We start from the raw sequence: 144,179 nt of genomic DNA, 5'->3' as shown, positions 1-144,179 counted from the left end.
ATAAATATAATTAAATAATTTTATAAAATATTTTATATTATTAATATATTAAAATTAATTTTTATAAAATATTGACTAATTTTAGCTCATAGAAAAGTCATAATAAACAAAACAGGACAGTCAACAAAAAAAAGAGAGAGGACGTGTTCGACTAGAAGACTATCAAGAGGTTTGATTATATTATTGAATATTCACTACTACATACTAATAGATAGTCACGTGTAGAAAAGCAATCATGGAGAAAGAGAGTGCAAGTTTGAAGTTTTAGGTCATAAAAGAGAAGTAACAAAAAGAGAATTTTGATTCTATTATTAACTTGTAGGGCGTTAAAATAGGCTAAATCTATCGGGTTAGTCTATTTATTCGTTTAAATAGGCGAGTTTTGTCTTTAAAATTAAGTCTGTTTAAATTTCGGGTTAAACGGACTGAACCTGATTAACCCGAAAAAATGACGGGTTAAACGGGTTAATCTGCGGGCTAAACGGGTGGTCTGTTTAATTTTTTTTTATATTTTTTTTAAAAAAGGTAGCACTTTTAGTTAATATTTTTTTCGATCTGACTCGAAAATCCGACCTATCAACTAAAAAAATATTATTTTTAATGGTTTTTGACTTAAAAATGATATTTTTTGTCAAAATATTTTTCAAAAAATAAAATAAAATGATAAACGGACTGGCCCGTTTAACCCATCGGGCTGACCATAAACGGTCCGGACTAGAAAATTCTAGCCCGCGAATAAAGCAGACTTAAATGGGCCAGCATATTTAACCTGCAAACTTAACGAGTCGGACCTAAATGGGCCGAATTAGTCCGTTTGACAGCCCTATTAACTTGTACAACTATTATTAATAAGTACTATAACTTTTTCAATATCCACATTTATTAATGTGTCTATTGATTGGCTCTATTTTTTTCTTTTTAAATATTTATATAATTTATTAAATTAAAAAAAATTAAAATTGCTATAAATTAAATAACATAATTGTAATGTTTGTTTAGTAGTAGCATGATATATATGACATAATAAATAAACACTCCTGCTACATATACAAATTTTTTAATAAATAATTTAAATAAATTAATTTTACTCCTCCAATGTTTGTATTTTGTATTTTTTTTCTCTTATTTTTCTTCTTTCTTCTTCTTTTCTTTTTTTGTTGTATTTTTCCTTTTTTTTTTTTTGCGTTACCTCTTCTCCGTATATTTTATTTTCTTCGTCGTTTTTTTATTTTTGTTGTTATTGCTATTTTTTTTCTTCCTCCTCCTTCTATTAATTTTGTAATATTATTTTTTTTGTTTAATTTTTTCTTCCAAAAAAATTATAAAAAAATAAAATAAAAAAATAAAGAAGAAGAAGCAGCAAAAGATGAGAAAGAAGAAGAGGAAGAATTTTGAATTATGTAAAATTTATCAATATAAATACACCGAAAATTCTTAACAATACACATAAATATCTTAGTTTTACACTAAAATTTATTACAAATACACAAAAATATTTTCTTTAATACAAAATTTTTTTCTCCTTCTTTTTTCCTTATTTATTTATTTCTTTTAGTTGAATGAATGCAGGTTCATCCTCTTCTAAGTAATTTTGCGGCATTATGTATTTTTTCTTCTTCCTTGTTTGATTTTTTTGGTTTTTATTCTTGTTAAGAGAATAAATAAGAAGAACTTTGAGAAGGTAAAACAAGAAGAAAAAGATGAATAAGGAAAAAAAAGAAGATGACGAAGATAATAATGAAAAAGAAGAAAAAGAGGAAGCAGTAAAAGATGAGGAGGAGGAAGAGAAAGAGTTTTGAATTTACAAAACTTATCAATACAATTAGGGGTGGCAAACGGGTCTAAATCCTCCGAGTCAACCCGCGTAACCCGCCAAAAAGGCGGGGCATGCAGGATGGAAAATTGAGACTGTCACACTTCGAAAGCCTTCCTAACCCGTACTGCTTAAACCGTGGGTTTTGGCGGGGCAGGACAGGCCTTCCCGCGCGGGCCCAACACTTTTTTTTGTCATTGTTGGTTTTATTATTTTGTTTCAAAAAACTTGGTTTATGATTATGTTTATTACATATTTATAATTATAAAAGACTTCAATGTTTATAAATTTAGAAATTATACTTTTTTTTATGTCTTTAGAAATTATAAATTTATTAAAATGGTTGTAAAATTATATATATTATTTAATATTTAATATTTAATAGTAAAAAAAAGGAGATTTGGCGGGCTTTGCCAGCTAGTCTACCGTTAGGCGAAGCGGGGTGAGGTTTCAGGACCGTCTCATTAGGTGGGACGGGGCGGGCCAACCCACCAGATGATGGCTTTTGGCGGGACGGGGCGGGCTTTTCCGTTTGTCACCCCTAAGTACAATACATAGAAAGTTCTTAACAATACACAAAAATATCTTAGTTTTACACCGAAATTTGCTACAAATACATAGAAATATTTTTTTTAATGCTGTATTTTTTTCTTCTTTTTTCCTTATTTCTTTCTTTCTTTTAGTTGAATAAATGTAGGTTCATCATCTTTCAAAAAATTTTGTAGCATTATGTGTTTTTTTTGTTTGATTTTTTATATTTTTATTCTTGTTAAGAGAATAAAACAAGTAGGGGTATCCGCGGATCGGATCGGATCAGATATAGCCGAAAATTTGATCCGATCCGCACAATTTCCATCGGATTGGATCGGATATGATATCCGCAATTTTTAGTGCCGGATCGAATATAGGATATATCCGCATAATTAAACATTCTCTTTTTAATCATATTTCTATGTAAAAAAAATTCGATAAAAATATTTCTTTCATACTTTTAAACTTATTTATTTCTAAAATATTTTTAATCAAATAAGTAAATATAATACCAAACATATATATTTATTTATTTTTTAATTATTATAGTGCGGATCTGCGGATCGGATCGTATCCGCAATTTTCGGATCGGATGCGGATATTTACCGCGGATCTGCAGATATGATCCGATCCATGGACACCCCTAAAAACAAGAAGAAACTTGAAAAAAATTCTATGATAATGATAACAATAACAATAGCGATGATAACGATAATGATAACAACGATACATATAAGAAGAAGACGACGATGACTATAACGATGATGATCATAATGATGAAGATGATGGAGGAGAAGGAGGAAAAGGAAGGAGAAGAAGAAAGTCCAATAAAAAAAGGAGGAAGAGGAGGAGGAGATAGTACAACAATAACAAAAGAAAAAAATCAACGAAAAAAATAAAAAGAAAAAGACGAAAAAATGACGAAGAAGAAGAAGGAGGAGAAGAAGAAGAACATGTAAGGACGCGTGAGTGTAAATGACTTGTATGTAGAGATTAATTGATAAATAAATATGAAAATAATTACAATTTAATAGTAAAAGTTTGTGTAATTAAAATTTATAACTTAATAGCCAATGAATTATAGCTCAAATGGCATAGTCTCCCATACTCATTTAAGAGGTTGCGGGTTCGAGTCTCCTATCTTTGGTAAAAAAAAAAAATTTATAACTTAATAATAACAAATTTGATGTCCGCTTCACACCAAAATTATTTAGAGACACTGAAATAGATATTGGCACCAAATAAAATAACATGGAAACGAAACATACGGATCTAAGTATGCATGTTTGCATTATTTTTTTTTTGAAATTAGTATATAAATTAATTAAGTCTCCCCTTATATATATATACAAAGAAGAAAGAATATCATTCCACACGAATTAGATCTAAGAGCCTCACATATATAAATTGCATCAAATATTCAAATGTATGTAGGGATTCTCTATCTCTTTTTATTTCCCTTAAATTTCTCCACCGCATAAAGGGAGGTACCAGTACCCAATTATAAAATCTATGGATAAGATTAGAATAATACAAAATCAAAGTCATGGCTATTATGAATAACAAAAATATTACGTATAAATGTATAAAAAATTAACTATTAAATTAAAATATAAATATATACAAATTATTATATTTATCATATAAAAATATATTTTTCGAAATTTCATTTACTGCATTGGTTAATTAGTTCAGGAGACTAGTCTATATAGTATAACCTTAAATACACCAAATATTAATTAAACTCATAAAAAAAGAAAAAGAAGAAACAGTTGAGCAATGCAAACTCATCAATGGCTAAACATAGGTACGTAGCTGAAAAAGGCACATTAAATATATGTAGGAAGTGGAAGTTGTTATAATTCAATAAATCATCCCTCAAAACCTTTGTTCCTCCATTCTCACTGCTGCATAAGAACCACAAAACCAATCAAATAAAGCTCCATATACAACAAAAATGGCTTACTATGGGAACACGATAGGTATAATTCACTAACTTTGAATATTGTTATTGTTTTTTATTTTTAGTATGTGTATGTTAGTTGCGTCAGTTTTGTGATTTTTTATTATTAATCATCATCATGCAATCTGTTTCTTCTATGATTTTTGTTTAACTAGTTCATGTTTTTCTGCACCATTGAATTTCATAAAGTTTTTTTTTTTTTTTTATTACAAACATTTTTTTCCAACTTTTCAAAGCTAATGTTACATATAATTTGATTCTTTTTGTCTATAACTTATGCAGGTGATGATTTCACATCATGGAGTAGTTGTCTAAAGAACTTTGATTTCACTTCATTATGTACTCAAAGAAGCATAGTGGGGATCACAAATCTACTTTTTGTGTTTATGTTCTACACCGTTTTGCTTATTAGTTTCATCAAAAGAAGTTCTTCAAGAAATGGCAATACTAGCGACAGAAGAAAGAACAAGTTTTTCATATTTGTATCAGTTTGTTGTGCTCTTATCAGCATTGGTTTTGTCACAATTGGTCTATGGAATCACATGAGCTTGTTATCTTACATTGTAAGAGGGATTGTTTGGATCTCTTTATCATTTTCCTTGATTCTTCAGAGACAAAAATGGGTGAAGACTCTCAGCACTTTCTGGTGGATATGTTCTTCTATTTTGGTGTCAATTTTGGATATTGAAATTCTTTTCAAGGATCATGCAATTGAGGTTCTTGATGTGGTGCTTTGGCTTGTGAATTTGTTACTTCTATTATGTGCTTTTCAAAATCTTGGTTTCTTTGTCACACAAAGTGATGATAACCAAGGTGATGCAGATTTATCTGAGCCTCTTTTGGATCGAAAAGACGGCGAAAATGCACGAACAGGACTATGCAATGCTTCCATTTTGAGTAAATTGATCTTCTCTTGGATTAACCCTTTGCTCAAATTGGGTTACTCAAAGGCACTATCACTTGAAGACATTCCTTCAGTTGTTCCTGAAGATGAAGCAGATTCTGCACACCAAGTGTTTGTTCTTGCATGGGAGAATCTTTTAAAGGAAAAGAGAAAGAACAATAATAATAGTACCAAGAACTTGGTTCTTTGGTCTCTAGCTAGAGTTTACTTAAAAGAGAATCTTTTGATTGCAGTCTATGCATTGATTAGAACTGTTTGTGTTGTGGTTTCTCCACTTATACTCTATGCTTTTGTGAACTATTCAAATAGAAGTAGCACTGAGAAAAATCTCAAAGATGGTCTTTCTATATTGGGGTGTTTGATTGTCACAAAGGTGTTTGAAACATTGTCTCAAAGACATTGGTTCTTTGATTCAAGGAGATCAGGTATGAAGATGAGGTCTGCTCTGATGGTGGCAGTGTATCAGAAACAGCTAAGGCTTTCTAGCCCTGCTCGAATGAGGCACTCCGCCGGCGAAATTGTTAATTACATTGCGGTGGATGCATACAGAATGGGAGAGTTTCCTTGGTGGCTTCATGTAACATGGGCCTGTGTATTGCAGCTTATTATGTCTCTTATAGTCTTGTTCGGTGTTGTAGGTCTCGGTGCTCTGCCTGGCCTAATCCCTTTCATAATCTGTGGACTACTCAATGTGCCATTTGCAAAGGTGATACAAAAGTCTCAGTCTCAGTTCATGTTAGCACAAGATGAGCGCTTAAGATCAACTTCAGAGATACTTAACAGCATGAAGATCATCAAGTTACAATCATGGGAAGAAAAATTCAAGAGCTTGGTTGAGTCGCTTCGCGCGAAAGAATTCATATGGTTGTCTAAGACACAGATCATGAAGGGTTATGGCTCAATTCTTTATTGGATGGCTCCTACAATTGTTTCTGCTGTTGTCTTCCTCGGATGTGTTCTGTTCCATAGTGCTCCATTGGATGCAGGGACAATTTTCACAGTTCTTGCAACATTGAGGATCATGTCGGAACCAGTTAGGATGATCCCTGAGGCTCTCTCTGTTCTTATCCAAGTTGTGGTATCTTTCGATCGGCTTAATACCTTTTTGCTTGCTGAAGAGTTAGGCAGTAATGAAATTGTAAGGAGTGTTAAGCAAAGTTCAGTTGGTGACAACAATGCTGTAGAAATTGAAGGTGGAAACTTTACTTGGGATCAGGGGTCAGTGTCCCCAACTTTAGCTGATGTGAATTTGGAAGTGAAATGGGGGCATAAAGTAGCAGTTGTTGGGCCAGTTGGAGGTGGAAAATCATCTCTCTTGCATGCAATACTTGGAGAGATTCCAAAGATTTCAGGAAATGTGAGTTATTGAACACCACAAGTTCTTGTTCGTTTATTATCATGCCAAATTCATATTTATAACTTCGAGTAAACCACAAATTTTTGGACTATTTTGATTGTTTACCTTATCATTTTTGTATCTTATACATTTTTTCTTATCCTTAAATGTCATTTCATGATAATGCTAAACAGGTTAATGTATATGGCACCATAGCATATGTTTCTCAAATTTCTTGGATCCAAAGTGGGACAGTTAGAGATAACATACTCTTTGGCAAGCCAATGGACAAGAAAAGATATCAGAATACCATTAAGGCCTGTGCCTTGGATAAGGACATCAATGATTTCAGCCATGGCGATCTGACAGAAATCGGTCAGCGAGGGATCAACATGAGTGGAGGACAAAAGCAAAGGATCCAACTAGCTAGAGCAGTGTACAATGATGCTGACATTTATCTCTTTGATGATCCTTTCAGTGCAGTTGATGCGCACACTGCTGCTCATTTATTCAATGTAATAAATATTTCACTTTGGATTCTCAATCACAACAAAACTATTTATATTTGAAATAAACTAATGTTTTTTTACATTTATGAAATTATAGGAATGTGTCATGACAGCTCTTAGGGAAAAAACAGTCATTCTAGTGACTCATCAAGTGGAGTTTCTCTCAGAAGTTGATAAAATCCTGGTAAAGTATCTCAATTTTGTTGAAATTTCAAGTGTGAGTCATTTAATCTCACATTGGTTAAGTTTGACTTAAGTGAATAATATAAATTTGGAACAAAGCATAGGCTATTCATTTTGATGTTTTGGGTCAAGATGTAGCATTTTTGTTAAACTCTTTAGCTTTCTCTTGACCACTTGACACAATTTTGGTGTTATATTCCATTACATATTAGAGACTAATTCATGTCAAATGTCACAAAACATGTTCCAGGTGATGGAGGGAGGGAGAATTACTCAGTCAGGTAGTTATGATGATATCCTAACAGCCGGGACAGCATTCGAACAACTTGTGACTGCTCACAAAGATGCAATAACAGAGTTTGATCGGAACAACCAAAACCAAGGAGGACCTGAAAATAATAAGGCTATGACTCCTCCAGAAGAGTCTCAAGGTTCTAATATCTCTAAAACTCAAAGTGAGGGTGAGATTTCTTTCAAGGGTCAAACTGGCTCACAACTCACACAAGAGGAAGAGACAGAGATTGGTGATCTTGGGTGGAAGCCATTTTGGGATTACATTTCCTTCTCCAAGGGGCAACTTATGCTGTGTTTGATGATATTAGGACAATTTGCTTTTGTTGCTTTGCAAGCTGCTTCAACCTTTTGGCTTGCACTAGCAATTGAGATGCCAAAAGTGACTAGTGCTGTTTTGATTGGGGTTTATGCATTGGTGTCATTTAGCAGTGCTATTTTTGTGTATCTGAGGTCTTTGGTATCTGCACTTCTTGGATTAAAAGCTTCATCAGCCTTCTTCTCTAGTTTCAATAAGGCTATCTTCAATGCTCCTATGTTGTTCTTTGATTCAACCCCTGTAGGAAGGATTTTAACCCGAGTAAGGCTTTTTTATATTGGAAATAAACTACTCCATCCGTTCAAAAATAACTATTGGATTGGCAAAATTGGTCCATGTAGAAATCAACATATCTGAATAGTTATTATTAGACGGAGGGAGTATATAATATGAATGTTATTCTTTACTCTTTAGGAGTTAATTAATCATTATTCTAACTCATGAAATATAATCTCCTTACTTGCAGGCTTCATCAGATTTGAGTATTCTGGATTTTGACATACCTTATTCCATCACTTTTGTAGCATCTGTAGCTATTGAAATTGTGGTGATCATTGGTATAATGGCTTCAGTCACATGGCAAGTTCTAATAGTTGCAATTCCTGCTACACTAGCATCAAAATATGTTCAGGTTTGTCCACTTTTACTGTGCAACTTGCATTGAACTCCATGTTATTTCATTTTATTATTACTATCTTCAATTAATTTTTTTAATATAAAAGGGATATTATCAAGCCTCTGCAAGAGAAATAATAAGGATCAATGGAACAACCAAAGCACCAGTGATGAATTTTGCAGCTGAGACATCACTTGGAGTGGTTACTGTTAGAGCATTCAACATGGTGGATAGATTTGTCAAGAACTACCTAAAGCTTGTGGACACAGATGCATCACTATTCTTTCATTCTAATGTGACCATGGAATGGTTAATTGTAAGGATTGAAACACTTCAAAACTTGACAGTCTTCACTGCAGCCTTGTTACTTATTCTAGTTCCTATGGATTATGTGTCCCCAGGTAATACTAATATTACATAATAAATAAAACAGTTATCATCATGGTTTACCAATTCGATAGTTTTGGTTGATCAAAGAAAGTAACTAACAAGCTAATACTGGATTGATAATGTTGGATGGTATGTGCAGGGCTTGTGGGACTTTCACTTTCTTATGCATTCACATTGACACAAGCACAAATATTTTGGACAAGATGGTTTTGCAACTTATCAAACTATGTTATCTCTATTGAAAGAATCAAACAATTCATTCACATACCAGCTGAGCCTCCTGCTATTGTGGAGGATAACAGGCCTCCAACTTCATGGCCATGGAAGGGTAGAATTGATCTTCAATCCTTAGAGGTAAAAAAACTAATCCAAAACATATTCATATGTTTATCAAATGTACTTATTCACTAATTCATTTTTACACTGATATCAAAAATTCAATGCTAATAGCTTGTTTTTCGACATTGATTTCAGATTAGATATCGTCCGAATGCACCAATAGTCCTGAAAGGGATCACTTGCACATTCAAAGAAGGGAGTAGAGTGGGAGTTGTAGGAAGAACAGGAAGTGGAAAAACAACACTTATAAGTGCTCTGTTTCGATTGGTTGAGCCTTCAAGAGGTAACATTATTATTGATGGGATTGACATATGCTCATTGGGGTTGAAGGATTTGAGAATGAAGCTTAGTATTATCCCTCAAGAAGCAACTCTTTTCAAGGGTAGCATTAGAACAAACTTGGACCCCTTAGGCCTTTACTCAGATGATGAAATATGGAAGGTGAACAACTAACTCCAAAAGTTCCAAAAATTAGAAAAGCATTTTCTCTCAAATTTCTTTCAGAACTACCCTTCTATTAAGGGCTAATTGTTTTAATAAAACACATGATGCAAAGATAAATTACAATTTGATTGCTTCAAGGAATCAAATTGCAGATTACAAAAGTTTAGGAGATAAATTGCATGCACTTGAGTGAAATTTCAAGAAAGTAAATTGCAATTTACCTCCCAAAATTTTGGATTCTAGGAACATTACTTTTCATTAAGTAAACATTTTCATCAGAAATTTAATATTTATATAGGCTTTAGAGAAGTGTCAACTTAAGGAGACAATCAGCAAGCTACCAAGTCTCTTAGACTCATCAGGTGAGTTATCTTCAGGAACTTTAACTCAACAATTTTACATTGAAGCAACTTTAAGGAAATTCTGTCCTACCATTAGTTTTTTCCTAACGATATTATGATTAAGTGTCGAATAGCTAAGAAGGGTCAATATAATTCTTTGTAGCTAATGCTATATGTTGTTCCTTGTAAAGATCTATTGAAATCTAATTATGAGTAGTTTTGCAGTGAGTGATGAAGGTGGAAATTGGAGCTTGGGACAGCGGCAACTGTTTTGTCTTGGAAGAGTACTTCTTAAGAGGAACAGAATTCTTGTTCTTGATGAAGCAACTGCATCCATTGATTCTGCTACAGATGCCATTCTACAAAGAATTATTAGAGAAGAATTTGCAGAATGCACTGTAATAACTGTGGCTCACAGAGTTCCAACTGTTATAGACAGTGACATGGTCATGGTCCTATCTTATGGTATGTTAACTGTTATAGATTCTTTTCTATTTGTTCTTATTTAATTATATATTGATGAAAAAATGTACTAAAAAGTGACTCCACCAAATATTTTCTTAACAAAATGAATAAGTATTTTAATTTTTTTTAGATAATAAATTTAAATGACTAAAATATCATTTTATTCACTCGTCTAAGGGAAACTATTGGAATATGATGATCCTTCAAAGCTTATGGAGACAAACTCATCATTCTCTAAGCTTGTAGCTGAATATTGGGCAAGTTGCAAGAGGAGTTCTCAAATCTAAGAAGGCAACAACCATGAATAATTCCAAGAGGAGTTTTTGCACTTCTTGTTATTGAGTATTTTTTCACTTTTTGGTCAAGTCCTCTTTTAAAAGAAAAAAGTTAGAGTTGTTATCAAAGAAACTTTATTTAGCAGAAAAAGAGGAATAAAAAAATAATATATAACACACTTGATCAAATATGATTGAATAGTAGACATGAGACACTTGTTAGAAGAATAAATTTATGTATGTTCAAAAGGGAGAGACGAACTAAAATATTATTATGATCGTCTTGAATTTGTTTTTGCAACAATTATATATATATATATATATATATATATATATATATATATATATATATATATATATATATATATATATATATATATATATATCATCTCTATGGATCTAGTTCATTCAAGTTATTCAAAAGTGTTTTTTTTTTTTTAAGGTAAGTTATTCAAAAGTTTATTGTATTTCATATATTCAAAACTCAACAGTCTTATGTTTTAGGTAAAGTTTTCTTTTCTATTTCAAATTTGTAAACATTTTTTTTTGTCTAGCTAGATAAATCCTAAGAGATCAGACATAACGTTTGAAAAGTAAATCTATCTTAAATTTAATCAAGATCAATTTTAATATTTATCCCTCTCATGAAGTGGCTTATAATAATCATGCAAAAAATAAAGAAATAATATGTGATTTAGACAAAGGAAAGTCAAACAAAGATATATGAAATAGTATTGACATAACCAAGTACAATTTATATGATATATAAATTTATTGGGAAATATCTAGACGAGCTAAAAGCTTCATCATCACAATAAGAATAATAAATACCGCATTGCATTAAAATATGTTTTTATTTATTCTTCTGGCTTGCAAACTGGCAAAGTTTAAATTCTAATTTTAAATTGGAACTGCGCAACTTAATTGCATGTGCGTTAATATTCCATGCACGTACTATATATTAATTTTTTAATGAACTTAAAATGTAAAAACCGAGGGTTATTTTAAAATGGATGGTATTTTTTTAATTATATATAAATTTATTTTAAATATTTTTTAGAATAAATTACTATTTTTAATTATAAAAGTGTAAAATATTGACAAATTTAATCATAAATGATCGAAAATTAGTTTTGTACTCATGAAAAATAATTTTATGTAATAAATTAAAAGTATTTAAACATTAATTTTATTTATGTATATTTCAAATTTTCATAAATAGCGAGACGACAATTTTTTTTTTTATTTTAAAGGTTAAATACAAAGTCAGTTTCATTCATTTATTAATAAATTTGTTAATATTCTAAACTTTTTTTTATAAAAATAATATTTTGTTCTTTTTTTTTAAATATTTTTATATCACTTGCTTATTTTTTATTTAATAATTTTTTATTCTTTAAAATTATCAAACCTTCTAATATTTTACAATAAACCAGACTTAGTATTTAAGTATTTTAAATAGTCTACATAACAAGTACAAGCTAAATTTAGACCATTAAATTTTATTACAGATTGGGTAAAGCCTAATCTGATCTAATCTATTTTCATTCCCACACTGAAAAACTTAAAATAAGACATTTGGATTAGTGAGAGGTCAATTATATAATTATAAATATTAAATTAAATAAAATAATTTTAGTTATTGTTTGTATAATATTACCCAAAATTATAATGGTTTATGTGTATCTCCTTTCTGTCAATTTATATGTGTCTTACTTTTAGTACTAATACATTGCAACATGTTGTTGCTTTAAACAACTGCATATAAATTGCACTAGCCCGAAAAAATTTAATATTTTCCATAACAAATAAATCGCATGGAAACAAAAAATTTTAAAAGAAAATACAAGGAAGTGTTTTTATTTTTTGTTTTTATTTTAACGTCTTCTATTTTAAAATTTTGTAACAATAAAAGAGAAAACGGAATTTGAAAATAGAAAATAAAATTTTATCATTTTTTTCACAAAATAAAAAGACAAAAAATATTAAAAATAAAAACAGAATATAAAAAGTAAGGGAGTTACTTAGATAAAGATGTTAAAAATGTCTTTTTTTAAGATGTTTTTTAAAAATTAAAATTTAACACATATAATCAATTAAACTGTGTTATTTTTATTAAAATTAGACCAGACAAATCAACTTAATCAAAAAATTAATAAATTAAATTTTGAATCGGTATAAATTAATATTTTTTTACGAAAAATGACTACAATATCCCTATTATAAAAAATAACTAGAATGTCCCTATTATATATATATATATATATTAATTTTGAAAACTCTAAATCATAACCCTGTGACGACAGAGAAGAAAATTGCTAGAATTTAGAATTCTCAAAATAAACATATATAATAAGAGTATTTTAGTTATTTTCTATAATAAGAATATTATAGTTATTTTTTATAAAAAATAATATTAATTTAGACCGATTCAAAATTTGATTTACTATTTTCGGTTAAATTAATTTGTCTGGCCTAATTTTTACAAAAATAACACGATTTAATCGATTATATATATTAAATTTTAATTATTAAAAAATATTTTAAAAAAAGATGTTTTAAACATCTTTATCGGAATGGCTCTGAACCTGACTCTAAATTCTTGAGATCAGCCATAATTTAAAGATTCTGGCTGATGGTATTGATGTATTTGTACATTGAAAAATTATTGTTTACTTTTTAAGCATCCATGAAAATTATTGTTTATTAAAAAATTATCAAAAAACAAAAATTAAACTTTAATATAATAATTCTATATTTACTAAAATTAAAAATTAAAAATTTCTATTGATAATAATAAAAATTTAACTAATATGTATTCTAAAAACACATAATAAAATTATCAATAATAAAAAATTTTAATTTTTTGATGAATAAATATATTAAAAATTTAAATTTTTTATATTTTTAATAAAAAAGTTTTCAATTTATAATCTCCACGTGTATTTTTAGGACGACACAAGAAAACAAAATCCTAATAATAAAACCAGTGTCACGCTCACGCACACAGTAGACAGTATCATGTTCATAGTCTTCAACAATTAATTCTGAGTTGAAGAGTTGTTGAAGCATTAATTAATGCAATAGTTTATTTGTCTTCATTATGCTACATCTTATTAATAACTTGATGAATTAATTAATGCAGTCATGTGCGGGCTGCTGTGGGGGCTGGTGAGATTGGACGTTAGTCTTCTTTCTTCGGCTTCTTTTACCATGTTTTTCATGGGTTTTTAAAGAGAGAAAATTTTTTTATGTTTGAATATTTACTGTTAATTTTAAAAATATTTATTACAACAAATTTTTATTTTGTATGCTAATAAAGTAATAATTGTTTGTAATTCAAGATTATTATTATTAATAATTTTTTTAGATTGTTATTTTAATAAATATATAACAAATATATTAAAAACTCAATTTTTAAAATAGTTTTGTAAACATTTTGTTTTTTGTCGCTAGCTAGATAAACCCCGAGAGATCAGACAAAACGTTTGAAAAGTAATTCTATCATAAATTTAATCAAGATCAATTTTAATATTTATATCTCTGAAATGACTTAATCATGCAAAAAATAAAGATATATGTGATTTAGACATAGTAGGAAAGTCAGACAAAGATATATGAAATAGTCTTAACCAAGTACAGTTTGTATTGATTTATATGAGATATAAATTTATTGGGAAATATCTACACGAGCTAAAAGCTTCATCACATTACTCTAATCGTATCTTCATGGACAATAGGGCTGTCAAACGGGCTAGCCCAGCCCATTTAGGCCCAGCCCATTAAGTCCATGGGTTAAACGGACTGGCCCGTTTAAGTCCGTTTTATTCGCGGGCCAGAATTTTTTAACCCAGATCGTTTATGGCCAGCCTGATGGGTTAAACGGGCCAGCCTGTTTATCATTTTATTTTATTTTTTGAAAAATATTTTGACAAAAAATACCACTTTTAGATCAAAAACCATTAAAAAATAATATATTTTAGTTGATGGGTCAGGTTTTCGGATCGGATCGGGAGAAATATTAGCTAAAAGTGCTACTTTTTTTAAAAAAAAAGTAAAAAAAAATTAAACGGGCCACCCGTTTAACCCGCGGGCTAGCCCGTTTAACCCGTCATTTTTGTCGGGTTAATCGGGCTCAGCCCGTTTAGCCCGAAATTTAAACAGGCTGAATTTTAGAGGTAAAGCCCGCCCATTTAAACGGGTAAACGGGCTGGCCCGATGGGTTTAGCCCATTTTGACGGCCCTAATGGACAATAATAATAAATACTGCATTGCATTAAAATATATTTTTATTTATTCTTCTGGCGGCAAACGGGCAAAGTCCAAACTCTAATTTTAAATTGGAACTACGTGGCTTGCACGTGCTAACATTCATTGTTAAGATCTTTTTTTTTTTCTTTTATAGAATTCATTGTTAAGATTTTTTTTTTTTAAAATAGAGAGACTCCAACCGCAACTTTTAGATTAGTATAGAAATATTATATCATTTGAAATATAATTCGTTGGCATTTGTTGTTAAGATCTTACTAGAACGATTATAATTTCATGTATATGTAATTTTTTTTCTCTATATATTAATCTTTTAATAAACTTAAAATGTAAAAGCGACTGTTATTTTAAAACAGATCAAATATTTTTTTAAATTATATATAAAAATTTATTTTAAATAATTTTTAAAATAAATTATTTTTTTACTATAAAAATTTAAAATATTGACAAAAATAAAAAATTAGTTTTGTATTCATAAAAAATAATTTTTATATAATAAAAATATTTAAATATTAATTTCATTTATATATAGTTAATATTTTAAATTTTTAAAAAATAAAAAAATGTTAATTTTTGGCTTTTACAAAATAAATATAAAAGTAGTTTTATGAGTTAAATCTTAACATAATTTCTAAACTTGCACTCAAGCTTTAAAATGATCCTTGAAGTTAATAATTATTAAAATTTGTCCCCAAAATTGTTCTTCAGACTTATAGTAATCCCTAAAATAATTTAGGGATATTCTTATCATTGGAGATGACTGAAACGGTGTCGTTTTATATTTATTAAAAAAAAAGAAAAACCTCCCCCTTTTCCAACCCTTTTCCGATTTCCCTTTCCCGTCCACACTTCCTTTCCCCTTCTCCAACCCAACCCCAATTCCCTTTTCCCTTTCCCTTCTCCTTCTCCTTTTTCAATCTAAGGCCCTTCCCCTTCCCCTTTCCTTCTCCTCTCCCTTCTCCAACCTGAGATCCTTTCTCTTCCCCTTTCCCTTCTCTTCCTCCTTTCCTAACTTCTACTGCTCTATTAGTTTTTCGTTATTATTGTTATGGCACTGCACTTGGTGCTTTCTGTTTTTCAACTGCACTGAAAACCATTACTGTCGTCGATCTTAGCTGTCGGAACCGACCGGCGTCTTCTACTCCAATTCACAACTCTCAACTCCAACAAGTCAGCGCGTCGCCGCCGCCACCTCTCTGCTTTTTCTTCTACACCAGCTGTACTGCTATGTCGTCGTTTTGCTGTCAGAGCTATTCTCGAATTCGACCAATGCAGCAATGATAAGAGTAGCAGCGAAATTCGCCATTTCAACCATCTGATGTCAAACCATAGGTCTGATTTCTGTGATCACTTCTTTAGGAGCATAGCAATTTTTCTTTTTTTTTTTTAGCTTTTATTTACTAGAAATTGATGAGTAATAAGAATGTTTAGTTAATTCATCTGTAGAAATTGATGGTTGGTTGTGTATGAAGAAAAATAAAATGAGGTAATGAAGGAATTAATTTTGGGATAAAGGAGGCGGAGAGAGACTGAGAGAAGATAAGAGAAAAGGGAGAGGTAGAAAGAGAGATAGAGAGGAGACAAGAGTGTATGAGACTAGGTTGGGGAAGGGGGAGCGTGCGGCTCAGCACGACACCGTGACGGAGGCTGGCAAGAAATGACAGCAGAGAGAAAGGGGGATGGAATGGTTCAGGTTGGGGAAGGGGAGGCTCGGGTTTTTTTTTTTTTTTTAATAAATACAAAACGATGTCGTTTCAGTCCTTTCCAATGGCAAGAATGGACGGAAATTATTTTAGAGACTACTATGAATCTCAAAAAATAATTTTAGGGACGAATTTGAGTAATTATTACTTTAAGGATCACTTTGAGACTTGAGTACAAATTCAGGGACTATCCTAAAATGTAACTCTGATTTTATTCATTTATTAATAAATTTGTTTGTAGAAATAATGGTTATTCTATTTTTAATTTTTTTTATATCATTTGTTTGTGTTTTATTTAATAATTTTTTATTTTTTAAAATTATCAAACCTTCTAATATTTTACAACAAAAAATAGTCTATAACAAGTACAAGCTAAATTTAGACCAATAAATTTTATTGCAGATTGGGTAGAGCCTAATCTAATCTGATCTATTTTTTCATTCCCACATTAAAAAAATTGAAATAAGACATGGATTAGTTAGAGGTCAATTTCCTCGATGTTGTAAAATGCATGATTGATGCGAATCTTTGATGAGCTTATTCTTCAATCTTCAATACACTGTTAAATGCTAAAAAGTCAATTTGTTTTCTATTCACTTAATCATTTAAGGAGAGAGATGACATGGATCTCTAACAAAATATTTCACAATATTAAAAAGATAATATTTAAAATTATTTTATATAACATAATATTTATAATTTTATATATATAATATTTTTAATTATTATTTGTCAATTTAAAATTATAAAATTATTCTAACGATAGTTAATAAATATAAAATAAATTAATTTTAGATTATTTTAACTGAATCTTTATTATTTTTTAAATATTATTACAAAATAAAAAGATAACAGGGCTATTAATTTTAATTTTGGGCAAGTCTTTTCGATTAACTAGTCTTTAAAGAGATTTTTTGTACTAAATTATTTTTAAAATCTTTGTAAGAATATATTTTTTATATTTAATTATTTTTATCAAACTAATTTTTTGTCATTTATAACTTTTTAGAATTATTTTTATCAACTTTTAAATCTTTAAGATGTATTTTTATTTTGATAATCTAATTACTTAGTCTTTTTAATTTTTATTACCGAAACTAAAAGTATTTCTACCATACAAAAAAATCCATCTTATTCCCCTTCTCATTTCCGTTGCTACCCCTATTTCATACACATAATATAATATAAGGATGTTTATGGGTAGGATGAAATTGAGTTTGATGTAATTCATATTCGATCCAAAATATATGTCGGGTTTATTTGTTAGACCTGAACCTGACCCTAGACACGATAAAACTTACATATTTTCGGGCCACGATTATATCGGATAAAAACGGGGGTGAAAACCGAGCTGTTAACATTACCTTCTTGTAAATTAGCATGTGAAAGTATCCAAATTTCTAAGATTCCAACCATTATTTGACATAGTAAAATTCACTTAGAAAAATATAACAAGAACCAACTATTTCCTAAAATTAAAGCATAACCACAATCAATACTAATATTATCTAATAGCACCAAATATTTAAATCAATACAAATAGCACAATATTATACATTAGTCTAAAGTCTTATGCATTTTAAACATAAAACATTAACTTATAGTTTTATAATGACTAATAACACAAAATATTAAAGTTTATAATACTTAAATTTCACATAAAAATAGCCATCATCCATCACTAATAACACAAAATATTAATTATATATGATGACTGAGCCACCGGGCCGAGTTCGGGTGATCCGAACTATGCCATGAACCCGATCCGAAATAATGACAGAGTTTATTTTTGAGACCTTTGTCCGACTCTAAACCCGGTAAAATCATACCAAATTAGCCCCTAAAAGTTTCGGGACCAGGCCGGTCTTCAGGCCGGACCGGACCATAAACACCCCTAACATAACGTTTGTAATAATTTATTTATGGGTAAAGTATTGTTTGGTGTGAATTTTATTTTAGTACCTAATATTTTAATCGTCTTATTTTTAGTTCAAAACGTTTAAAATAATATCAATATTATCTTACCGTCAAATTTTTTACTAATAATTAATAAAATTATTGTACTATTAATAAAATATTTATTAATATTTTTTTAAACGTTCTAAGATATAAATAGAACAATTAAAACGTTAAATTAAAATAAAATTTATCCCAAAAGTTAGAACCAATGCAATCCTTTATTTATTTATTTTCACTGGGCTACAAAGAATCCCTTTACAAACCGCATGGACCCTACATTCATCTCCATTTTATCCACAACAACCAGAGGTGTCTATGCATATGAACTTTTTTTATTAACCCACACCCACGATTCACGAATGTAAAGAATTTTAACAGCAGACACAAAATATATATCACATAAAAATAAAATAATAATTTAATATAGTAAAAACAAATTTAGTAACATAATAAAGATAAATAAATATCATTATTATATACTTCTCACAAATTTTTTGAATTTTAGTGGAGGCACTTACTCCTTGTACATATATCCATTCCTGTGTACGCGCGATAAGCATGCGTGTGTGTATATATATATATATATATATATATATGAAAGAAAATTTGAAGTCAAACATATATCAAACTTAGAGGTTATTAATTATTAGTGGGGTACAGATATTTTTTCTCGAAAATTTAAGTTCATTTATTGAAGCTGAGGTTGAAGTGTTGCGAAAGTGAGAAGTCAATCATTGAGGCTATACTACACAAAATGGCATGCTTTGGAATCACAAGAGGTACAACTCCTACACAAAACAACTTTCTTTGAAGACATAGAAGAGTTTGAATTCCTAGTAATATGATTCGGACCAAAAGAAAAAAACAAAAAAACAAAAAAAATTATGTTTTGTGCCTCTTAGATGCATTATGATGTTCTTGAAGACAAGACTCATCATTGGAAAATGATTTTATTCTGAGTGGAAATATACAATAGTATTCTTTTATACTGAACATTTATTTTATGTCAAACTTCAATTGCAAAGATAAATGTCATTTCATTCATTGATTTTCTTTATTTTTATTTTTTTCTCAGGAACATGTCTTGGAAATTTCAGTTGGACTTCAATTTCCACTCAAAGGACTATAATAGACACAACCAACCTAATTTTTCTATGTATTTTCTATATATCTTTGTTCATAAATTTGATAATGAGAATCCCTAGTGGTAGCTCCAGAAAGGGGTGGCTTCATTTAGTTACTTCACTCTGTTGTGCTTTTTTGAGCACTACCTGTTTGATTAATTGCTTATGGAGTCTCATAGCCAAATCTAATGGTTCCAATCAGCTGAGTTTGATTTACTTTATAAGATCACTGGTTTGGATTTCCTTAACTGTTTCTTTCCTTGTTCAGAAATCCCAATGGACTAAAATTTTAACCACTATTTGGTGGGTGTGTTCATGTGCATTGGTCTCAGCACTAAACATTGAAATTCTAGTTAGAGAGCAAAAGCTTGAGATTTATGATATGATGATATGGCCAGTACATATTCTGCTTGTGATCTATGATTTCCATAACCATGGCTACTTTGTTCAACAACAAGTCTCAGATTCTAGTTTATCTGATCCTTTACTAGCTCATAAGGTTGAGCATAATCAAGAAACAGAATTAGGCCATGGCAACATTCTCAATAGAATGACATTCTCTTGGATCAATTTGTTACTGAAATTGGGTTACTCAAAGCCACTAACACTTGAAGACATCCCTTCCCTTGCTTCTGAAGATGAAGCTGAGATTGGTTATCAAAAGTTTGCTCATGAATTGGACTCCCTTTTGAGGGAGAGGAGCAAGAATGATTCTACAAACTTGGTTCTTTGGTTGATCGCGCGAGTTTACTTTAAAGAAAACATATTTATAGCCATTTGTGCGGTTCTCAGGACAATTTGTGCTGTAGCTTCTCCCTTACTTGTCTATTCCTTTGTGAAATACTCCAATTCCATTGAGCAAGACTTGAAATGGGGACTAACCATAGTGACATGTCTAGTACTTGCCAAGGTGGTTGAGTCTATGTCTCAGAGGCATTGGTTTTTCAACTCAAGGAGGTCAGGGATGAAAATGAGATCAACTTTAATGGCAGCAGTATATCAGAAGCAGTTAAAGCTTTCTGTTTGGGGTAGGAGAAGGCATTCAACTGGTGAGATAGTGAATTATATTGCGGTTGATGCATATCGAATGGGAGAATTTCCATGGTGGTTTCATATAGCCTGGAGTTCTGCCTTGCAAGTTTTTCTGGCTGTTTGTGTTCTTTTTGGTGTTGTTGGTCTTGGTGCACTTCCTGGTTTAGTCCCTCTTCTCATTTGTGGAATCATCAATGTTCCATTTGCAAAGATCCTACAAAGATGTCGTTCTGAGTTTATGGTTATACAGGATGAGCGTCTGAGATCAACTTCAGAGATTCTAAGTAGCATGAAAATCATAAAGTTACAATCATGGGAGGAAAAGTTCAAGAAACTAGTTGAATCGCTTCGCGCTAGAGAGTTCAAATGCTTGACTAAGGCACAGTTAATGAGAGCTTTTGGGGCATTCATTTATTGGATGTCTCCTACCATAATCTCTTCTGTTATCTTCATGGGGTGTGTTCTTTTCCAAAGTGCACCTTTGAATGCTGAAACCATCTTCACAATTCTTGCAGTATTGAAAAGCATGGGAGAACCTGTTAATCTGATTCCAGAGGCACTATCTGTTCTTATCCAAGTCAAAGTCTCCTTCGATCGCCTCAACGCATTTTTGCTGGATGATGAGATAAAAGTTGATGATGGTAGAAGAAATGCAACACTGAGTTCTTGTAACAGTGTTGAAATTATTGCAGGAAATTTCAGCTGGAATGAGGAATCATTGCATCCAACTCTGAGAGATGTGAAACTAGATATAAAATGGGGTCAGAAAATAGCAGTTTGTGGACCAGTTGGAGCTGGAAAAACAGCTCTCTTATATGCAATTCTTGGAGAAATACCAAAAGTTTCAGGAACAGTAAGTTATATATTGATGATTAAACTTTAGTTTATGAACATATTACTTGAATTTCAACAACATTATAATTTTTTTTTCTTATACTTTGCTTGTGATAATGGAAAAACAGGTTAGTGTGGGTGGAACTTTTGCATATGTTTCCCAAATTCCTTGGATCCAAAGTGGTACCATTCGCGATAATATCCTCTATGGAAAGCCTATGGAGAAAACCAGATATGAATATAGCATTAAGGTATGTGCCTTGGATAAGGATATTGATGGATTCAGCCATGGTGATCTCACAGAAATCGGTCAGCGGGGGATCAACATGAGTGGAGGACAAAAGCAAAGGATTCAACTCGCTCGAGCCGTCTATAGTGATGCAGATATCTATCTCCTTGATGACCCTTTTAGTGCTGTAGATGCTCATACTGCTTCCATTCTGTTCAATGTAACTTACTAACTTCAACCGCTTTTTATATTCCAAGTGGTTTATATTCCAAGACATGTTTCTAATTCTTGTTGTGTAATTTCAGGATTGTGTGAAGACTGCTTTAAGAAGCAAAACTGTTATTCTAGTGACTCATCAAGTTGAATTTCTCTCAGAAGTTGATCAAATTCTGGTATTGTATCCCATTGGCAAATTTGATATCTTGGTTTTCTATCTCATAAATATGAAAATATATTTATATCTAGGTGATGGAGAGAGGAGAAATAACTCAATCAGGAAGTTATAAAGATCTTTTGATTGCTGGAACAGCCTTTGAACAACTATTGAATGCTCACAGAGATGCAATCACAGGGATGAAGAAAAGGAATGAGAAGGAGAGAGTTCTTGAAAATAAAGTTGCAGTTCATCAAGAGGATTCACATGGTTTGAATCTTGCAAACCGTGGAAGTGAAGCTGACATTTCCTCTAAAGTTCAACTTACACAAGAGGAAGAAAAGGAGATTGGTGATATTGGATGGAAGACATTCTGTGATTACATTTTATTCCCTAAGGGATCATGGCTTCTATGCTGTTGCATATTAGAACAATTCTCTTTTGTTGGTCTGCAAGCTGCATCAACTTTTTGGCTTGCACTAGCAATTGAGATACCAAAAGTAACAAGTAGCATATTGATTGGAGTTTATGCTGTGATTTCCTTTTTAAGTGTTGTATTTTCATATCTAAGGTCTCTCTTTGGTGCACGCCTTGGTTTGAAAGCTTCTAAGGCTTTCTTCTCTGCTTTCAATGATGCCATCTTTGGTGCTCCTATGTTGTTCTTTGACTCAACACCTGTAGGGAGGATTCTAACCAGAGTAAGATTCATTATTCTTTTCCAGATTGAAATGATTCCATTATTTATTCCACAAATTAATGCCAATATGTTTATCTTTCATGCAGGCTTCATCAGATTTTAGTATTTTGGATTTCGATATGGCTTTCGCAACCTTCTTTGTAATAGGCGAAATAATTGAACTTTCAACAATGATTGGGATCATGGTTTCAGTCACATGGCAAGTTCTCATTGTTGCCATTCTTGCACTGGCGGCTTCAAAATATCTTCAGGTTTGTCAAGTTTTCTCTTTTCTCATGCTCAAATGGAGGCAATTTCTTAATGTTATATTCTTTCTTTTTTTTTCTGCTTTGGTTATAAGGGTTATTATCAAGTTTCTGCAAGGGAACTTATGAGAATCAATGGAACTACAAAAGCTCCTCTTATGAATTTTACAGCTGAGACATCACTTGGTGTGATTACTATAAGGGCTACCAAGATGATGGACAGATTTTTCAAAAGCTACCTAAAACTTGTTGACACAGATGCCACACTGTTCTTTCATTCTAATGCTGCCACAGAATGGTTAATTTTAAGGATTGAAGCCTTACAGAACTTGACACTCTTCACTGCAGCTTTGTTGCTTATTTTACTTCCAAAGGGATATGTGGCCCCTGGTATTGTTAGATACAAAAAATCAACTTCTCATGTTATTATTGTTAATAAAGCATTATCTTATTATGTCAACATTATGCTTGACTCATTTCAGGTCTTGTCGGAGTTTCGCTATCTTATGCATTTTCATTGACAGCCACCCAAGTTTTTCTGACCAAGTGCTTCTGCAACTTATCAAACTATTTGATCTCTCTTGAAAGAATCAAGCAATTTATTAACATACCATCTGAGCCTAGTGCAATTGTGGAGGACTTGAGGCCACCATCTTCTTGGCCGTCGAGGGGTCGGATTGATCTCCAATCTTTGGAGGTAACAATCTGGCCTATTATATGAATTAAGATTCACAACAAATGAATTCAATAGTGATTATGTCTCCATTAATTTCAGATTAGATATCGTCCAAATGCTCCATTAGTCCTTAAGGGCATATCTTGTACATTTAAAGAAGGGAGTAGAGTGGGAGTGGTAGGAAGAACCGGAAGTGGAAAAACTACACTTATAAGTGCTTTATTCCGCTTAGTTGAGCCTGCAGGAGGTGATATTCTTATAGATGGGATCAACATATGCTCAATAGGGCTGAAAGATTTGAGAATGAAGCTAAGCATCATTCCTCAAGAACCAACACTTTTCAAGGGCAGCATTAGAACAAACTTGGACCCTTTAGGTCTCTACACTGATCATGAAATATGGAAGGTATGTGAAGTGGGTCTGTGATTGCAAAATTAGATGCAATAAAGGTTTTTTTTTCCCTAAGAAAAATTCATGGCAATTTATTTGTACAGGCTCTAGAGAAATGTCAGCTTAAGGAAACAATTAGTTGTCTACCAAATCTCTTGGACTCTTCTGGTGAGTTAAATCTGTGAACTTTTTAGCTGACAATATGAAATGGAGGTAGCAGCCACCAAATATTACATCATCATTCACTAATATTTTTCAAATGAAAATATTTGCAAAATGTTATTGTTGATTTATATCATTCAAGATTTGACAAATATTTGCATTGCATCCATTGATTCATAATTTACCAATTTTAACAGTGAGTGATGAAGGTGAAAACTGGAGTGTAGGGCAGCGCCAACTGTTTTGTCTAGGAAGAGTACTTCTTAAGAGGAACAGAATTCTTGTGCTGGATGAAGCTACTGCCTCCATTGATTCCACCACCGATGCCATTTTACAACGAGTTATCAGAGAAGAATTCTCAGAATGCACAGTTATAACGGTGGCTCACAGAGTTCCAACTGTAATAGATAGTGACATGGTCATGGTCCTGTCTTATGGTAAGTTCTTATAGTTGTTACAATCATTATTTATGGTATGTTACTTTTCACGGTTCTTCTTTATAAAGTTTCCTTAGATATAGTACTTCTTTAGTCATATCCATTTTCTTTTTTGTGTGTTGTTCTTCCTTATGTGTGATCTGGTCATTGTAGGGAAACTGATTGAATATGATGAGCCTTCAAAGCTTATGGAGAGAGATTCTTCATTCTATAAGCTGGTGTCAGAATATTGGTCCAACTGTAATAGGAATATTCTCCAAAAAGACTAGTACTGAAAAGAAACAATATATAACATAAACGCATATAATTAGTTCAATAACATGGAATAGGATCTAATGTGATGCTGTGTTCTGTGTTGTTTGAAGTTTTGGATGGAATGTTTCTTCCTACTGGAATGCCCGTGACTAAAGGTGTCGCGTCACATGAGCTGCCGGCGTCTTCCCAAACAGAGGCCTTAACTTTCAAAAGGTCTTGGTAGAAAAAGTATATGTGTTTTAAGGATTTGTCTATGGTGGAAAAAGTATAAACAGTTTTTGTAAGAACTAAGGAAAATATGCTATTTTTGTGGCTATGATAATTTTTTTTACACTAACTTTTAATATTATATGGATGACTTCTGACTTGGTAAAATTATAATGAATGAATTAGAGGATAATCCAATAATACTCGTAATTTTACTGTATAAATTTAGTGGAAAAAATATGGACTTATTTGTTGATAAACATATATTTAGTAAAATTAATTTATTATATGTATAAGTAAATATCAAATTTAAATAAAAAAGTAATCAGTTTTCTCTATTTTTTATATTGATAAAAAATTGGTATTAATTTTGTTTGTTTTGCTTTATTAGTACCAAAAAAATATATATAATTAATTCAAATATTTCAACAAAATTATTAACAAAAGTAAATACCAAATTTAAAAGTCTTTTTTACAAACTGTGTAATTTGTATATGAAGAATAGTAAAGAGTTGGTAGATTTTTTTATTTTTAGTTAGCAGCTAGCTATTAATATTTAAAATTGTGAACTAAAAGTATGTTGTTAGATTATTAAATTAAAAAAATTAGGTTTATGACTAAAAATATTGGTAAAAAATTATAAATTCTGGTGGTTCTTAAATTTTTTTTCTTTGTATTTATTCAAACTAATTAGTAGATGAATATTAGTAACTACATAGGTTATGAGTAATACAAATATTAAAAATATAGTATTATTATTTAATTGCTCCAGTTATTATTCGTAATATAATGTTATTAGTTAAGTAAATATAGCCAATTCTTTAATTGTTTTTAATATATTTAAAATAAAAAAAATTTAACCTTTCTATGATATAAAATTTATATAGTAATTAAAAATAAAGAGATTGCACATATGTCGATTACGGTCTAATTTTAGTCCTTCTAAAATTAATAAAATAAAAATATATTAGCCAAATTTACACTCTTAATATAAAATTTAAATGTTCACACAAATAAATATATATAAAAAATACATTTACATATACAAGTATATGAGTCATAAATGAATGAAACTTTATTTAAATTAAAACGGGTTAAAAAAACGGTAAGAACGATCACCATAAATATTTTTATAAAATTTAAATTTTTTACTAAACATTTTTTTATAACTATTGTAATTATTATATTTGTATAAAATTTAAAAAATTTAATTACACTTGTTACATTTTATAATGGGTATAAAATAATGATCATAAAAAACTTTTTGAACTTTATAAAAAAAATTAGTTGTAATTATTAATTTAGTTGTACTTGTTATTTTAGTTTTATTGATAATTAAGATTCTAATATGCATTTATAGTTATTGTAATCAATTTTATAAAATTTGAAAGTTTTTATTGTATTAATAATTACATTTAAAATAATGAGTAAATTAATTTTTTATTTAATTATGTGAATATAATGGATTTTTTTAAAACGAGATTAATTGACAAATTGAAAGAAGGTATTTGAAATTTAAATACATGATTAACTATGATGTTTTAATACTATTTATATTTATACTTAGAATTGTGCATATCAATTTAAGTTAAATAGTATTTAATCCTTAGTTATAATTTAGTAAATTTTTTAGAAATGGTAAATAAGTAATAATTAATTAAAATTATTTTTGGTCGAAGGAGTTACTAAATTATTTTAGTCTTATAAAAATAAATATACAAATATTTTTGTAGTACTAAGGTAAAAAAAAGTTTTTATTTTGTACCATAATGAATAAATTTTTAATAAATCATATAGGAATATTTAATTTTTTGATAATAATAATAATAATAATAATAATAATAATAAATAAAAAGAGTACATGTCAAAAAGATAATAATAACAATGAAATGTAATAATAATGAAATGTAATAATAGCACTAGTAGTAATTTTTGAATTTATATTTTAAATATTAAAAGGAGTACATGTCAAAAGCATAAAATCTAGGTCAATGACAAAAATATTCGTATAAAATAAATAACTTACACATATACTTAAGTACGGGACAAGACCAATAATAACCAGTATCATCACAAAAAGAATAAAAAACCTGTCATTAACCCAATTATTCAAGCCGAAGAGTATGGTAGGATACCTTGCCTAGTAGGTGATTCACATAAAACATCACCTATACATGTATGTCAACATTAGCTATATTTTTTGTTCTTATATATGTAAATTATTATATTATATATATATATATCATTAAATAATTTATTTTTATTTAATTTATTTATTTATTCTTAAATTAATTATATTTTATTTAACAATAATTATAAATTTATTTATTTTTTTATAATTATATAATATTTATTAGTATTATTTTTTCAATAAATACTTATAGTATATAATTAATAATAGGTATAAACTAATTAATAAATTATTAAATTTTAAAATAATAATTATTTTAATATAAAAATAAAATAAAAATATTTATGATAGAATAAAAATAATAAAATATTTATTATTTTTTATCCATTTTATTTTAGAATAATTTAATTATTTTTAAAATATTAGTGAATATATATATTTTAAATTTTAATTTTAATTTTTATTATTTTTTATTTTTTATTTATATAGGATTGAATCAATTGATTCAATTAATAATCTGTCAATTAAATTAATGACCTAATAATTTAATAGCTTAACTAATTCAATCATCGATTTAATTTGGACAAGTATACTTAATTACAAGGTGTTTGAGGGGATAATGTTTTGGAATGTTTCCAAAAAACCTCAGCGTTGTCTAGTGAGTTAAATGAATTGAGATTAATTGGATTATTAAAATCATCATCTTCAATTACATTCTTCCCTATCCCTCTTTGGCCCACCTTCCACCATTTCATTTAACCCACCGAATTAAATGACTTGGGATAATTGAATATTTGAAATCATCTTCTTCAGTTAAGTTCTTCTCTGTTCCTCTTTAGTCCACCTCCCACCATTTCGTTTAGCCAGTAGCTCAATCATTATTCATTTCCATCGATTTCATAGAATAATTTCAAATAGAATGATTGGTTCTCATAATAAATACAAGTTAATAAAAATTGACACAAAGATAAAACCTCATTCAAATTTAGGGATAGCAAGAAGCACGGCTAAAATAACAAAAATACTATTTATAAACCAAAATAAATATCCAAGGATTAGCAGCTATGTGATGAGAACTCATCCCATGAAAATCTGCTAAATTCTTTGATTCTATTTATACAAAGGCCTAAAATTAGAATTATAATTATTAATGATTTTGTTAATATGAGATCAAAATAATACTATCATAAAAGTGTGATTGACAATATATAAAAAATCTTCTGTAAAATAGAATTTAATAATGATTTGATTTTTATTTTAGCAGCAAAAAAATTTTAACAAAAATTTTTGAGCAGTACAAAATTAATTATTTGATTTCCGTTAATCCATTCACAATTTCACATTAAAAAATCAGCAAATAGAGCATAAAAAAAGAGAAGAATGGAAGAAGTTCTATTAAATCTCTCCACACGTCAATTGCATTAGGCAAGATTTCATTATCATGTCCATGCACAATTTCAGTATCTTTCTCAGTTTCATTAAATGATTTTGTGTGGTAATTAGCCATAGCAACAAAAATCATATTATACAATATAAGTAAAAATTTAAAACACAGCACTACAAAAAAAAAATTAACACTCAGTTTTAGTGTATGTAACAAGTTTAATCACCCGTGCCATGCACGTGATAAGATTGAAATTATAATTTTAAGTTGTTATGTTAAATTTCATTTTAATTATAATAATTTAATTAATAAAAAAATAACTTGTATGCGTTGTTTTTCTTTTCTTAATATAGTGTTAATTGTATTAACTATAAAATAGTTATTTAATCTACTTTTTTTTCAATAAATCAGGCATATATACTCAATATGACCATAAATAATCTAGTAATACTTAAATCTACCAACAAAGTTTTATATGTTGGTTTACTGTGAAGTAAGAAAATATCAAAATCAACTCAAAATGAAGAACAAATTAATAGAGAATTCTAATACAGAAAGTTTTGTAATAAACAATATATATATATATATATATATATACTAATTACAAACGATATGAATTTTTAATGAAAATACTGGATACTAATAGAAAAAAATTATATAAATAAAAATTATTAATTTCAATTTCAATTTCATATAACAAAACAGTGGTTTTCAAAAATTATGGAATCTTTTTTTGACATATGTATTATGCCATACGTATAAATTATATGGGTTATTATATAAATTCATATATATACATAACAAAACAGTTTAATATTATATATTTTTTACATTAATTATATGCTAATATTTTGAAAAAAGAGATAAAAGAAGAGATATATAAATATATATAATATTATTACTATATATGAAGTAATTTTATATTGCTTTAATTATAGAGACTTACTATAATTATATAAAATTTAATTTGAGGAAATAATTTCTATTGCCATAAATAATATACTAAAACTGTTAATATATTATCTTCTTTATGGTTAATTGAATTTATCAATGATTTTCCCGTGTAAATCGTTATTACCCAATTTTTAATAATGACTTAATATACAAAATTTGAAATTAGAAATTATTATTACTAATTCAATTAACTGGTTAATTCAATAATAATTGTCAAATTATTAAGGTGCAAAATCATTGATTTATTCAATAGATTTTCATATATTATTTATATTTCAAGTAATAATTTGAAATTATATTATTTACCCAGGTAATAATACTATTATTAAAAATTATTTTTTGCATTGATTTTTAAATCAATTATTAAGTAATTATTTTTGTTAAGGTAATTGTTTATAAATTATTTCAAATTATATTTTGTTAATATATAATTATTTAGATTATTATTCATGATATGGGTATAATTTAATTTTATACCAATTAATCAATTATAATTATATGACACGGGTATAATTTTAATTTTATTTACGGATTATTTTCCGTAATAATATACAATATATTATTTATCGTGATAATTTGATTTGATTGATTTCTATTTTATTTATGTACATAAATAATTAAAATATATAACATAAATATCGTAATTATTATAATTCTATGATATAATTATAATGAAAATACTTTTTCAAAATGATATAATCTACTATTATTCATCCACTAATTATTTGGCAATAAACCTTAATATGATTTTTTACATCTCCGCTATAAGAAATAACTATTTAGATATACCAAATAATATGTAACATATTACCACCTATATAAGTTAAGGCACAAAGACAGAATTTAACTAAGATGATTGAAACTTTCACCAAACAGAATATGACCTCAATCGAATAAAAAAAGGTACTCAATTTTGTATTAATTAGCTAGTCGAAGAAATAACATACTCATTCATTATTCATGTTTCATTATATTTTTTAAATAATATATAGAAAACATATATCCTGTGTATAAAAATGTGACTATTAGTAATTTTATTAATAAACCTTTTTTTAAACTATTACTAATTTCAATTTTAATAGAAAATCTGAGGAAATAATTTCGCTTGCCATAAATAATATACTAAAACAGTTAGTATATTATCTTCTATCTGATTAATTGAATTTATCAATGATTTTTCCATGTAAATCGTTATTATCCAGTTTTTAATAATTACTTAATATACAAAATTTGAAATTGGAAATTGTTATTACTAATTCAATTAACTGGTTAATTGAGTAATAATTGTCAAATTATTAAGATACAAAATCATTGATTTACTCAATAGATTTTCATATATTATTTATATATCAAGTAATAAATTGAAATTATATTATTTATCCAATTAATAATACTATTATTAATAATTATTTTTGCATTGATTTTTAAATCAATTATTAAATAATTATTTTTGTTAAGATAATTGTTTATAAATTATTTTAAATTATATTTTGTTAAGATATAATTATTTAGATTATTACTCATGGCACGGATATAATTTCATTTTATATCAATTAAACAATTATAATTATATGACACGGATGTAATTTTAATTTTATCCACCGATTATTGGCAAATAAATTTTATTCCAATTATAAATAAAATCTGTTTTTATTGGTAAATAAATTGTCTTTAGGTCAACGATTTAATATATGTGTAGGTTCATTTTTTTGTCAAATATAATGAAAATACAAATAAAGAAATAAAGGATAAAAATAAACTTAATAATATCTGACACTACTTTATTTTATTAAATTATTTAAAAATAGTACATCTACAAAAAATAATCATAATATATATAAATTGAGGCAATCATTTAAAATTCTATAATTATAATTTAATCAAATACTAATAGTAAAACCAAATTACCTAAGTAATATTGAACCTATTCTAGTCCTTAGTCACGTATAGTATAAAATTATTCTTGTAACGACAACCAACTGAAATAATATCGTAAGTTTCAATATTTAGAATTCGTGCAAAATCAGACCATCCTCTTGTTAGATAAGCTTCATCATCCGCTATCCATACAATGCAGCAATGTATAGAATTGCCACACCGAGAAACCAAACTAACTCTTATTCCCCTCAATGGCATTGCATGCATGCAAAAGAAAGCTGGTAATTTCTGAAAAAAAATCAAAATATGTTAAAAAATTATTCTAATAATGAACGACTTAAACTAAGAAAATTTAAATATATTACCAATCGTTGAAATTGCATATTTGAATTTGTCACGAATTTATCAAAACTGAACTGAAACTGAGGGAATTCAATTTCATTATATGCTCCACTTCGAAGATTTTCGGGCAGACGTAAAAAGCATGGAGGGGATGGAACTTGAACTTGCCCTATAAAGTTCCATGGATGCAATTCCTCAATAAAAAATCGAGCTCCTCCTAAGAAATCTAACTTTAACCACATTCCATTGGGTTGGTCATAATAGGTGAGTAGATCCAATCATCCTTCGGTAAAGTAGAGACTATTGCCTCTTCTTTGAACGCTTACATCCATGTAGTTGAAACCCGAATCAGTGAAGACAACTCGATGAGGTATTTCATGGATGTGATGCATTGTAAATGATTGTGGCAAAAGACAATCGAACTGGAACATTAGACGATAAGAATAACTTAGAGTAACAACAAATAAAAAATTATCAAAAGAATAATATAATAGAATGAGTATATGAAAAATATTATAAAAAATTATAAATTGTACCTTAAAAGGATCAACTTCAATAAAAAAAACGAAGAATATATTCTTATTCTATGAAGTAGTAAAAAAAAACACTAAATATAAAATTATGAATTGACTCTCAAATTTAGATTCATGTACCACAGAAAAACACTATATATAGACTTTAGTAAAACAAAAATAAATATGTAAATTACCTATTATTAAGGTAATTTTTTAATAATGCATTAAATATTGATTTGATACAATTATAATGAATATATGTTCCTAAATTAGTATAATTATATATTAATTTCATCATATCACGGGTAACAAAGATTTTTTATTATTAGTATTACTATTATTGATATTATTATTATCATTAAAATGAATAAACGTATTTTTAATTGATAATTGATAAGTAGTTTAATAATGCATTAAATTTTGATTTGATACAATTATAATGAAGATATGTTTCTAAATTAATATAATTATATATTATTTATAAATATTAAATACAAAATAATTATATTAAAGATATTTTTTATAAAATAATTTAAAAAAATTATTTGATATACGTGAATCGAGTAACAAAGATTTTTTATTATTATTATTACTATTATTGATATTATTATTATCATTAAAATTATTAAAAGTATTTTTAATTGGGGGCCTGCTACACATACAAGTAAAAAGGCCGTACAAGTTTTACAAGTTATCAGCCCAAACTTCATTAACACGCGCATTAACTCATTTTGAATGGAGCGTAACTACACGCGCCCCACTCAAACGGTTTCTCTTCGTCTTCTTCTTCTTCTTCTTCTTCTTCTTCTCTTCTTCTTCTTCGTCTTCTTCTTCTTCCTCTTCCTCTTCCTCTTCCTCTTCCTCTTCCTCTTCTTCTTCTTCTTCGTTTTTTTTCCTATTTTCATGGTTTCTGAAATTCTTCTTATTCTTCTTGCTGCACGTTCTTCTTCCTCTTACTCTTCTTCTTCTCCTTTTCTTTCGTTTCTGCACGTTCTTCTTCCTCGTTTTCCTCTTCTTCTTCTTCATTTACGTCTTTTCTCTCTGTTTTCTCATTTTTTTTTTCGATTTTTCATGGTAAAATCGTTTTTGAAGAAGAAGAAGCAGCATAAGATGAGGAGGAGAAAGAGAAAGAGTTCTGAATTATGCATAAGATGTACTTCAACGAATTTTGGGTGTATTTTCTTAAATTCTTTGGGTGTATTTTCAGTAACCCTTTGGGTGTATTTGAGTGATATCTGACTGATATCTATGGGTGTATCTGACTCATATCTATGGGTGTATCTTACTGATATCTATGGGTGTATTTTTCATTTCAGAAAAAATGGCAAGCATTACAGAAATACACCCAAACGATTACATAAAATACACCCAAGAGATTACAGAAATACACCCAAACGATTACATAAAATACACCCAAGAGATTACAGAAATACACCCAAACGGTTATAGGAATTCACCCAAACGATTATAGAAATACACCCAAAAGATTACAGAAAATACACCCAAAGGATTTAAAGAAATACACCCAAAATCATGCATAATTCAGAACTCTTTCTCTTTCTCATCCTCATCTTCTGCTACTTCTTCTTCTTCAAAAACAATTTCAAAGCTTGATGTCAAAAAATAATAGAAATCGAGAATAACGAAGAAAGAAAACAGAGAGAAAAGCACGTAAATGAAGAAGGAGAAAGAGAAGGCAAGAAACAAAAGAAAAGAAGAAGAAGAAGAGGAAGAGGAAGAAGAACGTGCAGCAAGAAGAAGAAGAAGGTGTAATGAAAACGTGCCGTAACAGTATGTGGAGGAACTAACGTCAACGACGAAGAACAAACCATTGAGAAAGGAGGAGAAAAGAACGATCGAAAAAGAAGGAGAAGAAGAAGGGATGTAGCGCGTCGTACGTGGAGCAGCGCGTAATTTGATTTTATTGTTTAATGAACTTGTAAAGCATACAAGCCCTAATGACTTGTATGCAGAGCTTTTCCCTTTTAATTGATAATTGATAAGTAGTTTAATAGTGCATTAAATATTGATTTGATATAATTATAATGAAGATATGTTGTTAAATTAGTATAATTATATATTATTTATTTAGTATTAATTATAATATAATTACAATAAAATAATTTAGAATAGAAAAAAATTTATTCGTTTTGGAGGGAAAACGGAGGCATGAGAGATCGACACGTTACCTTTAGTAGTTAGGGGAAAACCCAGTTTTAGTATATTAAGTAGACTAGATTTATAATTTTTGTCTATTTAAAAGGAGATTTGTTTAGATCTATAGCCTTTTTTATTGAAATAAACAGATTATTGAGATATACTCATTAAACATTAAAGAGTGAATATATGTCTTAAATCTTAGCCCATAAAATGTGTCACTTTTTGTTTTTTTTTTTTAGTTTTTGTGTTGAAGAGTGAATGTATCCTGAATCTTAATCGTTATTTATTTTAACTATAATCCAATTATAATAAAACTTACGAATTCAAATTAAAGTTTCAATTCATGCTTTAATTATATTATAATCAACATTTCAAATCATATTACAAAATCTTATTATAATTAAACGTATTTAAGTAATAACCAAACTCAAGAATCGTCTAAATCAAAGTTTAAACGCATGTTATAATTAGAGTATAATCAAATACATTCTAAAATTATATTACAAAATCCAGTTATAATCAAACGCAATTAAGATAATAATCAAATTTAACATTCAAACTAAAGTTCAAACTCATGCTATAATTAGAATATAATCAAACACGCTCTAAATCATAATACAAAATCTGGTTATAATCAAACACGCTTATAGTAATAATCAAACTCAATAATCGAAATCAAAATTTAATACTATAATCAGATTATAATCAAGGCTGCTCTAAATTATAGTACAAAATCTTGTTACATTAAAACTATTACTGAAAAAATTAAATATCATATGTTACAAGAGTAGCTAATGATTCAAATGATTGATACATCACAAGAATAGCTACAAGCCTACAAGTGGTGTCCCTGCAGAGTAGGGTTCATTCTCCAGTGAGCATTCTCCCAATTCACCTAAAATTTGGCAAATAAAGTGAATTTAGTAAAATTCTTCTGTTTTTTTGGATAATGCTAGAGAGACAAAAAAAAAACAGCCAAAATTTGTCTTATTTAACATTCATTAATTGTTAAATTATGACTGTTTTTGACTGCATTTCCGGTTTTTAATTATATGGAGATCGATTTCTCTTTTTATTGGGTTTTACATCTTTGTAACAGATATTCAAAGTGTCGAATACGAAAGAGTAGTGCGTAATGCCTGTGAATTGGCGTCCAGTGTCCACCAGCATCTAGCGCCGGCAATTAATACTTACGCTAGACACCGGTTCGCAAGAATTATGGACTGCTCTTTCGTACTAAACACAGAATCATGCAATGTAATAAAATGAAATCGACCACATAATATTAATACTAAACCAACGGCCCGCAGATTTTTATTAAACGTTTAGAGTAGTGTTATATAGAGTAGAATGATTGAATGAACAAATTATTGTAGCAGTAGTACTCCTAAAATAAAAATGTCAAATGCCCCCATTGACATTCAGCTCATCCACCATCTTAAAATGGTCCCACTTCATTCATTTAAAACAACGCCGTTATTAATAATAAATAAATAAATCGGATAGTGCAGTAGTGCTAGGTAATTAAAAATTAGAGGATTTAAATTTATTTTATTTAATTTTTATTTATTTTAATAATAATAAATAAATATTAAATAAAATAAATTTAGATTATTTTTAGTTAATTATTTTTATTATCAAATATTTTTGTAAATAAATAAATAAATAGAGCTGCAAACAAACGAATAGACACTACTAAAAAATAAAAATTGATGTACAATAATTATGAATTTCTCACTTTATCGTTTAAGGCCATTACACTTGTTTAATGATAAATAGTTGGCAAGAAATTAAAGTGAATGATAATAATCAGAAGAAGATTAATTTAGGAAATTAAGTATAGAAAATTAATTTAGTATGTAAGCTTAAGAGTTTATGATTTAGAATATAAAATTTAAGATAAATTATCTAAAAAATTAGCTAATATTTTCTAGTATCACTCACTCTAACAACAACAACAATATTAACAATAATAATAATAATAACAACAATAATAACAATACTAACAATAATAATATATAACAATAATATCTTTTATAATAAAAAAAGTCTAAGAGACCAATTAGAGGTGTAGCCAAAGCTAACTCAATCAATTTCGTTGTATTTTTTTAAAATTTAAAAAATTAGAAAAGTAAAGAATTACCTTTTTTATATATAATAAGCATGATTTTGAACTAGTTGACTCTAAATTACCTCACTTTTAGTTGGTTCCTTAATGAAATCGTTTATAATAATAATAATAAGAATAATAATAATAATAATAATTTTAACAACAACAATAACAATAATAATAATAACAATATTAACAATAATTATAATAATAATCTAAACAACAACAATCATAATAATAATAATACAAGCTTAGTATGTTAATTCAGCCTTGAAAAAAATGGATTTTCCTGTGGACGAACATCTAATTTAATCATTTATATATTGATCAAAAGGAAATTTGTATGATATTTAGGAAAAACTACCAAAAGTACCTATGAAGTTTACAAACGCTAACAAAAGTACTTATAAACTAAGGAAATTAACGCTGTACCCATGAAAGATGGGTTCCATATGACAAAAGTATCCAAATCTTAATTTTTTGTTAATTTTTTAATAAAATTCCTAAACTACCCCACCCTAACCCCATTCTACCGTCACTCCCTCTCTTCTCACTTATCTCTCAAAAACCCTCACAGAGTCACAGAAACTCTCTTCCTACCTTCTCATTGTCGTCCGCCACCCACCTACTCTATTACCGTCAATCTCTTCCCCTCTCACTGCTTCTCCCTCTCACTATTAAGGTGACTACAGCACCTTCATCGCACACCTATGACCCAACCTGAGGAGAATGCTGTCGTGGCGTGCCTGTTGCAGCCAAGGAGAACGTCGTCGTGGCGCGTCTGACCCAGCCGAGGAGAACACCGTCGTCGCACACCTGAGAAGAGAGAGGGGTCGTGGTACTCTTGCATGCAGAAAGCGGGTTCGGTAAAGAGAAATCAGAGAAGAAAGGGAGGCGGCACTGTGGATGGAGGTTCTGCCATTGACGATGTTACAGTCGGCCAGCGAAGAAAAATGTATTTCTTTTTTTTAAAACATTTTTATTTTATTTTTCTTCTTTTCAGAAATTGATTTAGTTACTACTAAAATGATACTGTTCTTTTTTTTTTTTAATCTGCTTCTATTTTTTATGAAGGCTGAGATTGATTTACAAAAGATCCAGTTGATGGCTACTTCTACTTCTGATTTTTGCTGAAATAAATTTCAAATTGGATGAATGGATTTGTTGATTTTTTATGGCTGATGGCTTTTTCTATTTCTAGTTTTGCTAAAGTGAATTGAAATTGGATGAATGGATTTGAAAATTTTTATGTTTTGAGTATTTTTTGGTATTTGATTAATTTGGTTTGGGTATGGATTATAAACTTATGAGTGAATCGGTTGAGGTCCGATCCTCTACCACCACCACCACTACCATTGATTTCGGTCTGATTTGTTGTAGGAGTAGTTTTGGACTCCATGGCAAGAGTTGGTGCAAATTGAGTTATGAAATGTTGAAAAAGTGAGTTGAGGTTGAGTGTAAGGTAGTTTAGGAATTTTATTAAAAAATCAACAAAAAATTAAGATTTGAAAACTTTTGTCATACGGAACCCATCTTTCATGGGTACAGCGTTAATTTTCTTAGTTTATGAATACTTTTGTCAGCGTTCGTAAACTTTATAGGTACTTTTGGTAGTTTTTCCTATTCAATTATAATCATAATGTTGCAAGCGTAAGAAATAGCGTATAAAATTAGTCTCGTATTAAAAAAAAATAAGAAAGAGTGAAAGTTTATAAAAATGAGAGATTCATTAATTTATTACTTTAAGGTTTTGAGTTGGATGTGGTGTCTTCTCATCTTATTCGTAATAATAATAATAATAATAATAATAATAATAATAATAATAATAATAATAATAATAATAATAATAATAATAATAAGGTTAAGAATATTTTCTATTAATCAATGCACTAAATGTCTAGACCAAAAAAATATATTATAATAGTCGATGAAGTCCTCGTCTACATTAACAAAGAAGTTAATGTTAGAGTGCGAGTTTATGTCTAATTTTATCTTATGAATCTCCATTCTTAATATATATTAGTGTATTTTATAAAATATTAATATTTATTTTAGTATAATAATAAATTTATACGAACAATACGATAAAAAAATAAACTAATAAAAATATAATATATGGATTATATTATTCATGTTAATATTTTTTTAAATATATTAAATTATTTTTATTAAAATGTTCTTATAATTAATTAGTAAATAACAAAAATATCTTTTTATTTATTTAAAAAAATAACTTAAACAATTTATTGTTGTCTTTGACAAAATTATCCTTTTAAATTTAACAAACATTAAAATTCAATTAACCTTATTTTTTAATTCTAATTTCAAATAATTTAAGGGAAAAAAATAGAAAAATCAGAAAAAAAAAATTGTTTTCCATCCTGACATCTTCTCTCACTCTCCAATCCGAAAGATACAACCAGAAGGCTATGTATATGTATGTAGTTGGTGAAAATTAAAGAAAATTACAAGAATAAATTACTCAATTATTTATTTCGTTTAATTTGATTTATATAAAATGTGGCAGAGACACTCTATTTATAATTCTTCAAAAAGACTTGGTCAATATTTTATTATTAATTGTAACAAAAACTTGATGATAATATCCGATTTATCCACACTTTTGATATGTTAGTGTATTTTGTAAAAAAATATTATATGTATATTATGAGTTTGTAAGTATTGAACATACTACTCTCTAAGCGGTTAGATTATTAATTTCAGTAAGTTTGTAGTATTTTTCAGTAAAAATATACCTCATGTTATTAAGGAAGAAATTACTATTTTTTTTAGAATCCGTAATATTGGTGCACAATACAAATATTTGGGTCTCTCAACTATTGTTAACAAATTTAAAAGTCAGACATTTGCTTATGTAAAAGATAAGGTGTCGAAGAAGTTACAAGGTTGGAAGCGTCATCTATTGTCAGCAAGAGGAAGAGAAATCTTATATCAAAGATGTGGGTTGTGCTATACCTATCTATACTCTAAGTTGTTTCAAGTTGCGCGAATCTCTATTAGATGATATTCATAAAATGATGATGCAATTCTGGTGGAGTCAAAAATAGAATGAAAAAAAACTCCAGTGGATCAGCTGGGATACAATGAACAGAATTAAAGAGGAAGGCGGTATAGGGTTTAAAGATCTCAAAGCGTTTAATCTGGCGATGTTAGCAAAACAAGGATGGAGACTAATAACTAAACCAAATTCTCTGTTTTATAAAGTCTTCAAAAGCAAATATTTTAGACTTACCTCTTTTTTAGGAGCAAAACCAGGTCTGAGACCATCTTAGGCTTGGCAGAGCTTACTGGAAGGCAGAAAAGTACTAAAACAGGGTACCAAATGAAAAGTCACGACACAGGGTATAGTAAAATTCAAATAAGATCCATGGTTTGGTAACTTATCTCCATTCCGAGTATAGGAAGAAGATTGTAGTGATGGAAATCTGATCTGGCTAAGACAACTGTTCAATGAGATAAGGGGTTAGAATACACAGCTCATTCATAGTATGTTTAGTCCCAACATAGCACAACAAATCTGCCAAATGGACATTGAAGAAGGTGAAGATTCAGTCATTTGAATAAAGCATGATTCAGGTCAGTACAATATTAGAACGGGATATGAAGTAGCTTACAAGTTTTTCCATAAGCCTATTGAAGATCTTCACATTAGATTCCAAAGTAGACAACTATAGAGGAGCATCTGGAAGGTTCGATGTCAACCAAAAATCAAGGCCTTTCTATGGAAATTAGCTCATGAAGGGCTAGCGGTGAAGACGAATCTTTATGAGAGGATACCTCAGATCCCCAATTTGTGCCCGTGATGTTCTTCACTGTCGGAAACATACCTTCATGCTCTGATCTTCTGTCCGGGAGTTGTGCAAGTCTGGAATCAATCACCAGTAACAAGTGTGATTCCTAGATATCCGACTATGGAACCATGGGAGTGGTGGTGTCAAGTGATGAAAGCGGTGAGAAGAAGAGGAGATTCAAAAGAAAAAATCAGTCAAGTGAGTTACCTTCTATGGCAGATCTGGTTATCCAGAAACTCTCTCATTTTTAAAAATTGCAGAGTTGAGGTTGAAAATTCTGTCCCAAGCTCTGACATTCGCGGAAGAATTTGGGTGACTTGGGAGGCATAGCAACCGAAACTGAAGAGGAAAAGAATAGCTTGACCTTTTTGTTCTGAATCCCTAATGCTTTAGCTTGGTATTGTTCTTTCTGGGAGTTTTCCAAATTTTTATTAGAATAAAAGACAAATAGGTCCCTGACCTTTTTAAACGTGGATATTTTCGTCTCTCAAAATTTAAAAATACATTTAAATTCCTCACCTTATAAAATGCGTGACAATTATACCCCTCAGTCGAGTTGGGGTTCAAAACGGCAACGGAACATGCTGACCTGGAAGGGTAGAGTGTCAGGTGTCTGTTTTGGTTGCTGATGTGGATGGAGAACAAATTTTTAATGGACAAATTAGTCCTTGTGGTTCAAAACGTCTTGGAACCGCCGTCAGGTCGTCTTTCATCATCAATACCATTATTGACGGTACTGCCGCCATGTGCGTAACTCAAAACCTCTTTATCGCCTCCATCATCCTCCTCAACCTGAATTTCTCCATTAACACCACCGTTTCCAACAGCACCACCGCCCTCGACGAGAGTGTGAACCCGAACACGTGAAAAAACGACATCGTATAGAGGAACACCGCGGTCTTCTCCCTCTGCGCTCGAACGACGTCGTATACCCCTGCCATTGCAATCAGGTTCCGATGAGTTAGCATTGTAAGACCTCTAACTTTTTAAAAGTTATTAATTAATCATTTACGATGCATTATATTTTTTTAAGACTGTATTTCGGAGATTTTTATATAAAAGTTGAGTAAACTCTTATTTTTGATTTAGAGTTCTTATAATTGAAAAATAGGGAATATTTTATATGCCTTAATTTTAAATATTTATATTTTTAACCTTATTTTATAAATGAAGGAGAATTAATTTATTTGTCTCCAATTTTTATTTAATTAGCATTTAATCGAAACTAATTTATAAATTTGTAATTGAAAGGTATTTTCAAGATGGATATTTTATATTCAATTTAATATAATATCTCTTAATTTTATTAAAATTTAACAAAATCCCAAATTATCCAAAAATCCCTAATTTCACATTTGCCCCAAATTGAACCCTAATCCTAAAATCAAACACACAAAACCCTAATCTTAATTAACACATAATTTTCCCTTTATCCCAACTGAAACCCTAGCTGCCCCTTACCTCCTTCAGCCGCCAATTACTTTCACTCCAATAAACCCACTCATCGAAGAAAGAAAGAAAAGAAAAGGAAAGAAGGAAGGGGGACCGAGGAAGGAGGGAGATGGGGGAGAAGAGGGAGGCGGCGCGGTGGGTGTCACTGCCACCGCCGCCGCCGCTGCTAATCGAGAGAAGGGGAGATCCAAGAAAGAGAGAGAGTGCGTTGGTGGGAGAGGAAGACCGCTGCCACAGTTGCCGCCGTTCGTCCTCCAACTCGTCGCCACCATCGCGGATCGCCAGTGACCTCGCGCCCGTCGCCGACGACCACGAGCCAGAGGAGAAGAAGAACGATACTATTACGCTGTTCCTCGCTGCAGATGAAGTTCGCCGCCGCAGCCGTTACTGTTCGCGCTGTCGTCGTCGCCGAAGGGAGCCATCGTCGCTGTCATCGGAACAGAGGGCGAGAGAGAGACAGAGAGCTCGCGGTGGGGGAAAGGATAGGCGCCGCCGTGCTGAGTGAAGCTCCCGCCGCCGTTCCTGCCGCCGTCCAGCCTCAGTTAGCACCGCCGAAGCTCCTGCCATCACCGTCGTTGAAGAAGCTCACCGGAGCTGCTGGAGGCTACCGCCGCTCTACCTAGTTCTGTTTTGAGTCGCGCAACCGTGTCCGTGGCCGTCGGAGACCGTATCTGAAGCCTCTATCTTCTTGGGTTTTGGTTGTTGCAAGTTACTCGGCTCTACGTTGTTGTCGGAACTAGGCCAGATTTACCGGTAACTGCTTCCTCCTTTCTTGAATCTGTTCTATTTCTATTTTGCTCCGCTATTTTGATTTTATTGATATCCCTGTTGCCTTACCAATTGGAATATGTTACTGCCATCAGGACAGATGCATAGGTCCCTGATTATGTTCTTTGCTGCTCCGTCGTTTTGTTTTCTATAGCTGTAGTAAGTTATTTTAACCTTGATATCCTTACTGCTATTGTTTTCCTATGAATTATTGAGAATTTCGTGATATTGACGTTCTAGGGTCGAGTTTCGGTAATCACATGGTTGGAGTAAAAGTCGTTTTTGTTGTTGTGAAAGTAAACGGAACTGCGGATGCAGCTGCCGCTGAATGCGAGCCGAAAGAAAAAGAGTTTAGTCTCGTAGTTAGATCGCAATCGAGGTAGGGGTTTTTCTTAAATATATTTTACATTACAGGGTTGTTATAAATCGATATTAACGCGTAAAATACATTTTTGTGATTTCGTGAGTCTTATGAATTGAATTGACTTGTTTTGGTTGAATGAGATCATTAATTTGATTTGATATTAAACCCGATTTGATATTGGAATTTGATTTTAAAATAAACTTGGAAAAATACTTGATATTTGAAAATGGGTTATTTATTGAGAATGATTTGCTATTTTTGGAAATGATTCGAAAAGTGTTTGAGGGAATGGTTTGGTTTGAAACTGTTTGAGAAGACCGAGAATTCTTAACTATTGATTGATGTTGTTGGTTGAAGTCGGTTTAAATTGTGAATTATAGGATTGGTTGATTGAATTCTGGATTTTGTAATTTCTTTGGGTTGAGTACTGTTGTTATGATAATGGCTGTTGGAAGTGATTTGACTGATTAACAGGTGTTTGGTTTGGTTTGGTTGGGACCCGAACAGGGTGGCAGAATCCGAGTTTTAGAGGAGATGCTGCCGAAATTTTATAAAACTGGAAGTTTTGTTTGAAGTAATTGTTTAAAAAGATTTAGTTCTTAAACGTTATATGTTTTGGATTGTTTTATTTAGAAAGATAAGAATTATGTTTTTAATTGAGATTGTTGATTAACAGAAAGAAGGATGATGAGGATTGATTTGAAATATGATTTTTGAATGAATTTGGAAATGGGATATGGATTGACGAATGATGATGATATTGAGAATGGCTTAGATATTGATGAATGATGAATGAATTATTTGTGGCTTATGAATTTAAAATATCCGAGATACGAGGTTCCCTGGATTAAGTGTCGTGGCTTGCCACCACGTGTACCAGGTTGAAAACTCGATACTCTGTTGACCCTATGACGTAAGTGTGACCGGGCACTATATAAATTCCCGGGAATGTTACCCCCATTGAGCAATATTGATTATTTGAGAAAAAACTATGCATAGACTCTTGGGGATGCACGTCAGGGGACAGTCTAAGGACAATTCAGACTTGTCGGGTTGGCTGGATAACCGACAGATGAGCCTCATCAGCCATAGGACAGGCATGCATCATATGCATTTGTATGCTTTGTTTGGGTTTGAACTTGTTTTAGTTTGCCTAATTGCTAAACTGTTCTTAACTGCTACTTGAACTATTTGCTGTAACTGCTACCTACTTGTGCTTTCCTTGTTTGTCTTGCCTGTGTTTGTCCTGGCATGCTACATTTGAGAATAAACTTTGGTGCTAAATTAATGATTATGTTGTTTGATTGCATGGTTGGTTTCTAATTGAGATTTTTCTTATAAGGAAGGAAATGTTTCGGATTTTTGAATAATTACACGTTTCTTTAAAAAGGTTTTGAACGATTACCTACTGGTTTTTTAAAAGATTCATAAGGCAATGATAATCACTGAGCTTGAAAACAATTTTCTTATTAAATATCTTCTTATGACAACTTTGAAACTGCGTGGTGAGACCGTGTGGTTAGGTTCTCACCCCCCTACAGCTTTATCTTTTCAGGAACCGGGTGAAGCATTAAGAAGTGTTATACTGCGTTTGGTTTATATGTTGTTGTATTAATTAGATTATTTTCTTCCCTCGTCTTTGTTATTAAAATTTTGTAAGAGGGATAGGAATTGTATGTTTTATATGTATAATATATTGAGTTATTATGTAAGGAGTCTTGTATATGAATCTATGCCTGCTTGTATTTTTCTTAAGATAAAGTATTTATTTTCGGTTTTCTAAAAAATCAGCGATACAGTGTCGAGTCACAGGCTCCTATTTTAGTATTTAATATGTAAATTAGTTTTAATACTCCTTACTATGAGAGTAGCGTAGCCGGAAGCGTGACTTCTGATAGTGAGGGTGCACTACAAAAAAAAAGGCCTATGGTCACGGTAAAAAACCGTGACCATAGCTAGGAAAAAGGGTGACCATAGATCTATGGTCACGGTTTTGGACCTATGGTCACGGTTTTTTATCGTGGCCTATTCTCTCGTGGCCATAGGTCTATGGTCACGGTTTTTTTATCTATGGTCACGGTTTCTATGGTCACGGTTACAATTTTCAAATTCTGACACTTTAGGCCACGTTTTTTCACCGTGACCATAGGTTAATCTATGGTCACGCGTAAAAACCGTGACCATAGCCTTATCTATGGTCACGCTTTTCACCGTGACCATAGCCTCTATGGTCACCCTTCTTAAAAACCGTGACCATAGCCTTATCTATGGTCACGGTTTTCACCGTGACCATAGCCTCTATGGTCACCCCTCTTTAAAACCGTGACCATAGCCTTATCTATGGTCACGGTTTTCAGCGTGACCATTGCTCTATGGTCACCCCTCCTTAAACCGTGACCATAGCCTTATCTATGGTCACAGTTTTTACCGTGACCATAGCCTCTATGGTCACCCCTCCTGAAAACCGTGACCATAGCCTCTATGGTCACCCCTCTTTAAAACCGTGACCATAGCCTTATCTATGGTCACGGTTTTCACCGTGGCCATAGCTCTATGGTCACCCCTCCTTAAAACCGTGACCATAGCTTTATCTATGGTCACAGTTTTCACCGTGACCATAGCCTCTATGGTCATCCCTCTTTAAAACCGTGACCATAGCCTTATCTATGGTCACGGTTTTCACCGTGACCATAGCCTCTATGGTCACCCCTCCTTAAATCCGTGACCATAACCTATTTTGTTTTATGCGATTTAATTTTTTTTAAAACATAATCACATCCCAAAACGATGATAATTACCAAATAAATCTAAATATAAGAAATTCAAGAAATCTAAATCATAAAAGTTTTATTATAAACTAGATATATTTTTAGTCTAAATAATACAAATAAAAATAGTGTAATTATCCATTACATGTAATAACACGTAAAATCTCGTTTCAAAAAGTACACAAGACATCAAAATGTTACATGTAGATAACTAAAGTCTTTAAAAGACTCATTCCATCTCATCCAATATACAAGTATGAGAATAGAACAATTAGGCAGCACCCTTTCCCTTCTTCTGGATTTTCTTCAGTGCAACCCAAAAGCTTTTGAATTGCTCTTCCCATGTATTGGATTGCAAACTTTACCTATAACATTAAAAATCAAACAAAATCAGCTTAACAATAGTAAAACTGTTACCAAATTTTGATTCAGCATTAGTTATAAGTATAAAAACAACTATATATACTCACAGTGAACTTTGGAAGACGAACTTTATATGTATCTACAAGTTCCATCATCAAATCAACCAAATCAGAGAATGGACTATCTAAAACCATCCCTGCAATTGACGGAACCTCAACTCCATACATAAGGCTGAAGAGAGTCACATAATTAATGGCATGATATACCGGTCAAAATTATAAGTTGAATTCTTACATGCACTTAACAAGGAGAAAAAAATTGATTCACATTGGAACAAAAACATACATGAGTTTCCAATTCAACAAATAAAATTACCTAAAATAATTTTTGCTCATGAATATAATATGAAATCCTTAGTGCTACATATAAAGAGCCATTGGCCCACCAGATCAATAACTTTCTGAGAAATGTACCAATGAGGATAGTTCACCATCAACCCCATCAACAAACTTTAAGACTTCTTCAATGTCCATGTAGGCTGCATCTACCGCCTTTTTAATAAGGTCATTGAAGAACTCTCCTTTTGTTTCAATGTCTACCCTTATCTGGAAAGTATGGTAATTCATTCATCATCAACTAGCAGTACATAATTTTGAGGTGAAAAAAGAAACAGGAACTAGAAAGTGTAATAATCACACAATACTTAACTGCTAAAAGATGAGCTGAACGGTTCTGAATTTCTCCAACAATGCTACTGTGTGCAAATAATCGCTACCGGTTGCAGATGATTCAGAGGCCCTTTTACGTCTCTCTTCATATCATGATTCTTTAAGGAGTGACATAATTCAACAAGTGTGTGTGTGTGTGTTGTGGTGGGGGGGGTTTGGGCTCTTTGCCAAAGGCTGACGGCATTGATGGTGGCAAGCACTGGTTTGGTGGAGACTTTCTTTCTCAGCAATGAGTTTTTGTATGTCTTTGAATTTGGGGCTCTGGCGTTCCCCAATTGCCTCTTTCATTCAGCAAAAACAAGTAAAGTTTATAAACACACACACATATATGATCTCATTTTTGTTCCACCATATGAATTGAAAGTTAAAACCATTGAAATAAAGAAACTATTTCAGATAGTGATTGATGACTCTTAAGACATGGATTAACCACCCTTTATATCATAAAGAGGAAAACAAGATAAGTAACAATGAATTATGACACATTCCATGCTTTTTGAGGTAAAACACATCAAAAGAAAACAAACCAATGAAAGCTTCTCATACCTTGCCACTGGTACCAACAGCTACTACCATCTTAGCTTTAGCAGCAGCAAGATCCTCACTGAGCTTCTTGTTCTTGGATTCAAACTCCACATTCAAACCCTTTATTCAAGCTCTCACATAATAAAGGTTTGAGTATTTCACACGTAAGAGTATAATTCAGATAAGGTTACAATAAAGTTAGAAAAATATGATTTTCAAACCTATAAAAGGGCAAACTACGATTTTCAAACCTATAAAACATGGCAAGATTTTATGAAAAATATTTAGTGTAGTTGAATTTTTTCCTTATTGCAAGCCAACCAGCCTCTGACACAATGGATCTGATGGATATTAATCAATTCATATATCCCCCTAAAACAATAAATTTAGACTCACATAATTAGTTTCAAAATTTAATCAACACAAAGCAATGGAACATACATGATTAAAGCATTGAAAACATTATTCGGTTAAATACATTTAAATCTGCTTCTCATGGACCATCATTAGTTCATTACTCTTTTATCACCAAACAAAGCGGTATCTTCATGAAAGAAAATTCACAGTATACAAACAAAACCCAACAAATGAGACAAATCATAAAAAGAAAAGAAAATGCCAATAGTATTCAGTAATGATTTTAACTATTTTGTCACTCATTATGCTACATAAAAATAACTTAAAAATTAGAAGATTAGTTTATATTATAATATGAAACCATTCTAGTAATTTCAATTTTTTTCTTAAATTTCTAAGAATAGACTTCAGATCTTGACAAAATATAAATATAAACCAGAATAGAACCACCAGTTTATTTTACCATATGAAACTAAGCATTATGTTCATTTTGCATTACATATGATAGTTCCAAGATGATGTAGATATGTACCTACTATTGGCAGCAAGGACGCGACACCGATTCACCTCCAGGGACGGCGAGCTCCACCGGTGACGACTGGGTGCGGTGGCAGTGACGGTATTCGGCTCCCCTTCCCTCACGCGCTTCACTGGCTTAAGTCAATCTCTCTCAGCGTCGCTCTCCCTTTCTCCTCAGTTCGCGATTCCAACAACGGTGGCGGTCTCCATAGCTGCGACAACAAGGCGTGACAGTGACGGCGCGAGACAGCGCCCCTCCTCCTCTTCTCTCGCGCTGGCATTCTCTCTTTCTCTTCTCGTCTGCAGCAGCGCTGACGAAGAACCCAGTAGCGACAACGAGCGACGGCCCTTTTAGGTCACCCCCCAAAACCGTGACCATAGACTCTTTTAGGTCACCCTTTTTTGAAAAACCGTGACCATAGCCCCTTTTTGGTCACTGTAAAAAACCGTGACCATAGACCTCTTTAGGCCACCCCCCAAAACCGTGACCATAGACTCTTTTAGGCCACCCCCAAAACCGTGACCATAGACCCCTTAGGTCACCCCCCAAAACCGTGACCATAGACCCTTTTAGGTCACCCTTTTTTGAAAAACCGTGACCATAGCCCCTTTTTGGTCACTGTAAAAAACCGTGACCATAGACCCCTTTAGGTCACCCCTAAAACCGTGACCATAGACCCTTTTAGGCCACCCCCCAAAACCGTGACCATAGACCCCTTTAGGCCACCCCCCAAAACTGTGACCATAGACCCTTTTAGGTCACCCTTTTTTGAAAAACCGTGACCATAGACCCTTTTTGGTTACTGGAAAAAACCGTGACCATAGACCTCTTTAGGTCACCCCTCAAAACCGTGACCATAAACCCTTTTAGGCCACCCTTTTTTAAAAAACCGTGACCATAGGTACTCTATGGTCACCCTTTCCAAAAAAACCGTGACCATAGCTTTTTTTTTTGGTCACCCTAAAAAACCGTGACCATAGAGGGTCTATGGTCACGGTTTTTTACCGTGACCAAAAAAACCGTGGCCATAGACCCAAAATGTTGTAGTGGTGTTACAAGCATCACTCCTTTCACCTTCTCTGTGGTTCTTGAAGAGTAAAGAATAGCTACCACATCAGACTGAATCACCTCCACTTGTTCGAGTTTGGCGCCGGGTCGACTCGCTGTCATGAGCGATTCGAACTCGGGCGAGTCGATGAGGACAGTTCCGTGACGGAACTCATCGGGAAGGTTGTTAACCGCTGATGACATGGCGAATGCAATGGTAGCTAGGTTTGCTAAGGCGGATGGTGCGCGTGAGATCGTAGCGCGTGGCAAGTGGATTTGCCGGTGAAACAACGACGCCGAGGGAGAGGAGCGTGAAGTGGAGGATAGGAACGTGGAGAGAGGTTTGGAGAGAGGACCAAAGCGGTGTCGTTTTTGGAGATTGTGAAGAGAGATGTACGGTTGGCAACTAGGGTTTCTGAACAATGGATGAAATTGATGTAGGAGAGGTGGCGGCCGGTGGCAGAGTCGATGAGAGCGGTGACGGAGTCGGACCAAGGTGAGTTGCGACGGAGAAAGATAACGTATGATGGTGCGGAGATGGTGGCATTGGGAGGAGGGAGGCGGAGAGGGGGTTTTAGACTGTGGAATGTTCTGGTAACGCGGTTGAAACCGTTGCTTGGGTCAATTAAGATGTTGTTGGACGTAAGTGTTTTCACAAGAACTAATAATTTGTCCATTAAAAATTTGTTCTCCATCCACATCAGCAACCAAAACGGATACCTGACACTTCACTCTTCCAAGTCAGCATTCTCCGTTGCCGTTTTGAACCCCAACTCGACGGAGGAGTATAATGGTCACGCGTTTTATAAGGTGAGGGATTTAAATGTATTTTTAAATCTTGAGAAACGAAAATATCTGTTTTTAAAAAGGTCCAAAAGCTATTTGTCTTTTACTCTTTTTATTATTGTATATGCTTATCTCTAATTATATCAATATTGTAATTGAACCATTTGATTACAATAAAGGTATTAACTTTAAAAAAAAAATATTAAACATACTTTTTCTACTTTCTGCTTTCTATAAATATAACGACTTAGTCAATATATTTTATTATTATTTATATTATTAATTTTAACAAAAAGCTGATAATTGAATTGATGTTTGAATGATTTGTAACTTTTAATATAAATTTAATTGTGATTTTATTGCCTTTAAATTTAATATAGACTTAACTTAGTAATTTTTATATTATTAATATATTTATTAAATATTGTATAATTAAAAATAAATTCTATCTAATTCTCCCTTCAATAAAAAGTAAATTACTTTTTCTTATATGCCTAATGATTATTGAATAAAATTAGTTAGCTAATTATAGTTAATATTTTTTAATGATTATCTATTCGTGTTTTTTTATTAAAATTATCTTTAATTTTTCTCGTGCATTGTGATTTCATCAATTAAAATAACTTTTTTACTGTAAATATTATAAAAAAATTCACTTCGTAATTCGAAAAAAATAACTTTCAAATGATAGACTCTTAAAATTTTTATTGATTTAGATAGATAAATAGTATGTATGTTTTGATAACTACATAAGAAAATTTATATACAAATAGCTCAAAACTAAAATATAATATTTATTATTGAGTTCGATGAACATGTTAATTGATGAATGTACGATAAAATCTATATACCGGCATTTCATCAAAATAAAAATATGAAATTTAAGAATTATTTATAAATTAAAAAAAAAATCAATTCTTTAAGTTTCAACTCAAATATTAGTAAATTATTACTCAGGTTACCGGAGTCAGGTATATTGGGTATACTACAAGTCTACAAGAACCGAAAATCTTATCACATTTTACTACTACAGTAATAATGATGGTCAAAATTAGATCAGATGAATTCCATTATACGTAAATAATACTTTTATATATCATATTATAAATTTAGGTTAGTGGAATATTGAAATAAATAAGTTAATTTTGATAAATTAGCTACTTTTATTTAATAATCATTATATATATAAACAAAGATAATATATTCTTTATTTACAAAAAAGTTAAATAAAATTTACAATAATTAAATAATATGTTTTTTAAAAATAATTGTGTTTTTTTAAGATAGAGTCTAATATTGTCCAGTATAAAATTTTTAGGAAAAATAAAGTTCTCGTAGAAAAATTTTAAACTTACAAAGATAAATCGAAAATATTTTGACAACCAAAAATAATTAACTAAAAGTAGCCTAAATTTATAATATTATTTAATATTTATTAATTATCGTTATAATTAAAAATATTAAATAGGATAAATTTAGATAATTTATTTTTTATTACATAACACTACCGAATCTAAATTTTAGAAAAATTCTCAATTTGCATATAGAAATATGGTTGAATTTAGGGCTGGTAATGGGTAGGGTACGGTAGGGTTTGGACTCTACTCTAATCCTACTTGTGGGTTGAAAATTTTATTAAAACTTTACTCTATTCTATCCGCGGGTTGAGAATCTCTCAACCCTAACCCTACCCGCATCCTAAAATTCTAAACCCTACTCTACCCTACCCTACCCGCTGACATATCAAATTTTTTCAAAGTAAATATAAAATTCAATCATTTCGAATTTTATGCATATTAATAACATAAAAAATAAAAAACTAATACTCTAAATTACTAAATTAACTAACAAGTTTTAGTGGTTGTTCACTTATTGTAAGTCATTACATAAAGGAGGTTGTGGGTTCAACTCTCACTTCTTTCACTGTATGCCTATTTTTATAAAATATGTGTTAAATATGAGGTGCGGGTAGAGTAGGATAGGGTACACTCTAAACCCGTACCCTACCCTACCCTACCCTACCCGAATGGGTTGGGCCGAGTTGGGTACCCGCGAATAGGGTATCAATTGCCAGCCCTAGTTGAATCTAAGAATAAATGACCATTTGTATCCATGAGAAATGAAAACATTGACATTTGTACCCATAAAAGCTCGAAACTAATCTTCTACCCATGATAGATGCTGTCCGTGTGACAAAAATATCCTGGCTTGGATCTGAACTTGGTTCGTGGGTTTCCGAACCTACGTGGCACTCCCAACCCCCCTCTCCCAAAGCCATATCTGAGCCAACCATTCACCATCATCCCCATCCATCACTGTCTCTTCCCAGCCACCATAACCTCCATCACCATCACCTTAGCACCGCCACAGCCACCTCCCCCTTCACCACAACCTCCGGCGACAACCCACACCGCCGCGCCCCTTTCTCTTCTTCTTCCCCTCTTCTCACCTCCGCTGAGCTCAGAAACCACAGCGCCAGCTCCTCCTCTCCACCAAAGCCCAGAGCGGCAGCGGCCACCTTCTCCATTCCTGGGTCTCCTCTCGTCTGCCACCAAACAGCCGCGACCCCCAACCTTCTCCCCCGCTATCGGCTCTGCCTACGCCATTCTCAGTTCCACCATCTACGTCATCGGCGGCTCCATTAACAATGTTCCCTCCTCTCACATCTGGCTCCTCGACTGCCGCTTCCACCGATGGCGACGTGGACCCTCCATGCCCGTTGGCCGCGAGTTCGCCGCTACAGGAGTCGTCAACGGAAAGATTTACGTCATCGGAAGCTGTGTCGCCGACAATTGGGCCAGGTCGGCCAACTGGGCGGAGGTTCTTGACCCCGCCTCCGAGAAATGGGAGCGCGTGGCGAGCCCCGCGGAGGTTCGGGAGAAGTGGATGCACGCAAGCGCCGTGGTGGACGGCAAGGTGTATGCCATGGCGGATCACGGTGGCATCGCGTTGGATCCCTGATGCGGCGCTTGGGAGAGCGTGGGAACGGAGCTGGACCTCGGGTGGCGAGAGAGGGCGTGCGTGGTGGATGATATTCTTTATTGCTACGATTACTTGGGAAAGATTAAAGGGTTCGATGTGAAGAGTAGGGTATGGAAAGAGCTGAAAGGGTTGCATAAGGGGTTGCCTCGGTTTCTGTGTGGTGCTACCATAGCTGATTTGGGTGGGAAGTTGGTTGTGGTGTGGGAGTGTGGTGGTGGGAATGGGAAAGACATGGATATTTGGTGTGCTGAGATTCAAGTTAGCAAGAAGAATGGTGAACTGTGGGGTGAGGTTGATTGGTTCCAGAAGGTTCTTTCTGTTCCCAAAGGCGAGTGGAGGTTATGGTGGCTGGGAAGAGACAGTGATAGATGGGGATGATGGTGAAAAAGATGAAGATGATGATGATGATGGTAAATGGTTGGTTCAGATATGATTTTGGGGGGGGGGTGGAAGTGCCACGTAGGTTCGAAAACCCATGAATCAAGCTCAGATCCAAGTTAGGACACTTTTGTCACACAGACAGCATTTATCATGGGTACAAGATTAGTTTCGAATTTTCATGGGTACAAATGTCAGCATTTTCATTTCTCATAGGTACAAATGGTTATTTATTCTTAAATCTAAAACCTATGGTATTTCATTACTTCACTCCAATTCCCTTTGGTACGTATAAAGATAGATAAATTTGGATTCTCTAAATTTTAAATTTGTATTTTAGAAGGTAAAGTATGATCTTCTATTTTTGAATGGTTTCTTTCTCGTATTTATTTTTGGTCTTACCTATAAAATAAATGATAAAAGATCACACTTTATTCTCTAAAGTGAAATTCAAACTTTAGAAAATCCAAATCCAAGATAGATAAGAGAGCAAATGCATGTACAAAGGAACCTTCCATTCAATTTGGGTGTGCTTTGCTACTTTCAATAATTTTCGCGTGGGTCCTTAAAAAATAATTGTGATCATGAAGCTAAGCTATTTCTCTGACTACAGCATTAGCAATAAGTCAATAGCCCAAGAATAATATTCATTAAAGTTTTGAGTTGGATGTAGTATCTTTTCATCTTATATTCTTTTATTTAATTTTTGTCGAAATAAAATTTTTTCATAGTGATCCAATAAGTAATATCAGAGTCGATGGTTAATCAATTTGGTTTAAACAGTATTCAAGTTAAAAGTTAATGTTTGAGTGCGAGTTAAGAAAAAAAATGTTTTCCATCTTGACATCTTCTTCCACCCACTTTCCAATCCGAAAAATACGACCACTAGGCTATATGTATATATATGTAGTTGGTGGAAATTACAGAAAAATTACCTGAGATAAATTAATCAATAATTTATTTCGTTTAATTTGATTTAGAGAAAGTCTACAAAACCAGCAGTTTTATTAAAATTTAGTCAGCAGTTAACTATTAAAAGAGAAATGAATAATCCTACACCATTAAATGTTATTTCTTATCATTAAAAATACATATGATAACTAATTGATGACTAAATATCATAAATTCTGCTAGCCCTAACACTCCTCTTTGATTTATATAGAATGTGACGGAGACACTCTTTGTCTATAATTCTTCAAAAAGACTAGGTCAATATTTTATTATTATTTGTATTATTAATTTTAACAGAAACTTGATAATGATATTCGATTTATCCGCACTTTTGATATGTCAGTGTATTTTGTAAAAAATTATTATATGTTTATTATAAGTTTGTAAGTATTGAACATACTTTTTCTACCTTCTGGTTTTTATATATAAAAGAAAAAGATAAATAAATCATTGACTTTTTGATCCGCAGGCATTTAGATTCTCAAGAATTTAAAAATACATTTAAGTCCTTAATTTTTTTAAAATTTGGACTTATCGATCTCTCATGTTCATTTAAGTCCTTGACCTTTTTAAAATTTGGACTTATCGATCCCTCATGTTTACTTGGGTCTGTCAGACTCAACAGAAAATTTGACTTGGTTGATACAAATGCACATGTGAGAGAGTTTTTAAAGTTGGACAAATTAAACTCAGGGATCGATATGTCCAGATTTTAAAGAGGTCAAGAATTTAAATGTATTTTTAAATCTTCAGGGACTTAAATGTTTGCAGACCAAAAAGTCGGGGATCGATTTGTCCATTTCTCTTATAAATATAACGACTTAGTCAATATATCTTATTATTATTATTATTTATATTATTAGTTTTAAGTTTTAACAAAAAAACTGATGATGAATTGATGTTTGAGTGATTTATAACTTTTTAACATAAATTTAATTATGATTTTGTTGTTTTTAATTTTAGGAAAAATATAGGTAGATAATGAAAATACTAAACAATGTGAATAATAAATATATCGGATGTTTAATTTACTAGGTGTGCAGATGGTTATCCTAATATTAAAATTTAGTGGGTAATTTGGAGGTGTAGTATATTTTTACTTTATTGAGTCAATTTTAGAGACTATTATTCATATTATTCACAAAAATCATTGTCTACCTAACAAAGTCCTTAATTTTAATATAGACTTAACTTAGTAATTTTTATATTATTAATATATTTATTAAATATTGTATAATTAAAAATAAATTTTATTTAATTCTTTCTTAAATAAAAAGTAAATTGCTCTTTTTTATATGCCTAATGATTACTGAATAAAATTAGTTAGCTAATCATAGTTAATATTTTATAATGATTATTAGGAGTGTGCATGGTCTGGCCCGGTCTCGAACACTTTAGGGGCTAATTTGGTGTGATTTTATCGGGTTTAGGGTCGGGTAATGGTCTCAAAAATAGACCCGGTCATTATTTCGGGTCGGATTCGGGCCATGACTCGGGTCACCCGAACTTGACCCGGTGGCCCGGTCATCACACACAATTAATATTTTGTGTTATTAGTGATGGATGATGGCTATTCTTATGTGGAATTTAAGTATTATAAACTTTAATATTTTGTATTATTAGTTATTATAAAACTACAAGTTAATGTTTTATGTTTAAAATGCATAAGATTTTAGACTAATGCATAATATTGTGTTATTTGTATTGATTTAAATATTTGGTGCTATTAGACAATATTAGTATTGATTATGGTTATGCTTTAATTTTAGAGAATAGTTGGTTCTTGTTATATTTTTCTAAGTGAATTTTACCATGTCAAATAATGGTTGGAGTCTCAGAAATTTGGATATTTTCACATGCTAGCTTATAAGAAGGTTCAAGATAATGTAATGTTAACGGCCCGATTTTCATCCGATTTTTACTCGATATAATTGTAGCCCGAAAGTATATAGGTTTCATCGGGTTTAGGGCCGGATTCGGGTCTAATAAATAGGTATGGTATATATTTCGAGTCAAATTTGGGTCACATCAAACCCGATTTCACCCGGGCATGCACACCCCTAATGATTATCTATTCGTGTTTTGTTTATTAAAATTATCTTTAATTTTTTTCGTGCGTTGTGATTTCATCAATTAAAAGAATTTTTTTACTGTAAATATTATAAAAAAAATCCACTTCGTACGTAATTAGAAAAAAATAACTTTTAAATGATAGACTCTTAAAATTTTTATTGATTTAGATAGATGAGTAGTATGTATGTTTTGATAACTACATAAGAGAATTTATATACAAATAGCTCAAAATTAAAATATAACAAGTGTATTAACCCGTGCCTAGTGATAAGATTGAAATTATAATTTTAAATTATTTTGTTAAGATTAATTTAAATTATAATAATTTGATTAATAAAAATATAATATGTTATGTATTATTTGTTTTTTCTTAATCTAGTATTAAATATATTAACTCTAAAATAGTTATTAATTGGTTTTAGTAATCTACTTTCTTCAATAAATTAAACATATATACTCAATGTGACCATAAATAACTTAATAATACTTAGACCCACCAACAAATTTTTATATGTTGTTTTACTGTTAAGTAAGAACATATCAAAATTAACTCAAAATAAATAATAAATTATTAGAAAATTCTAATGCACAAAATTCTCTAATAAACAATAAATAATTTAAATCTACTAAAAAATAACTCAACACTTTTCTTTGATGCCTGCAAAACATATACCTAAAATAATATTATATCAATATTAGTATACAGTTTTACGATCATCGACCGTATTTACTATACATGACTCCTTATTAAAATACTGTGATACCCAATTATCTTATTTTAATTTCACACTACAATATTAAAATAATGTCATACCCAATTATCTTATTTTAATTTATTCCTTAAATTTATATATCATAAAAATTAAATCAAATAATTAATATACATAATTTTAAATTGTGTATGTGATACTTAAATATCTATTCAAATCAATTAGTTGATATAATTAATTCATCATAATGAATTGTCTTTAATAAGTTAAACAAAATAAAGCAGAAGTATGCTACGTTGATTCTATCATTAAAGCTAAAAATTCGATTTTTATATAATAGAATAGATATAGAATAGATAATATAATAGACGGCAAGAAAGAGAAAGATAAACATTTTAGATCCTAAGTTGTTTTATTTGGATGTTGCAATGTGGGTATCACGTTATTTTACTTATTCTACCATATGGACCCTTTTGTAACTTTATTTCAGTATCAATGGAATTTTACTACCTTTAAATACTAAATTAAAATTCAAAATGAAACTGAAAAAAAAAAGTAAAGAGTATAAAATTATTGATTGAAAAATACTCTAAATAATAAAAAGCCAAATTAACTCTAATATTAAATTCATTAATACGATTTTAATTTTATATAATAGTTAGATAATAGATTAGTAAAAGCAAAGGGAAGAATGACTTTAATTAGTATTTGATAAAATATTCATTTAAAATAATTAAAAAATATAAAATTATGATATTATTAAAAATAATACATTTTTATGTTAAAAAAATTATATTTAAATAAAATATTTATAAAATATAAAATTTAGAGTAACATAGCTTCATGAACATTAATCATTAATCAATTATGAACTAACATAAAATTATAATATAATTTATTTATGAAAAAATAATCAATAATTAATATTAATAAATATAAAAACCATCCAAACACTTTGATTAAAAGTATGAGTGGTTAATTATTATTCATTATTAATAATATTTTGTTCATAACAAAAATTGAAAATATAATTATTCAGATTTAGATTTTAGAAAAATAAACGTATAAGTAACAAATGATCTATTTTATCATGTATATTATAAATTAATGAATTAAACTAACTGATATAATGAATTATAATTAATTAATTAGTATAAATTATAATAAATTATATGATATTTAAAAAGAAAATAGAATGAATAAAAAAATAAAAAGAAATAGAAGAATAGAAGACTACAATAAAATAAATTGAATGTGAGTTTTTTTTTTGTTACAAATTTTATATCACATCCGCTTCAATAATAATAAATAAAAATACATTAACTTAATATCTAAGAGAAAATGATGAGATAAAATCATAACATAATTCTAAAATAAAAGCTTAAATTAAACCATAATATCATTGCACAACACAAATTGAAAATAATTTCACACTACAATATACCGCACAAATAGGTAAATGACTTAAGCTTAATTACAGATTTTTTATTTATTTATGCATACATGATAACACCATGGTCTATAAATGCTTAATGGATAACATATCATATATTGCTCTGAATGATGAGCACGGGAGTTGAAGAGTGTATACTGATTTGTGTCCATGATAGTTGCCTTCTTGTGACGACACCTCATAGGAAAAAAAAGAATTGTTGTAAAAACTACCCAATAAAAGAGTAATTGGTAAATGAATGATATTTTCTTCTAATATATATGGTCTTTTATAGTGGTAAAATAAAAATAGAAGGAATAAAATTTTTTATTTTTATATTAGAAATAGAATTTGATATTTATCTTAATAAAATTAAATAACTAATTAGTTATATTTAAATAAATAAAATAAATTAAATAAAAATATTTTTAAGAATTAATCAAATCAATTAGTCAATACAAATAATTAGTATAATTAATTTTATTTGATTTATTGAATTCAAAAAATAAATTAGAAAATAATTGATTGAATTAATTAGTTGATATAATTAATTTATTATAATTGGTTGGATTTAATGAATTAAAAAAAATAAATAGAAAAACATAGGAGACAATGATTTTTTTAACTAAATTAACATGTATTTATTTTATTTAATCAGTATAAGTAACAAATCATCTATGTTATTATGTATCTTATAAATTAATGAATTAAAATAATTGATATAATAAATTACAATAATTTGATTGATATAAATTATAATAAATCGTGTGATATTTAAATACCTAATCAAATCAATTAGTTGATATAATTAATTTACTGTAATAAATTGTATTTAATGAGTTATAAAAAATAAATTAAGAAACACGTTAAGAAGTATGCCACGCCCATCATGAAGTGTAGAAATTCAATTTTTATATAATAAAAATATACATTCTTATATATGTTATAGAAATATGATTTGATTCCATTAACTTGCTTATTTTTTTTAATTTGCCACCTATATTCAGCATGAAATTTTAATTTTTCTAAAATAAATTTAGAAGAGAGAATAGTACTTTCATTTTGGAGAGAAAATAAATTCATGAAGAATTGACACCTCGTTTTCATTAGTTGATAATGCATTAAATATTAATTTTATATAATTATAATAAATATATTTTCCTAAATTAGTATAATCATACATTATTCATTAAATATTAATTGTAATATAAATATAATAAAGATATTTTTCTAAAATAAATTTAGAAGAGATAATAGTACTTTCATTTTAGAAGAAAAATGAATTTATGAAAAATTGACACCTCACTTCAATTAGTTAGGAAAAAATACAATTTTAGTATATTAAGTAGAAGTATATTATTATTATTATTAAAATGATTAAAAATATTTTCGATTGATAATTGATAAGTAGTTTAATAATGTATTAAATATGGATTTTATATAATTATAATAAAGATATTTTCCTAAATTAGTATAATTATGCATTATTCATTAAATGCATTCATTTTGGAGGGAAAATAAATTCAGGAGGAATTTACACCTCACTCTCATTAGTTGAGAAAAAACTCAATTTTAATATATTAAGTAGATTATATAAATAGAAATACTTGCTAAGTATATATAAAAGAGGAGATATATAATTATATATAATATAATTGTTATATATGTAACAGATATAAATTGTTATAATTATAGAGACTTACTATAATTATATTAAATTTAATTATGAATGTAAATAAATAAAAGTGATAATAATTAATATTATTTTTTCTACATTTAATATTTACCGTAAATATAAAAAATATTGAGAAAAAAGTAGATACTGACTTTATTTTATTTTATTTTACGTCATGAATTTCTTTACTAAAATTAATGGAGGAAAAAAAATCTTTATGATTATATATCAATCTCAATCACAATAAATAAGATGAATCGGTTGAGCAACTAACAAATTTAATGGATAAATATTATTTTCTATTTATGGAAAAAATGAGGTAACATACCTGCGTATATTAATATAGGAAGAATATATACTCACAATTTTAAAATCTTTAAAAATATTTGATTTTATTATCCTTCAAGCCAAAAAATCCATCCTTTATTTTTATTAAATATTTATATTAATTCAATTAGATGAGTGTTTTAATAAAAGAAAAAATGATTATTATTATTATTATTGAATAATAACGATAATTATCGTTATTAATATTAAATTGGTTATATATATATATATATATATTTATTGTTGCTTCTACAATCATGTGATAATATTTTCTTTTATTTGTTAATTAATTAAACTTGGTTATTTATATTAAATATATTTAATGATTACTAAAAATTAATCATATAATTATCATTATTAATAACCAATTATTAATAACCAATTTATATTTCTCTAAAATATAATTTTCTATCTTTTTATTATTATTATTATTATTATTATTATTATTATTATTATTATTATTATTATTATTATTATTATTATTATATAGGTCACCATTAAGATAATAACTTGTCACTAATAAAATTTTAGGATAATGAATAAAAAATAGAATTATATCAATATAATTAAAATTAATATAATTAAAATAGTTAAAAATATTTCTAATTGATAATTAGGTTAATAATGTATTAATTATTGATTTTATATAATTATAATAGAAATATTTTTTTAAATTAGTATAATTATGAATTATTCATTAAATGCTAAGTATAATATTGTTATATAATTATAATTAAGATAATTTTCTGAAATAAATTTAAAAGAGATTAGTATAATTATAATAAAGAGATTATCTTAAATTAGTATAATTATGTATCATGTATTCATTAAATACTAATTATAATATAATTATATCAATTAAAGATCATTTTTAAAAATAAATTTAAAAGAGAGAAATAGTGCAATCATTTTGGAAGGAAAATGGATTCACGAGAAAATGATACCTCACCATCATAAGTTGGGGAAAAACCCAGTTTTAGTATATTAAAGAGATTGGTATAAATTATAATAAATTATATAATATTTAAAAAGAAAATAAAATGAATAAGAAGAAAATAAAAATAAATAGAATAGATAGAAGACTACAATAAAATAAATTGAATGTGAGAGTTTTTTTTTGTACATTTCATATTACATCCGTTTCAATAATAATAATAATAATAAATAAAAATACGTCAACTTGATATCTAAGAAAAAATGATGAGATAAAATCATAATACAGTTCTAAAGTAAAAGCTTAAATTAGAACATAATATCATTATACAACACATATTGAAAGTAATTTCACACTACAATATGCCACAAACAGGTAAATGACTTAAATTTAAATACAAAACATTTTTTATTTATGCATACATGATAACACCATGGTCTATAAATACTTCATAGATAACATATCTATATAGCTCCGAATGATGAGCACGAAAGTTGGAGAGTGTGGTAGTTTGTGTCCACGATAGTTACCTTCTTGCAATGACGCTTAATAGGAAGAAAAAGAATTGTTGTAAAAGCTATCAAATGAAAGAGTAATTAGTAAACGAATGATATTTTCTTCTAGCATATATGATCTTTTATAGTGGTAAAATAAAATGGAAGGAATTAAATTTTATATTTTTATATTAGGAATAGAATTTGATATTTATCATAATAAAATTATTATTATTATCATCAATATAAACGGGTTAACAACTTGCCACTAATAAAATCATTGGATAATTAATAAGAATTAGAAGGATATAAATATAATTAAAATAATATAATTAAAATGTTTAAAAATGTTTTTGATTGATAATTAGTTTAATAATGTATTAAATATTGATTTTATATAATTATAATAAATATATTTTCTTAAATTAGTATAATTATGTATTATTTATTAAAATAATTAAAAATATTTTTGATTAATAATTGATAAGTAGTTTAATAATGCATTAAATATTGATTTTATATAATTATAATAAAGATATTTTCCTAAATTAGTATAATTATGCATTATTCATTAAATACATTCATTTTGGAGGGAAAATGGGTTCACGAGAAAGTGACACCTCACTTTCATTAGTTGGGGGAAAACCCAGTTTTAATATATTAAGTAGATATTTATTATTGAATTTGATAAGTATGTTGATTGATGAATGCACGATAAAATCTATATATACCGGTACTTCATCAAAATTAAAATATGAAATTTAAGAAATAATTAGTTAAAAGTAGTTTAAATTTATAGTATTTAACATTTACTAATTATTGCTATAATTAAAAATATTAAATAAGATAAATTTAAACAATTTATTTTTTATTACTTAACACTATCGAAGCTAAATTTTAGAAAAATTGTCAATTATAGAAATAGGATTGAATCTAAAGCCTTATGATATTTTATTACTTCCCTCCCATTCCCATTCCCTTTATTATTTTTTTCGTGTGGGTCCTTAAAAAATAATTATGATCATGAAGTTACCTCTCTGACTACAGCATTAGCAATATAATCAATAGCCCAAAGTTGAGGAAAAGAACTTTACCTTGTTTTTTTTTCGTGTGGGTCTGAAGAAGTGAGTTTTGAAATTGCACAACTATAATGAAAGTGGTTTGGAGAAAAGTTTTTTTTATAAAATATTTTGGCAGTTTTATTTTAGAGCAATACTAAGGGGCCAGCAATATTTGTGATTGGTAGCCATCAACTAACCATCAATGATGATTTGATGCTGTGAGATTGGTGTAAGATTTCATCCAATGGTTCACATTTCTCTGCTAGTTACATGCTGGCCAAAATGTAATAAAATTGTTGGCCCCTAGACTTTTCCTTTATTTTATGTATAGAAGATCTGTTCAATGGTTTTTTGATGGTTCTCCTAGCAGGGACTTTTAAAACTCCACTTTTTCGCTTTCTTCTCGTTAAGGACTTTTGAAATTCCGTTCTTGTTGTGGTGGCATGTTTTGGACTTTCAAGTTTCAATAGTACGTACCAAATGAAAACCCCATATTACCCTTTGCTTCTTTTAAATTACATTGAAATTTTGTTTGTCTTTATCTTGTTCCAGTCGACTAGCTGTTATAGGCTTGTTTGGGTGAGCTTTTAAAAGTAGATTTTTTTTGAGTTATTTTTTTTTAAAAGATCTTATAGAGAAGTAAAATTAATTTTATGTTTGGATATCTCATGTAAAAAGGTCTTTTTATCAATCAATTATATTTGGGTATAACAATATAAAAGTACTTTTTTGTTTATTTATTACATGAAAAACATCTTTTTTTTAAGAAAAAAAGATCTTTTAAAAAAAGATGTAAATTACAACTTCTCAAAAAAGATCTTTTTTTTATTTTACTAGTGCTTTTACTTTTACTACTAGAAATTTGCCAAACACGTTAAAAAATAAAAAAAGATCTTTTTTCATTGAAAAAAGATCTTTTTTTAACAAAATAATGGCGCCCAAACATGCACATAGTTGTTCTTTCACTCTCAACCGTCACTATATATTAATTGGCGATTTTTTTTTTAATCAAAAATAGAGATATTCGAATCCGCAACCTCTTAAATAAGTATGGAGAGATTATGTCATTTGAACCGTAACTCATTGGCATTAATTGGTGATCTTACTTACACGATTATGCACAGATTTATGAGCATTAATATTCCATGAACGTACTATATATTAATTTCTTAATGAACTTAAAATGTAAAAAGCGAGGATTATTTTAAAATGGATGGTATTTTTTAATTATATATAAATTTATTTCAAATATTTTTTAGAATAAATTACTATTTTTAATTATAAAAATTTGAAATATTGACAAATTTAATCATAAATAATCGAAAATTAATTTTGTACTTATAAAAGATAATTTTTATATAATAAAAGTATTCAGATATTAATTTTATTTATGCATAAATTTATCATTATTTCAAATTTTCATAGACAGAGAAATGATCATTTTTTGTCTTTTAAAAGTTAAATTTAAAGTTAGTTTCATTTATTTATTAATGAATTTATTAATATTCTAAACTTTTTTTAATAGAAATAATATTTTATTCTTTTTTAATGTTTTTATATCACCTGCTTATTTTTTATTTAATAATTTTTTTTCTTTAAAATTATTAAACCTTCTAATATTTTACAACAAACCAGACTTAGTATTTAACTATTTTAAATAGTCTATAACAAATACAAGCTAAATTTAGACCATTAAATTTTATTACAGATAAGACATATGGATTAGTGAGAGGTTAATTGTATAATTGTAAATATTAAATTAAATAAAATCATTTTAGTTATTGTTCGTATAACATTACCCAAATTATAATGGTTTATGTGTATCTCCTTTCTGTCAATTTATATGTGTCTTACTTTTAGTACTAATACATTGCAACATGTTTTTGCTTTAAATAGCTGCATATAAATTACGAGTTAAATCTCAATTTGGCCTTTGAAATTTAGTCTGATGTTCAGAATGATTCTTATAATTTTATTGGCCCTAATTAGAATCCCCAAATTTATAATTGTGGCTCTAACTTGCTCCTGCGATCATCTTCATCAGCAGAATGCTGATTTGAAGCAATTACATAACATGGTGGACACTATTTAAATACGGTGCATTGGTTTCGCGCCCAAATCTTTTGGAAACCATGTTGTTTCAGTTTTTTGTGGGTTAAAACTCTCTTTCTTTCCTCTAGAACGATCATTACACTACGTAGTTTCCAAAGGGTTTGGGTGCGAAACCAATGCGCCGTCGTTTAATAAGTAGTATCCACCATGTCATGCAATTACACTAGATCAGTATTTCAATAACGGATATGATCACAGGAGCAAGTTAGATCTACAATTATAAATTTGAGGATTCTAATTAGGACCAACGAAATTATAGAAATCATTTTGAGTATCAGGCCAAATTTGAGAGATTAAATTGAAATTTAACTCTATAAATTGCACTAGCCCAAAAAAATTTAATATTTTCCATAACAAATAAATCACAATGGAAACAAAAAATTTTAAAAGAAAATACAAGGAAGTGTTTTTATCTTTTGGTTTTATTTTAACGTCTTCGGTTTTAAAATTTTGTAACAATAAAAGAGAAAACGGAATGTGAAAATAGAAAATAAAATTTTCTTTTTCCAAAATAAAAAGACAAAAAAATATTAAAAATAAAAATAGAATATTAAAATACAAACTGGACTTTACTCTAAATTTTTGAGATCCGCTGCAATTTAAAGATTCTGGCTGGTGGTTTTGATGTATTAGTGCATTGGAAAATTATTGTTTACTTTTTAAGCATTCATGAAAATTATTGTTTATTAAAAAAATTATCAAAAAACAAAAGTTAAACTTTAATATAATAATTCTATATTTACTAAAATAAAAAATTTAAAAATTTCTATTGATAATAATAAAAATTTAACTAATATATATTTTAAAGACACCTGATAAAATTATCAATAATAAAAAAATTAATTTTTTAATAAATATAAAATTAAATATATTATAAATTAATTTTTTTTATATTTTTAATAAAAAAATTTTAATTTATAATCTCGACGCGTAATTTTAGGACGACACAAGAAAACAAAATCCTAATAATAAAACCAGTGTCACGCACACAGTAGACACTAGAAAGTATCATGTGCATATTTTCTTCAACAATTAATTCTGAGTTGAAGGGTAGTTGAAGAAGCATTAATTAATGCAATAGTTTATTTGTCTTCATTATGCTACATCTTATTAATAACTTGATGAATTAATTAATGCAATCATGTGCCGGCTGCTGCGGGGGCTGGTGAGACTCTGGTTTTGGACGTTTGTCTTCCTTCTTCGGCTTCTTTTACCATGCTTATCATGGGTTTTGAGAAAAATATTATTTTTGTCGTGAAATAAGTTTTATTTGTGTCTTTAATATTTAAATAGTTTTATTTATATTTTTAATATTTATAAAAGTAATTTAAATGTTATTTTATCTTCAATTATATTAATAGATAAAATTGTATTTTTTAATTATTTTTATTTTATTTAATGTATTTATTTTTAATTAGGTCTTATTTATTTATTTATATATATATATATATATATATATATATATTTAATTTTAATATTATACTTATTATTTATGTTTAAATTCAATTATGTCCCTAAAAAAATTAAATTATGTAAATATTACGACAAATAATTAGTTTTAACTTTTCATTACATATTATCCGAAGTGGATCATCAGTTCTATCTCAAATATTTATATTCTAACTTCAAGAAGAAATTTTCATAATTCCAACTAAAGCTCATGATGTATAATTTACGATAAAATAATATTGAATTACTTTTACAAACATTTAGAGATATAAATAGAACGCAATTTAAACATTAGGAATACAAATAAGATCACTTATCCCAAACGTTGGAGACAAAAATTATACTTAATTTGTAGATTTTTTAAAGAGAGAGATTTTTTTTTTATATTTGGATACTTACTGTTAATTTTAAAAATATTTATTACAAAAACTTTTATTTTGTATGCTAATAAAGTAATAATTGTTTATTATTTAAAATTATTATTATTAATAAATTTTTTAAATTGTTATTTTAATAAATATATAACAAACATATTAAAAACTCAATTTTTAAAAAATTTTTGTAAACATTTTTTTTTGTCTAGAATAAACCCTAAGAGACCGGACATAACGTTTTCTATCTTAAAATTTAATCAAGATCAATTTTAATATTTATATCTCTGAAATGACTAATCATACAAAAAATAAAGATATATGTGATTTAGACATAGGAAAGTCAAACAAAGATATATGAAACAGTCTTAACATAACTAAATATAGTTTGTATTAATTTATATGAGATATAAATTTATTGGGAAATATCTACACGAGCTAAAAGCTTCATCACATTACTCTAATTGTAGCTTCATGGACAATAATAATAAATACTGCATTGCATTAAAATATGTTTTTATTTATTTATCTGGTGGCCAACAGACAAAGTTTAAATAATATAATTTTTTCGTTTTCATTTAAAGATTTTATATCCGAATCTCATTCCTAATTAAAAAAAAAAAAAAGAAAGTCCAAACCCTAATTTTGGAACTACTCAGCTTGCATGTGCTAACATTCGTTGTTAAGATTTTTTTTTTTCCTTTTATAGAATTCGTTGTTAAGATCTTACTAAAACGATTCATAGAATCTTGGGCAGCATGCCATGCAAGTGCAATTTTTTTTTCTCTATATATTAATCTTTCAATAAATTTAAAACGTAAAAGCGACCGCTATTTTAAAACAGACGACATTTTTTTAATTATATATATAAATTTATTTTAATTTTTTTAGAATGAATTATTTTTTTATTATAAAAATTTAAATATTGACAAATTTAATCATAAATGATCAAAAAAAAATTTTGTATTCATAAAAAATAATTTTCATATAATAAAAATATTCAAATATTAATTTTATTTATATATAAATTTGTTAATATTTTAAATTTTTATAAATAAAAAAATGTTAATTTTTTGTCTTTTACAGGATAAGTACGAAAGTAGTTTTATGAGTTAAATTTTAAAGTAGTTTCTAAACTTACACTCGGATTTCAAAGTGACCCTTAAAGTTAATAATTACTCAATTTCGTTTTTGAAATTGTCTTCTGGGACTCAGTAGTCCTTAAAATAATTTCGTCCATCCTTGCCGTTGGAGAGGACTGAAACCTCCCCTTCCCCAATCCTTCCCCAATTCTCTTGTCCCTTTCCCTTCCACGCTCCTCTTTCCTTTTTTCAATCTAACTCTAGTTTCCTTTTCCCTTCTCCTTTTTCAATATGGAGTCCTTCCTCTTTCCTTTCTCCTTCCCTTTCTCCAACCTGAGGCCTTTTTTCTTCCCTTTCCCCATTCCCCCTCCTCCTCTTTTCCTAACCTCTACTGTTCTGTTAATTTTTCGTTATTATTATGGCGCTGCACTTAGTGCCTTCTATTTTTCAGCTACACTGAGAGTTGTTACCATCGTCGATCTTAGCTACCAGAACCGACTGGTGTCTTCTACTCCAATTCGCGACTCTTGACTCCAACAAGTCAACGCGTCGCCGATACCGTCTCTCTACTTTTCCTTCTACACCAGCTACGCCACTATGTCGTCGTTCTGCTGTCATAGCTGTTCTTGAACTCGACCGATGCAGAAGTGACAAGAGTAGCAGTGGAGTTTGCCATTCTCAACCTTCTGATGTCAAATCACAGGTTCAATTTCGGTGATCACTTTTTCAGGAGCACAATTTTTTTTCTTTTTTTTATTTTTAGCTTTTATTGACTGAAAATCGATGAGTAATGAGAATGTTTAGTTAAGTCATCTGTAGAAATTGATGGTTGGTTGTGTATGAAGAAAAATAAAATGAGGTAATGAAAGAATTAATTTTAGGATAAGAGAGGCTGAGGGAGATTTAGAGGAGACAAGAGAAGAGGGAGAGGTAGAGAGAGATAGAGAGGAGAGAAAAGTGTATGAGACTAGGTTGAAAAACGGGGAGTGTTCGGCGCGGCGCGACATCATGACGGATGCCGGCGAAAAGCGGTAGTAGAGAGAAAGGGGAAGGGAAAGGGGAAGGGACTCGGATTGGGGAAGTAGAGGCTTGGGTTTTCTTTTTTTTTTTTTTTAATAAATACACAACGACGTCGTTTCAATCTTCTCCAATAGCAAGAATGGACGGAAATTATTTTAGGGACTACTATGAGTCCCGGAAAGTAATTTTCTAAATAAATTTGAGTAATTATTAACTTTAGGGATCATTTTGAAATTCAAATAATTAAAAGAATAATTTACTAGTGCAAATTTAGGGACTACTTTAAAATGTAATTCTTGTTCTATTCTTTTATTAATAGATTTGTTAATATTTTAAAATTTGTTTGAGAAATGATAGTTATTCTATTTTTAATTTTTTTATATCATTTGTTTGTGTTTTATTTAATAACTTTTTATTTTTTAAAATTATCAAACCTTCTAATATTTTACAACCAAAAATAGTCCATAACAAGTACAAGCTAAATTTAGACCAGTAAATTTTATTGCAAATTGGGTAGAGCCTAATCTAATCTGAGCTATTTTTATTTCCACATTAAAAATATTAAAATAAGACATGGATTTGTTAGAGGTCAATTTCCTCGATGTTGTAAAATGCATGATTGATGCGAATCTTTGATGAGCTTATTCTTCAATCTTCACTACACTGTTAAATGCTAAAAAGTCAATTTGTTTTCTATTCACTTAACCATTTAAGGAGAGAGATGACACGGATCTCTAACAAAATATTTCACAATATTAAAAAGATAATATTTAAAATTATTTTATATAACATAATATTTATAATTTTATATATATAATGTTTTTAATTATTATTTATTAATTTAAAATTATAAAATTATCAATAATTAATAAATATAAAATAAAATAATTTTAAAATATTTTAACTGAATCTTTATTATTTTTCAAATATTATTACAAAATAAAAAGATAACAAGGCTATTAATTTTAGTTTTGCTTAAGTCTTTTCGATTAACTAGTCTTTAAAAAAAATTGTACTAAATTATTTTTAAAATCTTTGTAAAAATATATTTTTTATATTTAATTATTTTTATCAAACTAATATTATTTATTAATTTTGTCATTTACAATTTTTAAGAATTATTTTTATCACCTTTTAAATCTTTAAGATGTACTTTTATTTTGATAATCTAATTACTTAGCCTTTTTAATTTTTATTACTGAAACTAAAAGTATTTCTACCAAACAAAAAGAATCCATCTCATTCCCCCCCCCCCCTTCCCATTTCCGTTCCTCTCCCTATTCCAATTTTCATGCACATAACACGTTTGTAATAATTTATTAATTTATTTTCACTGGCCTTCAAAGAATCCCTTTACAACCGCATGGACCCTATCACCCTATATTCATCTCCATTTTATTCACAACAACCATAGGTAGAATGGGTAGGGAGGCAACCTACACTCTATTCACAGGTATTCAATCCGATTCTATTCGATTGAGTAGGATTATTAATTCGATTCGCAACGAATAGGATAAGATGCGGATAGAGCTTTTGTGTGGATCGGATAAGGTGCGAATTGACCCTTAATTTTATCCGACTAATTCGTACTTTATATATGTATATATTATATACTTATATAAAAATATTTCAAGTGGACGTTGAATTAAAGACCTCTTACTAAATACAAAAAAATTTTAGTCACTAAAAAAGATCATCAATTAATAATTTAATAACTTTTTTTTACATAAAAATCAATTTTATTTTAAATTATCATCAAGTTATATAATAATACTGCATCTTTTTTGTAACCCGCAGATTAAGAATGAGGAGGGTTAGAATTGAAATATTCTCAACCCTTGAATAAGATAAGATTAAGTTTATATAAAAATCACAATCCACAAGTAGAATTAGAATTGAGTCCAAACCTTACCCTACCCTTTCTATTACCGCTCTTGCCTATCCATATGAAAATTTTTTTATTAACCCACATCCACGGTTCACGAATGTAAACAATTTTAACAGCAAACATAAAATATATATCACATAACAATAAAATAATTTTTATAATAATTTAATATAGTGGCATAATAAAGATAAATAAATATCATTATTATATACTACTCCCAAATTTTTTGAATTTTAGTGAAGGCACTTACTCCTTGTTACAGATATCTGTTCCTATGTACGATATACGCATGCATGCATGCATATATATATGAAAGAAAAGTCAAACATATATCAAACTTAGAGATTATTAGTGGGGTACAGATATTTTTTTCCGAAAATTTAAGTTCATTTATTGAAGCTGAGGTTGAAGTGTTGTGAAAGTGAGAAGTCAATCTGTGAGGCTATACTACACAAAATGGCATGCTTTGGAATCACAAGAGGTACAACTCCTACACAAAACAACTTTCTTTGAAGACAAAGTCTTAGTTTGAATTCCTAGTAATATGATTCGGACCAAAAGAAGAAAAGGAAAAAAACAAAAAAAATTCTGTTTTGTGCTTCTTAGATGCATTATGATGTTCTTGAAACAAGACTCATCATTGGAAAATGATTTTATTCTGAGTGGAAATAAATATACAATAGTATTATTTTATACTGAACATTTATTTTATGTCAAACTTCAATTGCAAAGATAAATGTTATTTCATTCATTGATTTTCTTTTTTTTTTTTTCTGCTTTGTATAATGCAGATGACTTCTCAGGAACATGTCTTGGAAATTTCAATTGGACTTCAATTTCCACTCAAGGGACTATAATAGACACAACCAACCTAATTTTTCTATGTATTTTCTATATATCTTTGCTCATAAATTTGATAATGAGAATCCCTTGTGGTAGCTCAAGAAAGGGGTGGCTTCATTTAGTTACTTCATTCTGTTGTGCTTTTTTGAGCATTACCTGTTTGGTTAATGGCTTCTGGAATCTCATAGCCAAATCTAATGGTTCCAATCAGCTGAGTTTGATTTACTTTATAAGATCACTGGTTTGGATTTCCTTAACTGTTTCTTTGCTTGTTCAGAAATCCCAGTGGACTAAAATTTTAACCACTATTTGGTGGGTGTGTTCATGTGCATTGGTCTCAACACTAAACATTGAAATTCTAGTTAGAGAGCAAAAGCTTGAGATTTATGACATGATGATATGGCCAGTACATATTCTACTTGTAATCTATAATTTCCATAACCATGGCTATTTTGTTCAACAAAAAGCCTCAGATTCTAGTTTATCTGATCCTCTACTAGCTCATAAGGTTGAGCATAATCAAGAAACAGAGTTAGGCCATGACAACATTCTCAATAGAATGACATTCTCTTGGATCAATTTGTTACTGAAATTGGGTTACTCAAAGCCACTAACACTTGAAGACATCCCTTCCCTTGCTTCTGAAGATGAAGCTGAGATTGGTTATCAAAAGTTTGCTCATGAATTGGACTCCCTTTTGAGGGAGAGGAGCAAGAATGATTCTACAAACTTGGTTCTTTGGTCGATTGTGCGAGTTTACTTTAAAGAAAACATATTTATAGCCATTTGTGCTGTTCTCAGGACAGTTTGTGCTGTGGCTTCTCCCTTACTTGTCTATTCCTTTGTGAAATATTCCAATTCCATTGAGCAAGACTTGAAATGGGGACTAACCATAGTGGCATGTCTAGTACTCGCCAAGGTGGTTGAGTCTATGTCTCAGAGGCATTGGTTTTTCAACTCAAGGAGGTCAGGGATGAAAATGAGATCAACTTTAATGGCAGCAGTATATCAGAAGCAGTTAAAGCTTTCTGTTTGGGGTAGGAGAAGGCATTCAACTGGTGAGATAGTGAATTATATTGTGGTTGATGCATATCGAATGGGAGAATTTCCATGGTGGTTTCATATAGCCTGGAGTTCTGCATTGCAAGTTTTTCTGGCTGTTTGTGTTCTTTTTGGTGTTGTTGGTCTTGGTGCACTTCCTGGTTTAGTCCCTCTTCTCATTTGTGGAATCATCAATGTTCCATTTGCAAAGATCCTACAAAGATGTCGTTCTGAGTTTATGGTTGCACAGGATGAGCGTCTGAGATCAACTTCAGAGATTCTAAGTAGCATGAAAATCATAAAGTTACAATCATGGGAGGAAAAGTTCAAGAAACTAGTCGAATCGCTTCGCGCTAGAGAGTTCAAATGCTTGACTAAGGCACAGTTAATGAGAGCTTTTGGGGCATTCATTTATTGGATGTCTCCTACCATAATCTCTTCTGTTATCTTCACGGGGTGTGTTCTTTTCCAAAGTGCACCTTTGAATGCTGAAACCATCTTCACAATTCTTGCAGTATTGAAAAGCATGGGAGAACCTGTTAATCTGATTCCAGAGGCACTATCTGTTCTTATCCAAGTCAAAGTCTCCTTCGATCGCCTCAACGCATTTTTGCTGGATGATGAGATAAAAGTTGATGATGGTAGAAGAAATGCAACACTGAGTTCTTGTAACAGTGTTGAAATTATTGCAGGAAATTTCACCTGGAATGAGGAATCATTGCATCCAACCCTGAGAGATGTGAATCTAGATATAAAATGGGGTCAGAAAATAGCAGTTTGTGGACCAGTTGGAGCTGGAAAAACAGCTCTCTTATATGCAATTCTTGGAGAGATACCAAAAGTTTCAGGAACAGTAAGTTATATATTGATGATTACACTTTAGTTTATGAACATAGTACTTGAATTTCAACAATATTATAATTTTTTTTCTTATGCTTTGCTTGTGATAATGGAAAAACAGGTTAGTGTTGGTGGAACTTTTGCATATGTTTCCCAAATTCCTTGGATCCAAAGTGGTACCATTCGCGATAATATCCTCTATGGAAAGCCTATGGAGAAAACCAGATATGAATATTGCATTAAGGTATGTGCCTTGGATAAGGATATTGATGGATTCAGCCATGGTGATCTCACAGAAATTGGTCAGCGAGGGATCAACATGAGTGGAGGACAAAAGCAAAGGATTCAACTCGCTCGAGCCGTCTATAGTGATGCAGATATCTATCTCCTTGATGACCCTTTTAGTGCTGTAGATGCTCATACTGCTTCCATTCTGTTCAATGTAACTTACTAACTTCAACCGCTTTTTATAATCTATAAAAAACATGAAACAAGTGGTTTATATTCCAAGACATGTTTCTAATTCTTGTTGTGTAATTTCAGGATTGTGTGAAGACTGCTTTAAGAAGCAAAACTGTTATTCTAGTGACTCATCAAGTTGAATTTCTCTCAGAAGTTGATCAAATTCTGGTATTGTATCCCATTGTCAAATTTGATATCTTGATTTTCTATCTCATAAATATGAGAATATATTTATATCACTCTAGGTGATGGAGAGAGGAGAAATAACTCAATCAGGAAGTTATAAAGATCTTTTGATTGCTGGAACAGCCTTTGAACAACTATTGAATGCTCACAGAGATGCAATCATAGGGATGAAGAAAAGGAATGAGAAGGAGAGAGTTCTTGAAAATATAGTTGCAGTTCATCAAGAGGATTCACATGGTTTGAATCTCGCAAACCGTGGAAGTGAAGCTGACATTTCCTCCAAAGTTCAACTTACACAAGAGGAAGAAAAGGAGTTTGGTGATATTGGATGGAAGACATTCTGTGATTATATTCTATTCCCCAAGGGATCATGGCTTCTATGCTGTTGCATATTGGCAAAATGCTTATTTATTGGTCTGCAAGCTGCATCAACTTTTTGGCTCGCACTAGCAATTGAGATACCAAAAGTAACAAGTAGCATCTTGATTGGAGTTTATGCTGTGATTTCCTTTTTAAGTGTTGTATTTTCATATCTAAAGTCTTTCTTTGGTGCACATCTTGGTTTGAAAGCTTCTAAGGCTTTCTTCTCTGCTTTCAATGATGCCATCTTCAGTGCTCCTATGTTGTTCCTTGACTCAACACCTGTAGGGAGGATTCTAACCAGAGTAAGATTCATTATTCTTTTCCAGATTGAAATGATCCCATTATTTATTCCACAAATTAATGTCAATATGTTTATCTTTCATGCAGGCTTCATCAGATTTTAGTTTTTTGGATTTCGATATGGCTTTCGCAACCTTCTTTGTAATAGGCGAAATAATTGAACTTTCAACAATGATTGGGATCATGGTTTCAGTCACATGGCAGGTTCTCATTGTTGCCATTCTTGCACTGGCGGCTTCAAAATATCTTCAGGTTTGTCAATTTTTCTCTTGTCTCATGCTCAAATGGAGGCCACATTGTTACTTTCTTAATGTTATATTCTTATTTTTTTCTGTTTTGGTTATAAGGGTTATTATCAAGTTTCTGCAAGGGAACTTATGAGAATCAATGGAACTACAAAAGCTCCTCTTATGAATTTTACAGCTGAGACATCACTTGGTGTGATTACTATAAGGGCTACCAAGATGATGGACAGATTTTTCAAAAGCTACCTAAAACTTGTTGACACAGATGCCACACTGTTCTTTCATTCTAATGCTGCCACAGAATGGTTAATTTTAAGGATTGAAGCCTTACAGAACTTGACACTCTTCACTGCAGCTTTGTTGCTTATTTTACTTCCAAAGGGATATGTGGCCCCTGGTATTGTTAGATACAAAAAAATCAACTTCTCATGTTAATATTGTTAATAACATTTTTAGATATAAAACATCATCTTATTATGTCAACATTATGCTTGACTCATTTCAGGTCTTGTCGGAGTTTCGCTATCTTATGCATTTTCATTGACAGCCACCCAAGTTTTTCTGACCAAGTGGTTCTGCAACTTATCAAACTATTTGATCTCTCTTGAAAGAATCAAGCAATTTATTAACATACCATCCGAGCCTAGTGCAATTGTGGAGGACTTAAGGCCACCATCTTCTTGGCCGTCGAGGGGTCGGATTGATCTCCAATCTCTGGAGGTAACAATCAAGCCTGTTATATGAATTAAGATTCACAACAAATGAATTCAATAGTGATTATGTCTCCATTAATTTCAGATTAGATATCGTCCAAATGCTCCATTAGTCCTTAAGGGCATATCTTGTACATTTAAAGAAGGGAGTAGAGTGGGAGTGGTAGGAAGAACTGGAAGTGGAAAAACTACACTTATAAGCGCTTTATTCCGCTTAGTTGAGCCTGCAGGGGGTGATATTCTTATAGATGGGATCAACATATGCTCAATAGGGCTGAAAGATTTGAGAATGAAGCTAAGCATCATTCCTCAAGAACCAACACTTTTCAGGGGCAGCATTAGAACAAACTTGGACCCTTTAGGTCTCTACACTGATCATGAAATATGGAAGGTATGTGAAGTGGGTCTGTGATTGCAGAACTAGATGCAATAAAAGGGTTTCTTTTTTCTAAGAAAAATTCATGGCAATTTTTTTGTACAGGCTCTAGAGAAATGTCAGCTTAAGGAAACAATTAGTTGTCTACCAAATCTCTTGGACTCTTCTGGTGAGTTAAATCTGTGAACTTTTTAGCTTACAATATGAAATGGAGGTAGCAGCCACCAAATATTACATCACCATTCACTAGTAATAATTTTCAAATGAAAATATTTGTGAAATGTTATTGTTGATTTATATCATTCAAGATTTGACAAATATATGCATTGCATCCATTGATTCATTTGACTGAAATAGTCTAAACTAAATTTACCAATTTTAACAGTGAGTGATGAAGGTGAAAACTGGAGTGTAGGGCAGCGCCAACTGTTTTGTCTAGGAAGAGTACTTCTTAAGAGGAACAGAATTCTTGTGCTGGATGAAGCTACTGCCTCCATTGATTCCACCACGGACGCCATTTTACAACGAGTTATCAGAGAAGAATTCTCAGAATGCACAGTTATAACGGTGGCTCACAGAGTTCCAACTGTAATAGATAGTGACATGGTCATGGTCCTGTCTTATGGTAAGTTCTAATAGTTGTTACAATCATTATTTATGGTATGTTACTTTTCCCGGTTCTTCTTTATAAAGTTTCCTTAGATATAGTACTTCTTTAGTCATATCCATTTTCTTTTTTATGTGTTCTTCTTCCTTATGTGTGATCTGGTCATTGTAGGGAAACTGATTGAATATGATGAGCCTTCAAAGCTTATGGAGAGAGCCTCTTCATTCTATAAGCTGGTGTCAGAATATTGGTCCAACTGTAATAGGAATATTCTCCAAAATGACTAATACTGAAAAGAAGGATTTGTCTATGCTGGTAAAAATATAAACAGGTTCTTTAAGAATCAAGGGGAATGTGCCATTTTTGTGGCTTTGATGATTTTTTTTCACTAACTTTTAATATTATATGGATGGCTTCTAACTTCTTAGTAAAATTATAATGAATGAATTAGAAGATGGCCCAATAATGCTCGTAATTTTACTGTATAAATTTAGTGGAAAAAATATAGACTTATTTGTGATAAACATATATTTAGTAAAATTAATTTATTATATATATATAAGTAAATATCAAATTTAAATAAAAAAGTAATAAGTCTTCTCTATTTTTTATATTGATAAAAAAATTGGTATTAATTTTGTTTGCTTTGCTTTATTAGTACCAAAAAATATATATATAATTAATTCAAATATTTCAACAAAATTATTAACAAAAGTAAATATCAAATTTGGAAGTCTTTTCTACAAACTGTGTAATTTGTATATGAAGAATAGTAAAGAGTTGGTAGATTTTTTTATGTTTAGTTAGCAGTTAGCTGTTAATATTTAAAATTGTGAACTAAAAATATGTTGTTAGATTACTAAATTAAAAGAACTAAGCTTATGACTAAAAATATTGGTTAAAAATTATAAATTCTGGTGGTTCTTAAATTTTTTCTTTGTATTTATTCAAACTAATTAGTAGATAAATATTAGTAACTACATAGGTTATGAGTAATACAAATATTAAAAATATAGTATTATTATTTAATTGCTCTAGTTATTATTCGTATAATATAATGCTATTAGTTATTATTAAGTAAATATAGTCAAGTCTTTAATTGTTTTTAATATATTTAAAATGAAAAAAATTTTAACCTTTCTATGTTATTAAATTTATATAGTAATTAAAAATAAAGAGATTGCACATATGTCGATTACGGTCTAATTTTAGTCCTTCTAAAATTAATAAAATAAAAATATATTAGCTAAATTTGCACTCTTAATATAAAACTTAAATGTTCACACAAATAAATATATATATAAAAACATACATTTACATATACAAGTATATGAGTCATAAATGAATGAAATTTTATTTAAATTAAAACGGATTGAAAAAACGATAAGGACGATCACCATAAATATTTTTATAAAATTTAAATTTTTTACTTAACAATTTCCTATAACTATTGTAATTATTATATTTGTATAAAGTTTAAAAATTTTAATTGTTACTTTTTATAATGGTATAACTAAGATAACGAATAAGATTAAAAATAATGAGCATCAAAAAAATTTTTGAACTTTATAAAAAAAATTAGTTGCAATTATTAATTTGGTTGTACTCATTATTTTAGTTTTATTGATTATTAAGATTCAAATATGCATTTATAGTTATTGTAATCAATTTTATAGAATTTAAAAGTTTTTATTGTACTAATAATTACAGCTAAAATAATGAGTAAATTAATTTTTTATTTAATTATGTGAATTTAACGGATTTTTTTAAACGAAATTAATTGACAAATTAAAAGAAGGTATTTGAAATTTAAATACATGATTAACTATGATGTTTTAATACTATTTATATTTATAATTAGAATTGTGCATATCAATTTAAGTTAAATAGTATTTAATTGTTAGTTATAATTTAGTAAATTTTTTAGAAATGGTAAATAAGTAATAGTTAATTAAAATTATTTGTGGCTGAAGGAGTTACTAAATTATTTTAGTCTTGTAAAAATAAATATATAAATATTTTTGTAGTACTAAGGTAAAAAAGTTTTTATTTTGTACCATAATAAATAAATTTTTTATAAATTAGATAGAAATATTTAATTTTTCGATGATAATAATAATAATAATAATACCAATATAACTAAAAGATAGAAAGAGTACATGCCAAAAGATAATAATAATAATATTGAAATGTAAGCACTAGTAGTAATTTTTTAATTTATATTTTAAATATTAAAAGGAGTACATGTCAAAAGCATAAAATCTAGGTCAATGACAAAAATATTGGTATAAAGTAAATAACTTACGTATACGGGACAAAACCAATAATAACCAGTGTGATCACAAAAAGAATTAAAAATTTGTCATTAGCCCAATTATTCAAGTCGAAAAGTATGGTAGGATACCTTGCGTAGTAGGTGATCCACATAAAATAGCACCTATACGATGACTACTGACATAAGAGATAGAAATGCCACAGAGCGAAGGATAACAACCGTTGGATCTATTTCGGGTATACTAAATATCCAAGGCATAGCCATCATACTGGAACCGACTATGTTTCAAAATAACTGCACACGAAGGATGAAGGGAGTATACTTAATATCAAGGCATAGCCATCATGCGAGAACCAACTATGTTTCAAAATAACTGCACATGAAGGGTGAAGGAAGATGAAATTTTGGGTATGATATATTTTTTTGGTAGTGTTTATTTTGATATACATGTCCATTAAAATATAAATACGAGAGTACATGAGAGTACATATATGTGTTTGTTTATTAAAACAAATTATGAAAAATTTAAAAATATGTATTTTGTATTTTTCTAAAATATTGAGACGCACATTTTTAATTTGAAACACTAATTTTTTATAATTTTTTATTTTGTCTAACTTATTAAACACAATATAAAATTAATGTCTTCTTATATTTACGTACTCTTGTGTCTAACTTATAATTATGTATTTTTATTGTTCCACCAACTGTTATTACATATATATATATATATATATATATATATATATATATATATTTTTTATTTATTTATTAAAGACAGAAGTAAGCATGAATAACCAACAAGTAGCCATATTTTTTGTTCTTATATATATATATATGCAAATTATTTTATATATATATATGATCAAATAATTTATTTTTATTTAATTTATTCATTTATTTTTTAATTAATTATATTTTATTTAACAATAATTATAAATTCATTTTTTTATAATTATATAATATTTATTAATATTATTTTTTTAATAAATACTTATAATATATAAATTAATAATAAATATAAATTAATTATTAAATTATTAAATTTTAAAATAATAATTATTTTAATATAAAAATAAAATAAAAATACTTATGATAAAATAAAAATAATAAAATATTTATTATTTTTTATCTATATTGTTTTAGAATAATTTAATTATTTTTAAAATATTAGTGAATATATATTTTAAATTTTAATTTTAAATTTTTATTATTTTATATTTTTTATTTCATAAAATTAAATCAATTGGTTCAACTAATAATTCACCAATTAAATTAATAACCTAATAATTTAGTAGCTTAATTAATTTGATCATCGATTTGATTCGGACAACTATACCTTATAAGGTGTTTGAAAGGATAATGTTTTGGAACGTCTCCAAAAAAACTCAGCGTTGTCTAGTGAGTTAAATGAATTGAGATTAATTGGATTATTAAAATCATCATCTTCAATTACATTCTTCCCTATCCCTCCTTGGCCCACCTTCCACCATTTCATTTAACCCACTGAGTTAAATGACTTGGGATAATTGAATATTTGAAATCATCTTCTTCAGTTAAGTTCTTCTCTGTTCCTCTTTAGTCCACCTCCCACCATTTCGTTTAGCCAGTAGCTCAATCATTATTCATTTCCATCGATTTCATAGAATAATTTCAAATAGAATGATTGGTTCTCATAATAAACACAAGTTAATAAAAATTGACACAAAGATAAAACCTCATTCAAATTTAGGGATAGCAAGAAGTATGGCCAAAATAACAAAATACTATTTATAAACCAAAATAAATATTTCAAGGAACTCATCCCATGAAAATCTGCTAAATTCCTTGATTTTATTTATACAAACACCTAAAATTAGAATTATAATTATTAATAATTTTGTTAATATGAGATCAAAATAATACTACCATAAAAGTGTGCTTGACAATATATAAAAAATCTTCTGTAAAATAAAATCCAATAAAGATTTAATTTCTATTTTAGCAGCAAGAAAATTTTAACAAAAATTTTAGAGCAGCACAAAATCAATTATTTAATTTTTATTCATCCATTTACAATTTTACATTCAAAAATCAGCAAACAGGACATAAAAGAAAGAGAAGAATCAAAGTTCTCTTAAATCTCTCCACACGTTAATTGCATTAGGCAAGGTTTCATTATCGATGCCCATGCACAATTTGAGCATCTTTCTCAATTTCATTGAATGATTTTATGTGGTAATTAGCCATAGCAACAAAATCATATTATACAAGATAAGTAAAAATTTAAAACGCAGCACTACAGAAAGAAAAAAAAAAAAATTAACACTCAGTTGTAGTGCATGTAACTAGATTTATGATTTTTGTCTATTCAAAAGGAGATTTGTTTAAATCTATAGGCTTCTTTATTGAAATAAATAGATTATTGAGATATACTCATTGAACATTGAGGAGTGAATATATGTCCTAAATCTTAGCCTATAAAATATGTCACTTTTTATTTTCTTTTAGTTTTTGTGTTGAAGAGTGAATGTGTCGTCATTTATTTTAACTATAATCCAATTATAATAAAACTTACGAATTCAAATCAAAGTTTCAATTCATGCTTTAATTATATTATAATCAACATTTTAAATTATATTACAAAATCTGATTATAATTAAACGTGTTCAAAGTAATAACCAAACTCAAAAATCGTCCAAATCAAAGTTTAAACGCATATTATAATTAGAGTATAATCAAACACATTCTGAAATTATATTATAAAATCTAGTTATAATCAAATGCAATCAAGATAATAATTAAACTTAACATTCAAACTTATGGTATATAATCAGAATATAATCAAACACGCTCTAAATCATAATACAAAATCTGGTTATAATCAAACACGCTTATGGTAATAATCAAATTCAATAATCGAAATCAAAATTTAATACTATAATCAGATTATAATCAAGCCTGCTCTAAATTATAGTACAAAATCTTGTTACATTGAACTGCCACAGAAAAAATTAAATATCATAAGGGAACTAATGATTCAAATGATTGATACGTCACGAGTAGCTACAAGCCTACAAGTCTCTACAAATTCTTCGATAAACAGAGGATAATTAGAGACAGGACAACATGTGAATGACTTAAGAAATTCATTTCTTCATTCATTCAATTTCCTTGGTTAATGTTTTATTTATCTCAGTTATTATAATCATAGAGTTCAAACTCTTTACTGAGAGTTGACAGATTTCTTATTGACTAATAATTACTGTTACATGTATTTAAATCAAACCCAATATCCATTCAACTAGCACCCTAGGGTAGTAGGTGTCCGAAATCAAAGTATAATAAATACATTGTTAATTACTATGATAGTTGTAGTTCAAAGGAAACTCTATTACTATATTCATCTTGAGAATATTCTATTGACAAATATGCGGTAATTATAACAATAAGGAATTCTCAAAGTGGGTCAGTTCAATGGCCATATCTCTATATGGACCATCTATATATATAATTTAATAAATGAAATCTATTAATTTTCATCAAATGAAGACCATTATATATATATTGATATTTTTGGATTATTAATGTTCTTTTTAATAATCTTATGACTAAGAATAATTCAGATTAATTATAAAATATTTATCTCTCAATATTATGATCACTGTCACAATGATAAATTTATAAATTTAATCAATGACCTCATTATATTAACATTTTAATATAATAACAATAATAAATTATTTGACGCAAGATTGATTAGATTTGGTCATACTACTAATTTCCAACACAAAAATATATATTTGTACAATTCAAATATAAAAAACTTATGTTTTTTTTTAAATAAATGAATTCAGATTCCTAAAGACAATAATCTATAATCCAATTTATATTATATTTTTGTTAAATAATTATATGAAATTATGTATAAATTATCAAATAAATATTTTGTAATTTTTTTTTTATAAAATACTTTAAATTTTTAAGGGTTAATTACGATTTTGATCTATAAGGTATATGTCGAAATTTTTTTCGTCCCTAACTTTTTTTTGCATACAAAAACATCCGTGAGATTTAACTTGGTTTTCAAATCGTCTTTTTTACTTAAATTTTAAATTTTATTACCAAATTATTTCTAACTAAAAAAATTATAAAATAAAAAAAGAAAAAAGACAGAAAACGGATGAGAGCGAGAAGGGAATCACGCGAGGGGGGAGGGAAGAAGAAGGGGGAAGGGAAGGGGGGAGAAGGGAATCATGCGAGGAGGAGAGGAAAGAAGAAGAAGGGAGAAGGGAGGGTGGCAACGACGCTGGCAAGAGAGGACGGAGTCAACGCCAGTAGATCAGGGAGGAGGACGTCCACCGCATGCCATTCTGCTCATCCTCCTCGCTAGCTCGTCGGTCGCCGCTGCTGCTCCTTGCATGTCGCCGCTGCTCCTCGCCGTTGGTCCTCCCTAGGGTTTCGATTTTGTTTCTGATTTGTTGATTTTGTTAATTAAGTTGACTATTCTGCTTCTGTTTCTTTTGTTAATTACATTGTTAGTTTTGTTTCTTTTGTTAATTACATTGTCGATATTGACTCTGATTTCATTTTGATTGAGTGCATTGTTCTTCTGTTTCTGTTTTTTCTGTTTCTGATTCTATTCCATTTTTCTACTTCTGATATTTACTAGTTGAAATTCTGTTTTGATTTTTTGATATTTATTAGTTGAAATTCTGTTATTGCTGCTGTTGAAGATGAAGAAAAAGAAGAATAGATGCTGCTGTGATGGAGAATGAAAAAGAAAAAGAAGAATAGAAACTGAGTATTTTGTGAAAAAGGAGAAAGGTATTTTAGTAAGAATGATGATTTTAAAATCAAGTTAAACCTTATGGACGATTTTATATGCAAAAAAAGGTTGGGGACGAAAAAAATTTTCGGCCTATACCTTAAAAATCAAAATTGTACTTAACCCTAAATTTAACATTAATATACATATTATCTAATCAATCTTTAAAAAATATTAGAATATAGGATATAATTAATTTATTTCCCTGCGTATAGCGCATGTCTCATTCTAGTTTAATATAAAGTTTGGTTGCGAGCAAAGGTAGAAGCATGTGTTACAGACATTAGTATTCTTATGGTGATTCTTGGGTTTGAAGGTAAGAGAATTTCATTTCTCCATGATTGTGTAACTATTTTGTTTCTTTGTTCTGAATTAATGTTCTTGTTTTCTGCCAAAAACGACTCACCTCCTTGATGAGTTCTTTTGAACAAGTTTTGATGCAATCTATTATCAAAAAGGCAAATAAAAATTTGATGCAATCTATTATCAAACTAAATGAGAAGTACGCACCACCATAAAAAAAATTTACAAAAGTTTATAACCACAAAGTTAACCTTTTTTTATTGCTTTCTCTTTCTTGATTTCTAGAAGTGCAGATGGTATTCGTATAAAACATGAAAGATATAAGGATTTTTCCAAAGCTAAATTCGAAAGATAATATAAGAGTAAAGTTAGCAATGGGTAGGGTAGCATAGGGTTTGGACTCTATTCTAATCTTATCTGCGAGTTGAAAATTTTTTTAAAATTCTGTCCTACTCTATTCGCGAGTTGAGAATCTCTCAACCCTAACCCTAACCCTAACCCTACTCGCATCCTAAAGTTTTAAACCCTACCCAATCCGACCCTATCCGCAGAACAATAAAAAATTTTCAAGCAAATATAAAATTTAAACATTCCAAATTTCATACATATTAATAAAATAGAAAATAAAAAACTAAGTTCAAATTAAAATTAAAAACAATAAAATCTTAAAGAAATCCAACATAAATTACAAATAATATGATCATCAACTAACTTAGTGATTATTTTAGATTTTTATAAGAGGAAGATTGTGAGTTTAATACTCACTTTCTTTACTGCATACATAACTTTTACATATATATTATATAATATATTAGGAGTGCGGGTAGAGTAGGATAGGGTATGATAGCACTACAAGAAAAATCACTTTTAGCGGCCATTTATTTTGCTTTTAGCGGCAATAAAAATAGCCGCTAATACATTTACCGGCAATTAGACATTAGCTATCTTATGCTTCGCCGCTAAAAGGTTTTAGTGGCAATTATAACATTTGCCGGTAAAGACCTTTTTAATGGCCGCAAAAAGTATATAACTATTAGCGGCCATTTTCTTGGCAATTTATATGGCCACCAAAAGTAATCATAAGATTACAATGTTATTCACTTTTAGTGGCCATTACTATTGCCGCCAAAATCCATTTTACCGGAAATTTATATAGCCACTAAAAATAATTTTAAAATTATAATGTTATCCACTTTTAGTTGCCATTACTATTGCCACTAAAATCTTATGACTTTTGTTAGTTATATTATACTCGTTTTCTTAGAAGCACCAAACTATCTTTTTTCCAGAATCAAATATATATTTTTGCCAACAATAATTATTATGCATAATATAAATATACTGAATTAATTATTATAAAATGAGATATTTTATTAAACTCAAAATATTGATACACAAATTTCTCTGAAAAATAATAAACCATGTTACAAATCTAAACAGAAAAAAATACTACAAATTACAAATCTCCACAAGATCTAGATGCTATTCTTTCTCCTATCTTCAAAGATTAGCAACTAAGCACTCCCAAACACAAAACAGAACAACAAAATACAAACCTAAGAAAAGTTTATCCTTTATACAAATTAAATTAAAGTTTTATTTTTATTTCAATCTCTGCCTTCCACTCTATACCAAACAAAATACTAAAACTTATTTCAGTCTATGTCTCTCGATCTCAGTATTTGTGTCTATCTATCTTCCCACGCTTTTCCGATCATCAAGTGCCCACATATTTTGAAAATTTCGTAAGCCCATTCCTTTATAAGTTCATCCTGAAAATTATTTGGAACAAAAAATGTCAATAAAATAAGAATCCGTAATATATATATTCTTGTCAAGGACCAACATATACATTTAGTCATGTATTATTATATCAGCAAAAGCTTTTTGCAGCCAAAAAGTAAATACATCAACAAAACCTTAGAAGGGTATATTAGAATCTGAATTCCTTCATGGATACTACAAATGAAAAAGGTGCTAACAATACAGATCTTGATAAAGTAGATCTTGTTGTGCATTTAGCTCACTGCTTCAACTCTTTATAGTGTTAAAGTAGATACTTATATGGTGTCAATGTTGAAGTAGAAGCTCTGAAATTTTTAGAAAGAAAGATATGAAAGATAGCACAAACCTTTTTAACTTTCTTAGCCTTCGAGATAAAGATCTCCGATTCTTGCATGAATTGATCCCACACCTTTTTGCATGAGCGAGGTCCAATCAATGTCCGACAGGATGGAATCTACATAGAAAAACTTGGCCACCATGAGTATCCATACCAAAGGTGCAAAAATTTGCCATGTCATAATAATAATAATAATAATAAAAACTATGCAGAAAAGTGAAAAACTTGAAACAACACTGGGAACTAAAATATGGTTTGATGAGGGTATATGATCAGCACTAGATAAAATCATTCTCGGGGCTTCAAATGAGATATAAGATCACTCATCCAGCAGAATAAGTGTAAAATTTGATATCCCATCGAATAGAATCATCTTATTTTTTGTTGAATCATATCTAAGAGACAAAGCACTCGAAATATGTATTTAATGTGTTTTGGGTCATAATACCAAAATGTGTAAAATTGTTTATATCAGTAAATATTCTATGCATTATGAATTTCAATTTATAAAAAACTATAGTTTCAATTTAGTTTTTTACCTAAAAGAAACTAATTTATTTAAAGCAGTTTTAGTTCAGTTCGTTTTGGTTATACTGGATTTTTTGAAACCCCCTAGAATCAAGCAACAATAAAACGAACCTGTTCCCAACTATCAGAAGCTAGCCACACTGGATCAAACTTTGCGCTACTGCTGCTTGATGAATCCAATAATTCAGCTTCTAATTTTTCCTTAATGTCATCAGTATCATCATCATCATCATCCAAACGAATTGCAGCCAAAATAGATAGTAATGTCAAACACTACATAGGATTAAGACATTGGTTAAGAACATATAATAAGAATACAACATGAACTCAACATTTAAAGAAATATTATTCATGGCCATACATAACGGCGAGCAGAGTTGGTGGCTTTTGGAATGTCATCTTTGCCCATACAAAGACAGTTCAGAAACCTGCTTTCAAAACATATCTTCATTCGCATCACAACATTTTCAGCTTCACCCCTAACCTTTTCTTCTACAACCACTCTTGCGTAGTCCTCTAATCTCTCAATCATTTGGTTCCTTGTGTATCCATCTATGTCAAGCCCATTAAGTGCCTCAAATAATTGTCCAACAGTTGATTGCACCTTATTCGTGACAACTTCCCTTATTGATTTCCAAGGATGATCTTTAATAACTTCACCAAACAGTTCTTTTTCAATGGATCTGGTCAAGGCTTCTTTTTAGTTTTTCCTGCAGTGGCAATACCGTCAGAAAACTTTCTAAGGATAGCAATACTTTTTCAAGTTTTTCACAAGTTACGAAATATTGTAGAAGTTTTCAACCTTTTGTTTTTAAGCTACAAATAAAATTTCCGACTTACCTACTAAAGGTTGTGTACTATAAACAACTTTTAATGGTTGTTAAGATTCATGGTTACTCGGTAAAAATATTAGAATAATGTGTATAGAGGGTTATTTTGTTGAACTCTATCAGGTAACTAACATCCAACTAGTCAACTACTTAGTAATCTTGATTTTTCAAATTATCATTAACAAGTAATTATTTAAATTTTATTTTTTAAAAGATATAAAATTAATAAATATTAATTGCACTTATTTAAAATTAACTGATTAAAAATTATTTATCTATATTTTTTTTATTTTGTTATATATATATATATATATAAAGAGTAATAAATATAGAGTACTTAATCAACTACTTTTCATTAATGCACCATCTAAATTAATCTCTATCTAACAATAATATCTATTGTCATATTACAACACTTCCGCGTCAAGTATGAACATGTAAATAGCATGCATCAAGCTTGGACACAAGCAATTTATAAAAAGTATTATTTGATATGTTGAAATGTCAAAGGATAATCACTTTATTTCTAGAACTCGATCTCAAACTAAGGCTTACTAAGCTTTAAGCTTGTTTTAATTTAAGGCTGAAGATAGCAGAAATCTCATAGACATGCAATAAGAGGACGCAACGCAAAGAACTAAAAGACTACTCAGCAAAGCCATCAAATGGATTAACTGAAACTATATCATCATAGTTTAAATTGCTAAATTAAAGAAATTGAGTTGATAATTAAAATAATAGTAAAAAATAATAAATTTGTTGACTCTTTAGTATTTTTAAATATATAAAAAGAAGAGTAATAAATATAAAACGATTAACTATTCTCTATTAATCACTGTCGAAACTACTTATTAAAAAAAAATCTTCTAATTTCAACAACAATTAAACAAATAACAATTCTATAATAAAAAGGTAGTCTTTGGACCATAGAAACAAACCAACTGGCGTAAAAAATCTCTTAAACAACTTACCTGTTATTGTAACAGTTGCTAAGCAGGAGAAATAATATCTTTTATTTTCACTTTTGATATGTGGTTATTAATTATTTGAAAGAAGTGTCAACGATATTTTCATTAACCTATTTCTTATACTTGGATGATTCTATTACTAATGGCACTTAAGCTAAGTTTCAACTTCCAAAGCCTAATAAGAATATGAAACTGAGATGGATTTTTCTTCCATGAACATATATAACTAATTACTGAGTTAAAGATAGTCAGGACAGGAACACTAAGACATGATTGATCAATACCTGACACGATGAAGTAACCATATCACACAGCAATACCTTCCTTACTCCAATTTTGTGCTCATTTGTCATTTCAACGACAACATTTGCAACTGCAACGTTAATGTATTTAACTCCCCAACTCACTTGAAATCATAATTGCATGAAAATTTCAAAAGCTAAATTAGGAGAGATTTATAAAGTTTAACATCTCAAACAGTGCTCAAAAGCTAGCAACCATGTACTCCAATTTTAGGATAATGATAATTTTGAGATATGATTATGTTTTAAAAAAAATAAATTTCATAAAATAGAGTAAGTTATGGTTATAGTTTAAAATAGAGATGATCATAAAATAAATTATTGTCACAATTTTAAAATAGGATGATCATAAATATTATGGACATATTAAAACTGTGACTATAAATTAGACTATTGTCACGGCTTTACAAAAAAGTAACCAAAAAATAAGTTATAGTCATAATTTTTACACGTAACCATAAAATAATCTATGACCACAGTAAAAAATGTGATCTAAAGTGTCAAAATTTAAATACTGTGATAATAAAAACTGTTATCATAAATAAAAGAAAAATCGTGATCATCATAAATCTATAGCCACGCTAAATGATCATAAATAAAATATCTTTTATTATTATTTAAAGATACTAAAAAACACAAGTCAATATTGTTGTATATTTTCTTTTATTTTTTCTTTTTGAACAATATATTAAATTATATACAAATTATAAATATTTTTTACAAACAAATTTTTAAATTTAATATTAATTTATATATTATCTAATTAATTTTTAAATAATAAAACACTTTTAAAATATATACTATATAATATAATTTGTTAATTAATTTAGTTTTTCGCACAATAAGCTAGTTTTAATCTAGTTATTAATAATAATAATAATAATAATAATAATAATAATAATAATAATAATAATAATAATAAAAGAATTGTGCACCTGGACAGGGTTTGTCGAAGTTAGACAAAGAAGCCTCAATGCAACTAGCAACTGCATAAAAATCCTCCACTTGATTCAATAATGCGTTTTGAAATGTTTGCTTGAAGTCGTCCAAAATCATAGATCGTATAAGCTCGAAGGCAGAAACCAGTGCTGGTTTAAAAAGCTGACCATTCAAAAGGACATTATGAACTTCATGAGTTGGGACTTCATGAACAAAATGAATTGGCCAAACAATAACTTAATATTTGAATTGGTTCCTAAATTTATATATTAGTGTCTTAATTTGATTATCAAAACTTCAATTTATTTAATTTGGTCTCTCAATTTAGCACTCAGTAATTTAGATTTGTTTCTAACTTTATTTTATCATAAAATTGTTAACAATATGCTTATTTTTAATAAATATTTGATGTAACAATTAAAATTTATTTATCTTAATTTTCTTCCAGCAAAATCTTTAAAATTTTAATTCAAATTTCACTTAAAGTAATAGTCATTAGTCTATCTTACCACGTCGTTACTCTACGGACTAATATGCATAGTAATTACGCCAATAATAATCATTAATATATCATCCATTTCTGCTTTTCTTTCAACAGTCATCAGTTAATTAACAATGACGAAAAAAAAAAGGTTAAATTAACATAATTGCAAGAAAAGTAAAAATAATGTACCCGATCAAGCAATTTTTCTTTAAGTTCATTTTTGAATGTAGATCTTGGACCTTCATGATAATAAATAGTTTCAGCATCATACCTAGATTAATGTGAAAACAATAAATCTTAGGATATTGCAACTAAAGTGGGAGAAAAGTATGAAGCCTTCTTTTTCTAACACATAGAACAATCAAAACCATTGCTATTACTAGCAGTCTAATATGAACAAAGAATTTAATGTTATGGTGTCATAAAAAGTCAATTATACTCACTCTGACAAACAAGTATCAATTTGTGAACTAAACCTGTTCAAAAATTCAGTAGAGTTACATTTCATATCCTCTTCCAGTTGATGTAATTTCTGATATGAAAGAAACTTCCCTAGCATTAGTAATTACGAATGCAGAAATAATTAGAATTAATTAGGTTCATATATAGATCAAGGATATAAACAATAATTAATTTCATTATTATGAAATTTTAAACAACATTAGCAGTTATATATATATCTTTATGTTAGTAGATTGAATTAAATCAATCAATTAATTCAGTCAAATATGAGTCCTTTTTTTTCAAGTGCTCTTAATACCTTCTTTGCAGCTTTATACTTCTCTCGGGCAATTTCTTCACATCGGACAATAGCAAGCATAACCTACAAGTTGATCAAGCAACAACTTTGGTTGTTCAAATAATAAAGCTTCAACAGAGATTAGTCCTTGAAAAGAAATTTGCTGAGATTTACCTTATGAGAAGGAAGGTCGAGGTCCTTATCTGCCTTAATCATTTCCCAAATTTCCTGACAACTGTAAAGAAAGTCTGACGCAAGAACTACTCCATTGGAGTCCCAACCAATATCGCAGATTTTTTCTCGCAATTCCGCAACCTACAATGAAAATAATCCAAAAGAAGTAGAAAAGTGATGTAAATTATCAAATATGAGAGATAATCATAATTTCATATGAGGCGCATTCGACCACACGTCTTAAAATCGTCAGCAGGTCATAAGCCCAAGAGTTATTCCCATAGACTAAACTTTAGGGAGGGACAAAAAATAATTTTGTAATATAAAAGATACTAAACTAAATATTTTAAAGGACTTAAATTGAAATTTCTATATAATTTATAAAAAAAAAAAAAAACTAAAATGCCCCCCCTTTAATTTTTTTACATGAGGCTCTGCCTCTGGTTATCCCACGGTTCATACCTCCTCCTTAAATTGCTCTTTTTGATAATCAAAATTTGAAAGAGCAACGACCTCAACCTGGAATTGTTTCCAAATACAAATATAGTTATTACGACATACGAACTGCCAGTAGATTATGCTAAGAAAAGAAGCGCTCAGTAAGTTTAGCAATGATGATCTTACACTGAAAAAATCAGTGAGTGCGACCTCATTGTTAGAGTCTGATTTACATTTTGTAACACTTTCCCACATCTGTAGAGAAAAGAGTAAATTGACAAAGCCATAAAGGATAACGGAAATTATAAAACAATTCAGTGACATTATATGAAGCTAAAACTGGATTAATTACCTCCTCCATATCTGTTACCAAAAGCTCTTTTAAGCGTTCAAATGGCGTCTATAAAAAGAAAGCTCATCATATTAACATTTAAAAAAAATGCACAGTTGCTTTAAAACCGAATTAACTCAATATTTTTCTTAGGCACCTGTGTTTTATCGCGAATGACAAAAAACAGTGTTATTTTGCGTCCAGCAAACAATTTCATCACGACCTGAAAAAATGAGCATGCAATTCAATAAACGATTAATTTTCAGGATTCAAGTGAGTTATCTGTAGTTGATAAGCTTCCAAATTATACCTGAAAGATAGTTTTCAAAAGTGGCCTATTCGCTGCATTGTGGCGGCCAATGTCATGGCACCACCTTCACAATCATTGCATAGCAAAGAAGAATATCATTAGTTAAGTGTCCAAAAGTTTTGGTTTAATTAGACGGTTGGTAATTATAGTTTTATTAAATTTTTAATTAGTTTTTTATATATATATTTTTAATTAAATTTTAATATTATTTTTAATTTTATAATTAAATTTTTTAATATTAAAAATATTAGAATTAATTGAATATTTTTTTATAAATTAAAATATTTATAATTAAAAATTTAATTAGATCTTTAATTACATATTTTTTTAAAAAAAATATTTTATTTATTTTAATATTTTTTATATAAAAAAATTTAATTATAAAATTAAAAATAGTATATAAACCTAACTAAAAAAATAAATAAATAATTCTAATTATAAATTTAATAAAATAATAAAAAATAAAAGAATAATTAAACCAAAAGTTTTTTATATTATTAATTTATTAAAATTAAATAAAAAGAGAACTCACATGTTTATAAGAACTATATCTGAGATTGCTAGAGCAAATAGAGCACTCTGACCTTCGAATGAAATATCATCCTGCAATAAAAATAATTTCAGTACAAGGAAACAATCAAAGCAGAATTATTAACCCTTAACTATGTTATAAATTTTGGAAAAGTATAGGTAAACAATAAAAATATTAAATAATATAATATGAATAATTGATATATCGAATGTTTAATTTACTAGGTGTGCGGATAGTTATCCTAATATTAAGATTTAGGTGGATAATTTGAAAATATAGTGTGTTTTTATTTTATTGGCCTATTTTAAAGTCCATTGTTCACATTGTTCACAAAAATCATTATCTACCTAATAAAGTCTTATAATTTTTTACCAAGGACAAACTCGTACGTTAAAATAATAAAAAAAATTTAAATATTAACTGCTCCCTACTAGAGTGCAAATTTTAAACAATTCTCCACACCTAATTTTTCAATTTTAATTTTATAATTGAAATATCTATTAGTTTTGTGGATATTTTAGTGTGTTTTATGCATGGTAATTAACCATTATATATAAGTTTCGCTATTTTGAGAGAGAGAACCTGTTCTGCGAGTTCCTTTCCATCAGTTCCTTCCAAATCCAACACAAGTGTGCAAGGTTCAATGCGTGCACTCCGAGAAATCCAGATTCCTTTGGTTGTTTGAGACCTAAAAAGAAGCAAAAATACCATCATGTCATGTCAAGTAACTTTGTATAGAGGAAATGGGAATTACAAGAACTACTTGCCTTCCATCTTTAGCGTTCATCTCTTTGAAATCGGTATCAAACAAATGATTTAAGAGTGTGCTCTTCCCTGCCCAAAGTGAAGAGAACAGTAAGTTTGATTGGCTATGGGTATCAAAATACCTTTATTCACCTTATTTAAATGGTTCAATTCATGTTATGAGATTAAATTACATATAAAAGAATACACTAAAACTTGTTTATACTAACTTCTATCTTTAAAAATAGATAAATATATAATCCGTGATTAAAAAAAAGGTAAACACTAAATTCGGTTCTTATTTATTTTTTTAAAAGACAAGGCAATTTTTGAAAAATAAAAGACATTTTAACCTCTAACAAAATTATTTTGGAATAATACGACATTTTTGTTAAAAAATTCATTAATTAATAAAAAAATTAATTTTGTAAAAGTTTTATTTATAATTTATGTAAATTTTAAAATTATTCTCTTCTCTTATTTTTTGTATTATATTATTTTTTTAAAAAATTTTTATATTATAAGTTTTTTTTGTGATACCACTTCTGATAATTCATAATTGTCCTTAGCTTCTCCACTTAATCCCCACTAATGAAAAATTGTTTAAAGATAAATTTATAATAGTTTGTGGAGTTTATAACCCTTACAAATTTTAAATAAAAGTTCCACAATATATACTAATTTTCGTTACTATTTAGCAATTTTTTTTTACAAAAGAATTGTATTGTCCAAAAATAATTTTATTAAAGCTGTGTGTTCCTTTGTTTTAGATAGAGATAACTTTGTCTTTCGAAAAAAATAGACAAAATTGAATTGGGTATTTCTTACTAAAACTTGTTTATAACTTCTATTGGTAAAAAAAAATATTATTTATATATTAAAAATAATTATTAAAATTAAAATTAGTTATTATATATTTAAATATAATATATATTATTTAACTTATATTTAAATTAGTGATGACTAATTTTAATGATGTATACCTAACATAAGTATTATAAAAAATTTTAAAATAGATAAATAAATAGACAGTGATAAAAAAATATGTTTGTTATAGTGTTCAAAAAATATTGTCTAATTGTTAAAATAAGTTAAATAATTAATTTTAAATTTAAAAATATAAAAATTAAAAAATTTTAAATATTTTAAAGTTACTATAAAAAATAATTTAAACAAAAATTAAACACTAAATAAAAAATACCATAATTAGCCCCCAAAAAATGGCATTGTAGAGGAAAGCAAGAAAGCATACCGCTACTTTGGGGACCCATGATAGAAACCACAGCATACGATTGTTCACATTTATCTATTTTCATCTCGTGAACAAACTTTTCAGTCTCAGCAACTTTGAATACTTTGTTATCTCTATCAATAATAAGCTGAGTTGGATAACATTGTACTGGTGACCCCGCAGAGTAGGGTTCATTCCCGAGTGAGCATTCTCCCAATTCACCTGAAATTTGGCAAATAAAGAAGTGAATTTGATAAAATTTCTCTGTTTTTACTTTTAATTATATGGAGAATTGTTTCTCTTTTTATTGTATTTTACATCTTTGTGACAGATATTCAAAGTGTCAAGTATAAAAGAGTAGCGCGTAGCGCCTATAAATTGGCGCCTAACTCCTAACGTCTGTGAATTAGCATTTACGTTAAACGTCAATTTGCAGGGATTAGGAATTACTCTTTTGTACTTGACACAAAGAATTATGCAATGTAATAAAATGATATCGACCATATAATATTAATACTAAACCAATGGCCTACAGATTTTTATTAACCGTTTAGAGTAGTGTTATATAGAGTAGAATGAACAAATTATTGTAGCAGTTGTATTCCTAAAATAAAAATGTCAAAATCCCCATCCCCCCAAAATTGACATTCAGCTCATCCACCTTCTTAAGATGGTCCCACTTCATTCATTCAAAGCAACGCCAATATTAATAATAAATAAATTGGATAGTGCAGTAGTGTTAGGTAACTAAAAAAAGAGGGTTCAAATTTGTTTTATTTAATATTTATTTATTTTAATAATAATTAATAAATATTAAATATTTTTGTAAATAAATAAATAAATTGAGCTGCAAACAAACGAATAAACACTACTACAAGTTTTGATTTTTACACTTCAGTGAATGTTAATGCATGCATTTGTGAGCTAACATTTTCTCATGAGTTTTTTTTAATCGTTTTCAATTTTGTTTAGCATATTTTGCAATAAGATTATGCTTTTAGTAATGTTAATATATGTATTTGTTCATGATAATAATATATTCAATTTATTTAGGTGTCATCAAACTATTAAAAAAATTATTTTTTAATAAAAAATAATTTTTTATTCTTTAATATATTTAGCAAAATTTTAATAATAAAAAAAATTAAAAATAAAAAAATTAGAACTTATAAAATATATTAGGTATACAAAAAATAGTCGCCAAATCAACTATTTATATAGAATACATATTAAAATATAAATAATAGAAAAAGACTCATATATATTAAAGATTCAAAGATTATAATAAATATGCATAAATTATAATGAATTACTGATGTCAATGGTACGATTAACAAAATTAAAGTTTAAATATAATAAAAATAGATGCACAATTAGGAAATTCTCACTTTAACGTTTAAGGCCATTACACTTGTTTAATGAGAAATAGTTGGAAAGAAATTAAAGTGAATAATAATAATAAGAAGAAGATTAATCTAGGAAATTATTTTTTAGAGTTTATGATTTAGGATGTAAGATTAAAGGTTTATGATTTAGAGTATAGAATTTAAGATAAATAATCTAAAAAATTAGATAATATTTGCTGATAAATATAATTTTCTAGCATTACTTTAACAACAGTAACAACAATATTAACAATAATAATAATAATAATAATAATAATACAAGTCTAGTATGTTAATTCAGCTGTGAAGAAAATAGATTTTTTCGTGGACGCTAATTTAATCATTTATATATTGATAAAAAAAAGTTTGTATGATATTCGATGTTAATTAGATATAAATTGTATGGAATAATTTAATCATTTATATATTGATAAAAAAAAGAAGTTTGTATGATATTCGATGTTAATTAGATATAAATTGTATGGAATAATGCATGAAATTGGATACAAAGATCAAAATAATAACGGAATAGAAATTGAAAATAACGTACTCATAACTTTTCTTCTTTTCTTTGTGTTCGAGATAGAGGGGAACTATAGTATTTAATTGAGGAAATGGTTCGGCAGCAGTTAACAAGAAAGAAAATACTCTGTTCTAATGTTACTTAATGACTTACAGGGTATATATACATATATAAGCAGCAAATAAATTCCCAAAATAAGGATAAGGATATAATCAATGCACCAGATGACTAGACCAAAAAAAATATATTATACTCAATGAAGTCTTCGTCTACGTTAACAAAGAAGTTAGTGTATCAGTATGAGTTTAAGTCTAATTTTATTTTAGGGATAAATATTATTTTGGTCTTTAATATTGAGAGCCAAAATCAAAACCGTCCCAATGTAATTTTAGATTTAGAATAATCTTTAACATTTTTTTCGTATTAAAATTATTTTTTTAATTTTTTTTGGACAAAAATATTCTCCACTGCCATTCATTATATCACTTCATAATTTCTTTAAAGTTAGAATTTAAACACAACTAGTGATACAAAATCTGAAGTCACTTTGTGAAAAAGAACTTCTCCATCATATTTACTATGACATGAATTGAAATCACAGAAGCCCATTTAATTACCTAAAAAAATTGAAATCAATTTAATTGGAATCACTTGATGCCAGGCACCAAGAACAGAACTCAATTTAAAACGGATGACGTGGTAAGTACCTTCTAATTTGTGCTCTATCCTTAGTAGGGAGGACTGAAGGAGGAAGCAACTTCTCCCACAAATCAAAAAATCGTAGCATTGGCTTAGGATCCCGTGCTCATATCATAAACCTTTTTGAAAATGCTACTTAATTTTATTTCTGATTAAAAGCAAGAAAGTAAAAACAAAAGCAGAATTGGAAATTGGGAAGCAAGAAGCAAGAAGTAGAAGCAGCAGAAGTAAAAAGCAAGAAGAAGAAAGCAAGAAGCAGAAGCAAGAAGCAAAATCAGAAAAGCAGAAACAAAATGCAAAAGCAGAAAGCGAGGCGGCGAAGGGGTGCAGCAGCAAGGTCAGCGGCGCGGCAGTGGCTCGCGTCTCCTCTCTCCTTCGCGATTCTCAATGGCGACGGCCACGACGACGACTCCAAACTTTGCCGCCGCCGTCCCTCTCCCCCACTTCCCCTTCCCCCTCCCCCTCCCCTTCCCCCACCCCGCGTCCTTTCCTTTCTCTTCCTCTTCCACGTTCTTTTATTTATTTTTTTTAAATTTTATAATTTTTTATTAAAGTAAGAGTAGTTTAGGAATAAAATTAAAAATTTTATTAAGAAAGACAGATTTTAATATAAAAAAAACGTTAAGAATGATTCTAAATCCAAAATTACTTTGGGGACGATTTCGATTTTGACCCTCAACGTTAGAGATCAAAACAATACTTATCCCTTTATCTTATAAATCTCCATTTTTAATATATATTAGTGTATTTTATAAAAAAATACTAATATTTATTTTTGTACAAAAATAAATTTAGATGTATTGATACAATAAAAAATTAAACAAATAAAAATATAACATATAGACTATATTGTTCACATTAATATTTTTTTAAAATATATTATATCATTATTTTTATTAAAATATTCTTATAATTAATTGATAAATAATAAAAATATCTTTTATTTATTTTAAAAAATAAATTAAACATTTTATTGTTGTTTTTGACAAAATTACTGTTTTAAATTTAATAAACATTAAAATTTAATTAACCTTATTTTTTAATTTCATATTTTAAATAATTTAAGAAAAAAAATAGAAAAATAAAAAAAAATTTGTGCTCTATCTTGACATCTCCTCTCATTCTCCCATCCAAAAGATACAAGTACAAGGCTATGTATAGTATGTAGTTGGTGGAAATTAAAAAAATTTTTACAAGAAATAAATTAATTAATTATTTATTTCGTTTAATTTGATTTATATAGAATGCAGCAGAAATGGATCCTCTCCAATTTTTTTTACCGAAAAAATAAAATATAAGTGGGACTAGAAATTAATAAAAGAGAACAACGAATAATAAAATTAAATATTAGACACTATCCATTTTTTTTTCCATAAAAAAAAAAAAAAAATCTACTCCCACGCATAGACATTCTTAAAAAGAGTTTACTGAAACATTGGTTTCTTGAAAAGAGAGTAACCCAAAAAATCAGAACAAAGACATAAAGAATGAAGCGTAATTTTTTTTGTATATTGCTCAAGAGAGTAAAATTTAATTGATTGAGTACTATCACTATTATTAGGGGTGAGCACAATTTAGTTCGGTCTGAAAATTTAATCTGAGTTCAAAAGATTTTGGATTATAAAGATTCGGGTTTGAAGTGACTCAGATTTGACTTGGGGGGAAGAAATAAAATATAGAAAGTGAGTGAAATCGAGATCGGATCTGGTCCGGTGGTCATTTAAGTATTGTAAATCTTAATATTTTGTATTATTAGTGATGGATGATGGTTATTCTGATGTAGAATTTAAGTATTGTAAACCTTAATATTTTGTGTTATTAATTATTATAAGATTATAAGTTAATATTTTATATTTAGAATACATAAGACTTTAAACTAATGTATAATATTGTATTATTTGTATTGATTTAAATATTTGGTGTTATTAGACAATATTAATATTGATTGTAGTTATACTTTAATTTTGAAGAAGGGTTGGTTCTTGTTATATTTTCCTAAGTAAATTTTATCATGTCAAATAATGGTTGGAGCTTTGGAAATTTTGATATTTTCACATGCTAGCTTACAACAAAATATCAAGATAATGTAATGTTAATGATTCGATTTTTATCCAGTTTTTATCCGGTATAATCGTAGCCCGAAAGTGTGTGGATTTCATCGAGTCTAAGATCGAATTCGGGTCTAACAAATAAGTCCAGTATATATTTCAAGCTGAATTTAGATCACATTAAATTTGATTTCATCCGACCCATAAACACTCATAACTACGACTATCGTCTATCGTTAATAACTCTCGGTCTATAATTCTTAAAAAGACTTTGTCAATATTTTATTATTATTTGTATTATTAATGTTAACAAGAACTTGATAATGATATCCAATTTAATATGTTAGTGTATTTTGTAAAAAGAATTATATGTATATTATGAGTTTGTAAGTATTGAACATACTTTTTCTGCTTTCTGCTTTCTATAATCCTTCCAAATGACTTAGTCAATATTTTATTATTATTTGTATTATTAATTAAAAAAAACTGATGATAAATTGATATTTGAGTGATTCGTAACTTTTAACATGAATTTAATTATGATTTTATTTTTTTTAATTTTAATATAGACTTAACTTATTAATTTTTATATTATTAATATATATATTTATTAAATATTATATAATTAAAAATAAATTCTATTTATTTTTTTAAATAAAAAATAAGTTATTTTTTTATATGTCTAATAATGATTGAATAAAATTAATTGACTTATCATAGTCAACATTTTACACTAATTATCTATTCAGGTTTTTTCTATTAAAAATATCTTTTATTTTTGTCGCTGCGATTTCATTAATTAAAAGAATATTTTTACGGTAAATATTATAAAAAATATCCACTTCGTAATTAGAAAAAAATAACTTTCAAACGATAGACTTTTAAAATTTTTATTGATTTAGATAGATGAGTAGTATGTATGTTTTGAAACTACATAAGAAAACTTATATGCAAATAGCTCAAAATTAAAATATAATATTTATCATTGAGTTAGATGAGCATGTTGATTGATGAATGCACGATGAAATCTATATACCAGTCCTTCATCAAAATTAAAATATGAAATTTAAGAATTATTTGTAAATTTTTTTAAAAAATCAATTCTTTACGTTTCAAATAAAATATTAGTAAATTATTACTCAAGTTACCGGAGTCAGGTATATTGGGTATACTACTACAAGTCTACAAGAACCGAAAATCTTATTACGCTTTATTATTGCAGCGATAATAATGGTCAAAATTAAATCAGATTGATTCTATTATACGTAAATAATACTTTTATACATCATATTATAAATTAGTTAATTTTATTTAATAATCATTATATATATATATATATATATATATATATATATATATATATATATATATATATATATATATAAGATAATTATCGTTTATTTTATAAAAAGTTAAATAAAATTAACAATAATTAAATAATGTGTTTTTAAAAATAATTGTTTTTTTTTAAGATAGAGTCTAAATATAGTATAATCCAGTATAAAATTTTAGGAAAGATAAAATTTTCATTGAGAAATTTTTAAACTTTTAAGTTAAATCGAAAATATTTAGTAACAAAAATAATTAGTTAAAAGTAGCCTAAATTTTTATTATTTAATATTTATTAATTATCGTTATAATTAAAAATATTAAATGAAACAAATTTATACAATTTAATTTTGATTATTTAACACTACCGAAGCTAAATTTTAGAAAAATTCTCAATTTGCATATAGAAATAGGGTTGAATCTAAAGCCTATATGGTATATCATTATTTCCCTCACATTCCCTTTGGTACGTATAAAGATGGATAAGAGAGAAAATGCATGTACAAAAGAACCTTCCATTCAATTTGGTTGGGTGTGCTTTGCTACCTTCATTAATTTTCCGAGTGGGTCCTTAAAAAATAATTATGAGTCTTGCAATTGCATAGCTATAATGATGAAGGTGGGTGGTTTGGAGAAAAGCTTTTTTATAAAATATTTTGGCGGTTATGTACACAAGATCGGCCGGCTGTATCTGTTCAATGGTTTTTTTTATTGTTCTCCAAGGACTTTTAAAAAACCATTTTTCCGCTTTTTTCTCGTTAGGGACTTCTGAAATTCCGTTCGTGTTGTGGTGCATGTTTTGGACTTTCAATAGTACGTACCAAATGAAAACCCCATATTACCCTTTGCTTCTTTCAAATTACATTGAAGCTTTATTTGTCTTTATCTTGTTCTAGTTGACTAGCTGTTCTAGTTGTTCTTCCACTCTCAACCGTCACCAGAGCCATCTAAACGAGTTGTGACGGAGTCACGAAGAATTGATTCGGACAGCTCCTTAAAAATAAATGAATCAAGTAAGTAAAGTCACAATTTATTTATAAGTAGATTAATTTAACTCAACTTGTATATTTGCGAGTTAAATGAATTTGGGTGAAACGGGTATGAATTATTTCAGTTGACTCATTTTTTTTTTATTTTATTTTATATTAATGTATGATAAATTTATTTTATGTGTATGAATATCAAATAAAAAAATTATAAATGAAGCTACTAATTATAAATACTATAATATTTGAAAAACAATAAAAATTATCAATCTAACTAATTTAAATTTATTCTATTTAATATTTATTAATTATTGCTAAAATATATAATTGTACAATTTTAAATGTAATAAATATGTAATAAATACAAATACTATATAGAAAAAGTATAAATACTATATCATATAAAATAACTTTAAATATTATTTCTCTAGTATTATTACCGTATAAACACTATAAACTAAACAAAAATTAGAAATAGATAAATGTAATTTATGTGAGTATTATAAAAAATGAATTCTCTCAATTATTAAAATATATTAAAAGAGTAAAGTGTGCTTTCTAACTTGTTATTGATCTCTCTCATATTTTTTTTGTTCTATTTATAAAATTAATAATAAAAAATTACATTTTATTTTTTTACTATTAAAAAAAATTGAGAGAATTCATTCCCACTATTATACGAGCTAAGTTTCATAAAAATATAACCTTTGCTCACATAATCGTTTATTCAGGTTGAATAGATACGATAAATCATGAAAAATATAAATAAAATAAAATAAAATGTTGAAAAAGAAGAATGGTCAGTAATATATTCTTATCAGCACCATCATATATACATTCAATTCATATCATCATCCATACAAAACATATTCATGCGTCATGAGTATTCAGCAAAATTAAATTGTTTTTTATTCAAATTAAATTTTCTGTTAAAATATTTTTTTTTTGTTTTTTTACAATAAATATATATACTAAAAATATCATAATAATAATTATAAAAAATTTTATTTACAAATATTTAAATTTCAAAACTTATACATAGTCTATAAAACTCTTATTACTATATTATTATTTGACCTATCTTTTTTTATTATTATTTTATTTTTTAATCTCATATAAATTGCTAAAAATTTTGCCAAACAAATTTAAATTTGATGTATCTCTTTTATTAAATATATTTAAATATATAATAATTATAAACTCAATTTATAATTTATTATTTTTTGGTGTGTTCATTCTTATTTATTTTTTATATATTTTTTAAATTATTTAGAAGCTAAAAAATGCCACACGAGAAGAAAAAACATGATAACTAAAACATTTTAAATTTAACATTAATTTACATATTATCCAATTAATTTTTAAACAATTTAATGCTTATTATATAATATAATTAATTTATTTTCTCGCACACCATATAAATTTCAGTTTAATTTAAAATAATAAATAAATTCAGATATTAATACCGTACTGTCAAATGTCAAATTCATGAGTAGTATCACTACCAAAAAGAAGGGGTTTAGCCACGGAAAAATCCGTGGCTAAACTCCAAAAAAACTGTGGCAATTATGCTTTTGCAACAAATGAACATCCGTGGCTAGGGAGGGCGATGCGTTTTTAGTTAACTACGCTTTTTACTCCAATAGCCACGGTTTTAACACCCGTGGAGACATTTGGTTAGCCACAATTTTAGCATGTTTAGACACACTCTTTTCCGTGGCAAAATAAAACATTTACCTGTGATAAAATTGACCAGGCCGGGCTTTTTTGCCATACTCTTTTTTCTGTGGCTAACGATAGAAGTTAAATTAAAAAAAAATATCATAATAAAAATGCTCTTTAATATAAAATTACATCATATAATATTAAAAAAATTAATCACATTCCTATACGTATTATTCATAGTATAAAAATATAAAATTAACAAATACTTAGTATTGAAAAGCAAATATCCTAGATTAATGGATTTAATGTTAAAAAAATATTCAAATAAAACTATTACAAAATAAATATAAAACTTTGCTAAAATGATACAAATCTTGAAAGTATCAAAATAATGAATTTATCAAACTCTCCATTTCTTGTTATAGAGACAATCCACATACAAAAATATTTTCAGGTAAATAGTAAAAAATACACATAATTTCGGCCACTAAATTATACACCCTGTCGATACTCCAATTGCTTTGTGTACTCCAATAAAATCTGTTAAGCAAAATAGAGATCAAGAATTAAGCTAAAAAATTAATAGGTCATGATTTGACTCCTTCGAAGATGATAAAAAATTAAGGTACAATACTTACTTTTCGGATGTAATTTGCAGCTGCTTTGCGGCCTTCAATTGTCAGTTGCATAACATCTTTCAAAATGCCAATTGGTGATTTAGAATCTATCTACAACCAGTAACAAAAGAAATGCATGTTGGAATAAAAAAATAAAAAATAAAAAAAAAATCTAAAATTAACTTTCATTGTTAACTAAAAGAAATATAAAAAACAAAATGATGTCATGAAAATCTTCTTCGCGATTCGGGTTTACAGATAGAATTCTGATTCCACCGATTTTGCTTGCTTCTTCGGCGACTCAAACTGACGGTACTCGAACTGCAAATCATGGTCCCTGCTCTTTCACAGAACGTCCGGTGTGATCGTACCTAGAACCTAAACAGGAACGTCTTGAGCGAATTGCTCTGAAGGTTAGCTAACAAATAGGGATTTTGGAAATAGTGGAAGGAAGTTATTGTTAAGACTGGGTGAGTGGGCTACTTAATAAAAGTTGTGCTTAACATTACAGCTCAAAATTTCATTCATCTTATTATAGATGTTAATTTGAATTTTGTTTAGTGAACTAACTATAACTTTTTTAATTTAGAGTAAAATTTAATTTTAATAAAAAAATATCAAATTGTAAAATTTACAACTTTAAATTATATTAAAAAATTTCACATATTAATTAGAATTTAAAATTTTTACCCGTTAAATTTAAAAAAAATGGCATCAGTAAAAATTAAAATAAATAAACTTAAAACTTAAGAATTTGATACTTTTAAATTGAAGAAAAAAAAATTTTGTACATAATTAAAAAATGAACTCCCATAAAAATAATTTTAATTTATTTTTTAAATTAAATTAATAAAATATAAGTATAAAATTAATATTCTGAATTTTAAAAATTAAAATTCTGTTTATTAATGTTGCCATAAATTAAGAGTGAGTAATTAAATAATGAATAATTAAATTAGTTATTATTTCAATAAAATCATAGTTAGTATCTTTTACTTTCTAAAATTAGTTAGAATTATTTTATCAAAGATAAATATGTACTCTTTTTATAAGTACTCTTTTTTATAATTTTAACATTTATTTTCAATTGAATCATTTTATTCTATCACCAAAGTCTCTAATTTAAACTACATTTGACCAAAAAGAACACGCACAAAAAATGTAACAACTAAAATATAAATATTGAAATTGTATGTATATAATTTAGTCTTTTTGGTTACATTACAATCTGATTTAGTAACAAGTAATGAATAATACAACCACATTAAAAAACTACATTTAAATCAAAAAGAAAAAATTAATCAAATCAGCGCCTAGCTAATACTAAGTAAAAAAATACATGATTTAGAGATATGGCCGAATTCAAGGATCATACGAAGTGAGAAAATTGCACATCATCAACAACATCTAAAATCAAACCATTAGCATACTTTATTAATTTTTCATGGCAGCACTCAAAAGGAGGGAGAAGAATTCAACAATTGAAGAATTGGAAAAGCCTGCACATGATAAATCGAATTTACCTTTAAGTTACTGTTTAAATTTTGAAAAAGTAAAAACTGCATAAAAATATTTTGAGATGGATGGAGGACAAAACCAAAGTAAACGCGGTTCGATTTTGCTACGGTAATCATTGAGTCTGTGGTCATTGAGAGAATTCATCTCAAGTTAGCCACAAACAAACAAAATCGTCGAAAAATTTCACAAAATTTGGCCACAGAAATACAAGACGTTGCAAGTGATTACCACGATCATATAAATTTGCCACTCTTTTTAGTTCGTGGGTATCTTCCCGTTGGTAATGTCCGTATTTCTGGTAGTGTATTATTTTATTATATTTAGATTTAATTTAAGATATTTAAAAAAATAAAAAATATTATTTGTATAATAAAATAAATTATTATATATTTATGTATAAATATATATATATATATAGTTTAATTTATTTTTAATATATATTTTATATTCTAATATATATTTTATTTTGTATTCTAATATTTATTTTTAATGTATATTTTATATTCTAATGTATATTTTACAAAAATCCTCATGAGAATAGAACAATATTTAAAAAAAAAAATTAAATATATCAAAAATATCAATGTTTAAATTATTTTAACCGAGTTAATTTCAATTAATATATATTTTATATATTTTTTATAATTTAGATAAACGGTTAAATATCAAATTCTTTTTGAGTTGTCTAACTGCTCATATCATTTAAGCAAACTCTACAGTGAGTGAAGAGATTAGTTAAACAGTGGCAGCTGGCCTAAATACTTATCATGCATAACAGATTCTGATCACTTCTAGAGTAGAGACGTAGAGTTATCGAACTGCCCCTGCAGCCACACTATATATTCTGCAGGTGCAGTGTACTTCATGACTTAGTTAAACATAATAACACAACCAGTGAGTCATAATCTGTCTCACGCTAGATTCTTTTGAACTCTATTTATAATATCAAAGCCTCAAACATGGATTCCCAAGGGTCAGCAGTTTAAATCAATTCAATAAAAACATGGTTTTATCTGGGTACCGAGATGATCAAGACAAGTTGAAAATAAAATGAAACACAATGACAAAAAAAAGAAAAGAAAAATACAGCAAACAAACACTAGTAAATAATCTGTCTCATGTATTCCAAACTTTTTTTTGTAGTTGGGCTTTAGGCTTTGGACTTCCCAGTCTTCTCTAGCTTAAAAGGCTTAGGTCTTTCACGTACTTGGCCCTTTACACAAACAGTGCCGCCATTCCCGCCAACATTGGTAATAACGCCTCAGGACCTAATATTGCGGTGGCTACACCCGCCGCACCTCCGGTCAAACATAAAGTGGCAGCAGAGCCAACAGCGACAACTTTATAAATTGTGGACAATTTTGAGGACCTGACCTGAAAATGATTGAATAAAAAATGTCAATAAAATAAGAATTGGTAATAATGAAAATACTTAAGACATCTTCCCATGAAGATATTATGGAGAACTACTAGACACAACCCTCGTACCAAAGAATGAACATTGGAGTGCAAAATTTGCAGGATTGATATAAATATATTTGAACTTGGCTAAACTAATAAACACATGATAAGCTATCATACTATAGATTGAGAGGCTTAACTCAACCTCAAAAGTCAAGGGGTAATTAAGGATTGTAAATCACTTATAGAAGCTATCATGGCGATATCCCAAAATAGTATGGGACTTCAAGTGAGTACATTATTCCAGTCCTAAAAGGGTATATTAGAATCTGAATCCTTTCATGGACACTACAAAAGTACAAATGGAAGAGGTGCTAACAACAGAGATCTTGTTGTACATTTACGTCACTGCTTCAACTCTTTATAGTGTTAAAATACGGAAAATTCTTTTGCATAATAATCCTTCAAGTCTCTAACTCCTCCCCACCATCTTATTCTAAGGTATTCAAACATAGTGGTTCATGAATGCTCTCAATAATAGGGGGTTCACGAGTCGGTAATGTGATAATAAAGATCATGATCATTGATGCAATTTGAGTGGTGGCGGCAGTGGTGATGATTCAGAATCATATTAAACATGAAGTCAAAGCTGTGAAATCTTTAGAAAAATATTAAACATGGTACAAACCTGTTCAAGTGCCTTCGAGATAATGATCTCCGTTTCTTGCATGAATTGATCCCACACCGTTTTGCATGAGCGAGGTCCAATCAGTGTCCGACAGGATGGAATCTACATAGGAAACTTGGTCACGATGAGTAATTCATACCGAAGGTGAAAAATCTTGCCATGCCATATATAGTAACAAAACTATGCAGAAAACTTGAGAACTAAAATATGTTTTGATCAGAGTATATGTCAGCAGGATAAGTGCAAAATTTGATATCCCGTGGAATAGAATCAATCAGTAAAGCGTACCTGTTCCCAACTGTCAGGAGCTATGTGCAGTGGATCAAACTCCACACTGCTGCTTTCATTGGCAGCACTATTGCTTGATGATACGAATAATTCAGCTTCTAATATTTCTTTAATGTCATCAATATCATCTTCATTCAAACGAATTGCAGCCAAAATAGATAGTAATTCCAAAGACTGCATAGGATTAAGACTTTGGTTAAGAACATATAAGAATACATTATGGACTCAACATTTAAAGAAAAATTAACAGAGTCATACATAACCGCGAGCAGACTTCGCGGCAGTTGGAATGTCATCTTTGCCTATGAAAAGACGGTTCACAAACCTCCTTTCGAAACACATCTTCATTCGCATCAGAACACTTTTAGCTTCACCCCTAACCTTTTCTTCTACAACACCCTTTGCATAATCCCCTACACTCTCAATCATTTTCTCCCTTGTGTCTCCATCTATTCCAAGCCCAGTAAGTGCAGTAAATAACCGGAAAACAGTTGATTCCACCTCATTCCTGAGAAGTTCCCGTATTGATCTCCAAGTATCTATAATAACTTCACCAAAGAGTTCTTTTTCAATGGATCCAGTCAATGCTTCTTTCAGTTTTTCCTGCAATGCCACTAGGCCATCAGAAAACCTTCTAAGATAGTCAATAGGGGGCAGGGAACACAAGACATGATTGATCAATACCTCACAAGATGAAGTAACCACCGAGACAATGTCAAACTGTAATTTCCTCCTTACTCTAATTTTGTGCTTATTTGTCATTTCAATCACAACATCTGCAACTGCAAGGTTAATGTATTTAACTCTGCAACTCTCTTGAGATCATAATTGCATGAAAATTTCAAAAACTAAATGAGGAGAGATTTATAGAATTTAACATCTCAAACAGTACTCAGAAGCTAGCAACCCTATACTCCAATACCTACTTAAATAATTGTACAATAGACAAAGCTAGCCATCTATGCTCATTCGCTCAACCCCAAATTAATAATTTGTCACAAAATATATAGTTCACGTTTCAATCTCTTTCAAGTTTCTTTTTCCGGACTTAACACTTCCATAATGATTTCAACTTCAATTTATTGTTGTCTAGAATAACAAAAATATTATTTATATAACAAAATCAACTATTAATCTATTTATATATAAATATATATTATTTAATTTATTTTTAATATATATTTATATTTTAATATATATTTTATATTAATAACTAATTTTGATATATATCTAATGACTAATATGGTTGGTTTAATGAATATTCACTTTTTTTTTTAAATAAATGTGACTTATAATTTGTTACATTCAAAAATCATTGTTTATGGTTATATTGATTTTTATATGTACCAATTAGATATTTAGTTTGAAACATAGGACATCTTAATAAAAATAAATATAGGAATTAATTTTTAGTCAATTAATATTAATTAATTTTAAACATTATTGGAAGATTTAACATCTAGTATTTATAATTTAAAATTTAGGATTAAAATGTTATGATTTAGAAATTAAAAAATGAGATAAACAAAAGAGAAAATAATTAAAAAAGATTAAAGTTAAAAAAAATTGGTTCACTAGCCTTACTCAAAAAAGAATTGTGTATCTCGACAGGTTTGGTCAAATTTAGACAAACAAGACTCAATGCAATTAGTAGCACGTGCATAAAAATTCTCCCCTCGATTCAATAATTTCGTTTGAAATGTGTGCTTGAACTCCTTCAAAATTGTAGATCCTATATGCTCCAATGCACATACCAGTGCTGGTTTAAAAAGCTGACCAATCAAAAGGACATTATGAACTTCAAGAGTCGGGACTATATTACAAACAAAATGAAGAAATCCAAAAATTTAAATAGTGACTTATATATTCAATAATCCAAAATTTAAATATATATATCACCCATTTCTGTTTCTATGTACAGTCATGGGTTAATTAACAATGACGAAAATAAAAGAAAAGGTTGAACTAACATAATTGCAAGAAAATTAAAAAATAATGTACCTGCAACAATTTTTTTTTAAGTTGATTTTGGTATGTAGATCTTGGACCTTCATTATAATAAGTGGTTTCAGCATCATACCTAGATTAAAATGAAATCAATATGTCAATATCCCTTCCATTTGCATCAGAACTGAATGTTACACGATATTTCAACATGCGATACAGGCACTCAAAACTTGTGAAAACTGTTTTAAAGATATTGCATTATTTGCATACACTAAGGTCTAAGATAGCACACATAAAACCACAGTAATAAAATCATAACACCATTATAAGTTGTTTTTATAGAGGTTGCATAAAAAACCTTAAAAGCTTAGGATGACATATTTTGCTGCACATGAAACTGCCGCAGAATGAAATTGGAAGAAAAATATGAACCGATCTTTTTCCAACACATTGAACAATCAAAACCATCGGCACTGCTAAGTGCTAACACCTACTTAAGCAAAACTCGATGCCAAAACATATTCTTTCACGAAGTGGGGGCAAATATGAAGAATAAAAATTTTGACATTCTACTTTCGTGAAGTCTAGGATCAAAGAATGACAAAATAAGTCAAAAAGTTACTAGTCTAAGTTTTTTATGCGACATCCAATAATTGAGCCACTATGTCATGGAAAATGAATTATACTCACTCTGACAAACAAGTATCAAGTTGTGAACTGAGCCATTTCACAAATTCAAGAGTGGTGCTACGATTCGTATCCTCTTTCCATTGATGCCATTCCTGATTCCAAACAAACTTCCCTGGCATTAGTAGATTATGAATGCAGAAATAATCTTAGGAGTAGTTTATGACCAAAATTATTTTTTTATTTCATTTTCGGATTGTTTATTGCTTTGTCTTCTGTTGGTATGTTTAATTTCTGTTTTCTTAGAGATTATGAGTAAAGCTTCACTTTGGTGTCAATAACTTTGTAAGCATGATAATGTAACTGATGAGTCTCATTTGAGCTATGTAAACATTACATGTACACATTCATAACCATGTGTGCCATCTTCGGCACACGTGAGATGTCACATGATATATTTTAAAAATGTTATTTAAATACTAAAATCAGTCCACTAAAATTAATTACTAATATATTTGTGTATAAATACATATGTGATTTAATTAATTTTTAATGTATATTTATATTCTGGTGACTTTAGTGATTAATCTTAGTGCACACTTAGCATAATCCGATATATTTAGTATATTTGGCATGCCACTTAGCCTGGTTAAAATTTTTATTTTTAAAAATTCTAAAATTTATATTTAGTAAATTAAATTAAAAATTAATTTAATATTTATAATTTTATATTTATAATATTTATAATTATATATTTATTATATTTAAAATTATTTATTTATTTTATTAATAATTAAAAATTATAAAATAAATAAAATTTAGGCTGATTTTTATTATTTCATAAATATTTTTATGAAATAAAATCAATCAATTAATTAAGTATAATATGATTATTATTCCTTTTTTCCATTTCAAGTGCTCTTAATAATATACCTCCTTTGCAGCTAATAATTCTGGTACTTCTCGCTGGCAATTTGTTCACATCGGACAGTAGCAACCATAACCTACAAGTTGATCAAGCCACAACAGATTAATACAAGAGATAATATACATACACTTCGGTTGTTGAAATAATAATGATTCAACAGAGATTAGTCCTTTAAAGAAAATCGGCTAACAGTCTAAGGTTAGGTTTGGTAAAGTTTTTTGAAGAAGTGCTTGTACTTTTTAAATGAACAAATACCTCATTTTACGTTTAGTAAATTAAAAAACCTAAGTGCTTTTGTTTGTGGCTTTTAAAAGTTACGGGTGCTTTTGAAAGCACCTAAGAGGGAGATTTTTAAAGTTGGCTTGTACTTATCAAAATTGAAAAAAAAATCTAATATAATAAATATTCAAAATTACCATTATTAATTATTAACACCAGATTTCATTTATTTTCCCAGATATATTTTTCGCCATTACATTGCCATTGAAATAGTCATATATATCTAATTTCTCAACCTAACCTTCACAAATTCTAACACAATCTTCGTATATTTTTTTATTTTTCAACCTAATCTTCACAATTTCAACACAAATATATCTCTATCATGTATTAGGTATGAAGTGTTGTGACTAGGAAAGGATAAGAATGGATGTCCATTTAATGGGCAACCCATTTTCTACGTTGAAGAGAACAAGTTCTTAGGATGAAAGAAATAAATGTAGTTTGAAAAGTAAACTTCTCTTTGCCTATAAAAGCATGATCTGAGGCAAGAGAATATGCACAGTGAAAAGCAATAAACAAGTTCATCTCTCTCTCACTTCTTACGAATACTTCTCTTTTATGCTGCAATCAAATACCCTTCTCTTTATATTTCTACTACAATTCTTTCTCTTCTTTTATTTTATAAGTATTTTAAATTCTATTTTCTATTACTCTTTACATATAATATTAATAGCATTATTAGTCATCCTTATTATATTGAGATTGTAACAATAAGCAAATGCGATTCTCCCTCTCTTTATTTTTAATACTCCTTTCTATCTTTGTATATATATACACATTACAACATATAATATTATTATATATATATATATATAAATTATTATTGAGCTAATTATTTTAATATTAGAGTCTTCTATTTATACATCTCTATTATATATATCTTTTATTTCACAACACGTTATCAGCACGAGACTCTGATCAAATTTTTAGGAAGACTCAGGTAACAAATTTTCATTATGTCGAAACTCTCTCATCTTGAATTCAATGCTCTTGATATATCTGGAAACAATTATTTATCATGGATATTAGATGCTGAAATCCATCTTGATTCAATGGATCTTGGAGATACTATTAAGGCTGAAAATAATGCATCCCAGAAGGATAAAGCTAAAGCCATGATTTTTCTCTGTCGTCATCTTGACGAAGGGTTGAAAAATGAATATCTTACATTAAAAGATCCTGCAGATCTTTGGAAAGACCTTGAAGAAAGGTATAATCATCAGAAAACGGTGATACTTCCTCAGGCCCGATATGAATGGACACATTTGCGTTTACAAGATTTTAAATCTATAAATGAATATAATTCTGCAATGTTTCGGATCACCTCACGAATGAAATTGTGTGGGGAAAAAATAACTGATCATGATATGTTGGAGAAAACTTTCTCAACCTTCCATGCCTCGAATGTGCTCCTGCAGCAGCAGTATCGAGAGAAAGGGTTTAAAAAATATTCTGAGTTAATTTCTTGCCTTCTTGTTGCTGAACGCAACAATGAGTTGTTGTTGAAAAATCATGAAGCGCGTCCAGCTGGCGCTGCCCCATTTCCTGAAGTAAATGTGGCAAATTACCCCAGAAGAGGTAAATGGCAAGGTTTTAATAATAAGAAAAATTATGGAAGGAAAAAGAATTATGTTCAAAAGAGAGGATCTCACCAGAAGTGGGACAAAGAAAGGAATATCGGGCAGAATAAATCATCCGAGGAGAAGTGTTTCCGTTGTGGTGGAAAGGGCCATTGGTCACGTACCTGTCGTACCCCAAGGCACCTAGTCGATCTTTACCAGGCATCTTTGAAAAAGAACGACAAAGGAAAGGAAACAAATTTTGTTTCAAATGATGCTGAGAACTCCACCACTCATTATGATGTATCTGATTTCTTTGAGGACCCTGAAGGAAATATTGGTCATTTGATCAATGATGGAATAGTTTAACATGTGGAATTGTGAAGTATATATGTAAATAAATAATGTAAAAAACTTATTGTTAAGTTTTATTTTCTATGTATTTAAGTTTCAAATGTGATGTACATAAATAATGAAATATTAATAAATTTTGAAATTATTAAATGTGTCAAATTTTAAAATAAAATTTTGGTATATGACATTATTTTATGTACAGTGTTTCTTAGAAAATAATTCTGATCAAGTATTCAATTCAATTGTGCATACTACTCATTTTATTATTATTTGTTTTTGAAGAGAATGGCAAGGATATGTAATGAAGATGTATGCCTTGCGGATAGTGCAAGTTCGCACACTATTCTCAAAAGTGATATATATTTTACCCATCTTGTGCCAAAAGAGGAATATGTTAACACTATTATTGGCTCAGGCAATGTGATAGAAGGCTCCGGAAGAGCTATAATTTTGTTTCCTGGAGGAACAAAATTTATAATAAATAATGCACTATTATCTACCAAGTCTCTGAGAAACTTGTTGAGTTTCAAAGATATTCGCCGAAATGGATATCATGTTGAGACGATGAATGAGGGAAATCATGAGTATTTATGTATAACAACTCATGATTCAAATAAGAAAGTTATATTAGAAAAATTACCCTCACTTTCATCTGGGTTGTATTATACCAAGATTAGTGCAATTGAATCACATGCCACTGTAAACCAGAAGTTTACTAGCTCAAATGAGTTCATAACTTGGCACGACCGATTGGGTCATCCGGGAACAACCATGATGAGGAGAATCATTGAAAACTCTCATGGACATTCACTAAAGAACCAGAAGATTCTTAAAACTAGTGAATTTTGTTGTGCTGCATGTTCTCAAGGGAAGTTAATTTTAAGGCCATCACCAGTAAAGATTGGATTTGAGTCTCCTGAATTCCTAGAAAGGATTCAAGGTGATATATGTGGACCTATTCATCCACCATGTGGATCTTTTAGATATTTTATGGTCCTGATAGACGCATCTTCGAGATGGTCACATGTGTGCTTATTATCTTCTCGCAACCTGGCGTTTGTGAGATTACTGGCTCAAATTATTCGATTAAAAGCACAATTTCCAGAAAATCCAATTAAAGCAATTCGTCTTGATAATGCTGGTGAATTTACTTCCCAAGCTTTTGATGCTTATTGTATGGCTAATGGAATAAGTGTTGAACATCCAGTAGCTTATGTTCACACACAAAATGGGTTAGCAGAATCACTTATTAAGCGCCTCCAATTAATTGCTAGACCCTTGCTTATGAGAACAAATCTCCCAACCTCGGTTTGGGGGCATGCTATTTTACATGCCGCAGCACTTATTCGTTTGAGGCCAACGAGTTATCATCAATTCTCTCCTATACAATTAGCTTTTGGCCAGCAGCCAAATATTTCCCATTTAAGAATATTTGGGTGTGCAATATATGTTCCCATTGCACCACCTAATCGCACCAAAATGGGACCCCAAAAAAAATTGGGGATATATGTTGGATATGATTCTCCCTCTATAGTGAGGTATCTTGAGATACAAACTGGTGATGTGTTTAAAGCCCGGTTTGCGGATTGTCATTTTGATGAATCAAAATTCCCAACATTAGGGGGAGAGAATAAGCTTCCTGAAAAGGAACTTAATTGGAATGCATCATCGTTGATGCATTTAGATCCTCGATCAGTGCTATACATTTGCAAAGAATAGCAAATGAATTGCCTGATGCATTTTCCGATACAAAGAGGATAACCAAATCTTATATACCAGCGAAACATGCCCCAATTCGAATTGATGTCCCAGTAGGACAAATAGCCACTGAAGCAAATACACGCCAGAAGCGTGGCAGGCCTGTCGGTTCCAAAGACAAAATTCCTCGAAAGAGAAAAGAGGTAAATATGATTCCTGTTGAAAAAGACATAGTAAAGACACCTGCAGTTGTCCAAAATTCTGATATAACGCCAGAAGACGTTCAGGTACCTGAAAATTGTGAAAATGACGAGATCTCGATAAATTATGTCTTTACAGGAGAGAAATGGGACCGAAATAAGACAATTGTCAATGAAATATTTGCATATAATGTGGCATTAGATATCATGCATGAAAGTAAGGATCTTGAGCCAAGATCAGTCGAAGAATGTCGACAAAGAAATGATTGGCCAAAATGGGAAGCAGCCATGAAGGCTGAATTAGACTCACTTGCAAAACGTGAAGTCTTTGGACCTGTAGTCCGTACACCTGCAGATGTAAAACCTGTTGGATACAAATGGGTATTTGTGAGAAAACGAAATGAGAAAAATGAAGTTGTGCGCTATAAAGCCCGACTTGTGGCACAAGGTTTTTCACAAAGGCCCGGTATAGATTATGAAGAAACGTATTCCCCAGTAGTGGATGCGATAACATTGCGTTATTTGGTCAGTTTATCTGCATATCATAAACTGCATATGCATTTAATGGATGTGGTAACAGCCTATTTATACAGCTCATTAGATCGGGATATCTATATGAAAGTCCCCGAAGGACTAAAGATATCTAAACCATCCGATGAATATTCGCAAGGGTTATACTCAGTCAAATTGCAAAGATCTTTATATGGTCTAAAGCAATCTGGACGAATGTGGTATAATCGTCTTACTGAGTATCTGGCCAAAAACGGTTTCAAGAATGATGATATATGCCCGTGTGTTTTCATAAAGAAAACTGCTTCTGGATTCATTATAATTGCTGTGTACGTTGATGATTTAAATATCATTGGGACTCCTGAAGAGATTCCAACAATTATAAAAACTCTAAAGGAAGAGTTTGAGATGAAAGATCTTGGAAGAACTAAATTTTGTCTCGGCCTGCAGATCGAGCATATAAAAAGTGGAATCTTTATTCATCAAACAACATACACAGAAAAGATCTTGAAAAGATTTTACATGGATAAGTCACATCCATTAAGTACCCCAATGATTGTAAGATCTTTAGATGTGAAAAAGGATCAATTCCGTCCTATAGAAGAAAATGAAGATATCCTTGGTCCTGAAGTACCATATCTTAGTGCCATTGGAGCGCTAATGTATCTTGCTAATAATACGCGACTTGACATATCATTTGCTGTGAATTTACTAGCAAGATATAGTTCCTCTCCAACCAGAAGACATTGGAGTGGAATCAAACAAATCTTTCGATATCTTCATGGAACGGTTGATATGGGTTTGTTTTATCCCTATGGATCCAAGTCACAATTAGTTGGCTATGCAGATGCTGGATACTTGTCTGATCCACATAAAGGGAGATCTCAAACAGGATACATGTTCACATATGGTGGTACAGCTATATCATGGAGGTCCACGAAACAGACGATTGCAGCAACCTCCTCTAATCATGCTGAAATACTGGCGATTCATGAAGCTAGTCGTGAGTGTTTTTGGCTGAGGAGTCTGATTCAATATATTCTGTCATCATGTGGACTGATTGATCATAAGATAGCTCCAACTGTCCTGTTTGAAGATAATACAGCATGCATTGCTCAACTTAAGGGTGGATACATCAAAGGTGATAGAACAAAGCATATTTCTCCCAAATTCTTCTTCACTCATGACCTTCAAAATCAAGGGACAATTGATGTCCAACAGATCCGTTCAAGTGACAATCTGGCAGATTTATTCACAAAGTCACTCCCAAAATCCTCCTTTGAAAGATTGGTACATAAGATTGGGATGCGCCGATTTCGAGACATTAAATGATGTCAGCAAGAGGGGGAGACTGTACTCTTTTTCCCTTGGTCAAGTTTTTTTCCCATTGGGTTTTTCTTGACAAAGTTTTTAATGAGGCAGTTCTCATCACAAAGGATTTTGTACTCTTTTTCCTTCACTAAAGTTTTTTTTTTCCCATTGGGTTTTTCTTTAGTAAGGTTTTAACGAGGCATAATCCTAAATGGACATCCAAGGGGGAGTGTTGTGACTAGGAAAGGATAAGAATGGATGTCCATTTAATGGGCAACCCATTTTCTACGTTGAAGAGAACAAGTTCTTAGGATGAAAGAAATAAATGTAGTTTGAAAAGTAAACTTCTCTTTGCCTATAAAAGCATGATCTGAGGCAAGAGAATATGCACAGTGAAAAGCAATAAACAAGTTCATCTCTCTCTCACTTCTTACGAATACTTCTCTTTTATGCTGCAATCAAATACCATTCTCTTTATATTTCTACTACAATTCTTTCTCTTCTTTTATTTTATAAGTATTTTAAATTCTATTTTCTATTACTCTTTACATATAATATTAATAGCATTATTAGTCATCCTTATTATATAGAGATTGTAACAATAAGCAAATGCGATTCTCCCTCTCTTTATTTTTAATACTCCTTTCTATCTTTGTATATATATACACATTACAACATATAATATTATTATATATATATAAATTATTATTGAGCTAATTATTTTAATATTAGAGTCTTCTATTTATACATCTCTATTATATATATCTTTTATTTCACAACATGAAGTTCTATCTATTTATATTATTTTTTGTTTGTTGTTTTTGTATTTTTTAGTAGATGTTTGTTTTTCTCTATTCTTTAAAACGTGAAGAATGAAGGAGACCTGATTTATGGAAACTAATCATAAAATTTTCGTACACCAACTTCATGAACATTAGTCAAAATTATAATAACATATATATACATATGTAAATATAGATATATAATTTTACTTGAGATATGTGTCCCATTTTCTGTAATTTGTAAAGATGAGTCAATATATATAGATAGGTAATGGACGTATCAGTACTAACATTGGATTACATACAAGTTTTATTATTGACTAATGATAACTCTATTTATATTAATATAGAGAGTAAATCAAATAAATATTTAAATTATTAGTCTCTAAAATTTAAAAAAATAAATTATTCTTCGTTATAAATATGTTTATTATAATTTTTTTAATTTTTAAAAACTGTTTTACCAAACATAATTGCAGTGCTTGTGCTTATTAAAAGCTATTTTTAACGTGATTTTACCAAATGCAAGTGCTGCCGCTTTTAAAAAGTTGTCTTTTAAAAGATAGCTTTCATAAATTACTTTCGAAAAAATAAAAGCTTTACCAAACTAAGCCTAACACTTTTGATTTGGGAGCTAATTAAATATTTTGCAAGAATTTATTTTGAGCACACAAAGACAAGACACAAGAATTAACAATAGTTCCTGAAGCTTGTGAGGCCGTCGCAAAACAATCTAGATCTTGGTGGAGAATACCAAAACTGAAATAACCCCCTCTGCCCCTGCCGGTAATATTTTGCAAGAATTTACTAATTTTTTTTTTTAAATTTAGGAGTAAAACTCGCATACGCAACCTTTAGGTGAGTATATGAAAAGACTATGTCATTTGAGTTTGAGCTTGTTGGTAAGAATTTAATCATTTTATTAATGTTTATTTGTTAAATGTCATGCTATAAATGTCTGACGGAAGATTAATTCTGTTAAGTTTGAAAAACTAATTTTGTGATACCATTAATCAATTGTTTAAATAATATATTTGGTTAAGTGTGTAAAAAATAAAATGAAACAAGTTGGTCCAAGGAATAAACTAAGTCAATACTCTTTTTAGTCCATCATAACCAAGCTAAGCCCAATCACAAGCCTAAGAATCAAGTCTGATGAATTAAAGAAAGAAATCCAAAAAAACCACAAGCCTCATACGACTACTCTTACTCTTGGTATCTGAACTTCGAATTCAATTTAATTTAATTTTCTTAAAACTTCTACCGAAAGCCATCAATTCTCTCTCTTTTCTCTCCTCTCTCTTTGTTTCGGTCATATCACTCAATCAAAGAAGAAGAAACAAGAAAATAGAAACTACAGAAAAGATTGTTGCCAAAACAAAGCCAAAAAAAAGAGGAACTTCAGTCAAAAGCAAATCTCATCCGGTCAAACACCTCAAAATGTATCTTTTCTCATTTGTGTTACACCGATGAAAGCCTCCCCTCTCCTTCGATTGCTGGTACATCTGATTCCTACAAGTATTTATTTTCTGGAGTTGTTAAAGATGTCCTTCAGAAATTTGTTTCAATGACCAAGCAAATGGTCAAATCTAGTAAGGAGGCTCGAAAGCTTGCAGTGCAAAATGAAAAATCTTGGATGAAATCTCATGACAGGGTGGTTGTGCTTCTAAAACACCTGGACTCATTTGATGAGGATATAGCACCATTTGAAAAGGAAAATGGCTTTCAGGAATCTAAAGAAGAGGAATATGCCTAATTTTGCTCTTTACTGCCTCCGCATGACCTCTAAATTGTTGACTCTGGATTTGAAATTTTGATATTATTTCATTTTATCTTGAACTTTATTTTTTGTTGAATGACTGTAATAACGTTAACTTGGTACAATTTTCTTAGTTTGCATGTCTTAACATTTTGGCTGCATTATTTGATATTGTGTGTTTTTAAGTGTTTCTCCTTGATGTCCAAAGGAAAAGAAAGCTAAAATGAATTGAAACAGTTTTTTGTACTCTGTTTTAAGCATTGTTTTAAGATCTGATTCGGTTTTGAGCTCTGATTATTTTGATAAAATAATTTGCTCCAATTTATCTCTTTTATCTGTTGATTTATTCCTGGATTTGAGTAAAAACATGGGGTTGATTGGCTTATGGAGTTTTATGCTTCATTTTGGATTTAATTTGATTATTGGAATCAGTCTTTGATATATATATATATATATATATATATATATATATATATATATATATATATATATATATATTTGGGAACATTCAGCTCTATTCTTAATTGGCTCTATGTGCGTTTACTTACTAAAATCTTGCTCTGTTCAAAGGTTCCATTTTTTGAAATTTTTTTAAATTAGGTCATCTTTTGTTCTAATAAGAAAAATCAAAGCACGCATTAAGAAGGAGCATGCTGATCAAGAAAAAGGGGAGCAATTCGTGAATCATCAAAGAGAAGTTTTTTCTACTAATTCTTTCAATTTATTTTAATAATATTTGGAAAACTAATTTTGTGATAAATAAACATTATACGCCATTAATCAATTGTTTGAATAATATATTTGGTTTTTTTTTTCTTTTGGGACTTGGTGAGAACCGGGCAACCTGACCACACCAAAGAGGAACCAAACCCAATGCCGACCCAAACCCACTCTCCCTAAAACAATTATGCCTCCCTGTTAGCTTCGATCATTTTCAAATTGTGCCCCCCGTTCACTATGCCCAATTCCATTCAATTTTTAATGTGCCTCCCGCATCAACTACACTCACTCTCCAAATTCTTTCACTCTCTCTCTATAGCTGATTCTGAAATGGTACCAATGGTGAATCATTGTTGTTCCGGCGATGATGAAAGGAGATGGGTGTTGCTGCTTTGGCTACTGTTGTGCATGATGAAGGAGATGGCTCACCTGTCAGGGAGAAGGAGGCAATTCCGAAAGTGATGCATTGCTTTGGTTAGGTACAAGGGTTCTCAGGTTCCAATGACAATCTAAACCCACGTATGAGCATTACAAGCTCATGGCTGCGAGTTCCCTCCTTGATTACAGAAAGATGCGACTGGAGAACTCTGTTTCCAACTCTGGTCTGTGGCTTCTGATCCCATCGCTGGGTTGCACTCAAAAGGATTGGACGGGACTAAAGTGGGGGATCCCCGACCTCTCTTTTTTGATGATGTCTGCTACCTGCGCTTGGGGATTAGTAGTCCATGAATTGAGAAGCTGGTTCTGGTGATGTAACTGTGCCAATGTGTACGCCAGCTTGTTTCCGTCACGAGGCGTCCAAGTAAAACCGCAATTTGACATTTTTCTTTGGATTGTTCTGATGTCCTAGATTATTGGGTCTACCTCCCAAATTGTACTTCCTATTTGAGAGTTTGAACTAGCACTTGATTGTCTAATTCAATGGTAACCTTTTGAAGTCCTAGGTTGTTGGCAAGGATTATAGCTTTTCTAATCGCTTGTGCTTCTGCTGACAGCGTTGATCGAGTTGTGATATTGTTGACTGTTCCTCCTAGCACGTTCCCTTGGTGGTCTCTGATCACTGCAGCTGCTGCACCTGTTTTGGTTACGTTTGAGAAGGCCGCATCTGTATTCAACTTGAGCCAGCCTTGTGGTGGAGGTCTCCATTTAACAGGTACTTTGCTTCTTGTGCTTGGTTCCATTATTTTTTTGTTGACTTCCTCTGTATGGCTACTGTACTCTTGTTCTAGTTTCCTTGCTTGGTTTATGACTAGTTCTGGGTTAGGTTCTATGTAGTTGTAGACTTGCATATTTCTCGCCTTCCATATTGACCATAAAATGATGCCAATTCTGCTCCAATTTTGAGTCGATTCTGCCCTGTTTGCCGTCTTACCATTTTTGTACATCTGCTGGAGCCAGTCCCCTATAGATTTGACGTTCTCCTTCGAGGGAATGCACTGTGACTGAGAACCAAACCACACTGTTCTTGTCCAGTCGCATAAAAACAGGGCATGTTCGTTGGTCTCTTCTTCCTGCAAGCAAATTGTGCAAATATTAGAATTAGTAATCTTTTTTTTCTTTAAGTTTGCCCTTACCGGTATTAGATTATGTGCAGCCTTCCAGAGAAACATTTTAATTTTCTAAGGAACCTTCATATTCTATATCCCTTGCCATAGTTCCTCCATTGAGTTGCTTGTTGAGGGGTTGTCTTTGGGTTTTTCTTCTTCCTCTTCTTGTTTTGCCGCATAGTACCCTGTTTTTGTTGAATATTCTCCATCCTTCCTGTACGGCCAAATAAGCTTATCTGAATCTGAGGTTTTGCTGACTGGAGTCTGAACTATCATATTTGCCACAATCGGGGGAAAACTCATATGAATTTTCGCTTTGTCCCATGATCTTAAGTTGGTGATAAACTCTTCCACTTTTTGGTTGTCATTGCATCCTTTTTTAAGGGGTTTGTTGATACTATGAATCCAATTGTCACCCCAGACTCTGACTTTGCTTCCTCTACCTAAGCTCCATTTTCCTTTATTTCCTAATAGATCTCTTCCCTGCAATATGCTATTCCACACCCAAGATCTATTCTGGTGCTTATGCGCTTCCCAAAATTCGCAATTTGGAAAGTATATGGCTTTAAGTATTTGCACCCAAGTGGCTTCCAGATTTTTTATTATTCTCCATGCTTGTTTCGCCAGCTGAGCAGTGTTTTGATGATGAAATTCCTTGAACCCCAAGCCTCCCTCTTTTTTTTCTCCTACATAATTTTGGCCAAGCTTTCCAATGCACTCCTCTTTCTTTTCCTTGGTTCCTCCACCAGAACTTCGCCACTTTAGCATTTAATTTATTGCAAAACGATTTCGAAAATCTGAGAATGCTCATGGCCTAGTTGGTATCGCTTGTATAACTGCTTTGATTAGGACCTCCTTTCCAGCTTGGTTTAAAAGACTTTCCTTCCACCCTTCAATCTTTTCTTTCACTTTCTCCATGATTCATTATAAGGACTTGCTTTTTGCTCTTTCCCATTGAGCCGGGAGCCCTAAATATTTACCTGGGTTGTCCCAAGATGGAATGTTCAAGATTTCTTCTATATTGACTCTAGTTTGTATTGGAATTTGGTTGCCAAAGGTTATTCCAGATTTTTCCAGGTTGATCACTTGACCGGAAGCCGAGGTGTATAGGTTAATGATTTGAATCAATTGGTAAATCTCATCCTCTTTAGCTCCTGAAAAGATGATGCAATCATCAGCAAACAATAAATGTGTTATGGTTGGTGCAGTAGGAGCTAATTTAATTCCTGAAATCTGTTTTTTATTTAAAGCATTATCCATCAAGATTGTAAAAACCTCAAATGCAATAATAAAAAGGTAAGGGGAAAGAGGGTCTCCCAGTCTTAAGCCTCTTTGTGGAACTATTTCTTTTGACAAAGTGCCATTAATCTTTATCTTGTATGTCACACTTTTGATGCATTCCATGGCGAGCTTGATCCACTTTTGGTGAAACCCGAACCTCTTGAGGATCTTTTCCATGAAACTCCACTCCATCCTATCGTATGCTTTGTTCATGTCGAGCTTGATGGCTAAGTCTTAAGATGCTTTTTTTCCTTTGCTTGTTAACCTGTGGATGATCCCTCTTAACCTGGCCACCATCACCTTGGCTATAATTTTGTAGATGTAGTTGCAACAGCTTATGGGCCTCAGCTGATTCAATGTCTCTGCTTGTTTGGTCTTTGGAATAAGAACTACCTGAGTTTCATTAATTTCCTTAGGGAGATAGCCCTCCTCAAAAAAATTCTTAACCACTACACAAACATCTTCCTGAATGATATTCCAATGCTTTTGGTAGAATTGACCATTTAGACCATCCAGACCTGGTGCTCTGGCCCCATCCATACTAAACGCTGCACTTTTGATTTCCTCCTTTGAGACTTCTTCCAGTAGCTTTTCGTTCATTTCCTCAGTCACTCTTTTGGGAATATCCTTAGTGCACTCGGTCATATTGGTGCTATCATTGGAGGTAAACAACTTGGTGTAGTGGTCCTCTATGAGCCTTGTAACCTCGTTTTGATCTTGCGTCCATCTCCCCTCGGTATTTCTCAATCTTTCTATGCGATTCTTGTCTCTCCTCTGTAAGGTAGTGGCATGAAAGAAGGCTGTGTTTCGATCTCCCCATTTGAGCCATTTGACTCTTGCTCTTTGAGCCCAATACTTCTCTTCCTGTTTCCATAGTTCTTTGATTTTTTTTTCTTGGCCTCCTCAATTAGTTGTTGTTGTCTCTGATTGTGGGAAAGATTTTGAAGGTGTCGAATCTTGAGTTGCCATTTCATAATTTCCTTGTCCGCTCTCTTAAAGCATCTCTTATTCCATTCCTTGAGTTCTTTAATACAATTGCTTCTTTTATTAACGAAAGTGCTCCAATATCCTCCTTCTTGGTCTTCAGTTCTCCATCCTTTTGATACCACTTCTTTACATTCCTTCTTGTCATCCCAGTATGCCTCATATTTGAATTGCCTTGGAACATTTCTATTCGGTTTCAGGTTGAGAATAAGAGGACAGTGGTCTGATGTAATTGCCAGTAAGGCCGTCAGGCTAGCATTGCTGAAGGCCTGCCTCCATTTCCAATTCACCATAGCTCTATCAAGTCGTTCTCTAGTCACAAGCCCCTCTCTCGGGTTGCTAAACTAGGTGAATTTGTTGCCCTTCAGTTCTAAATCGATGAGATTCTTTTTATTCACTAAATTCTTGAATACCTCTATTTGGATGAGTGGCTTAGGGTGTTTACCTACCTTCTCTTCTTGACAAAGGATGTCATTAAAGTCACCTATGAGACAGCTTGGTTCCTCCTCCAAGTCATTTGATTCCTCTAATGCTTGCCATGTCTTCCTCCTCTGTTTGAACACATGATTGCCATAGATAAATCCACATTTCCACTCTGGGTTGTTGTAGCTTTTGATGTTTGCAATATGATGCAAGAAATAAAATGAAACAAGTTGGTCCAAGGAACAAATCAAGTCAACACTCTCTTTAGTCCATCATAACCTAGCCAAGTCCAATCACAAACCCAAAAATGAAGTATGATGAATTAAAGAAAGAAACCTAAGAGACAACAAACCTCATACGGTTACTCTCACTCTTGGTAACTATAACTTCAAATTCAATTCAATTTAATTTCTTTGAAGCTTCCACTAAAAGCCATCAATTCTCTCTCTCTCATCTCTCCTGTCTCCTCTCTCTTTATTTCGGTCACGTCACTCAATCAAAGAAGAAGAAAGAAGAAAATAGAAACTACATAAGATAGGTTTTGAAGAAAGACAAAAAGATTGTTGCCAAAACAAAGCAAAAAACGAAGAGGTTTTAGTCAAGTAGCAAATCTCATTCGATCAAGCACCACAAGAAGTATCTTCCCTCATTTGTTCTACACCGAGGAACCAAGAAAGAAGCCACAAGGTCTCAAGCAAAGAAGAAGCAACCATGGAAGAGGTATTGTCAACCATGGTCAGAAGCTCATCAACGCTTAATATTAAAACTTGGGGCCAAAGTCAAGCTCAATGGTTAAGATTGAAGAAGTTTGAAGAAAAATAATGAGAGAGAAGAGGTGAGTTGCATGAAACAGATTTGGTCTTCTCTCTCCTCTTTGTTGAAGCTGCTGCAAGTCTCTGATGATGGAAAAGAAGACAGTGTGAGGGTTGAACGTGATTCAACCTTGGAAGCTTCACTCTTCTATATTAAGGGTAAATGACCAAGGGTTGAAGGGAAGGAGAGTAAGTGAACAGCACAAAGTTCACTCTCATAGCTACCCAAGCTGTTAGAGTTCTTCTCTTTCATGTGGTTCATTTAGTATTTTTTTTTATTTAATCTGTCCGAGTCTCATTATAAACTCTAGCGACTTCTAGGGTAGAGTTACCTAACTGTCCCTGCACTTATACTATATATTCTGCAATTGCAGTGTACTTCATTAGTTAACTAATGATAATTATAGCGTACAGATTGTGAGTTACAGATATTTGGATAGGAAGAAGGCAAAGATGACAGTTGTCCATGAGCGTTGCAGCTGGGAGCAGCTTGCAAGTTTCTGCAGAACAGTTCAGCGCCGCTGAAGCTGGAACGGTGATTGGCTCCGTTTGTTTTTTTTTTTCTTTTGGAATCTCAAAATGGATAGTTGGGGCTAAGTATGCTGTTGCAATGATTGGGCTTCGGACCAAAAAAGTTGTAATAAAGCATTTGGTTGATGAACCAAGTTGGGTTGGTCTAGTGGTTAGCTCACTAGTCCGCTTAAGCAAGTGTCGGGGGTTCGAATCCCGCCTTGTGCATGCAGCAACCATTGGCCAGCGGCAAACCCTTAAATGGAGCTCAGTACCGCGACGGATTAGTCCTTGACCTGCCGAGTTGGGGGATACCGTGGGAAACCAAAAAAAAAAAAGCATTTGGTTGATGTAAGTGGTATTATAGATATAAAAAAAACCATGATGTAGGATAACGTAGTAACTAAAATCTCAATTTAATTCTTAAAATCTTTCAATATTACGATTTCAAATGAGTTTATCAATTTTACAAAATTTGTACTAAGTCTAATGATTTTACGATTTAAATCTTATTAAGATTTTCTCTATCTCTAGGAAGAATATATCATTGAAGAGTATATGACCCAAATGAACAATCACCCAAATGAATAATATATATATTTATATGAGACCGCAAAAAATATTTCTAAGTTAATATAGTAGGTGTGATTTAAGCGATCTTAAATATGTGATTAGGCACAGTAGAATTAATAATAGATGTATGACACAGTCTTTTTTTTTAAATAAATTGTATAAAACACTTTAAACTCTTTCTGGGTATTGTTACAAAATTTTAAGTCATTTTTGGAAATCTCGTAATAAATAATTAAGATAAATTAAATGACTTTGTAAACTTTCAAAGATTGTATTGAAGGTTGTGGTAGGCTTAGAGAAATGGGTTGAATCTATGCCTTTCTTTTGAGTTGCTGTTATGACTCTTTAAAACAAACTTTCAATTCTGATTCTGTTTGAACTCAGCAGCAGAAATTTATGAGACAATTTATTTTTATCTCATGAATATCAGAAAATAGAACAGTGCAGAGAAGAGAAAAGCTAACACCAGCATATATCTTGGTTCGGTTGCCTTGTGCTATGCAACCTACATCCAGTCTCCTCCACAACAATGGAAGAATTTCCACTATAGTTAATAGTATTACATACACCAATTCCACAGGATTGACACAATCCTTTCACACTCAAGTTCTAACCTAACTTGACATTGGCTATGCTAATACCTAACTATTCACTCTTAGTGCTAACCCAACTAAGAAAGGGATATCTCACAGGTACAAGATACAAGGCACATACATACCTAAAGAAATCTGAAAATAACTCTAGGCTTTTCTCTCAAGTGTTTCACTCAGCCTTTTTCCACTCATGGCTTTTACTTGAGCTCTCTCAATATGCCTTTTCTCTCAAGAAATTACAGAAAGATAAACATTGAAAAGTACATTACAATCTGTAACAAACATGAAGGAGATTGACTACATTAACAGCCTCTTTGCTATGTGATAAACCAGATTTGCATGTCTCTGATTCAGTTCTTCATTTTTGACGGAATGCTTCTTTGAAAGAAAGCACTGTCCAAGTAGAGGAACTTCTTCAGAGAGCTTCTTCACAGAACAAAACCTCAATACACTGGGTTATCTCTCCTTGCCTCTGAATGAACAGAAAATCTTCTTTTATCTCCTTGCATGTTGCTGAGTTTCTCTCTCCGAGGTCAACCCTCGAGCTGTGTGCTTCACTCACACACCACATCACCTTTTTCCCAGTTAATCCCCAAATTGGAAGTTTGAGTCTGACCTTCTTTCATGACCGAAAGCCTCATGAAAGCAAAAAAAATTTTCAATGGTGAACCCAGATTTGAACCCTTGAGATACTTCTTGGTCCCCAAGAAACAATCTTGACCATTGATGTACAACAATTGTGAACAAAGATTTCTTTCTTTATTTATTCCAAATTAGGGATTTCCAAGCTGTCTCCTTTTTGCTTGACTGAAGACACAGAGCAGTAGAAACAAACATTTTCAATGGTAATCCCAGATCTTGGCCATTGAAAAACAACTTGGTCTCCAAGACACATATATGACCGTAGATGCACAGCAGTGAAGATCAGAGAACACTTTTTCCATTTATCCAAAAATGGTAAAGCAGAAGATTTGAGATGAAGTGAAGAAAGTAAGTTGCATGCAAATGGAAATAAATCACCTTTTAATTTCTAACTCAACTTGATGGGTGATTAGATCTTTGCTTTATGATTAAGCTTTCTCTTTCTTTCTTCTCTGATAAAAGTAGCAGGAGGAACACATCTCTCTTTCTAATGGTTTGTTGCTGACCGAAGCAATAAGAGAGAGTGAAGACTTCAATCTTGTATGAGAAGCTTGGTGGGATCAACTTAGGTAAGCATCTCGGGCTTGGGTTGGCTTTCTTCATATTCAGCCCGTTTGCTTTCTATTCATCACCTTTGGGCTTCTATTATTTTGTGACCCATTAGAATAGATTCAGCTTGCTTTGAGTTGGGCTGTTGCAACAATTCATTTTAGCCTGCAACACTTAATCTTAAATAATCAGCAAAATGTAATTGCAAATAATCAATATTTAATTATTTATTTTGCCCAATAAAATAATATTTGTTATCATCAATTAATTTAGTTAATTTCTTAACTCAACATGTATTCCACTTTTTTTTCCCACTTTTTTTTATAGATTACTGGAGTTATAAAACTATCAAATAGAGTTGACACTATTAAAGTTATATTCTCTCCTTTTAAAATATTAGTCTTTCTGTTAGAAAATACACTAATTTATTAGGTTTTTATCATTACATTTTGCAGAAAATAAATGAATGAGTAAAATTATAAAAATGTATATATATAATTAAAACGTAAATAGTTTATTGAATACGAATACCTAAACATCATAATGAATACAAGATTTACAATGAATACGCCTAATAAATAGTTTATTTTTTGTATAATCACATCCATATTTAAAATCTTCATTGAGTTTTAGATTTATTGTCTATTACAGAAGTTCGTAGTTAGAATGCTTGATTGATCATATTCTCAATTAAACCAAATAACTTAACTATATATATATATATATATATATATATATATATAAACTTGATGAAATATGGAAAAATGATTATTTATGTAATAAGTAATAACTCATCAAGAAATTTTTTTTGTATCTACCTGCATTGAACATATCCGTAATTGAAGTATTTTCTAATTTGGATTTCCTGTAAATGCATTGGAGGACAACCCGACCAAGCCGAACACAACTCAAAATACTTTTTCACACAATTCATATGATTCACAATACGCATCAAAGTCTCAAAAGAAGGTAAATTGCTCCCACATAATGAAAAAGAAATGACATAAAACCTAGTGTCATTCTGGGACACAAAGGAGTGCGCAGATTAGAACCAACATTTTTTAAAAAATGCACTGCAACATAAAACCAATTCAGAACCACAGCCATCGGCTTCGTACACTAACCCAACACTGTTTTTCACTGCCTCGACGTGTATCCATGTCCTCTACTAGATGATGACCTACCAACCACATTCGCAAACAAAAATCAGACAGTCAGATATTGTGGTCACAAATTACTTGAAAAAAGGACTCATTCACAAGCTTCATTATAATTTACGTATATGGCCTGTCTTCTATAAAACAAAATTTTGAAATTACCATGTCTATGTGTCTATTGTCTTTGAAGATACTCATGCTTAGTAGAGTGTTACAACTCTTCAACTCTACAACAGCTCTAATATTTAGAGGCACATAAGCATAGAACATTTCATTCTGAATGAGCCAAGCAATTGACAATACAATACATGGGACTAATGGGTTAACTCAATGTCCATGGAGAACATGTGAATCATCAAAGTGCATACCAAAAGCCGACAAAAACCTACATGGACAGTCAGGGTAAGCGCAGTCTCAACAACTATATATACATTATCATGCCTACCTTGCTAGCAGTACCCATACCAATAAAAACTTTCAAAACCCAGCATCTACATACACATGTTAAAATTTTAATTCTTTATAGTTGTTCGTGCTGTAATTGTAGTTCTTATTTCTTCAATTCTTTGCCTTTTCAATCATATTTTTCGCACAAAAAAGAAATACTTCGACAGTTTGATCCCAGAATTAATGACTTCAACATCAAAACATTGGTTATCTTAAGTTCTTAACTAATTTTACATCGATTATTTATTCACACATAAACAATGACATAACCAAGAACAAGAAACCACTTACGCTCTAAAAAATTACTATCCTTGTTATGTATTTCTATTCTAACAAAGCTAGAATAACATAAGCGAATCTATTTGTTTTGAACTCATGAAATTGCGATTGCTACTAATTTACCGATTATAACTGAACATAAATGACGACCGACGGCGGCAAGAGCGCCACTGACCTGGAACAGGGCCCGAGGCACAACCACTCCCCCGCTACGACGACGCAACTCGTGATTTGTAAAGTGCGAAGCGAGCTTGGCCACGACGAGCACAGACAGCTCCCGAGCGCCACCAGCAGCAACAACGAGTAGACCAGCGACGACGATCTTCGTAGACGGCGCTAGGGTATGCTTTGCTGAGAAGATAGGCGTGACGTGAAGACCCAACTTGCCTATCCTATTTTCCTCAAATTTTTTTTGGAGCGCCCAATAAAGCCCAAAACGGGAACCTCTCACCAACGGAACCCGGAACGGACAAACCCGTTCCATCTCATGCAACTCCCTCGGCTCACTCGACCCACCCGTCAGCGCCCACACCTCGCTGAGACGCTGACAGCTTGCTCCAGCCGCACAAGGGAAACAACACGTGTCAGCTGGAGATACAAGGAAATGGCATATCTGTAAATCTGTACAAAGTTACCTCTGTACAGTAGATCGACCCGTTGGCTAAACATAATAACACAATCAGAGGGTCATAATCTCTCGCACACTATTTTTTTTCTCAACTCTATTATAGTATCAAAGCCTCAAGCATGGATTCTGAAGGATCAACAGTTTAAATCAATTATTCAATGGGTACTACTGTTACCTAGATTATTTCTTTATTAACAATAGGTTTACCATTGTAATTATTTTTTAGTGAGAGTACATAAAAAGTACATAATATATAAGGTGTAATAACTCAACAAATATTTTCTAAGGGGATTTTTCATTCTCTCCAACAATGAGAAGAACTTATTTCTCTCCCTCTCTTAATCCCTTCTGGTTCATCAAACCATCATCACAGCTTGAACAGCTTAGGGCATGAGATTTTCTTCATGGTGCGGTGAGCGTGGAGAGCAACCAAGCTGTGAATCAAATTATTTAAAAAAAAAAAGTTGTGAATTGATATCAATCCAATTTTGCCATTTTCTTTCTATCCCTAATTTTTCTTTCGACATTTTCTTTCTCCCATTCTTATCTCTTCCTTCAAACTCATCCAATAGAGTTTGATGAGAGGCTATTTCACAAGATTCTTTCTTAGTGAACATAGCTGTTCCCATCAACGAGTTGGAAGGAAGAAGATTTGAATCCTATTACTCTATGATTCATTGATTTCTCAAAATGGCAAACATGGCAAACAGATCCTCCCATTGCAGAGGTCGTGGAGCTACATTGGCTTGCTCTCATTGCAACAAGCAAGGCCACACAGAAGATGTATGCTACAAGAAGCATGGGTACTCCTCCCACTTCTATCAATGACAGCAACATAACACCACCATCAATCACGTGATTACTGAGGGGCATGATGATATACTTAGTGACAAACAATTCTAGCTCAATTGTCTCCAAGAGAACACTGGAATATCAAGATTTGGATTCACTCCAGAGCAAAGATTTGCCTTGTTAGAGTTGATCAAAGACAAAAGTGTGCAGCAACAACCTCATAATGCAAATCAAATTTTGACTAATTCCATTCAGACTTCCACTCCAGGTAAAACTATTGCATTACATTTTAATGCGAGAATTATGAGTATTATCACTCCAAAATCTGCACTATGGGTCATTGATTCCGGTGCAACAGATCATGTGACTTTTGACTTAAAAGATTTTGCAAGTTTTTAAAATATTGATCCAATCAATGTGATATTGCCAAATGGAACCAAAACTATTAGCACCATCATTGGTACAATCACATTCTCTAAAAATTTGTTTCTCAAAAATGTTTTATACATTCCTTCTTTTGATTTTAAACTGATATCTGTGTCAAAGTTAACCTCAAACTTACATTGTCAACTGTTAATCAATGATAAGTGTTGTGAGATACAAGATAGATCCACATAAAAAATGATTGGCATTGCTGAGTGTATAGAAGGGTTATATACAATGAGTAGAGAACCAGAATTCTCTCACTTTCCCCCTCTTCCAACAAAGCAAGCTTCATTGGCGGTAACTACGACTACTACTCATCCCACCACACCTTCACACAATGAGCACAACAACATTTGACATCTTAGATTAGGACACATACCCATGCATAAATTGATTTTTCTGAAGAAGTATTATCCTTTTATAGATAGTATTGGTTCAAAATTTCCTTGTGATTCATGTCATTTTGCAAAACAAAAGAAATTATCTTTTAATCCTAGTACAACTAAGATAAAAGATTGTTTTGATTTAGTTCATATGGATATCTGGGGTCCTATTTCTGTCCCTTCCAATGAAGGACATAGGTATTTTTTGACTGTAGTGGATGGTAAGAGCAAATTCACTTGGATTTTTTTATGAAAACCAAATCTGAAGCATCACAATTGGTTATTAATTTTGTGAATTTTGTCAGAGTACATTTTGAAAAACAAGTTAAGTGTATAAGGACCGACAATGGGCCAGAATTCACTCTAAATCCTTTTTTGCATCAACTGGAATTTTACACCAAACTTCTTGTGTAGAAACACCAGAGCAAAACGGGATTGTAGAGAGAAAACACCAGCATATTTTAGGTGTTGCTAGAGCACTGCTATTTCAATCAGGAATTCCACATTGTTTTTGGCAATACGCAGTTGCCCATGCCATTCACCTAATTAATAGGCTGCCCAGCACTAACCTGGATAATGCTAGTCCTTATAAGCTTTTGTATGGTAACTTACCTGACCTTTCATATTTAAGAGTATTTGGTTCTCTTGCATATGCCTCCACATTAACAAATTCAAGAACAAAATTAGACCCAAGAGCCAGAAAAACAGCTTTTCTTGGTTTTAAATTAGGAACAAAGGGTTTTCGACTTATTGATTTAAAATCAAAGGAAATTTTCATATCCAGAAATGTAATTTTTTATGAAACTCATTTTCCATTTTTACATTCCACTAGCACTGACATTTCTGTGGTACCCATTCGTACTCCACAATGCATTGATCTTTTTCAATATGATACACCATCCACACATCATTTGCAATCACCCACACATACCACACTCATAGATTCAAATGAACATTTCTCAAGCTTAATGCACTCACCAATTTCCGTACACACCATTACACCCATTACCACACCACACACTAATAATGCACCTGCATCACAACACTCTGACATCACACATGACTGCATTACTAGAAAGTCTGAAAGAGTCAAGAAACCGCCTGCTTATTTGAAGGACTATCATTGTATGACAACCCACACAGCTCACTCTAGCAATGTTGCCAACTCTAACTCTTTATATCCTATCTCACAACACTTGTCATATGATAAACTAACCCCGAAATATAAGTCACTTTCTCTAGCCATCACCTCAAATCAAGAACCTAGCACTTATGAGGAAGCGGCTGAACATGAATGTTGGAGAAAGGCAATACAAGATAAATTGACAGCTCTAGATCAAAACAAAACTTGGTGTCTCACTGAACTCCCAAAAGACAAGAAGGCTGTGGGTTGTAAATGGGTTTTTCGGGTAAAATTCAATCCCGATGGCACCATAGAAAGGCACAAAGCGAGGCTAGTTGCAAAAGGATTCACTCAAGTGCAAGGAGTAGATTATGGTGATACTTTTAGTCCAGTTGTCAAAATGACTACCCTACGAGTAATGTTAGCATTAGCAGCGGCAAAGAAATGGCATTTGAAATAGCTAGATGTCAACATTGCCTTCCTTCATGGAGATTTGGACAAGGAAGTTTATATGAAGATACCACCCGGTTTGGCTGTGTCACAACCAGGTTTGGTTTGTAAATTGCAAAAATCTCTATATGGGCTTAAGCAAGCAAGTAGGCAATGGAACATTAAGCTCACTCAGACTCTTGTGGATGCTGGTTATAAGCAGTTTTTTGATGATCATTCACTCTTCATCAAGAAACAATTTGAAAGCTTCACTGCCATTCTAGTATATGTTGATAACTTTGGCTTTAACCGGGAATGACATTGGTGAAATCAATTCCATCAAGCAAGATTTGGATGACAAATTCAAAATAAAGGATCTTGGTGATCTCAAATACTTCTTGGGAATGGAAGTAGCACGCTCTAACTCTGGAATTCACATTTATCAGCGGAAGTACACCATGGACCTTCTCAGAGATTTTAGTTATCTAGATTGCAAGCCTCTCTCTACTCCATTTGATTATAGTCAGAAACTCTCAAAGGAATCAGGTACCATTTTAACAGACAACACTGTTTACAGACAACTCATCGGCCGACTCCTTTACCTCACAAACACTAGACCCGATATCTCTTATGCTGTGGGACGTTTGAGCCAATTTTTGGACTGTGCAACCACTTCTCACCTACAGGCTGCTTTTCGTGTACTCCGATATTTAAAAGGCCGGCCTGCAACTGGTCTCTTCTTCTCCTCTACTTCTAATCTGCATCTCACTGGATTTGCCGATGCTGACTGGGCTACCTGTGCCGATACTCGTCGCTCCGTTTCCGGTTATTGCTTCATGATTGGGAACTCGCTCATTAGCTGGAAGAGTAAAAAGCAAACCACAGTTGTCAAGTCCTATGCAGAAGCTGAATATAGGTCTCTTGCTGTTGCCACTTGTGAAGCTAGTTGGTTATCTTTCTTAATGGATTTCATTGGCTTGCCGCTTCAAAAGTCTATCACTCTATTCTGTGACAACCAGTCAGCCATTCACATTGCCAATAATCCCATCTTTCATGAAAGAACTAAACACATTGAAGTGGATTGCCACATTGTTCGTGAAAAGCATTTGTCTGGTCTCATTCATCTTATGCCAGTTCGTTCCAAGGATCAACTTGTTGATTTTTTTACCAAAGCTCTGCCACCGGGTCCTTTTCTTGCTAATGTTTCCAAGCTAGGATTGTTAGATTTACACAATTCTAGCTTGCGGGACCTAGATTATTTCTTTATCAATAATAGGTTTACCATTGTAATTATTTTTTAGTGAGAGTACATAAAAAGTACAAGGTGTAATAACTCAACAAATATTTTCTAAGGGGATTTTTCATTCTCTCCAACAATGAGAAGAACTTATTTCTCTCCCTCTCTTAATCCCTTCTGGTTCATCAAACCATCATCACAGCTTGAACAGTTTAGGACATGAGATTTTCTTCAACTACTATGAGTATCTCTTTTGTTTTTCTTCTTCTGAGTGCTAGTTTCGATCCCAGGACCTTGTGATTAAGAGCAATGCTAATAACCCTCAAGTTACTTGGAAAACTAGCTCTCTCACGTAACTTTTTTTTTGCCGTTGGACTTTGGGCTTTAGGTTTTGGGCTTCCCAGTCTTCTCTGCATTAAAAGGCTTGGGGCTTTCACTTACTTGGCCCTTTAGATAAGCGGTAATAATGGTAATAACCCCAGTGGACCTAATATAGCCGCCGCTGTAACACCTCCGCTTACAAATAAAGTGGCAGCAGAGATAATGGCAATTTTACGAATTCTGGACCATTTTGAGAACCCGGATTTACCCTGAAAATGATTGAACAAAAAATGTCAATAAAATAAGAATTTGTAATATGTTCTTGTCAAGGAGCAACATATACATTTAATGGTTGAGTGGCATATCATATAATCATATACCTCTTTAACAACCACACCCAGATTCAAGTTTCATGGAAGAAAAACTGAACCCAAAAATGAACCCATGTACATGTGAGCGTGTTGTGTGGGTGTGTGATGCGTGATAATGCTTTAAGATTAGGATTTGTCTAATGCAGCCAAAAGTATATATATTAACAAAATATTGTACATATATTTTTCGCATCACTAAACTAAACCTGAGTAACTTATTTGGTAAAAATATCTGATGATTTTAGTATGTTTGAAACTTTTAAATGGTATATTTTTAAATAATATTTTAAAATTTATATTTACAATAACTCTCTTTTTTGTCCATTTAACTCTCTCACGCAAAGAATCTTAAACTATGGAAAGATCAATGTTCATTCATGTACAAATTATATTATTTTATTACTGCTAAAATTTATATTCGCTTGTTGAAACTTGGAAATATTATATATGTGAGATGAAATTATGGATTTTCCTTTATGAGAACAAACACAAGCATCAATATCTGGTTATGTTTCAACACTTTTTTATTTTTAATATGATAATTAAATAGGTGTAATACTGAATTATGATTATAGTATCGTGTAATGCACATATCTGATAGTTTTACACGAGTTAATAAAAATTGTGAGTGATGATTTGGGGAGATAGAAAAATGGTTGGCAACGATTAATGGAAGCAACATAAATGGTTGATTTCTTTTTCATTTGACCCGATCCACGATTTCAACTTTACTCTATTATTCACACAACATTCACACTCAATTTTACTCTCTTTATTCATATAACACTCAACATACTGACTTCCTCCAAGTAAAAAACAAAATACTCCCTCTCACTTGCTCTCATATTCAAAAACTCTATTGTTGAAGTGTCAAAAGAAATTACAAAAATAGTAAAAAAAAGAGGATTATATCAATGGTGATGATTCTTCAGTGACGAAATGGGGCACCATAGATAATTGTCATGACTAGGCACTTGGATATTAACCATTAGATTACATGGTGTGGAGAATCATATTTTCAGAGATTACCCCAAACTAATATTCTCTAAACAGATTTTCCCCTTATTATACATGAAGTCAAAGCTCTGAAAACTTTAGAAAGGAAGATATGAAATATAATACATACCAGTTCAAGTGCCTTCGAGACAATGATCTCCGTTTCATGCATGAATTGATCCCACACCTTTTTGCATGACCGAGGTCCAATCAGTTTCCGACAGGATGGAATCTACGTAGAAAACATGACACCATAAGTAATCGATACCGAAGGTGCAAAATATGTCACACTAATAGAACTATGCAAAAAACTTGAAAAACACTTGGGAACTAAAATATGTTTTGTTCAGATTATATGTCAGCACTAAATATGTTTCAAGTTTAGTATAAAAATAGAATATTTCAAACTTTAAAAATAAAATTAAAATGTTAGGGATTAAACTAAAACAGTACTTTGTCCACCGGCATAAGTACAAAATTTGATATCCCATCGAATAGAATCGATCCCCAACAAAACGAACCTGTTCCCAACTATCAGAAGCTAGGCACAGTGGATCAAACTTGGCGTTGTTTCTTTTTCTTTTAGCACTGCTTGATGACGAATCCAATAATTCAGCTTCTAATATTTCCTTAATGTCATCGGTATCATCATCATCCAAACGAATTGCAGCCAAAATAGATAATAATGTCAAAGACTGCATAGGATTAAGACTTTGGTTAAGAACATATAAGAATACAACATGGACTCAGCATTTAAAGAAATGGATTCATGAAAAATTAACAGCGTCATACATAACAGCGAGCAGACTTTGCGGCGGTTGGAATGTCATCATTGCCTATGTAAAGACGGTTCACAAACCTGCTTTCAAAACACATCTTCATTCGCGTTTGAACATTTTTAGCTTCACCCCTAACCTTTTCTTTTACAACACTCCTTGCATAATCCTCTAAATTCTCAATCATCTTCCTTGTATATGGACCTATACCAAGTCCAATAAGTGCAGTGGATAACTGGGAAACAGTAGGTCGCACCTCAGTCCTGAGAACTTCCCTTATTGATTTCCAAGGATCTATAATAACTCCACCAAAGAGTTCTTTTTCAATGGATTCAGACAAGACTTCTCTTAGTTTTTCCTGCAGTGGCACTACCATCAGAAAACCTTTCAAGCAGGGGTGTTCTGGTGCGGTTTGGATCGGTTTTGAGTCAAAAACTCATCCGATCCGAACACTAATTTTACTTGTGGTGCAATTTGGATTGGATACTTATTTTTTAAATGGTTTGGATTGGATTGGAGTTGCAATTTTGTAAATTAAGAATATTAAATATATATAATAAGTTTCAATATCAAACTTTAAATAACCATGACATAACAAATCTCAATAATATATTCAAAAATCAAAGACAACATAACAATAGAAATAAAATTATAGATTAGGTAAAATAAATAATAACAATACATAAATAATATAAAAATATATAAACAAATTAAACATTTTATAAGTATAATTGTAAATATAATAATAAAATGATAATATTATAGTACATTGTGCGGTTTGGGTTGGATTTAATCGGTTATGAAAAGTAGATCCGATTCAGCAGTTTGTGAAAAATAGAATTCAATCAAATTTAAATTAATGCAGTTTTAATCTGTTTTTTATTTAAATTGAATTGGATAAACAATTTAATTTAGATCGGTTTAAATTTGAATACTCCTAATTCCAAGAACACAGGACATGATTGATCAATACCTGATAAGATGAAGAAACCACTAAGACAATATCCAACTGCAATTTCCTCCTTACTCCAATTTTGCACTTATTTGTCATTTCAATCACAACATCTGCAACTGCAAGGTTAATGTATTTAACTCTGCAACTCTCTTGAGATCATAATTGCATGACAATTTCGAAAGCTAAATTAGGAGAGATTTATAAAGTTTAACATCTCAAACAGTAGTCAAAGCTATCAGCCCTGTTACTCCAACACCTACTTAAATAATTATTGGAACAGCAGCAAAGCTAGTCGTCTACGCTCAGCACCAAATTAATAATTTGTCACAATATTTAGTTCACATTTCCATCTCTTTCAAATTCCGTTAGATATGTACCAGTTAGATATTTAGTTTGAAACATAGGATATAGAAATTAAAAAAGAAAAAAAATGTGCACCTGGACAGGCTTTGTCGAAGTTAGACAAACAAAGCTCAATGCAACTACTAGCAACTGCATAAAACTCCTCCCCTTGTTTCAATGCAGTTTTAAATGTGTGCTTGAACTCGACCAGAATTGTAGATCTTATATGCTCCAATGCAGATACCAATGCTGGTTCAGAAAGCTGACCAATCAAATAGACATTTCATGAGTCGTCGGGACTTCAATATAAACAAAATGAAGTGGCCAACAATCCACAAATTTAAGTAGTGACTTAATTCATTAATCATTAATATATAACCCTGTCATTACTTATTTAACAATGACAAAAAAGAAAAGGTTGAACTAACATAATTGCAAGAAAATTAAAATAATGTACCTGCAGCAATTTTTCTTTAAGTTGATTTTTGTATGTAGATCTTGGACCTTTATCATAATAACTGGTTTCAGCATCATACCTAGATTAATGTGAAAACAATATGTCAACATCCCTTTGATCTGCTTCGCTACTAAACCTTTCACGATATTATGGTGTTATGAAAAATGAATTATACTCACTCTGACAAACAAGCAACAATTTGTGAACTAAGCCTGTTCACAAATTCAGTAGTGCTACAATTCATATCCTTTTTGAATTGATGCCATTCCTGATGTATGTGAAAGAAACTTCCCTAGCATTAGTAATTACGAATACAGAAATAACATTAGTAGTTTATAACAAAAATTATTTTGTTTTATTTTCGAATTTCAGTATTTGTGTTTCTAATTTTTAGAAGTATTGAAAAGACTAAAATTTTGTGTTCCGACATTAAAATTTTAGTTCCAATTTTTCACCACCAAACACAATAATGAGTTTCCCTACCTCAGTCTCTAAAAACAAACGCTACCTTAAAAGCTAGTTATTAAGAAGGAATAACCAATCTTCTTAAATACAATATCAAATATCCCATACTACTTAAGACTTTGGGTACTCCATATAATACCCAAATTCCTAACACATGAGAACTAACTAGCAGTTAGAATTAATTAGGTTCATATATGAAGGATATTGGTAATAGAATAACTTAATTATTACTATCTTTAAATAACAATAGAAGTTATATGTTTATGTATGTGTATGTTTGTATATTGAATAAAATCAATCACTTAATTCAGTCAAATACGAGTCTCCTTTTTTTCAAGTGCTCCTCATACCTCCTTTGCAGCTAAATCCCTGGCAATTTTTTCACATCGAACAGTAGCAACCATAACCTACAAGTTGATCAAGCCACAACAGATTAATATTACTAATGTACAAGAGATAATATACCACTTTGGTTGTTGAAATAATAAAGACTTAACAGATTAGTCCTTGAAAGAAAATTTGCTAACACTTTTGATCTCAAGAGCTAATATATTTTGCAAGATTTACCTTATGAGAAGGAAGGTCGAGGTCCTTGTCTGCCTTAATCTTTTCCCAGATTTCCTGAGAACTGTAAGGAAAGTCTGAGAGAGGAACTACTGAGTCCCGAGCAGGCTTATCCTGAACTATTGAATAGCATATTTGTTGCCTCAATATCGTAACCTACATTGAAAATAATCCAACGAAATAGGAAAGAATTGTCGTCGAATATGAGATTATCATGAGTTCATAGCCAAATTGTATGATCCTATTTCCCTACACATCTTACAACTCACACACATACTCCCTTTGTTTAATATATCTATTTTATTTAAAAAGTATTGAAGTTTAAGTATATAATTTCCCATTTCTATTATCAAGATAACGTTAACTAGTTTTCCCAATAACACACGTAAAAAATAATCGTCATGATCAAATAAACATTGAATACATATATTTACTTGTTAAGGGTAATTTTGACTGATACAATTTTATATATTATTAAGATATAATTATGCTTTTCATAATGTGTAACTTTTTTTTTTCAATTATATTAAAACAGAAGGAATAGTAGTTATGCAAATATGAGGTGCACTCAACCACACATCTTAATAATGCAGCAAGTAATAACCAAATTAAAATAGCTATCCCACGGTTCATACCTCCTCCTTAAATTGCTCTTCCTTATCTTCATAACTAGAAAGAGCAACGACCTCAACCTGGAATTATTTCCGAGTAGAAATAGTTATTACCAAATACAAATTACCAATAGATTATGCTAAAAACAAGAAGCACTTAGTAAATTCAGCAGTGATGATCTTAATTACAATGAAAAAATCGTTTAGTGCGGCCTCATTGTGGGAGTCTGGTTTAGATGTAGTAAAATCTTTCCATATCTGTAGAGAAAAGAGTAAACTGACAAAGGATAATATAAATTATATAACAATTCACTGACTTTAAATGAAAGTAAAATCACTGGATTACCTCCTCCATATCTTTTAGCAATAACCCTTTTAAGATTTCAAATGGTGTCTGTTAAAAGAAAGGTGGTCATGTAAACTTTCAAATGAAAAAAAAATGCATAGTTGCTTTAAAATTAAATTAACTCAATACTTTTGTTATACACCTTTGTTTTATCGCGAATGACAAAAAGTAATGTTATTTTACGTGGAGTAAACAATTTCATCCTGACCTGAAAAAATGAGCATGCAATTCAATAAACAACTACTTTTTCAGGATTTAAGTGAGTTATTTGTAGCTGATAAGCTTCCAAAGTATACCCGAAAGATAGTTTTCAAAAGTGGCCTATTCGCTGCAGTGTGGCGGCCAATGTCATGACACCACCTTCACAATCATTGCATGGCAAAAAAGAATATGATTGGTTAAGCGTCTAAAAGTTTTTTATACTATCAATTATCAAAATTAAAAAATGCTAGGAACCAAAATGGTATTAGCCAAAAATTAGCCAAATATTTTGGGTGAATTCAAAATCTCTACGAATTAATATACATGGATGTTTTTTCTGCCAAGTATAAGAATGTTTTTTTTTCATACTAAATGGATGTTCTTTTATATATTTTTCGAATTTTTTTGTATTACAAATATGAATCTCTCTATTTCTTTAAGAATTTCATAATTTTTTTAAATTTTATAAATATTTAATTATTTTTGTTAAAATATAACTGGATATTTCTTTTGTTAAGTATTAGGATGTTTTTTTTTTCATATTAAATCAATGTTTTTTTTATATTTCTGTAATTGTTCGAACACTCCTTTTGACTAAGATCAAGTGTGTAGTTTACAGTCTCTTTAATCATCAAAATGATATCTAATATTCCAAAATAATATATTTTTAGATCTAAAATAATATATTTTTCATCCTTATCCATAAAAGAAAAAGCTCCAACAGAATATCAGTGTGTTATTTAACGGTGCCTATGCTTTTTCCTTCATTGATCAATCTCCTTTGAAGAAGAAGACCGAACCCAGATTTTTTTATTAAATTAATCCGAATCTCTACGAGGAAGGATGAAATCAGCACTGATTTGACCCAGTTCTACGCCCCTGTTTCTCGACGCAAGAGATGTTCATCGTCACATCTGGTTTATGAAAAGGAAGTGACTCTTGTCGACGGTGGCGAATCCAACGAGTCAGATGTCGGTGATAGAAGAGGAGTCGCAGTGGGGAGGGAAGAGGGCTTGATGATGAGAGAGAGGGGTCTGTGTGTGATTTTAGAGGTGAGTAGATTAATGTGAGAGAGAAAATGAAGGATTTTATAGGTTTTAATTAGGTTACTTAATCAATTTTAAATTTTTTAAATTTTAAATTTAAAAAATTTAAAATTAATATAATTTTGTTTAACTTTTTGCTGATAAGCTTTTGTTCCATATACTTTTCCTTAAACAAAAAGGGATCTCACATGTTTATAAGAGCTACGTCTGAGACCGCCAAAGCAAAAAGAGCACTCTGTCTTTCGAATGAAGTATCATGCTACATATAAAATCAGGTAAGATACAAGTATACAACACAATAACATAACTAAAAATTATTATTATTATATATTAAAAAAAAAGAAAAACCTGTTCTCCACGCTCCTTTCCATCAGTTCCTTCCACATCCAACACAAGTGTGCAAGGCTCAATGCCTGCACACCGAGCAATCCAGATTCCTTTGGTTGTTTGATTCCTAAAAGCAAGCAAATACCATCATGTTCATGTCTATACTTACAAATAACTTTGTATATAGGGAATGGGGATTACAAGTCAAGAATTACTTGCCTTCCAGCATCAGCGTTCATCTCTTGGAAATTTGTACAAAACAAATGATTCAAGAGTGTACTCTTTCCTGCCCAAAGTGAAGACAACAGTAAGTTAATTTGATTGGGCATTGCATGAGTATCAAAGTATGTACCTTTATTATAAATGGTTCAACTCATGTTATGAGATTAAATTACATGCAAAAGCAAAAGAATAAACTAAAATTTGTTGAGAAAGTCTAGCGCATCGCTTTTATTAAAATATGGACGGTACTTAACAAAAAAAAATGTGAGTAATTTTACATCATTAAAAATATT

General features: G+C 30.1%; 5 protein-coding genes and 3 pseudogenes across 9 annotated transcripts in view; 5 read left to right on the top strand and 3 right to left on the bottom strand.

The window, feature by feature from the left end:
• The first annotated feature begins 4,020 nt into the window (after nucleotides 1–4,020).
• Nucleotides 4,021–10,951, top strand: LOC107617465 (ABC transporter C family member 8). The gene is made up of 12 exons (XM_016319224.3): nucleotides 4,021–4,326; nucleotides 4,590–6,568; nucleotides 6,742–7,062; nucleotides 7,154–7,240; nucleotides 7,490–8,110; nucleotides 8,316–8,480; nucleotides 8,572–8,866; nucleotides 8,995–9,209; nucleotides 9,330–9,635; nucleotides 9,937–10,000; nucleotides 10,205–10,444; nucleotides 10,622–10,951. Exons 1-12 carry the CDS (start codon nucleotides 4,302–4,304, stop codon nucleotides 10,729–10,731), a joined length of 4,428 nt encoding a protein of 1,475 aa, XP_016174710.1. The 5' UTR covers nucleotides 4,021–4,301; the 3' UTR covers nucleotides 10,732–10,951.
• An 8,342-nt stretch (nucleotides 10,952–19,293) lies between these two features.
• Nucleotides 19,294–25,451, top strand: LOC107614710 (ABC transporter C family member 8). Of its 3 annotated transcripts, none has more exons than XM_088500481.1 (12): nucleotides 19,294–19,429; nucleotides 19,726–21,659; nucleotides 21,769–22,089; nucleotides 22,175–22,261; nucleotides 22,335–22,940; nucleotides 23,026–23,190; nucleotides 23,280–23,574; nucleotides 23,667–23,881; nucleotides 23,960–24,265; nucleotides 24,355–24,418; nucleotides 24,610–24,849; nucleotides 25,003–25,451. In XM_088500481.1, exons 1-12 carry the CDS (start codon nucleotides 19,405–19,407, stop codon nucleotides 25,116–25,118), a joined length of 4,374 nt encoding a protein of 1,457 aa, XP_088356607.1. In that variant the 5' UTR covers nucleotides 19,294–19,404; the 3' UTR covers nucleotides 25,119–25,451. The 3 variants fall into 3 exon arrangements, with proteins under 3 accessions (XP_088356607.1, XP_088356608.1, XP_088356606.1); XM_088500482.1 differs by having other exon boundaries at nucleotides 24,640–24,849; nucleotides 25,003–25,188; XM_088500480.1 differs by lacking the exon at nucleotides 19,294–19,429 and having other exon boundaries at nucleotides 19,665–21,659.
• A 15,751-nt stretch (nucleotides 25,452–41,202) lies between these two features.
• LOC148543638 (4-coumarate--CoA ligase-like 9) lies at nucleotides 41,203–50,166 on the bottom strand (annotated as a pseudogene).
• On the top strand, nucleotides 42,412–42,789 carry LOC148543639 (uncharacterized; annotated as a pseudogene).
• Nucleotides 50,167–52,972: 2,806 nt separating the features above from the next.
• LOC107614711 (F-box/kelch-repeat protein SKIP6 pseudogene) lies at nucleotides 52,973–53,635 on the top strand (annotated as a pseudogene).
• An 18,035-nt stretch (nucleotides 53,636–71,670) lies between these two features.
• On the top strand, nucleotides 71,671–77,477 carry LOC107619191 (ABC transporter C family member 8). Of its 2 annotated transcripts, none has more exons than XM_088499608.1 (12): nucleotides 71,671–71,695; nucleotides 72,018–73,951; nucleotides 74,060–74,380; nucleotides 74,482–74,568; nucleotides 74,646–75,251; nucleotides 75,337–75,501; nucleotides 75,597–75,891; nucleotides 76,000–76,214; nucleotides 76,293–76,598; nucleotides 76,689–76,752; nucleotides 76,969–77,208; nucleotides 77,362–77,477. In XM_088499608.1, the coding sequence occupies exons 1-12, from the start codon at nucleotides 71,671–71,673 to the stop codon at nucleotides 77,475–77,477; spliced, it is 4,374 nt and encodes a 1,457-aa protein (XP_088355734.1). The 2 variants fall into 2 exon arrangements, with proteins under 2 accessions (XP_088355734.1, XP_088355733.1); XM_088499607.1 differs by having other exon boundaries at nucleotides 72,006–73,951.
• An 8,697-nt stretch (nucleotides 77,478–86,174) lies between these two features.
• On the bottom strand, nucleotides 86,175–97,278 carry LOC107614713 (protein ROOT HAIR DEFECTIVE 3-like). The gene is made up of 12 exons (XM_088497761.1): nucleotides 97,183–97,278; nucleotides 95,269–95,469; nucleotides 94,040–94,106; nucleotides 93,855–93,960; nucleotides 93,273–93,343; nucleotides 92,741–92,804; nucleotides 92,588–92,653; nucleotides 92,452–92,499; nucleotides 92,286–92,354; nucleotides 92,124–92,180; nucleotides 86,707–86,814; nucleotides 86,175–86,347 (listed from the first exon to the last, which is right to left on the bottom strand). The coding sequence occupies exons 1-12, from the start codon at nucleotides 97,184–97,186 to the stop codon at nucleotides 86,264–86,266; spliced, it is 945 nt and encodes a 314-aa protein (XP_088353887.1). The 5' UTR covers nucleotides 97,187–97,278; the 3' UTR covers nucleotides 86,175–86,263.
• Nucleotides 97,279–136,195: 38,917 nt separating this feature from the next.
• Nucleotides 136,196–144,179, bottom strand: part of LOC107614715 (protein ROOT HAIR DEFECTIVE 3 homolog 1-like) — a 10,643-nt gene continuing 2,659 nt past the window's right edge. The window contains exons 3-20 of one of the 2 annotated variants that reach the window (XM_088499743.1): nucleotides 143,884–143,950; nucleotides 143,686–143,791; nucleotides 143,526–143,596; nucleotides 142,387–142,450; nucleotides 142,233–142,298; nucleotides 142,091–142,138; nucleotides 141,934–142,002; nucleotides 141,769–141,825; nucleotides 141,137–141,289; nucleotides 140,920–140,976; nucleotides 140,284–140,396; nucleotides 140,105–140,183; nucleotides 139,744–139,909; nucleotides 139,324–139,421; nucleotides 138,367–138,708; nucleotides 138,096–138,269; nucleotides 137,705–137,806; nucleotides 136,196–136,476 (exon numbers count right to left, since the gene is read on the bottom strand). In XM_088499743.1, the coding sequence (XP_088355869.1) occupies nucleotides 136,336–136,476; nucleotides 137,705–137,806; nucleotides 138,096–138,269; nucleotides 138,367–138,708; nucleotides 139,324–139,421; nucleotides 139,744–139,909; nucleotides 140,105–140,183; nucleotides 140,284–140,396; nucleotides 140,920–140,976; nucleotides 141,137–141,289; nucleotides 141,769–141,825; nucleotides 141,934–142,002; nucleotides 142,091–142,138; nucleotides 142,233–142,298; nucleotides 142,387–142,450; nucleotides 143,526–143,596; nucleotides 143,686–143,791; nucleotides 143,884–143,950 (1,973 nt within the window). In that variant the 3' untranslated portion in view covers nucleotides 136,196–136,335. The remainder of the gene's footprint in view (nucleotides 136,477–137,704; nucleotides 137,807–138,095; nucleotides 138,270–138,366; nucleotides 138,709–139,323; nucleotides 139,422–139,743; nucleotides 139,910–140,104; nucleotides 140,184–140,283; nucleotides 140,397–140,919; nucleotides 140,977–141,136; nucleotides 141,290–141,768; nucleotides 141,826–141,933; nucleotides 142,003–142,090; nucleotides 142,139–142,232; nucleotides 142,299–142,386; nucleotides 142,451–143,525; nucleotides 143,597–143,685; nucleotides 143,792–143,883; nucleotides 143,951–144,179) is intronic. The other variant, XM_021111716.2, reaches the window with a different exon arrangement.

This window comes from Arachis ipaensis, chromosome B9, assembly GCF_059453495.1.
Source record: "Arachis ipaensis isolate K30076 ecotype BB chromosome B9, ASM5945349v1, whole genome shotgun sequence".
Taxonomy (NCBI): Eukaryota; Viridiplantae; Streptophyta; class Magnoliopsida; order Fabales; family Fabaceae; genus Arachis; species Arachis ipaensis.
This window is presented reverse-complemented; position numbering and strand designations above follow the sequence as displayed.

Bases quoted from the DNA above. Each gene is read 5' to 3' on its own strand.
- LOC107619191 (XM_088499607.1), top strand. From the start codon at position 71,671: ATGGCATGCTTTGGAATCACAAGAG. The intron at 71,696-72,005 runs GTACAACTCCTA...TGTATAATGCAG, and splicing joins ATGCTTTGGAATCACAAGAG to ATGACTTCTCAGGAACATGT. The intron at 75,502-75,596 runs GTTTGTCAATTT...TTTGGTTATAAG, and splicing joins CGGCTTCAAAATATCTTCAG to GGTTATTATCAAGTTTCTGC.
- LOC107614710 (XM_088500480.1), top strand. From the start codon at position 19,680: ATGTCATTTCATTCATTGATTTTCTTTATTTTTATTTTTTTCTCAGGA. The intron at 23,575-23,666 runs GTATTGTTAGAT...GACTCATTTCAG, and splicing joins AAAGGGATATGTGGCCCCTG to GTCTTGTCGGAGTTTCGCTA. The intron at 24,850-25,002 runs GTAAGTTCTTAT...TGGTCATTGTAG, and splicing joins GGTCATGGTCCTGTCTTATG to GGAAACTGATTGAATATGAT.
- LOC107617465 (XM_016319224.3), top strand. From the start codon at position 4,302: ATGGCTTACTATGGGAACACGATAG. The intron at 4,327-4,589 runs GTATAATTCACT...TAACTTATGCAG, and splicing joins TTACTATGGGAACACGATAG to GTGATGATTTCACATCATGG. The intron at 8,481-8,571 runs GTTTGTCCACTT...TTAATATAAAAG, and splicing joins TAGCATCAAAATATGTTCAG to GGATATTATCAAGCCTCTGC.
- LOC107614713 (XM_088497761.1), bottom strand. The intron at 93,961-94,039 runs GCAAGTAGTTCT...GCTTCTTTTTAG, and splicing joins ATGAACGCTAAAGATGGAAG to GTCTCAAACAACCAAAGGAA. The intron at 86,815-92,123 runs GTATGAACCGTG...TTTTCTATGTAG, and splicing joins AAGAGCAATTTAAGGAGGAG to ATTCCATCCTGTCGGACATT.